Source organism: Carex rostrata, chromosome 34 (assembly GCF_964058835.1).
Source record: "Carex rostrata chromosome 34, lpCarRost1.2, whole genome shotgun sequence".
In the NCBI taxonomy this organism is placed as follows: domain Eukaryota; kingdom Viridiplantae; phylum Streptophyta; class Magnoliopsida; order Poales; family Cyperaceae; genus Carex; species Carex rostrata.
This window is the reverse complement of record NC_135951.1, coordinates 596,165-740,343: the sequence shown is the minus strand read 5'-3', so window position 1 is coordinate 740,343 and position 144,179 is coordinate 596,165. Positions and strand designations below refer to the sequence as shown.

General features: G+C 32.7%; 6 protein-coding genes and 1 long non-coding RNA gene across 8 annotated transcripts; 5 read left to right on the top strand and 2 right to left on the bottom strand.

Annotated features, from left to right (window-relative positions):
- The first annotated feature begins 3,126 nt into the window (after window positions 1-3,126).
- Window positions 3,127-21,671, top strand: LOC144548828 (F-box protein At5g07610-like). Its single transcript, XM_078297543.1, has 4 exons — window positions 3,127-3,130; window positions 3,469-4,551; window positions 20,891-21,064; window positions 21,562-21,671. The coding sequence occupies exons 1-4, from the start codon at window positions 3,127-3,129 to the stop codon at window positions 21,669-21,671; spliced, it is 1,371 nt and encodes a 456-aa protein (XP_078153669.1).
- A 7,889-nt stretch (window positions 21,672-29,560) lies between these two features.
- LOC144548827 (UPF0481 protein At3g47200-like) lies at window positions 29,561-30,448 on the bottom strand. Its single transcript, XM_078297542.1, has one exon. It carries the CDS (start codon window positions 30,446-30,448, stop codon window positions 29,561-29,563), a length of 888 nt encoding a protein of 295 aa, XP_078153668.1.
- Window positions 30,449-53,656: 23,208 nt separating this feature from the next.
- Window positions 53,657-55,278, top strand: LOC144549116 (B3 domain-containing protein Os03g0620400-like). Its single transcript, XM_078297862.1, has 4 exons — window positions 53,657-53,751; window positions 53,866-54,343; window positions 54,612-54,829; window positions 54,976-55,278. The coding sequence occupies exons 1-4, from the start codon at window positions 53,674-53,676 to the stop codon at window positions 55,243-55,245; spliced, it is 1,044 nt and encodes a 347-aa protein (XP_078153988.1). The 5' UTR covers window positions 53,657-53,673; the 3' UTR covers window positions 55,246-55,278.
- A 3,806-nt stretch (window positions 55,279-59,084) lies between these two features.
- Window positions 59,085-103,347, bottom strand: LOC144549200 (uncharacterized). Its single transcript, XR_013509621.1, has 2 exons — window positions 103,225-103,347; window positions 59,085-59,453 (listed from the first exon to the last, which is right to left on the bottom strand). It is a non-coding gene; the product is annotated as an uncharacterized LOC144549200 (long non-coding RNA).
- On the top strand, window positions 81,662-83,830 carry LOC144549213 (cytochrome P450 76M5-like). The gene is made up of 2 exons (XM_078297942.1): window positions 81,662-82,579; window positions 82,987-83,830. Exons 1-2 carry the CDS (start codon window positions 81,701-81,703, stop codon window positions 83,593-83,595), a joined length of 1,488 nt encoding a protein of 495 aa, XP_078154068.1. The 5' UTR covers window positions 81,662-81,700; the 3' UTR covers window positions 83,596-83,830.
- LOC144549071 (cycloartenol synthase 2-like) lies at window positions 92,015-102,514 on the top strand. Of its 2 annotated transcripts, XM_078297825.1 has the most exons (18): window positions 92,015-92,245; window positions 93,365-93,541; window positions 93,727-93,813; window positions 93,976-94,164; window positions 95,926-96,010; window positions 96,085-96,251; window positions 96,332-96,520; window positions 96,975-97,088; window positions 98,215-98,334; window positions 98,754-98,876; window positions 98,969-99,067; window positions 99,177-99,233; window positions 99,496-99,542; window positions 99,625-99,768; window positions 100,088-100,265; window positions 101,122-101,202; window positions 101,729-101,812; window positions 102,026-102,514. In XM_078297825.1, exons 1-18 carry the CDS (start codon window positions 92,051-92,053, stop codon window positions 102,143-102,145), a joined length of 2,256 nt encoding a protein of 751 aa, XP_078153951.1. In that variant the 5' UTR covers window positions 92,015-92,050; the 3' UTR covers window positions 102,146-102,514. The 2 variants fall into 2 exon arrangements, with proteins under 2 accessions (XP_078153951.1, XP_078153952.1); XM_078297826.1 differs by lacking the exon at window positions 101,122-101,202 and having other exon boundaries at window positions 92,020-92,245.
- A 22,152-nt stretch (window positions 103,348-125,499) lies between the features above and the next one.
- LOC144548766 (cytochrome P450 76M5-like) lies at window positions 125,500-127,782 on the top strand. Its single transcript, XM_078297479.1, has 2 exons — window positions 125,500-126,439; window positions 126,884-127,782. The coding sequence occupies exons 1-2, from the start codon at window positions 125,561-125,563 to the stop codon at window positions 127,490-127,492; spliced, it is 1,488 nt and encodes a 495-aa protein (XP_078153605.1). The 5' UTR covers window positions 125,500-125,560; the 3' UTR covers window positions 127,493-127,782.
- Window positions 127,783-144,179: the final 16,397 nt, after the last annotated feature.

Sequence of the window (144,179 nt, the reverse complement as noted above, 5' to 3'; positions counted from 1 at the left end):
GAAATTTTTGTACGTTCAATTATATGCAGTTTATGCAAAATGAACTGCTGAATCAAATCTATTGGGTATGAAAACAGAGCTGCATCAACTCCTGTTTGGAATGATCCACAAAATATCTCCCCCACGTTTCTCACATTGAGACATATATGGGGCCCAGTCACCAAATTATTAAAAAAAATATATCTCCCCTACGAGCTCTATACTCAAATTTTAATAAATGCACGACCAGACTTTACTTGTACAAAATAAAAAAAAAATTATACAAAATTAACACGACATGGCACAGTGTGCCGGTTTTTCTTTTTATGCTTTTTAAAATTTTGATAATTTGTTACATTTTTTACTATTGTCCATAAATCTGTAAAACTATCCAAAATATGAGAAATAAATTAAATTATATTTTCAATAAATTTCACGTTTTTTTTTTTACATGTTGTGTAGTACATTTGTGTTTTGATATAATTTGAAATAATATTTGTTAGTAAAAATATTTAAAAATATTCTTCAAAAATGTTTAAAAAATAAGAAAATTTGACGTGCTATGCCATATCGTATCCATCCGTAGCTTGCACATGTATAGACGTGTCATATTTAAAGATATTGATTTTATAAAAATTAAAATACAACCCATATGATTAAGGACACAACTTGAGCACATCTTGACACAACACATCTAACATGACTTGCTGTGTCGACCTTAACCATGTGTGCCGACACGTGTATCAAACACACTTTGCTTTTGCAATACCCTATTTGTGTATTAATAGATACTATACAAATTGAATAGAAACATTTTTATAATTAAAAGTTGATTTTATTTGTATTCTATACTTACTCACAATTACTTTTACCGGTAGTCTGAATTTATTTATTAAAATTATTAGATATTAAAATGATAACAAGTAAATAACGAATAATAATATAATGATTAGATTTATTTATTTATTTACTTTACAAATAGACTATCATACTCATTCATTTCACACGGAGCTTCTCCAATACTAATTGATGTTAAGTTCTATTTTGGGTCAATCAATATTCCCTATGAACAACGCAAAATATATGGTCCAAATCTAATATATTTTTTTAATTATTGATATTTTAGATAAGAAAAAAATATTTCTAATTTCTATGTATTGTAAGAACATAAATTGCATTTTTTTCATAAGCTCGTAAATATTATGCTAAAACTTCATGAAATATTTTATAAACAATTTAAAAATTATTTGTAAGGACTCATCAGTTCCATCTTATACTCTCCTTTCGTATTGGATAAAGAAAGGTGCACCTACAAAGCAGTTACGAAGCCTAGGAGATGTAAGTATCTCTAAACTCATCTATTTACATATATTAGCATTTTAGGTTTTTCATAAATTAAACAATCAAACCAAATAGGTTTAGAATTTAAAAAAGGCTCCATATTCACCCCTTCTGGGTGCCTTTAGACAAATCAAAGTGGCATCAGAGTAGAGTAACTCAAATTAAACTATAGGTTGGTCTCTACTTGATACCTAAACACAAAACCTAAAGGTTAAAAATAACAAAAATGTAATTCTTGTTCATATGATTGATTGACTTTATCAATTTGTTGCCTTAAATTGCATTACTGAATTGTTTATCTCGAGTTAGATTATGAAGCAACCATCTAAATAAAAATAATCAACTTTAAATGTTCTAATCAAGATAATTAATGAGGAACACTAATTTCACCCGAGATTAGTGTGATAATTAAATGTTTGATTAGACTATCACAAATTAAAGCAGCAAAGTATCGGTTTAATATCACAAATACCTACAAGAGTATCGGGTTGCGACGATAAAAGTGACTATCTGCGAGGGGTATACCATCATAAAAGTATTTTTTCTATTAGCGACGGTAGTATTATATTCGCGACGGTATACCGACAATATCGGTAGCGAATACTTCTCCCATTCTTGTTGTGGGTGGACATGAACATTAACATATTCATTATATTGAACAGTTTGGATCGATTGTTTGGACTTTGTAAACATAGAGTGTAATCTTATGTCTCCAAAAAAGGGTGTAATTGGATCCCTTAATATATGTATATATAATATATGTATAATATATGTATAATATATGTATAAGAGTTGGGCTACAATGAGTTGAGAAGTAAAGCAACTATTTTACTTCACTCTCATATTTTATGATTTTAAAGTTCAAAATGCCGATACGAACCGCTCAACATGATCTCCATATTGAAATGTGCTTGGAGACCAAATTTTACATTTTTTGAAATTTTTTTACTATTTATTAAGCTACTTTGAAAATCGCCGATCCAGCAGTCTAGAAATTTTTACTATCTTTTACTGTTCACCCGGATTTTCAAATTTTCAAAGTGGCTTAATAAATAGTAAACAAAAAATCCAAAAAATGTAAAATTTAGTTTCCAAGCATATTTTAATATAGATTAAAAATCTAATAGTTTGGATCGGCTATTTGAACTTTGAAAATGAAGATATTGCGTGAAGTAAAAATGTGTTCTAGTTTGCAACTCACCGTAGCCTTACTCATATGTATAATATATGTATATATATATATAGAGAGAGAGAGATGGGCTATGGTGCATTGCAATGCATGGAGGGGTTTGTGCATTGGACCATAAATCTAAAATTCAAAATCCAAATGGCCGATCCAAACCATTCATCTTGTTCTCCATATTAATATGTGCTTGGAGACCAAATTTTACATTTTTCTGAATTTGTTTACTATTTATTAAGTATTTTACAAAAATTTTGATCCAACGGTGGCTTAACAAAACAGTAAAATCAGCAGCCACCGTTGGATCAACAATTTTGTAAAATACTTAATAAATAGTAAAACAATTCAGAAAAATGTAAAATTTGGTCTCCAAGCCCATATTAATATGGAGAATAAGATGAACGGTTTGGATCGGTCATTTGGATTTTGAATTTTAGATTTATGGTCCAATGCACAAATCCCTCCATGCATTGCAATGCACCATAGCCCATCTCATATATATATATATATATATATATATATATATATATATATATATATATAATATATGTATATAACGTCTACTGGGTTTTTTAGTACTTATTTCAAATGACAATTTAAAATCGTTGAAACCGATCTACTTCATGGGTAATATGTTTGCATTCAAAAATTATAAATTTTCCTATCTATTTATTTAGTATAGAATCAACCAGTAAATAAATAATAAAAATAAATACATTAAAAATAATTTATAAATCTTATTTTTAACGATTTGAATTTATACTAAAATAATTACTTTTAATAAATTTTCATTTTCAATTTTGTTTCTTGTGACATAGAAAACAGAATCTGTTTTTAAAAAGATTCACTCTTCTAACAAAATCTATCAACCATCCGTTTAGAGAATTATGTTCTTGATTGATTTATAAGTCTAATTCTGATATAGATATATATATATTTTTTTTTTTTTATCTTTTAATGTGCAGGGATCACTGTCTCCACATCTGAGTGTGAGAGGAACAACAAGATTCAGAGGCTCAACCAAGCTACATCACCTATCAGTACACTACCAGATGAGTTGATTATGGAGATCCTGTCTCGCTTGCCACCTAGGCCCTTCTTTCGCTGCAGAACCATCTGCAAGTCATGGCTTTCCCTTTCCTCTGAAGCCCTGGGGCTCAACGAGCACTTACGACCAAGTTTTTGCGGTATTTTCTACAACAATCGTTGCTCCGGTGTTGGATTTGTGAACTTATCTCATGGTGCTGACAAGGTGGAACTTGATAGAACGGTCTGCGCCTTATCAAATTATGATATTTTGAAAATACTCGACTACTGTAACGGGCTCCTCATTATTGAAGCTTTGAACAAGAACGCCCCTACTGTGCACAATCTATATGTCTATAACCCGGCAACCCGAACTCTGCTTACCATGTTGTCCTTTAGTCCACCTTTTGACTTTCGAATTTCTTTAGCTTTTGACCCTCGAGTGTACTCTCAGTTCCAGATCATCAGCTTTTCAAACGGGAGTGATGATGGGCAAATATCTAGCTCCATTAATATTTTCTCGTTTAAGAAAGGAAAGTGCATAAGTAAAAGAGAATTGGTGTGTGACACAATGATCAAATTTTATTCAAAGGGCACTTTTGTTGAAGGAAGGCTGTATCGTATAACAACTCGTGGTGAAATCCTGAGCATCAATGCAAACGAATGCTCCTATCAGTTGATCAACCCTCCCGATATGACCAGTCGTACTTTTGATAAAATTGGACAGTCTCAAGGGCTCTTGCATTATATATCTTTGTGCGACAAGAAAGGATTGATGTTTATTTGGGTTCTTAAGAGCTACACTCGACAAGAATGGAAATTAAAGTACCAATTGAACCTTGATAAAATTTATTCAGTTCTGCAGCCTCATTGGAATGTTCTTACTATCTACTCTCGCATACTTCACTTGGGGCATTTTGCATTTCATCCAGAGAAAGACATCCTTTTTATGCCTGTAGGATTATATGATTTGATGTCATTGGATATGAGCACAGGAAAAAGAAAGGAATTGATAAACATGGGTGAGCATATAGCGATGGGTCCTTGGGCTTACATGCCTTGTTACTTGGTATGATTCAATCTCCATGGATGTCTCTTCTTTTGCAGATAACATGTTTTAACTTTTAAGATAAGGCAACTCTTCCCAAAACGGTACTGTAATTTAATTCTGCTGTGATCTGGAATTTCCAAATCTTATGTGCCTTCGAAAATTGATTATTAGCTGCCGAATTTTGCTATTTAATTGATGTTCTCCTTTTGCTTCTTTATGGTTCTTACCTGTCAACCATCCTTTTCCTCTGATAATTTTGGTGTTAGGTTACTTACATCTGATCTGCAATGGAGGCTCTTGTATTTACTGTAATAGCAATATTTATTATATTAGCAGCTCTCTTTTCTTTGGCATGGTCTTCACTGCATTAATTATTAAAATAGAAAATGGAGAGTCAATCAATTTGCAAAAATGATTCCCTGTTAGTCAAGAGAAAAATATGTTTTTGATGATTAAAATGCATTTCATTTATAATGTACCTTGCAATTAATTGATTATCAACCAACAATTGTTTATTTGTTGTTATTAAAATTCTTTGTAAATAAATCATGGACTCATGGCCTTCGGATCTTTACAACTTTGAATGTTTAATTTTGTGGTGCTTACATATTGGGCCTCTGTCTATGAAGCTGGTCACTTTAAATACATAATAAGGAAAGGTGGAATAGACTTGTTATATGGATTTACAGGCTTATCTGCCATAGAAGCACGGGACAAGGTTTGTATCCTCTGAGGCCTAATTAAGATGCCATGGACGAACTGATGTATTTTAGAGCTACTCCTAAGAATTAGGGGTGCAAACGGATCGGATAGTGGTAAAACCATATCCGTATCCGTTTTTATTTTTCGGATACGGATACGGATCAGATATTAGACGGATACAGATATCCGCTTTTTATAATAGTGAATGACATAATTTTTTTCAAAATACATATAAAATTATATAATATATATCTACTATTCGGATACGGATAATTAAAATTCAAAACCATATCCGTATCCGTATCCGCACGGATATTCAGAGATCGGATATCCGTATTAAATTTTTGGATACAGAGTCGGATACGGTCGGGTAATATCCAACCCGTTTGCACCCCTACTAAGAATTCACACCTTGTGAATTCAATGAGCAGCCTTTATGAAAGCTTCTTTCCTGTAAGGATTTATTTTAAATTAATGGTATGTCATATACGAAGAAATTATTAAATTACTAAATGAGAATTATTATGTTTTGTAATAAGAGCGACCTTATAACAGGTATTTCAAAAGCTTTTTTATGTTGTTAAAAAAAAAAAAAATTTACTATATTTTAACCATATTCTCATGTAGTGGTTTAAAGTTATGCAAATTATAGTTGGAAGAAATTAAACCGTATTCTTTTATTTTATGTTACCAAAACAATCTTATATTTTTATAATTCTTTTCATTCTTCTTGACACATTATGATCATAGTTTGAAATGTTGCTCGAAATTTATTCTAATAGGCTTTGTTGCTTTTTCAACTTTTTTTTTTATAGCCTTCCAAAAAAATTGACGGACTGTAAGAATTGTTGTTGTTGTTGTTGTTGTGTCTACTAAATTTTAAAAAGTGATTGTAATATACTTTGCTGCAATTCATAATATCAGGTAAAAGTCGATGCTCGCATTATACATTGCTGCAATGGGATCAATTTAGTTCATATTCAAATAACAACTGGTGCAACTCGAAACTGATTATACTATAAATGACATTTGTAATAGGAAAAAAAATATTGAAGCAATGCATCCAATATGTTATTGATCATTTTGTATTCCTGTTATTTTAATCATGTTGAGTGATATATTTTACATATATTCCATAATATTCATATTGAATGATAAATTATATTAGCCAAACATATAAATGAACAATACCCAATTAGCATCATAAATTGCGCTTATCACCTACCCAATTAGCCATTAAAGAGGATTATTATTCCAACGAGTCAGCAATAAATCTACTAAAAAAGTAATAAATATTGAATATTTTCGCAAAAACAAAAAAAATAAAAATAAAAAATAATAATCTAAATAAAAAGAAAACTGGCATCTGACTCCTTTTAAAAATAAGGGAAAATTCCCAGTGTGCCCATCTAAATTTTTGAAATAGCCAATTTCCCCATCAAAATACCATAATATCCAATATCCCCATACAAATTTAACATTATTTCTTCTATCCCCTTTTAACTATTTAATATTTTATTTCATTATTTTATAACTTAAATTGACCATTATACCCTGACTTTAAAACATTTCCTCTTTCTCCTTCCTGCCTAGAATCCATCTATCTCCTTCTCACCATCTCTGTACTGATTTTCTTAGCGACACTCAGTTGTAACTTGTACGGTTCAGTTGGATAAAAAGACACAATGTGCTCTCAGTTAAAATGATACTTCAATTCGACATTATACCCAATAATGAAAAAAAAAGTAAAATTAAGACTTACAATTTCAATATACGAAGTTTATAGCCATTATTGGAGATTTATAAGTACAATAGAGTGCAGATTTTTCAAGGACAAAAAAGTTATTAGAAGTCCGAAAGAAGGATCTGAGAACCAATTACATAAATAAGCCCCAAATTGAGAAAATACAGCAAAAGGCCATCTCCTCTTGTACGATTGATCTGACAAATTAAGTGTAATTGAATTGTGATAAATTGTAACATACGTCAAAGACCGCCTCCACAAGAAATTGCTTCATTATTTTTTTTTTGAAGATATCTCATCTGATTCAACTGCGCGCGTCCTCATCATTGTTTTAAATTTCAACTCCGTCAATGGAAGCAGATTCGAGCTCTTGGCATCTTTCGTAATTCTTTTCTAATTTGAACTTATATGAATTAGGAAATACTTCTTCCATGGAATCAAAATCATGTTGCTGGGCTTGTTTGTAAGTTTTATCGTTTTTGTTTGAAAAAGAACGTCTCTTTTAACAGCAAGGTAGTTCATCCATTGCACAAATATTAAATTCATTTGGTTCGGTAATTGATTGATGTAATCTTTGTTTTCCATTCACTACATATAGAAACTACGCTGTAAAAAAAATTTACAAGTGAGACAGAGTATGAGATGGCGAGGATGAGAGATGGATTTCAAGGAGGAAGGAGAAGAGGACTAGTTAAAATTAGAGGGTATATTGGTCAATAATATTTTTAAAATAATCAAATAAAATGTTAAATAGTTAAATGGGTATAAAGGAAAGAATGTTTAATTTGAATGGGGATATTGGATATTTTGATGTTTTGATGGGGAAATTGGCTATTTCAAAAATTTGAATGGGCACACTAGAAATTTTCCCTAAAAATAAAAATAACCTTTGCCCGCCAGAAACCGTTGATCCCAACCAAGGTTCTAAATAGCGATTATAGCGGCATAGCGGGGAGACCAAAAAAAAAAAGCTATTGCGAATAGCGTAGCTATAGCGGAAGCTATCACACATAGTGATTTCCCTTTTCAAACTTTATATTCTATATTTATACTAATTATCAACATAATCAATATTAGAGAATTGATGTAACAACTAATCTAAGTTTATACTTTTTATCAATTACGCAAATAAGAAGGAAAAAAAATCTAATAAGTAACATTATTTAATAGTTTATATTTCATGGTATTACATATTATAATAGACAAAGAGCAATTAATTTTATAAGGTAAATGAAGTCAATATACATATTTAAACATTTTATAATTATAATAATAATCAAAATCAGCTTTCAATTGAAACGAACGATAATAATTTTACAAATGAATACTATAAAAAGAGTAATCAAAATGAAGAATTAGTATTTGAATATTTCTCGATATAGAATGATAGAATAAATCACAAATAAGAATATAAGCATATAGTTTGGTTTAGTATACTTATCGTAGAAGACCATGTAACATTAGAAATAAGAATAGAAGTACAGAAGTCCATATAAATTCCAAAAAAAAAACTATGTAGCATAGCGGTAGCTATAGCGGGTCTCATATAGCGGTAATAGCGGTCAGCTATTATAGCTATAGCGGTCGTAGCTGAGTTAGCGCAATTTTATCTCATAGCTTAGCGTTTATGGTCCGGAAAAGCTATAGCGCCGCTATAGCTAGCTATTTAGAAGCCTGATCCCAACTAATGTCCAATGTCATATACTCGTATTTCTAAGTACCATATTTACTTTGCTTTATTATGATATATATTGTTTGAAGCATGAATTAAACTTTATTTTATTTAACATGCATGAGACTTAATTCATTGTCATTCAACCAAATATGATTTGTTAAATATGGTTTGTTTTTTAGACTATGTGGTGTTGTGATATTATTTACTATTTCTGTGATTGGGGACTATATTTGATTGAATGCTGAAATAGAACTTATAATAATTCAAACAATAATGATAGTAATAATAATGAGTAACAATAATAATTAATAAAGTACCTTCCAAGGAGTAATTATATGTTTAACTTAAATTACCAATATAATATTCTCCATATATATAATTTATTTGATATTATGTTGAATCTATCTCTAAATTGTTGCACAAACAAGACATTGTTTATAAATAACAGTGTTCTAAATAGTGCGCTATAGCGGCGTTATAGCGTTTTTGGACCCTAAGCGCTACGCTATGGTATCAAAACGCGCTATTTGAGCTACGGGCGCTATAGCGGTAATAGCGGTCCGCTATAGTGCAAATAGCGCGTGCTATGCAACATGAGCTTTTTTTTTTCTTTTCAATTTATATGGATTTTAAATAAAGGCTCAGATTGGATTTTAACCGTGATTTTTTTTTTTTTGCAATTGACGTACTAAGTTTTATAGTAAACTATTAATTATTAAATGAGAGATCCATCAAACGAAATCAAATAAGGAAACTACAGTGCGCTATGCAACATGAGCTGTTTTTTTTTTTTTTTCAATTTATATGGGCTTTAAATAAAGTTAATTAATTATGCCATGATGTCTAGGTTATTTTGAAATTTAAATAGAAAAAAGATATATTATATCATAATGCTGAATATATTTTGAATAGAAAAAGATCGATAGTTTATGATATTAGTATTACTATGGATATTTTGAGTCACAATTTGGACTTTATATTGGTTCAATATGAATATTATAATTTTTTAATCAATTTGATGTTATTTATTGTTATATGAGACTTAGATAATGTTGATATTTAGTACAAATATATGATATAATTTTTATAAAAATAAAAAAAATGCTATGTGGCATAGCTTTCGCTATAGCGACGCTATTCACTATAGCTTTTTTTTCGGCTTCCCGCTATGACGCGATAAACGCTATTTAGAACCTTGATAAATAGTGATAATAAGATCGAATATAAGCATGATGTCAAGTATTTATAACAAGTATTTTGAAATATTAGAAGTTGCAAAAAGATGAAGTCTAACATCTAATTTTAAGCTCTTATCATAAACATAAGTTTATTTTCAGTCGTAACCAACTAAAAACAAAAGTTTGAAAAACTAATTATTATTTATCGTTCTAGAAAATATTGACAAAATTTTTGATAAAAAAATTGGAACGATCAATAACTGCTATTTTTTTGTCCAAAGATAGAAAGTTTAAATAGGATAATAGTATTCAAATTTTAATCTAATAATTAAGAGGAAATTAATTGTCCGCTCTCTATTGATGATATTTTATTCCTATCCTATTTCTATGTTTTTCATCGATTATTCTTTTGTGCAAGACTAAATATGTTTTTGATTGACATTGTTGAAATAATTTTGTTTTTTTTAACTAATTTGGATGTTTTTCAACTCTTTTGCTTGAATTTTTTGACATTACGCAAACATAGAAAGTGCTCCCACCTGTTAGATAACATGCACGTCTGCACCGCCACATTTGTCACAAACAGATCTAAGATTATAATTAGTATTGAATCGGACAAATTGCTATAGTCACACATTATTGCATAATTAATGGAAGGCGCGATATAAATTAATGAGGAAACAGAGCGGTTACTAAACCCTAACATAAGAAGAACAAAGATAAGAAAAAATTTATTTGATTAGACTTGAGGGGTGTGAAAATTAATGTCCTTTAGCCTCCAGTGAGGAAGCGCGATTGAAAGTCTATTTATTTTGACGGTTTAAAACACAACGTGCATAACAAATTCAACTTGCTTATATAGTTATATCGGCTTGAACATACATTCTGCTAAGATAACTCAAAATTATTCCATCAGTAAACAGTTACCAACCGATAGTATAAATTTGCACAGATTTTCTATCAGAAATAAAAACCGATACAATAAGAAATGTTAATTTATTTAGAAAGTTGCCACCACAGCTATGGTTTATCGGCTTCGCACCATGATCGGTTTAAACTGAAAGAAAATAGGCGTTAGGAGATCCCATTTTTTTAGTAGTGTGTGGTGACGCCTTTTGATTTTAACACGTGTCTACTGAGGAGATAATTACATGAAGACATAAATTGCTACAAGGTAAACAAGCCAAGACAAACGGGTGGGGGATTGCTTAACGGTTTGAGTGAGTCAGTTCGGATTTTGAAAGAAGTTATTCTATTGGGCCAAGTTTTGGGCCGAGTTCAGTAATTGGAAAATTTTACGATAAATTAATTAATGACAAGGATGAATTCATATATGGAAAGTATGAAAATAATGAAATAAAATTATGCGAAAAAGTACGATAGGTCTAATATAGAAAGCTCATTATACTTCAATTGAAAATGTTTCCTTAAATATTAATTGCAATCAGTACTATTTATATATCAAGGTCTTTGAAAATTAGGATCTAAAATGAACACCATGCGAATTGGGAAGTATATATTGTGTATATGTCAAAGACTCTTCTCGAGTCCATTTTTAGAATAGATATTTCGTTTTCCAATTTAAACAAGGAATTGCTTTCTAAATTCTCTGTTCCAGCTGCCTTCTCAATTTGCTTTGTGACAACGTTATAATATATACATGCATAGTAAATCGTAAGCACACACCATCGAAAGGAAAAAATAGCATCAATTAATAATGGATCGCCACAAACAGACATCAAATGGTGCTACAACAAAATCAATGAAAAGAAAGCTAAAAACCATGACAATCAACTTGCTCCCGGAAAATCTGATTGTTGAGATTGCGGCACAGGTTGTTTCAAATTCCACTGAGCCTTTTTCTTTCCTCTATAACCTCAAAAACACGTAATATTATCTCTATATTTGTGTAATTTTTTTCTCTTCTACCTTTTTTTTTTTAAATAATTCTAGCCTACATCTTATGTCACATAAATATTATGGATCATTTAAAAGTAAAAGCTGTTCTTTTTTTATAAATGTTAATGTAGTTCTTTGTATGTATGGCCTAACTCGTACATGTGTGTATATATACTATATTATGAAAAATTAGATCATTAATTGCACGGACCTCGGAACCCGAATTTTTCGTCTGGTAGAGGTAACGCTTCACCTTTGTCAGCCTCACATCAACCAAATCCGAGGATTTTATTTGAACCTCCTCTTATACTTGAGCACTTCCGCATAGGTTATGTCCACCCCATATCGCTGCAACAAAGAATTAAGACTCAGTAACACTTGCAAATGAAGGCTCGGTCAAACATCATATTATTTGTAAAAATAAAGTACCTCATGATTTTTCTCCATATTATCCAAGTTTTTCAATGCGCGGCATCCGGCATGGCCAATACTAAATTCCTTGCTCCTTGCACCTGTCGTTAAGCTTACAAATGGGAATCCCAAGCAAATGGGCAACTTCATCCTTTCTTTTCTAACAACGGAGAGAAAATGTCTCTCTGTATGAAAAGCTCTCTCCGTTGTTTAAGAAAAGAAAGGATGAAGCTACAGCAAGCTATTTTTATTTCTCTTTTTTATTTTCTTTTTGACAAAGGAAGAAGATGAACTTTCGAGTGGGGGGAGTAGGGTTGGGGTGCGTGGGCTGAGAATTTTCTCTGTGAAGGCTTTATATAGGCCATAAATTAGGGTTTCATGGTGCAGCAATATTAATGTTGGCTCTGTCTCAACTCTCCAGTTCTTCTTTTGTCCTGATTAGTCCTCCAATATAAATATTTTACTTCTTATTTTCAATAGCTTCCTTGGAGAACAGAAAAATACTCTTTTTTAAATAACTTCTGAAGAGATTTAATGAAAGTAGGTGAGCTTCTTGAATCTTGGATAATAAAGAACAACTGTAAAAGGGTTCTTGAAACTAATGCAAGGGCTGAATTACAATTTTCCAAAAACCAACATTTAGGGTAAGGCGAAGGTGCTATGGGTTGCATAGAGGGCTACAGTGCTACGGCTCAATATTCGAGTTTTCAAAATTCAAATGGTCAATCCGAACCATTCATCTTGTTCTCCATATTAATATGTGTTTGGAGACCAAATTTTATATTTTTTGAAAAAAATTTACTATTTTTTTAGATAGGTAGAAAATCAGTTAATCTTAAAAATTCTTAATTGTATTAAATTTAAATTTCTGATCAAAGAATAATTTACACATTTTGCAGCTGAATTGGTATAATATAATATTTGCCTACACAGGTGGCTTCTAATTAACTTCCTTTAAAAATTCTAAACAATTCATGATAGAACAAGTGACAACTAAGAAGGAATACAAATTAGAGAATTAATTTTGTAGTTAAGACTCCATATTTTCTAGTTTTATCTGTCCATTATCAGGCATGATGCACAGCATTTAACAGTGATTTATATTGACAATAATGCTAGACTGAATTTCAAATTTTCAAATCAACCTTTACTTTGAAATGTGACATCAATCTATCTCACTTGTCAGTTTTTCTGTAAACTTTCATTTTAATCATTCTCTCTTACATCTATGCATAAACATGAAAACAAATTATAATTATAACAATCGTCACAATGTATAATTTTTAACTCTCTACTCTCTATTTATCATCATTTATCATCACCAGTTTGGATGAAAACAGAAGATATGAAAAATGATTATCAGTTATAATTAAAAATATAAATAAAACTAAAAGGAAACAAATAATAACGTGTCATATGTTTTTAATAAGTACTTAAAAATAATAAAAAATAATTATAACAATGCTTATCTTGTATAATCAAACCCTATGAATTTCCTATATAATAATGACTTCATTCATTAGACTACACTAAAGTTCTGTACAAAGTTGAAAGTTTTATAGAAAAAGGAAATTCTTTATTAAGTTTACATCTTTTCATTAGAGTAGAAGCTAGTAAGATTAGAGTGCAACTACAAACTGACAAGAGAGAGAGATTTGACATTTCAATGCATGTCTCCTCCCAAAAAACTCAACTACTCCCTTAAATTTCTTTAAAACTCCTTTAAACAGTGTATTTGTCTTTAATTTAAATTAAAAATACAATGAACAATCGTAAGATTTTGAAGGAAGATGCTTATAACAATTTAGAAAACATAAACAACACCCATATTAGAAAAGCTATCTTAGATAAGCCAAACAAAACATAAAAATGATCTTTTGTAAAAATATCCTGTAATTTATTTTTATTCCAAAATTTTATATTTTAATTTTAGATATTCTTTCAACCGCTAAAATGAACTTCTTATTTGCATTTCTTCTTCGGTTCTCTCTATTTTTAAGAATTATTGTTATAATTTCTTTGTAAACCGATATCATATTTTCTGGTGGAGTGACTTCCTGAATTTCTAAACCAAATTTCACTCTGAACCAAACAGACAAATAATTAATAGTATAAAATTGTTCAAATACATTCAAAATGTGAAGTTATTAATTTTTTTGCGATTTCTAATTGATTGAAGGATTGTAATTTCTGGATATAGTAATATTTCTCCTTTTCTATTTAGATTGTTTTTGCATTTCTAAGAATTAATCAAGGATAATAACTGTCTTGATCTGTTTAGGTTGGATTTGCGTTCAAACCTTTTTTTTTTCTATTTGTAGCATTTGAATTTTATTCCTATTACTAGTCACATACAGCTGGGTCCTACAAAATTAAATTAATTAAGGGGCCCATCCAACTCATAGTAACTCACTCCATAACATTTTGCATGTACATTGTTATTAATAAACACATTGTAATTAGCGAAAACATAGTACAAACTGATAAAGAATTCCGTGGAATACCCGTTGTCTAATAGAATTGATTGATCTCGATTGCTACTCTATCCATGATCTCTTTATTCATGCTAGCCAACTTATTTTCGATATCAATGTTAGAAGCCAAAGTAGCAGCTCTAACAATTTCATCAACCTCTTCGCTGCTTTACATTTCTTCCGTATCTGTAGTATTGCTAGAACTATCTGGCCCAACATATATGGTTGATCTACTACAAAGTATTGACTTTCTTTACTTCATAGATGTGTTGCCTAATCCATAAGGTTTATGATGAAAGGTTGGTACGCTGACTTGTTGAAATAGAAGGTCATCGGGTACACTAACATATTCCATATTATTTCGTAGCCCATGATAGTTTTTCTGTATTTAAAGTTGGAAAATGATAATTAGGACATAATGGTTATCAAATCCTATGCAATCTTTACTTGCTTTGATAGTTTCAAATGAATCTTAAATTTAAAAGAAATTAAGTATAATATAATTGCATCTGGTACAATTTGTGACACTAATTTCTATGCAATTTTAGAACTCAATTAATATTTATGCTTGAATTAATTAAGCTTGAAATTATTCATTAATTTGAAGCATTTGATTAATTAATATTTCAGAATCCCTACAAGAAACCGACTTACGAAATTGATAATGTGCACAAGTGGCTTAACTCGAGTACAGTTGTAACTTTGGAAGAGATATTTTGTCTTGGGACATGATCACGTCACTAAGAACCTAATTGAGAAGCATGCCGAGTAATTTATATATATGAAGATTTCTATTCTTATTTTAGGGGAATGTTTTTGTATTTGATGAAACAACAAATTAACTTGGTTTCAGGCAAAGACTATTTATTTTATATTTTAGCAAATTTTAAAATTAGGCCATAAACTATTCAAAAAATTTAATTCCTAAAATATATAACAACATCATGAAATTAAATTGTTATACTATTTATAGAAGATTGGTTCATTTTATCATGCTTACCATAAATTTTCTTGTAGTTCCAAGCTAGATATATTTCCTTCCAATTCCATCTTTATCTACATAGCATAGGATATATCTACTTAGATACCAGATGCTAGGATGCCAAAAGACCTGTAAAAGTGTACAAGGTCCAACATTGTTAGGAACCTTCCTTACAAAATTAATACCAAATTACAAAATTAAGCATACGCAAGATATTGTTGTCAATTATCAGGTGAAAACAATAAGCCACTATATATATAACAAACCAAATAAGAGAAAAAATCCCAATCTTATATTGTATATATTGTGATAATCTTGTATGGGCAACAAAATTATGTCCAATTTTAACCACCACCCACTAAAAGCAAATGGTATCAGATTAAAATTAACGGAAATTTTGGGAAACATGGGATAAATAAGTTTCAATAATTTTTAGGAATTGATCCCAGAAAACAAAGTTTCTTTACATTTGTCACAGTTAAAATACTAATATATGAATGACTGCTTGAAACTATGCAAAACAAAGTGCATATTTTGGTAACTATATGACAGTGTTTATTTGTACAGGTAAAGAAATACCTGAATAGAAGGGGAGTAGGAGATCACCGTATCGAGTATATATGCTGCTTCACTAGCCCCTTTACCTGTCAGAAGGGAAAGCTCAAAGCTGAGCTCGAAATACTACAACTCTTTCCTGTCAAAAGCGAGCCTGAACAATAAAAAACATGGATGGCCTATTAAATTTGAAAGCAAATATCCATGAATATTCATTTTTAAATATTAAGGCGACTAAACTCCTTTGCAAAACTAATATCATGAGATTGAATTTATGTTGAAAACTTCATGAACCAGATCAAAGTGGAGAATGCCATCAAAGAACAACCACCATGCATCTAACAAACTCTTTTAAAAAAAATATTTTAAAATTTAACAAAACCTTATTAACACATGATAACTTCTGCAAATAAACGGACAGCACTTCTCTTTGTAAAATGGGGGTCTACAAAGGGAAGTTGATGGATAGGCATAAGAAAAACAAACCAAACGCTTGAAGATGGTGAAGAGATGTAAAAAACATGGACCTAAAAACCTTTACGTAATGAGTGAATGTAATCTTATATATTCATGCAAACATCTAATATACTGATTGACAATTCCTTTTCTGTCATTTACCTCACAAATACTTCTCTTCTTTATTTCTTTTTCTCTATTTTTTTTTCCGTTTTGAGCAATGCAGGAGATGAGCTTTGGGGTGGGGGAGTGGGGGATTGGGGTGGGCTGAGAAATTGCTTTGTCAGTGTAGGCTTTATATAGGCCATAAATTAGGGTTACATGGTGCAGCAATATTAATGTAGGCTTTATATCAACTCTCCATTTCTACTTTTGTCCAGTTTTTCCGTTCGGCAATATGCATAAAATAAATAAATTATAAATATTTCTATTTAAATAAAATAAAAATCTGAAAAAAAAATAGTGAAACTGGAAAAAAAAATTACGGTTTCTCTTTTTTTTTTTTAGCTACTGGTTTTGGAATTCTAAAACCAGAAAAAAAAAATTTCAGTTTTAGAATACTGGAAAAAATAATTTCCAGTTTGGGTAAATTTTGAAATCCTACCAACTTTGGTTATTTTTTGAAATTTAATTATTTTTTTGGATATAAATAAAAAAATCAGCATATTTTCCTTCTTATATTTTCAACAGCTTCCTCGGAGAACGTACAGAAAAATACTCTTTTGTAGATTAATTATAAAGAAAGAGAGTTAATAAACCAAAACACATTTATGACATCTAATCAAACAATATATATAGTGTTGTGACAGTAATTTTTGTTACAATCAAACAATTATGAATATAAACAAAGTAAACTTTTTGATAACTTCTCTATAATCAAATAGATTGTATATTATGTTTTATAATGAGCCAACTCCTATCACTGGTCACAGAAGGGTGCAGGGTTCTACAAAATTAAATAAACTAAGGAGCCCACCTCTCATATAGTAACATCATAAATGTAACACAGAATATGCAACAGAAGAAAAGTCTTTTTTTTTTTGTTTCTTTTGCTGTAGTTGACATAGATTGTACAAAATAAATTGAGGCAGATGGAAACTTGGAAACGATAAGAAAACTTGAATAAGAGTAAATCGAAGTTTGCAGGAAAAACTGACAAGTCAGAGAGGTAGATTTGACATTTCAAAGTAAATATTTATTTGAAATTTTGAAAATAACTCATAGCATTAATTAGTTTTAGTACTTTTTTGGTGTATCACAACGTTCTACAGAGAAGCCCAATTACTCGAATTAATATCTTAAAACCCCACATATTCTCTATATTTCACACTCTCAATTTAGTTTTTCAAAGCAAGAGGAAAACATTATTTTGTTACCTCTCAATTTAAGTCTAGCATACTGTGATGTACCATTGACCCACTTGTTTAGGTTTGCTTCTCTCTCTCTCAGTCTCTCTCTCAAATACCAGTATTTGTTAAAACATCATATCTTTTGGAAGCCAAAAAATGTCTGATATGGTAATAAAGGGGGCACTTTAATAAAAGGGTCATAAATGTCATTATAAACACTTTGCAACAAAGATTATGAGTTAAAACATTAAAATCTTTCAAACCAGACAGGTTTTTCTTAGTCATCTGATAATATAGAACAGAGGAAAAAGGTTTTCTTTCTCTTGGGACATGCCTCACGTTTGACTTGATTGTATAGATTTTGGGAAAGAAAAAACTAAAAAATTGATTGTAGAGAATAATTATTGTAGCTTTCTCGTCTCTCAACGGATAACTGCTGACAATAAATTAAAGGCACCACAAGCACAGTGAATGGCACGGATAAAAGGATTTTGTGCATCTTAGGGTAAATCTCAGCCACTTATTCTAGATCAAACGGTTGAAATTTAAAAGCTTATTCCTCAACTACTATGTACCTGCATATTGAAACAAAAGAAAGTTTTTAATTTCTAGTCGTTTCAACTTCTCTACAATAAAGGCAATAGTTGACTGGTCTTAAGTGCCACACTGGTTTACTTTTCTAAACCCAACTCCTATTACTAGTCACAGATGCGCGGCTGGTCCTACAGGACCTACACAATTAAATTAATTAAGGAGCCCACCTTACAGTAACTCACTCCATCAAGGTTTCATAGAAAATGTAACAAAAGAAAAGTTTGACTTAGATTGTAGAGAATAAATGAGGCATGCAGGTTGGAACGATGCAACAGCTTAAAAGAATAAATAATAGAAATCCTTGATGAAGATATATTAGTGACCTACTATGTGAAACAATAATAATTGTTGTTGTTTGAGAAGTTTGATAAATTTTACTAAGCAACTCAACTTTTGGATAAATATATTTTCCAAAAAAAAAAACGATTATGATAAATTATTAGGTTTTCTTTTTATTTGAAAAATATTTGTTCAACAATGTATATTTTTGTTGTCTATTTTTCTTTTTATTTGAAAAATGTAATATGCAGTGTTGCACTTGTGGGAAATAGTTTTGTTTAAATTTTGTTCTAATGCAATTGAAGTATCTTGTCTGTAACTCGTTTGTGCAAGAGCTGTGTCATTGGATTAGGAGGTTGTTCATGATCTATTGGTTAGATTAGATAAATCATGACTAATTATATCACTTTTTTACCATGAATGTTTATTAAGTCATTACAAAAATTACATTATTATTTATCCATTACAAAATTTACCAAACATAAATTATTATTACTGATTATTAGGTTATTTTTATCAAGAGTAAAGCTAGCGTGTGACATGCTCACCAAGAAAGTTTGGTGAGCATAACTCCAAAAGTATATCGGATCGACGTCAAATGTCAAATCCAAACCGTTGAAATCCATGTACTTCATGAGTGATGCATATACATGCAAAATTTTGAAAGTTTCAAGTTTATTTGCTACACGGTCAAGTGGTCAAAGAAATGAACATTTTATTATAAGTTATTTTATATATTCAATTTTTATTATTTCTTTGACCACTTGACCGTGTAGCAAATAAACTTGAAACTTTCAAAATTTTGCATGTATATGCATCACTCATGAAGTACATGGATTTCAACGGTTTGGATTTGGCATTTGACGTCGATCCGATATACTTTTGGAGTTATGCTCACCAAACTTTCTTGGTGAGCATGTCACACGCTAGCTTTACTCTTTTATCAATTACTTTTTTATTATTTAAATTATTTTGCTTTTTTCTTTTTTTTTTCCATTTCAAGAATGTGATGCTTCGTCTATCTCTTGTCAGAGGAGTTTTAATGAAACTTTAAGAGAGTCGTTGAGGTTTCTTGGGAGAAGAGAGAACTGTAAATTAAATCCAGATTCCAGACCATTCCTTATATACTGTAGGATGCAATAACTGAGGATACACTTCCAATAATCTGTTTATAGAAACAAATGATCGGATCCGTCATCATGCCATTGCAATCTAACTTTTACGCTATTTGTCTAATGTTTTTTATAAATCAAAATTAAAAAAATATTATTTTTTTTACAAACATCATAAGAACTGAAATATTATTTCGGTGCGAATATTTTTTTTTCAAGAATCGAAATAGCAATTTGGTCCGAGATATTTTCACAATTTTTCAACGTATTTTTCCAAAATCTGTGAAAACGACTCAGACCATTTCGGTTCTAAAAAAAAGGAAACGGGACCGAAATGACATCTTGGTTCTTAAGATTTTTTTTTTTAAAAACAAAACAATCAAGTTGGTTGGATAAATTTTTTATTTTTATTTAGGGTTTCTTGTCTAATATTTTATAGAGTAGAACTAGGGTGTTCTTAAGTTCACTAAGCCTCTTTGTGAACTCAACCTTAAAATCTATTAAATTAATTTCAAATAACAAATTCGAACTGTTGAAATCATTCAATTTATGAGTAATGGGTCTACATGTGAAAATTTTAAAGTTTCAAATTAAATTAGTATAAAGTTAAGTAGTCAAAATTAAAAGGTTTATAAATTAATTTTAAAGCATTCATTTTTTGAATACCTTTTGATCACTTTACTCTATACAAAAATAGTTTAAAATTTTAAAATTTTCGCATAGAAACACATCACTTGTAAAGTAGAAAGATTTTAACAGTTTGAATTCATCGTTTAAAATCAATACGATATGTTTTAGAATTGAGTTAGCAAATAAATTTGGTGAATTTAGTAACACCCTAGTTCTACTCTATTTTATATAATATCAATTTGTATAAATTAAAAAACCAATGATGTATAGGACTGCAGGGTTCAGCTGGCGCTCAGAATAGCTCCCAGTTTGTGTGCACATGGCGTGGCGTGATGTTTGAATTGCTGCTACACCGATGGCGTAAAGCTCGCGTCCTAGGGGAAGCTATGTATGTAGGAGATTGCTTATTTCCGAAGCAGCCGGGCAGTGGAGTTGAAGCGGCAGGTACGTGCATTTGGTGCAGGATTACATGTGGACTTGTCTTGAAGGTGGGGCTATTTGTAATTGGGACATTCATTTATTCATTTCTTGCACCAATTTCATCTGAGATCATTTGGGAGCCAGGGACTTGACTACACATATACATTTACATTGAAACGCGACTAAAATTTCCTTAACTGCTCCTGTCAAATCTCTCTTTTGCTCAACCACTGTAATTTGTGAGACCAACTAACTTGCAAGAAACACAACCATTAATAATTAAGTTCAATTTTGCAATTCATAAGAGCGCAGTAGAATCAGAAAAATTATATTTTAAAATATTGATTCAATTAATATCTTAAATATTGATCTATTTTTCTCAAAATTATTTCAATAATATAATACAGATTTAAATGTTTCCCAAAGTTGGAGGGTCAGCAATGAATGAGGTACTGTAGGACCTCAATTAGCAAAAGTAGAATTGGCTGATTACTCTTATTTGGGGTTTTTTTTATTTGAAGTTTGTTCTCCTCTTGTTGTAATAACTTTCATTGTTATTTCCTGGTTTGCATGTGTTGCACTGGACGAATCCGCATCTGCTGAAATCCTCTCAGGATTTCAGCCGATATGAATTTTGCACTGGACTGGTATTCTATAGATTTTGTTTTGGTAGCCTCTACCAAACTTCTTAAAAAAAAAAAGTTTCCTCCAAGAAATCAACATTTACTCTGAAATGTCTATCTCTCTCTGTTTCTCTATGTTTTGTCAGTTTTCATGCATCTGCCACTATTTTATGGTTCCTCCCACTATTAAGTAAAATATCTTAACTTTATATATCATTTATTCTTTTATTAAACTTTTATTTATCTAATTTCAATATATCAACTTTATATAGAATTTTTTTTTGTTGTTATTAACTTTCATTTATCAAACTTCAAATAATCAACCTTATGTAGAATTCATTTCTTGTTATTATACTTTCATTAATCTAATTTGAACTGATCAACTTTATATATAAGTCCTATGTTGTTATTAAACTTTCATTTATCTAATATAATGAACTTCAGATATTTATCTAAATTTAGTTATATTCTTCAAATTCTATACACATGTAATTGAGTAATAAATATAATTAGGTATCGTATTAGCATGAAAAAAGAAAATAGAAATTGACTAAAATTGAGGTTGTATATTGAGAAAATAGAACTTGGGGTTCAAACCGGGTAATTGGATAAAAAGCCGGTCGTACATAAGCTTTCTATTTCGCCCGTTCGATCTTCAATGAATGGCTAAGATTTATCCGAAGAAGCACAATTCTTGGTTGGATCTGTAGCTTAGAAATCCGATCTATGATATGATGTCACTTGTCACGTAGGCATTCACTGTATTTTCAGTGATGCGACTACTTGTGGATGCATAAACCGGTGTATTTAATTTCAAGTCAGAGGTCAAGATCAACCTGATAATATACTGAGAGACGATCAAGCTTAAAGGGTGATTCTTCTCAGTTCTGGGAAATAAATCTGCTGTGATTCCAATTAAATAACAGGGTCCTGTTATTCCCAGTTCTCTGTGTGGCAAATGATGGATATATGAATCGTTCATCACTTCTAAGAAATTAAGAAATTACTAAATGAGATAATGTATTTATGTTGGTAAAAATTAATTCATGACGCTTAAATCAAAGAAGGAATTATGATGTGATTAAAGCGATAAAAGTTTTGGAGTATTAATATATATAAATGTGGGTAAAATCTTATAAGTTTTCAATCGGCCATAAAAATTATGAGTTTAAAACTTATTAAATCGGCCTAAAAATTTGAATATTTTTCTTGACTTTTGACAATTTTTTTAATTTTATATTTTTCAACTAAATACAGGTAAAAATATGTACATGTATACAAAATATTGTCACACAAAAACTAACAAATATATAAGAAACATAAAAATAATTCAAATACGATATTACCAGTTCCGACGTAAAACTCTCTCTGATAAATCAAAATTATTAATGTGAGTATGGAAATTATGGAAAAGATAATTGTTAGGGAAAAAATAACAAGAATTAAATCGATTCGCATTTTTTAAGTCATTACAAAAATTACATTACTATTTATCCATTACAAAATTTACAGAAATTAAATTATTATTGCTGAATATTAAGTTATTTTTATTCATTACTTCTTTCATCATATAAATAATTTTACTTTTTTTTTTTCCATTTCATGAAACTGATCACGTATGGCTTTGTGCATGTATCAAGATAGTAGTTGAGTTTTCTTGGGAAAGAGACTTACATTGAAATGTCAAATCTCTCTCCCGTCAAATTTGTAGGTGCACTCTCATCTTATTTCTACTTTAAGAAAAAGATTAAAAAACTTAATATTTGGAATTTCCTTTTTTTCTATTAAACTTCCAACTTTATATAGAACTTTATAGTTTTGTCTAATGAATGAGGTCATTATTATATAAGATATTCATAGGGTTTGATTATATAAGATGCTACTGCATGATGATTATTATTTTTAAGTTCTTATTAATTAAAAACATCTTATACATTACTAATTTGTTTTCCTTTAGTTCTATTTCTATGTTTAGTTACAACTGATAATCAGTCAATGTATCATATTTTCTTTTTTTATTCAAATTGGTGATGATAAATGATGATAAATGGAGACTAAAGAGTTAATATAGAACTAAAGGAAAACAAAACATTACCGCGCGCTAACATGTACACTCTAAAATATGTAAAATAAACGAAAATATGTAAAAGGTGAAAGGTGAAAGGTGTTAATATACAACTGATAATCAGTCAATATATAGAACTCATCAACTTGGTTCATGTACACTCTAAAATATGTAAAATCAACGAAACATTACCGCGCGCTAACAACATGGCGATCAAAGGTGAAAGGTATTACACAGCTGTCTGAAACAATTCTCTTAGTTACAAACATGTAAAATAAAAAAAAGTTAAACAAATGATAACTAGGAAGCCCAGACTAAATCTTAAAGGACGGTAATTAGCTGGGTCCAGGTTACAATTAAGTTTATAGTGAATTAAAGTGAGATCTAGCTAACTATTATTTCATTGGTCATGAAGTTCAGCAGGTATCCTGCACCAATTTGGTGGCATTTCCATCCACAACTTTGAATTCCACCCGTGAAGAACTAATTAATTCATGTGTGTAACGATTTGCAGCGTAGACATCGAGCACAAAACGACATGCACAAAAAGAAGATAATGATGTAAACCAATGTTGCAAACCATCACAGGTTTTTTAAATTAATCGGCTGATTATTTTTTATTAACCAGTTATTTCGGATTATTTTCAATTAATCGCTTGGTGGTACCAAATCTGTCCGACGAGCGCATACCGCTATTTACAACACTTATTGTAAACAACGAAGAAAACAATTAGTTAACCAAAATCTCTCTATTTACATATATAAGGAAAAAAAACTTGTATTAACAGTCTATGTCTAATTTTGTTTGGAATTTACTTTTCAAAACATCTCCTCTTCAGATTTGTCACTAATATATATTTTACAAATCTAGTTGGACTTTATTATGGATAAGATGTCACTCCACAAAATATTATATCTGTTTCCAAGAGAATTAATAACAATACTTTAATCCTGGAAATTGAAGGCACTATGGCCATTGAGGAGAACCCAGAGAAGAAATAATAATAGAAAGTAAATTGTAGAAGGCAGTATACTGTTCAAACAAAATTTATAAATAGTAAATTTTGACAAATGAAAAACAAAAACAAAAAGTAGAGGGTATTTTTTTTAGAAGTTGACTTTTATAAAAATTGTTTAGTTTCTCATTGTTTTCTCAATTAATATAAAGAAAGTTTCTTCCTTTAAACCTTACAATTGTTGATTAAATCTTTTATTTATAAATGGAGTTATAAAGAAATGGGGTTTCAGGAGGAACATATCTACAAATATGACTTATCTTTGTTTTTTGTAGCTATTAAATTAAATTTTCTTATTATGTGTATCAAGTATCAACAACATAAATAAATTAAATAAAAATTGATTATGATTATGTGATGCTCTACTCCATTTCTGTGAATCAGCAATAGAAATAAAATTTCATAAAAATTGTTTATGATCATGTTACTTAAAAAAAACAAAATTATCTGTATATACATGTATAAAGAAAATAGCTTGTATTAGCACTCTGTCTCTAACATTGATTGCAATCTACTTTTCAAAAAATCTTATTTCCAAATTTATCAATAACATTGATTGCAATCTACTTTTTAAATCTAGTTTGTATCTTTTGATGGTTAGGAAGTCACTCCACCACAAAATATGATATCGGTTTTCAAATAAATGATAACAATACTTTAATTCTGAAAAATGGAGGCACTATTAACTATTGGAGAGGGCCGAGAGAAGAAATAAAAATAAAAAGTAATTGTACAAGGCATTATATCGGTTGACAAATAAAAAGCTGAAAACCGCAAATTTTGGAAAAAAAAAAAAAAAATTACATGACATTTTTGTAAAAGTTCATTTTTATCTTTTGTTTGGTGTATCTAAGATATCCTTGCTAGTATGGGTTGTTAGTGGTGATTAGTTTCTCATTGTTTTCTAAATTAATAACAAGCATAGTTTTTTTTTTCCCTTTCAAATCTAACAATTGTTCATTGTATTTTTAATTTATTTAAAGAAAAATATTCTGTTTTAAATGGAGTTTTAGAGAAATTTAAGAAAGTAGTTGAACTTTTTTGGGAGAAGAAAGACCTCTGAAAAGGTTCTTAGAGTTAATGAATGCATTAATTTTCTAATTATCTCTCTCTCCTGTCAGTTTGTAGCTGAACTCTAGTCTAACTAAGACAAGAGAAAAATTTTGAACCTCCTTATATTAATTTTACTATCTTGGATATTTAGATGCAATGACTCATGGGTTCCCACACTTCTCCTTACAATCTAAACTAATGACATCTGCAGAAAAAATGGAAGCAATGCATCCAATATTAATATTTATTGATCATTTTTCTTTGGTTTTATTCTAAACATGTTCAGTGATACTTTACATATTCAATAATATTATTATTGATATTTGATAATAACTTATCGTACGTAGCAAAATAAATGAATAACATATACACGAAAATAGAAAATAGAAATTGAGGTTGTATATTTGGACTTTTGAATCAGCTGTTTCGATCATTTTTAAAATTAATTTCTATGGTTTTCAAAATTGACTGAATAAAAAAAAAGAAGTACGTAATTCTAAAATCCTATGTGATCAGGAAGTACAGCACTAATAATACTACTACCTAAGAACCTGGCACTGGTGACAGATATAAATGTTCAATAAATATTTCAAAACAAAAACCTAATATTCTATTAGTAGTCACAGACAGCTTGGTCCCGCGTAACTAAATTAACTAAGGAGCCCACTGTAGTTAAATGGGGTAGTTGGAACACTGTGGAATATGTAACAGATGAATTTTTTTTATTTGTTTTCTCTTTCTGTAGTTAAATGGGGTGGTTGGAACACTGTGGAAACATAAATGAATAAATGAAAGTTTAGATTATTTTTTTATCAAAGGAGAAGAAACAGTAGAAGCGTAAATTATCCTTGACAAGATGCGGAAAAACTGACCTCTTAAATCTCTTTAAAAACCCTCTCATACTCTATCTGTTTAACCAGTATATTTCCTTCTCCCACATACTCTCCTTGTTAAGGATTCCTTTTATCTGCTCTCTAGTTGACAGGTTTAAGCTTCTTCTTGTCTCTCTTAAGGTATCTTGATTAATTTCCTTATTTTTTAAGGTTGCCTCGTTTAATAATTAGTCTTTCATTTTTATTCCAAGGATATGCACATTTCCATTTTGTAATGTGGGTCTCCAATTAGTTAAAAGGTCAAAACTTGCCAGAAATCCAAAGAACGAAAAAATTATAATTAAGAATGTGCATTTTGGTACTTCTCGGTACATGGCGGTCCCAGACCTGATCGAATGTCTGGTGCAGTACCAAGAATCGAGTTAATATTAAGTGCTACATCTGTGGTATTAATTGTATACTTTGATTGCTTTTTCTTAAGCCAATCTTTCAACTTCCCTTTGTAGAAATTTATTTTACAAGTGAAGAGTTGTCCGTGTATTTTCTGAAGTTACCATGCGTTAAGATACTTTTGTTAAATTTTAAAATAAATAAATGTTTAAAAGAGAGCTTGTTAGATGGTTGCTGTTCATTGATGGTTTTTTTGGTACGCAGTATATATATTGGTTAATTGCTTTCACCTTGTATATTGACAACAATATCATGCATGTATGCCTAATAATTTCGTATTGAATTTTGTAAAGGAAATTTCTAATAATGTTGGGCCTTGCAAACTTTTACAGCTCTCTAGGCGTCCAGCGTTAATTTCTATCAAAGTAGACATATCCTATGTCATGTTGGAGCAGATAAGCTTGAATAGGAGGGAAACATGTCTAGCTTGGAACTACAAGAAAATTTTGAGTAAGTTATAGTTACAATTTAATTTCAATCCTAATTTTTTTTTTGTATGTACTAGTAAGCTATATATAGTTACATGCAGTTTAGTTTCATGATATTGTTATATTTTAGAAATTATAATTTTTGAGGAGTTCATGGACCAATTTATAAATTTAGTAAAACATGAAGTAAATAGTGTTTGCCTGAAACTAAGTTTGTTGTTTCACCAAATATATAAATATTTCCAAACAAAAGATGGATAAAGATCTTAATATAAATTACTCTGCATGCTTCTTAATTAGATCAATACACTTTCAGGAGTGGAAAATCCACGTAAGCCTCTTTCCATTTTATATTTTTTAATTGAATATTTATTTTTTCAATTCAATTTTATATTTTTTAATTGAATATTATTTTTTGAATTCAAGTCAAAAGCATAACTTTCCAAGTCAAAAGCTTCATTTATTTTTCTACATCTTAAAAAACAAAACTGATAAAATAAGTTGGTCATGAAAAAGATACGTTGCCAGAACGCCAGCATAATTAATTTTCATAGATCTTTAAACTCGAGCATTGAGGTGTACCAACCATGATAACTCTCATGCAAAAGTTGGAATTATACTAATGGACAAAGAACCTTATGTTTTGGGTTAGATAAGGTTCTTTTGTACAAAGATAACTCTCTGTTGATGAGGTTCTTTTGGAATTATACTACAGATATGCTGCTCTAATTTACCATTTTTCAATAAGATATTTATCATACTAATTTTCTACCTTTCTATACTAATTTTCTTCCTTTTCATTTTCCAGTTGGATGACGCAATTAATTCCTCTAAAGGCCCCAAGGTATCCGACGAATAAATTAATTCCTTTAAAGGCCCTAAGGTTGATTATCCATTTCGGGAATCAACTAGTAACAATTCCAATCTCATGTTCCATATAAACGACTTCTATGGCTCTTCTTGGGTAAGCCCTGATCTCTATTCAAAAAGGTAAGCTTTCACTATTTTCTATATGTTTTCTAAAGTTCATGTTTTCTTCTAAATTAGGATTTCAGAGAACCTGAGGTGACATATGCTTCTGCTTCGAGCGGTCTTAATGAACTTCTGGAGAACACCGAAAAGAGGAAGGCGTTGGGACAAATTGATTCGATATTTGATGGCCTTTGACAAGCTCTTCTTTGGATGTGCTGGTGGCTACTTGCTCACTTTCTCACTTGCACAATGAACTGTATGTGGTTGCTTTTAGATGTTTCATTTTGATACTATGTATCAAACCGTGTAGGCTTCAGTGTCAGGGTATTGATCTATGCTGCCGAGTAGACAAGTTATTACCTGTGTATGCAATTTGTGCATGCATGGCAAACGTCGCACAAATGCTCCAAAATGAAACAATACCTCTTTGACCCAGTTAATGAACGACATATTGTAGCAATACCCTGACAACATTTGACCAAATTTCATTAACAGGGTATTGCTTCATTTTGGAGCATTTGTGAGACGTTTGCTATGCATGCACAAATTGGTTGAATACGGTAGAACTAAATTGAGGCCTTATGTCGCCCGTGGAATTAATTGATTTATAAATCAGTCTTTTTCTATTTTTTTTTCTTTTTATTGGTTGAATAGAGGTCTGACAAAATCAGTCTTGAAATATCTGATTCATTAATTAAAGCAAAATTTTATTGCCTTGAATAGTTGTTTGTTACTTTGTTATCTGATTCATAAGAAATATTCAAAATTAATAATGAAAGATCCATATATACTTGAATGGCTGAATAGTTGTTTGTTACTTTGTTAGGTGATCAAATAATAATGTACAACCAGAGCAAAGGTAAAAACAACACATAATCCCACACATGAAAAATGACAAATGAATATATATATATATTACATTGGAAAGGTGGTAAGTAAAACATACATAATTGCACAACGTAATGCATGGAGTAATAATAAACCACCGGTACACACACAATTTAAATTGCATACATGATATTATGAAATAAAAGAAAATGATACAACAAGATGATGTATAACTATAAGGTGCATATATACTTAGCTTTGTGCCTCAATTCGAAGGACACAAATTTCTTCTTTGTTGTAGCTAAGCGCACTATATATGGTCTGAATAAAAGTAAGGATAAACAATATGATGCCGCCCACGACGGAGATGATTATCCATGGACTCGAGCAGTAGCGTTTCTTGAAATCTACATAGTATTTTTTTCTATCGGGATTTTCGTCATGATGGGACGTCACATCTGACATCAAATAGAAAAGATCAACCGACATAGGGATAGCACTGGAAAAAACATCAGTTTTGTACCTTTCTAGATAGCTCAAAACATCCTTCTTGCCCTCTATTCTTGGTATGATATGTTCGTCTCGCAATAGTTTAACATCTTCTTCTGATTTTGCCAAGCACAAAATGCATGCAATATGGGCCGTGACGGAGAACCCACAAACCATGCCGTAGTGCCGTTCAAATGCTAATAGTTGTTTGTAAATTTCATCTTTGTATTGAAAATGGGACCTGTTTGGTAATTGCATAACTCCAGATAACATTGCCTTATAGAAAGACACATCAATGCCACTTGCGGCATGCTTCTCGAAAACAGTTGCAGATAATTGCAAGCCTGTGGCACTCGGTATATAGAAACTGTCCATCTTCATAGGGAACCATCCATGTATTTTATGGAACTTCTCTTTGGGGGTTCGAGACCAATGGAAGATGTGTAGTAGATGTTGGAATCCATATTCTGGGTGGTCGGTACTATGAAGTTTGGACTCGTGCACGCCTGGATAGATGCTCTTAAAGCATGAAATCGCAAGTTCATGGATTGGTGTATTCAGCTCCCTCAGGTTGGAATTTGTATATACAGCATCGAGAACAATCAATGGTATCTGGTTGTCCATTGTCAACATGTAGCGTTGGATCTCCATTCGTTCTTGAAATATAAAACTTTCTAAATATTTACTTTCTTTGATCCTTTGAGAACAATCAATGGTATCTTTGATTCTTTGATCCATACAAAAAGTTATATAGTTCCCGATAACTATCTTGATTTAAAATAACCATCGCAAATATTAAGAAACAACTATTAGCCAGTAGGTTTTCTATGAAACGTTCCCTATTTTCAGCAATAAATTGTTCATCGACCCCATCATAGCACCCCCAGACGTCACCTTCCTTCTCTTGGAATTTTTCAAGGAATGAACGCACGTTGAGATCAAACGACCGCTTCATAAAGGCAGCGAATCGCCACCTTATGGTTTCAGGTAAGAAATTTTTCGAACATTTCCAATTACCATATATTGATGGTATTTTTTTAATTTCTGGTTCCTTGGGTGGTATTTCTTTAATTTCGTCTAGTAGAGCTTCTATGTTCACAACCCAATCATTCCCTTCTTTTGATGCGGGTGATATTTCATCTACTGGTGGTACGGCATCATTACTCATTTCTGACTCCCTTCCGGCTGATTAAGCCACAAACAAGCTCAAGCTCTTCTGAAATAATATAGAACTTGATTAAATATTATTAAATATTGAGAATTTTAGATGCTAACCAAAGGTCAATCGTGGATTAGATAATTTGTTGCTTAGTTTGACGTGAAAATTAACTGATCAATTTAGAAAAGTAAAACAACATGCACCGAAAAGAAAACTTCATATATAATTCGCTCTTAAATAACGGCCATGCAATAGCAATATGAGATAACTTTTTTTTTTGGACTAACGTAAAAACTTCAGTCACATTTTAGAGGAGGGTTCAAAAGCACCATGGTTTTATGCTCCAATTATGTTTCACATCTTTATCTATGTTTTCAACATGATCTTCATAATAAAATATGTTTAGAGATCAAATTTTATATTTTTTGAATTTTTTTTACTATTTGTTTAGATAAGTACAAAATGAGTGTTTTAAGAAGATTATAGATCATCCAAAAAAGTGCTATTATACCTATCTAAACAAATAGTAGAAAAATTCTAAAATAATATAAAATTTGATCTCCAAACATATTTTATTATGAAGATAACATTAAGCGATTTGGATCGACTATTCGGACTTTGAAAACTGAGATAAAGAATGTGGAGCATAACTATAGCACAAAACCATGGTGCCTTTGAACCCTCTTCTTCTATATAATAGTATTTTCCGTTTTGATGAAATTGTGTTAATAAATATTTTATCTTAAATATTAATTTGCCATTTGACTAACAAAAGCATTAAGCCCTTAAATTTAAAACGGCTAAAGAATGAAACGCAGCATTTAAGCCTAGATCAAAATTGTTACAAGCAAATCACCATGCCTAACACTATATATAAACTACATGTCAGATCTTCATTTAATCTTAAAATTCAACGGAAATTAAATATTCTTACTAATGGATAACGGCCAGAGTAACAGATATAAAGTGACCATTTACTATGAGTTGAAAACGTTGAGAAAAAACAAAGCAAACAAAAAGAAACACACACACACATATTCTCTCGGATATATTGAAACTAACAAATATCCCAACACAACATTTCACAAATAGATATAGTCAGCATGCACTGAACATGTTGGCTGTTGGGAAAACATATCGATCGGAGGACCAACTAAGATTAATTAGGAGAAAGAACAATTACTATATAATAAAATCTGCTGAGAATTAGAGAGAAAATATAGAAAAGTACCAAAGAGGAGAGGACTCTTGTCTTGGTCTTTAAGGCTTTTTCTCCAAATGACGATGAGGAGAATTAGAAAACATAGGAGATTTATAGTGGACAAAACGAGACTACAGATCCTCTGCTTCTCAATCTTAGTCTCTCGGTGTAGCAAGCTGTGTAGATTCGACTATTACATGTCGGGTCAGAAAATGTCCCCTTTTTTTTTAATTGTGAAATCAAGACGCAAACATCTAATATTTAATCTTTGTATACTTATATATATTTTTAGAATTTACAATATTTTATGAAAAGAGTTCTAACTTGTTATTCATAAAATATTGATCTATTTTTAATTTCGGATACTTAATCGAAATAAATATTGCTTGTTGACTGTGTAAAGGTATTAATCTATAACTAGCATAAATATAATTAAAAAAAATTCTAATGTTTGATCGATTAAATTTGTCTATGAACAACGCATTACAGGTAGCGACTCTAAACCTGCTACAGAATGTAGAGTCGAACTCTAATATATATTTTTTAATTATTGATATTTTAGATAAGAAAAAGAAAACTCATAATTTTCATGTATTGCATTTTTGTTAATAAGCCCGTAAATATTATGAGAATAATTATAAACAATGGAAAAACTTTTGAAATCATGTATCACTTTCAAGAGTTGCTAAAAATTGATAGTAATAGAATTATTGCTGAGCCATGCTATTTATTAAGTCAAAATATTTTTGAATTTATTTTGAAATTGGAGAAAGTTTAGATTAACACTTGCGCTCTGGTTTTAGTAATTTTTAAGATATATCCTATGAAAGATTATAAGTCTCACATAGTCTAAGAAGAAATAATGTTGTATTAGTTTCTCATGACTATGATAAAAAAAACTAATGTTGTCTCAAACTTCAAATTTTTGTTCTTTTTCTTACGAAAAGACCAGAAGTAGAATGGAATAACATTTGAAGAAGCTTTATATTATGCTTTTATTTATAAATAATATCAACAATGAATGAATGAATGGGCCACCCATGAGCCATGAATGAATGAATGATCCATACTTCTCGGGACGTCACCATTTTTATAGCGTAATATCATCTGCTAATGTTACATCAAACAAATCGGATTTGTAATTGGTTGACTATGTCCGAAGAACTTTTTGTACGTTCAATTATATGCAGTTTATGCAAAATGATCTGCTGAATCAAATCTATTGGGTATGAAAACAGACCCGCATCAACTCCTGTTTGGAATGATCCACAAAATATCTCCCCCGCGTTTCTCACATTGAGACATATATGGGGCCCAGTCACCAAATTATTAAAAAAAAAATATCTCCCCTACGAGCTCTATACTCAAATTTTAATAAATGCACGACCAGACTTTACTTGTACAAAATTAAAAAAAAATTATACAAAATTAACACGACATGGCACAGTGTGCCGGTTTTTCTTTTTATGCTTTTTAAAATTTTGATAATTTGTTACATTTTTTACTATTGTCCATAAATCTGTAAAACTATCCAAAATATGAGAAATAAATTAAATTATATTTTCAATAAGTTTCAAGTTTTCTTTTTAAAATGTTGTGTAGTATATTTGTGTTTTGATATAATTTGAAATAATATTTGTAAGTAGTAAAAATATTTAAAAATATTCTTCAAAAATGTTTAAAAAATAGGAAAATTTGACGTGCTATGCCATATCGTATCGATCCGTAGCGTGCACGTGTATAGACGTGTCATATTTAAAGATATTGATTTTATAAAAATTAAGACACAACTCATATGATTAAGGACACAACTTGAGCACATCTTGACACAACACATCTAACATGACTTGCTGTGTCGACCTTAACCATGTGTGCCGACACGTGTGTCAAAGTATTAATTAATAGATACTATACAAATTGAATAGAAACATTTTTATAATTAAAAGTTGATTTTATTTGTATTCTATACTTACTCACAAAATATTACTTTTATCGGTAGTCTGCATTTATATTTATTAAAATTATTAGATATTAAAATGATAACAAGTAAATAACGAATAATAATATAATGATTAGATTTATTTATTTATTTACTTTACAAATAGACTATCATACTCATTCATTTCACACGGAGCTTCTCCAATACTAATTGATGTTAAGTTCTATTTTGGTCAATCAATATTCCGTATGAACAACGCAAAATACATGGTCCAAATCTAATATTTTTTTTTAATTATTGATATTTTAGATAAGAAAAAAATATTTCTAATTTCTATGTATTGTAAGAACATAAATTGCATTTTGTTCATAAGCTCGTAAATATTATGCTAAAAATTCACGAAATATTTTATAAATAATTTAAAAATTATTTGTAAGGGCTCATCAGTTCCACCTTGTACTCTCCTTTCGTATTGGGTAAAAAAATGTGCACCTACAAAGCAGTTGCGAAGCCCAGGAGATGTAAGCATTTTAAGCCGAAGTTCATAAATAATTATTGAGTCATGTATCTCTAAACTCATCTATTTACATATATTAGCATTTTAGGTTTTTCATAAATTAAACAATCGAACCAAATAGGTTTAGAATTTAAAAAAGGCCCCATATTCACCCCTTCTGGGTGCCTTTAGAGAAATCAAAGTGGTATCAGAGTAGAGTAATTCAAATTAAACTATAGGTTGGTCTCTACTTGTTCATATGATTGATTCACTTTATCAATTTGTTGCCTTAAGATGCATTACTGAATTGTTTATCTCGAGTTATATTATGAAGCAACCATCTAAATAAAAATAAGCAACTTTAAATGTTCTAATCAAGATAATTAACGAGGAACACTAATTTCACCCAAGATTAGTGTGATAACTAAATGTTTGATTAGACTATCACAAATTAAAGCAGCAAAGTATCGGTTTAATATCACAAATACCTACAAGAGTATCAGGCCGCGACGATAAAAGTGATTATCTGCGAGGGTATACCATCATAAAAGTGTTTTTTCTATTAGTGACAGTAGTATTCGCGACGGTATACCGACAGTATCGATCACGAATACTTCTCCCATTATTGTTGTGGGTGGACATGAACATTAACTGGATTCCATATTTCGTGTCATTAACGGTTTATGTGGTGTGGTTGTCTTATGTATGATATGTCTGAATCTCTTCAATAATTATGTATATCAAATTTCATCTCTGCTGGTAAATCAGCAAGTTTGGACTGATACAGGGACCAAACTGCAAAAAAATTACACCAGCATGTAGAGAATTCAAAAATACACAGAATTGACATAAATTTCAATTTATTTGGATTTTTCTACAGTTAGTTATGAATTTTTAAAGTTCAGCTTTTGAAAAAACTTTAAACAACTATAACTTTGGCTAGGAAAGTCGGATTTGCGCATATGACCACTTTTCGGAAAGGGGGAGATGAGACGGATCTAAATATCATTTCGGGAGTCACCCCTAGGTATCAAGAGTATCAGAATTTCAAAAAAACGTTATTTAGTGCCTCATAAATTCAGTTTAAGTTTTCGTTCAACGGTAGGCATACAGCGATCGGTATTTTGTTTAGTATAATTTAGGTTTTTGTAGTGTAATTATTAATTGTAGAATTTTTCAGTTTGCATGCAGAGTAATTTAGCTTTTTATTGTTTTAAAGCAATTGATTTAAGATATATATTTTAAAGTAATTGATTAAAGCAAAATTATTTTAAAATAATTCGTAATTTTGATTTATATGTTATTATAACAAAAATTATTGAGTTCAAATATGCAATCATGTCAAATGAATTTTGATTTATAATTTTATATTTTATTGGTTTAAAAAATAGAAAGAAAAGAAAGAAAACAACAAAATAAAAACAGTAAAAAAAAGGCAAAAAAAAAAGAATCGGTCTGGACCAGACCCATGCAACCTCCGGACTGAAGGATGTGTGTTTTGAAAGTTATCTTTTAATAATAATTTATGTGTTGTTCATGATTTTATTACAAATATTATTATTCTTGTTCCTTGAGATTCATATGTTATATCTTTAGAAGTATTCAAGAAGATGCTCTTGGTCTTGAATCATAGAACTCCTAAGATGAGAAACATTTAATCACTAAATAAGTTCACAATCGTGGTAATTAAGGAGGAACATTAATTACCGAGGAAGATTGTCATGTAGATTAAAGTATATTGAAGTTCTATAAATGTTGATAAAGGATTATCATTTAATTACATGAATATATAATATGTGTATTTTATATATTGAACATGACCTAAATGAATGGAACATTATATGGATTGTGTTTTGTGTCATTAATGTTTCCATTGTGTTTTTAGAATCTTAGATATGAGATGTGTAGGTTTTTCACATGAGAAGCATATAATGTGATTGTTATTTAAATACTATCTTATGATAGGAATAAAATAGCAGTTCGTTGTGTACAACTTGTGCGGGAGAAATCTATATGTTAATATTATCATTGTCCCTCAATTTGAGTTATGATATTACTGGGCCTCTTGGTAAAGTGGAGTTATATCGCATGCAATATAATTGATGTAATTATAATTATAATTCACTTGAGAGACCAAGAAAATAAATATAATGCAAAAATGACACGATCCTATTTTGCATATTATTCATAATATCATGAGACAAGGATAGACACAAAATTAGTGGATTGAGTAAATGATTACTATGTCGTTTGGATAACTATAATGTAATGATAGAACCTCTTATAGTCAATAATATAAAGTTTTATATTATTGCCAAGATGACATAGATCCTCTATAAGGTCACACCAACTGAAGAGAAACAACAAGTATTTTACATTTCATAATGATGTATAAGATAAAATACATGTGATGAAATGCTAAAATAAAATGTCATAATATGACATGCTTAGACCATAAATAAATTTATGAAGTTATGCAAATATTATTTGGTATAATGTTTGAATACATTATAAGAATAATGTAAATATTGTATAATAGAATAATATGAATAATATTATTTGTTCATAAATTAATTTATTGAACCAACCATAAGATGAGATTAAAGAGAGCATGAGATGGCTAAACAAGGCTAGTGGCATTTGTGTAATTGATTGAAACCTTACACAAAGGGTTGCCCTAACCCTTGCCTATTTAAGGGGGCTCATTTGGGAGAAAAACAAGCTAATTTTCTGCTTATAACACTTGCCAAAATCAGCCCCTTTGAGCAGCCACGTTTTTCCTTTCCCTTTGGCCGAAACTTTGAAGGGTGGTTCTCATCTCTCATCTCTTCTTGCTAGGTGGTTGGATCTAAGCTCTAAACTTCACATCCATCTATCTAAGAGGTGTGCTAGTTTGTTGTTTAGGTTCAAGGTGAACCAAGAGGTGGAGAGGCGCTTCAATCGAAGAGGTTGTTTCCAAGAGATCTAGAAGGGAAATCAACTTCCCTTTAATGAAGAGATTTGACAATCTCTTTAGGTATAAATTATTATCTCCTCTTGTATGAGAAATGAATAAATTTATTTATTTTTATTTAGTACACATTAGGTGCTTAATGAAACTATTAAGAAGTTTCTTGTTTGCTATTGTCATATAAATAACGTCATTTGTGTATTGAGCCAAGTAGTGATAGGAAATTTTTTTTAATTCTCACCACATAGGCATATACATGAAATTCCTTTCACGGACCTGGACCGTGCTACCCGCCTACCCGTGCTATCCGGGGGTTGAAACAGGTCGAGTAGGGTTTTTGAAAAAAAAACCGGGCTACCCTACCCGTTTTACCCGTAACCCATGTCGCCTGTGTTCGGATTTAACCCGGTCCATCTGGCCCGGCCCGTTTGCAAAACACTAGTTAGTTTCAATTAGACCCATCATTAATGCTACCGCAACTTGTACCAAAAAATCTATATTGCTACGTATCACTACTCGTACAAAAAATGAATAAGCGGCAATTGCAACGTGCAATGATATGACAGCAATGGAATCTTAATTAATAAGTGTGTGTGGGGCGACCAACCACAATTACATGATTTAAATCACCAAATATTATATTAGGTTAGAGTAGTTTTTGAGAATATCTCATGTGATATTGAACATAGAGCCATCGTGCTCATTCCTTGGACAATGTAATTTTCTAAAATTTGTAAGGGCTCACTAGTTTCACTTTATACTCCTTTCGCATTGGATAAATAAAGATGCACCAACAAAAAAGTTGGGAAGCCTCAAAGATGTAGACATTTAAAACCGAACTCCATAAACAATTATTGAGTCCAGTGCCTCTAAACTCATCTCTTTACATTTATTAGCATTTGGGATTTTTCATAAATTAAACAATCGAACTAAATAGGTTCAGAATTTTAAAAAGGCCCCATGCATATTCACCCTCTTCTAAGTGCCCTCAGAGAAATCAATGTGGTATCAGAGAAGATTTAACTCAAATTAAACGATGTTGGTCTCTACTTGATACATGGTTGGTCTCTACTTGATACCTACACGCAAAACCAAAATGTTAAAAATAACAAAAATGTAATTCTTGTTCATATAATTAACTGACTTTATCAATTTGCTGTCTTAAGTTGAATTACTGAATTGTTTATGTCGAGATAGATTGTGAATCAACCATCTAAATAAAGTAATTAGCAAGGAACAAGAATTATATATCCTAATTGAGGTAATTATCAAGGAACACTAATTTTATCCAAAATTAGCGTGATGATTAAATATTTGAACAGACTATCACAAATTAAAACAGCAAAGTATCGGTTTAATATCATAAATACATATAAGTATTTATATGGCATTGGATTAACTGATCATTTTGTTATCATAATATTATCTACTAAATGTTCTCATCTGTTTTTTAGTTCCAATTTTTTTTTTTTTTTTTTTTATAATCAGGTAGCGACAAAATCATTATTGCTACAGCCATTGCAACGGGCAATGATATGACAGCAATGGAATCTTAATTAATAAATGTGGTTGGGGCCACCGATGCATTTTAGTTTGGAGACTGCTATTTTCAACACATAATTTGAGTTATTGATAGCAGAGAGAAATCTTTCTTCTAGATATCTTTTTTGTCCTTTTTAAAACTTTCTTATTTTTTTTGTTTCCAATTAAATGCTGATCATATGAATAATGTCTATCACTATCTAATCCATATCTGATCTGTTTGCACTCCCAATCGGGGTGTCAATGATATTCTTTCAATCGTTTATTCGATCAAAACTGTATTCCATAAAACAGGTATAGATAAATATTTTTTTTCATTAGCTTATTGGATATGAATATGGTAAAGATTTTTATTCGTTAGATAAACAGACACGGGTATAATTAAAGGTTACTTATTACCTCGTAAGATAGTTGTATAAATTAAATTATATGATAATGTTTGAGCAGTAATTAGTGATGGTAAAATTTATTTGCGTGATATTTTATATGATAATTTAGTATATGTATTTTTTTAATAAAAAAAATTGTTAAACATATAACTTATATTTACATGTCTTGTTATTTAGTTAAATGATTTAATTTGTCCGAAAATATATTTGTATTTTTTTAATTTTCTTACTTTATAAAAAAATCTATTGAACAAATGTTTTTTCATTCAAATAACCTGTTTGCAAGTGAATTGCATCCATCACAAAAATATTATAATCACAAAGATCAAATAAAAATATATATGGTCGGTCTAACAATTTCAATTCAATGTGAAAATTGACAAGATATAGATTGAGTCGTAGATAAAATAAAAATGGTCGTAGGAACTGACATTCACCAAAAGTGTGTCTGAATTTGTAGCCAAAATATGGGCTCCAACTAGAAAAGACGTTCAAGGAAGAAAACAGGCGCTTGGTTGGAAGTTGAAACGGGCCGAAGAAAAATAGAGAAAAGACGTTTGGGCTAGAAACGTAACACAACTGGGCTGAAAGAGAAAATAAACGGGCCGAAGAGCGGTCTATGGGAGAGCTTGAAGGTCCCTTCAAACAAATGATACCGTGTTAGAATCAAACTCGAATTTTTTACGAACGTTTTCGAATCAAAATTGAATTGAATCACGAATTATGAATTTTTTTAGTAGCCCTATTCATGACCGTGACAGAATCACTATTTTTTTTTATTTGGATATGTGACCATTCATAGCTTAGTCATCAACCGACAGGAGAAATGTTTTATAGGAGCCATATTTTCTTCGTGAGGAATGAATGTCAAGAATGATTTTGGTGGTAAGGTACCGGATTGATTAAGAATGAATATTCTTTTTAGGAGAATCCAGGGCTATTCCAATATATCATTAAAACAATTTTGGTATAGACTCTTTTGCACGTGCATCCGTTGGATCGGGTCTTCTAGTACCAATTGTTTTGGTGATGTACTGGAATTGTTGTGGATTCTCTTCGCTGGATAGACACCGTAGACTGTCTTTGGATTGTTTATTTATCTTCTTTAACAAATCTATAAGGGTATGTTCAGCTGAGTTGAAAATAGATTATTTTTAAGAGTTTTGATATTTGAGTATTCTAATAAAATAAACAATAGCTATTTTTGATTTGACTATTCTGATTATTTTTATTTTGTAATCAAACATACACCAAATATATATATAGGGTCCAGCTAATTTGCTGCCAGCAGCATTTTAGCCGGAGGTGCTGCCACAATTTTTTTTTATTTTCTGATGTCCAAACAACAAATCTAAACCGTTAGATGTTTAATCTATATTATAATTTACTTGGAGATCAAATTTTATATTTTTTTTGAATTGTTTTACTATTTATTAAGATTGTTTGAAAACCGCTAATTTCAGTAAATTTCTGCTGCATTGAAATCAGCGGTTTTCAAACTAGCTTAATAAATAGTAAAAAAATTTCAAAAAATGTAAAATTTGGTCTCCAAGTAGATTATAATATAGATTAAACATCTAACGGTTTAGATTTGTTGTTTGGACATCAGAAAATACAAAAAATTGTGGCAGCACCTCTGGCTAAAATGCTGCCGGCAGCAAATTAGCCGGACCCTATATATATATATAGAGTGAGTCTATGGTACTATGCATATTACGATTTGGCACCGTGTTACGGCTCTATATTTGAGTTTTCAAAACCTAACGGTCGATCCGAACCGTTCATCTTGTTCTCCATATTAATATGTGTTTGGAGACCAAATTTCACATTTTTTAAAAAAAATTTACTATTTTTTAGATATTTAGAAAATCACTTGATCTGAAAATTCTGGACCATCCAAAAACAGTGATTTTCAATAAATTTTAAAAAATAGTAAAAAAATTTCAAAAAATGTAAAATTTGGTCTCCAAACGCATATTAACATGGAAAACAAGATGAACGGTCCGGATTGACCGTTAGAATTTCAAAACTCGAATATAGAGCCGTAGCACGGTGCCAAATCGTAATATGCATAGTACCATAGACTCACTCATATATATATAGAGAGAGTGGCTAATATGCTTTCGGTAGCATATGGACCGAAGTGCTACCGGTTCAAATTCGATTTTTCAAAATTCAAATGGTCGATCTGAATCGTTCATCTTGTTCTCCATATTAATATGTGCTTGGAGACCAAATTTTACATTTTTCTGAATTTTTTTACTATTTATTAAGTATTTTACAAAATTGTTGATCCAACGGTAGCTTAACAAAACAGTAAAATCAGCAGTTACCGTTGGATCAACAATTTTGTAAAATACTTAATAAATAGTAAAAAAATTCAGAAAAATGTAAAATTTGGTCTCCAAGCACATATTAATATGGAGAACAAGATGAACGATTCAGATCGACCATTTGAATTTTGAAAAATCGAATTTGAACCGGTAGCACTTCGGTCCATATGCTACCGAAAGCATATTAGCTACTCTCTCTGTATATATATATATATTTCTATACATACATTGGAAACACTAGAAAGATACAAGCATTAATTTCTGAAGTCAAATCAATCTTATGGCACAGATCTCTCGACAAGAAAACATTTTTTATCTGTTCTATATTATCATATAACTTTAGTGTAGTGAGTTTCTAAATGAGGTGAGCTCGGTAATCAAGTGTAACATGTCTATATATAGCCTGTAGGACCCATCTGTCTGTAACAAGTAATAGGAATATAGGGGTTGAGTAAAAAAAAAGGAGGAACAGGAAAACCTTGCTTTTGTACGGTTTGAGAGATTTTAATTTTTCATTGCACAGTCTCCTGTGCAAAGACATTAAAAATGAGGTCTTCAGTGTACAGAGATTATAATTTTTCATTGTACAGAGATTTTAATTTTTCTTTGCACAGTCTCCAGTGCAAAGACATTCAAGAGACATTTCTTAAAAATTGCGAAATTAAAATTGCACACAAAAATGAGGTCATTTAAGCGTGATGCCAAGTATTTATAACAAGTATTTGCAAAAAAATGAGGTCTATCATGTAATTTTTACCTGTTATCATAAAAATAAATTTATTTTCAGTAATAACTAACGAAAAACAAAAGTCTGAAAATCAATTATTAATAAAATCATCATGCTAGAAAATATTCACAAAATTTTTGATAATTTTTTTTGAACGATCAATAACTGCTATCTACTAATTGTATTGAAAATAATAATCATCTTGCTTAGGATAATTGTATTGAAATTATAGTCTGAAATTAAAAGGATATTAATTATGAGCTCTCTACTAATGAGACTTTGTTCCTATATATCCTATTTGTATGTTTTGGATTGATTATTCTGTTGTGCATGAGTAAATGTTGTTTTGAATGACATTAATTGTTCAAATTAGTTTTTAAAAAAAAAAAAACTAATTTGAATATTTTTCAACTCTTTTGCTGGATTTTTTGACATTAATATCTATGTTCGAAATTTTACACTGCAACAACTAGAAATTCAACAAAAAAAAAACATAATTTATGAGTTAAAAACTAATAAATTGAGCTAAAAGTAAAATAGATAAGAAGGAACACATCGCTATATGCATTCACCTGAAAATAAAATAGATAAGGAGGAACACATCGCTATATGCATTCACCTGGAAATACTGATTATAGTTGTAGGTATATATGGAAACACTATAATTTTTTGTGTTGATGACACTAGTGGAAAAACAGGAATCAGGATCGGCCTATCTGGATCGGTTAGATGAGAAAACCGATCCTAATAAGTATCTGGATCGGTTTTCTTAAACAAACCGATCCTAAAAACTATTCAGATCGGTTTTTAGTAACAACCGATCCTAATTTATGAACTATTAGGATCGGTTTTTTGTGGGAACTGATCCTGATACTATTAGGATCGGTTTGATATAAAACCCGATCCTGATAGTTCAATCATTTGGATCGGTTGTTACTAAAAACTGATTCTGATAGTATCAGGATCGGTTCTAACCAAAAACCGATCCTAATAGTTCAACTATTAGGATCATTTATTTATTAGAACCGATCCTGATAGTATCAGGATCAGTTGTTTATTAGAACCGATCCTGATACTATCAGGATCAGTTTTTAGTAACAACCGATCCTAATTCATAATTTACTTTTGGAAAGTAATGCATATTTTTTAAGAAACTAGAAAGATAATTTTTTTTTATTCCTTGAATAAACATCTGAGTTATACAAATGGAATGCAAAATTGGCCGATATTACATACTTGATACTTCACATGCTGTCTCTCTCTCCACACTCTGAATGGTTGCAATGACGAAAAGATGTGGGTGCCGATACTGCTGCAATTGAAGAAGTTAAGAAGGGATCACTGGAGTGAATGGTGTCCCTTAGAGAGGCTAATATATACAATCCTAAAAAAAATATTTTATAAATTACTTTATAAATTATTTTAATAAATTATCTTATAAATTATTTCGATCGGTGTAGCATTTGGCAAATTGGAAGAAGAAAGAGATACATTTCCAGAGAATAGTAACATTGAAAAAGAAATTACTTGATTAACTAGAGAGTACATGAGATTGAAGCAAATTGAGCACTCCAGGAAGTCGGTATGGATTGTGGCTATCTCATTTTCTTCTCCAGTCTTGTTTTGAGGAGATGTAGGATTCAAAGTCGGTATGGATTGTGGCTATATCATTTTTAATATCTCTCATAAGTACTGACTGTTCAATGTGCTAATATTTCAACAGTGTCTTCATCAGGGTAATGGGTGCTTCTTTAAAGATTCATAACGACTGCAAGGTAATAGTTCCTATTGAGATATATGATTATAGGGACCTAGATGCAAAAAAATGTTAATATCTAGACATAAAAGCCAGTTGAATGCTCATTAACATACATTTCAATATTTTCAAACTTGTTATATTAGTGCCCACAACAACCTGCCAGCTGGGAATGTGCATATTATGTCATGTTGCTCGTGGAATACATAATAAACGAACACATGGATTCTTTTCCAAACTTAAAGGTATGCATTTATATACTTTCAAAAAGTAATTAAACATTGTTGCTTCAAATATAATTGTGCATGCTCTTTTATCTTTTAAAAAAAGAACATTCCCGCTAACACATACTGTGCAACGCTTGAGCAACTTACGAAAAATGTGGGTTCAATATTTTCTAAATGAGGTAAAGTCGACAAAAAGAAGTACAACAATTTAGGATGTGTTGTGTAAACTTAATTTGCATGAACATGAATTGTTTGTAATAATTTAGGATTTGTGAATGATATTTAATTTAGGATGTGTATGTTTGTATGCATATATATTTCAATATTTTTATGTGATTTGTATCTGTAGCATATTGGGCCAGTATATATATATGGAATCTGGCCTAATAAATTAAATTTTATTTTTTAGATTCAACCAAACATCAGGATCGGCTCTGTTTAAAAAACCGATCTAGAAAACAAATTTAAATAAAAAAAATTATATTTCAACATATCAAGATCGGTTATAAATAAAAACCGATCTTGATAGTGAAGTATCTGGATCGGTTTTATTTATACAACCGATCTTGATATAATTTTGGAAATTTTTATATTTTTATATTTTGAACTATCAAGATCGGTTTGAAATAAAAAAACCAAAACCGATCTAGATGCTAAAATATCAGGATCGGTTTTAAATAAAAACACAAAACCGATCCAGATACTTAACTATCAAGATCGGTTTTTATTTAAAACCGATCCAGATACTCAAGTATCAGGATCGGTTTTAATAGAAAAAACCGATCCTGATACTTAAGTATCTGGATCGGTTATATATAAAAAGCGATCTTGATAGTTAAGTATCTGGATCGGTTTTGTTATGTTCAGCCGAGCTTGATATGTGAAAATATAGTAATATACAAATTTGAAAAATTATATCAAGATCGGTTGTAAGGAAAACCGATCCAGATACTAAACTATCAAGATCGGTTTTTATGTATAACTGATCTTGATAGGTTCTCATCTGGATCGGTTCTAAGATATAACCGATCTAGATAATACTTATTAAGATCGGTTTTCTAAAAAATAAGAAACCGATCCTGATAGTATCAGTATCGCCTTCATCAGTATCGGTTATATTCCGATACTAATAGCCGTATATAACCGACCCTGATTCCTGTTTTTTCAATAGTGTGAAAACACTATAATGTTTTAATAGTTGCTATTTTCAAACAGTTTTTGCATCAATCTAGTCAAGCGGATCACATTTTCACAGGTCTCAAGAGATGAGAAAAATCATTTTTCCTCTATTCGTGTAGTGAGTTACTATATGAGTGAGGTAGGCTCCATAAGCATAGTAACCAGATTCGGATATAATTCGCGAATTAAACGTTTCTCAGCTATAAACGTATCAATCTGCGTATAATACAATGATTCGCGAGTTAAACATACAATTCGCAAATTATTCGCGTATTTACCGAATTCTACGAATTAAACGCGGCTTTTACCGAAAAATTCGTCACTTTATCCTTCTCCGCATCACCCGGTTGCTTTGAAAAAAGTAATGAAATTAAAAAAAACATTTATCAGCAGGGCCCATTTCCTGCTTTGATAGCTTTGTAAGAAAAAGTTATTTATATGGGATTCATTGTGAAATAATCTATGTATTTTCTATGCAATATTTTATTTTTAAACTCGTAGCACCTATTATTTAAGATCCGAATCATTTCCGAATTATATTCGAATTATATCCGAATCACGCATTTTTGATTCCTCTGAACCAAATCTGAATAATTCATTTGCCACTATGTCCATAAGTATATATAGTTCTATATCCTGTAGGATCCTTTCATTGACTAGCTATAATGCTCTCTTCATCTCCAAATCTCTACATATACATCCAAAGAAACCAACAGTGGTAAAGGGTTCTTGAATAGATTCGCTTGACAATTTCATATTTCAATTTTTAAAAATGAGCCTTGCATTAGTTGTTCTCTATTCTCTCAAGATGCTCACCTACCCTCTTAAATATCTTTAAAACTCCATTTATAAATTAAAGATTCCATATATGAACAATTGTAGGATTTTAAAGGAAGACACTTTGCTTATATTAATTGAGAAAACCATGAGAAACTAAACAATTTTTATAAAAGTGAACTTTAAAAATAAATCCTCTATTTTTTATGAATATTTTTTAAAAATCCTCTCCAATGGCTATAGTGCCGCAAATTTTTAGGATTAAAGTATTGTTATAATTTCTTTGGAAGCCGATATCATATTTTGTGGAGTGACTTCTTAACCACAAAAAAGTACAACTAGTTTTTAAAAACAAATATTAGTGATAAATTTGGAGAGGAGATATTTTGAAAAATAAATTCCAAAAAAAATTAGAGACAGAGTGCTAATACAAGCTTTTTCTTTATTTATGTACATAGAGAGATTTTGGTTTATGAAGTACAACATCACATGGTCATAAACAATTTTTATTAAATTTCATTTCTATTTCTGGAACCCAGAAGGAAAATTTATTTAGTGTAAAAGAAGCACCGTGTCAAATAAGGAATGCTTCATGACTCATGAAGGATTTGTGCTGATAGGGAAATAAATTTCCTGTATATTTTGCCTAATACCAAGACAATAGTATTTTCATGTTATATTGTTTTCATTATTAAAAAGATTATTGTCCTTACTTGGAGATATAATAGCTGTATTGCTCTATGATATAAGGAGCATATGCAACTCTTAGAAATTTCATTTTTTGTAATATAAAAATCTGATTATAAATAAAATTGGGAGGGAAGGGAGTTCATGGGAGTGTCGTGTTCTTTAGTTTTATTTCATTAAAAATGTCATGGTATCAGAACCAGGTTGTAACCTGTTTATATAGTTAGGAGAATCGGAGTCCTTCTTGTCCCTTCTATGCTCTCCATACTATATTGATCTAAGGTGTTACGCTTCAAGCTTGTGAAGACTAATGATGAACGAAACTGAAAAAACAGATGAGACTAAGGCAGAGGAAATTGATACTACTGCTCTAATCAAACACATGGCGAAAATGATGGCTCAAATGGCAGAGATGCAAACAGCAGCCATGAGCACCTCCCTAACATTGGCGACTCGAGTTCTACCTCAAACAGTTGGCGCAACAGAAGGGAATATACATCCTAATCCCATTGATGCAAGATTTGACGGCACAAACTACTCCTTCTGGTGTCAAGCTGTAGAGATGTATGTTCGTGGTCGTGAAAAACTAAGACACCTTACAGGTGAACTAGCTCCACCGGCTATAACTGATGCGGCTTACCACCGATGGGCAACCGATGATGTAGTTGTGAAAGGGTGGTTGATTAGTTCACTAGAGGCTCGATTAAGAGGAAACTATATCGGGTATCTGTTCAACGCAAAGCGTATACACAAAGTTTCAGTACAACGAGCTGTACCTTTTAAACCTTGAATTAGCTCCCAAATAAGATTGCAAGTGCACAACCCTATCGAATAGTATAATCAGGTATCGATCCACAGGGATGGTTCAATTCTGGACTCTTACTTGGCTCAGTTAGGTACTAGAAGTGCGAAAAGGTTGATTTGGTTTGTTTATGTTTCCTAAATTCAATAACAGTAAATGACAACAATTAAAAGTTTAGTTTTACTCAATTATAAAAATGAGTTTCCAGGGTTTCAGATTTCATCTTCAACTCTGTCTCTCTAGACCTTCCACGCGACTCGCTTACTTTCGTATGCGACCCATGTGACGCGACCTGGGTGCTCTCACACGCGACTCGCGTGGCCCTCGAGTGGATGCAGCATGTGTCTGTTTCTATCTTGTTTACTTGTGTAAGGGTATACTGACCGTACCTAATGTTCCTAAACCTCAACTCTCATTTGTTGGCTTAATGAACTTGGTAAGGAAATGCAACTTCACCTTCTTAGGATTCCAATCTCAAACTCTCGTTTACTGGCATTCAACCTAAGTTATTTGTCTGGTTTACTAAAGGTATCCACTATCTCTCAATAAATTGAAATTTCACCTCTCAGTTACTATTGGTCTCACCTCTCGGATCAAAAACCTACCTCAAATACTTGATCTAGTTGTAAGAAACATCAAGACCAAAGTACTAAAAGAGATGCTATAGACATCCAACAGTAGACAACAAGAATCATTCGAACAATTTCAATCAAACAATAGAAATAATACTCAGACAAATAAACACAAATATAAAATCAGATCCAAACATCATGCATTAATATAGACAAATAATACACTGAGAGACAATCAAGCTTAAAGGGTGATTCTTCTCAATTCTCTGGGAAATAAATCTGCTGTGATTCCAATGAAATAACAGGGTCCTGTTATTCCCAGTTCTCTGTGCGGCAAAGGATGGATATATGAATTGAAAGAAAGGAAAGCAAATGGTAGTCGGAAGGGACTAGCTGGGTATGCTCATCAAGCTGGGACGATAACACCTGGCTATACCGGGCAGCAGCAACAAAACCCAACGGGCAATCCGGGCCAGCTCTCTTTCGGGCAGAACAACACCCCAGCAGCAACCGCGTCAGGGACCGTGTCCTCACCTGGCCGCGCCTCTCTGACCCTTGCGACTCATCTAGAAGGTATATGTAATTCAAGTGGAAATGAAGGTAATGCTCTTTGTACTCTCCATACATCAAATTTTAATAAATGGGTAATAGATTCTGGTGCTACTGACCACATGACATATTATGAAGAAGACTTAGAGAAAATTAAAGAACCGAGATGAAAGAAAATATTGAATGCAAATGGGGTGTCTTCTCCCATCATTGGGACAGGGCATGTAAAATTAACCCAATAATTGTGTTTGAAGAATACATTACTTGTACCATTCCTGTCTACTAAATTGATCTCAGTAGAGCAATTGACTGAAGATTTAAACTGCGTAGTTCTCATGTACCCTAAATTTTGTATTTTTCAAGACATCCTCACGAAGGAGATACTTGGGCGTGGTACTAAACGCGATAGACTGTATCATTTAGAAGATTTAAGCATGGGAACTGTGTGTTTAGCACATGAGAGTACTCGAGAAAAAAATATTTGGTTATGGCATAAAAGGTTAGGGCACCCGTCTATCGGGTATATGAAGAAAATGTTTCCTTCTTTGTTTTCGGGTTTGACAAATTTTGAGATTAAGTGTAAAACTTGTATTAAGGCCAAGAGCCATAGAACCTCGTATCCTGCTATTTTATATAATAATAATGAACCGTTTGATTTGGTACACTCGGATGTGTGGGGTCCATCTCTAATTAATTCGGGTATTGCTAGTAGATGGTTTGTTCTTTTTTCTGATGATAGCACTAGAATGACATGGTTGTATCTTTTGAAAACTAAAGATGAAGTAGCTAATTGTTTTCTAGATTTTTCAAGCTTAATCCAAAGACAATATGGAAGGAAAATTAAGATCCTTAGAAGTATTAATGGTGGTGAGTTTGTTAATAATTTTTTGGGAAATTTTTTCAAAAATAATGGTATTATACATGAAACTTCTTGTGTTGGGACTCCTCAACAGAACGGAGTTGCAGAAAGGAAAAATTGACATATTATGAAAATTGCCAGGTCACTGTTATTTGAAAATAATGTGCCCCAGATTTTTTGGGATTATGCCATATCTACTGCAGTTTATCTTATGAATGAATGTCATCCAGTACCCTAAATTTTCGAACACCTTTAGAAAAATTATCATCATATGTGAAAATACCCTCTGTATTAAATTTGGCACCAAAAATATTCGGGTGTGTAGCATATGTTCATGTTCCAAAAGGAAAAAGAACAAAATTAGAACCTTGTGCAATTAAGTGTATATTCCTAGGATATGGATCTAACCAGAAATGATATAAATGTTATCACCCGGAATCAAAAAAGGTATATGTAACAATGGATGTTACATTCTTGGAAGGTGAATCTTTTTTTCATAAACAACCACAAGAATTTCCTTTCCAGTGAGGCTCAAATGAGAAATTAAGTGCAAAGGAAATCTGGTGAGAAAATATTGTTTTCAATTACCAAAACGAATCAAACAACATAGCCAATCACGACTCTATGGTGGACCCTACACACACATAGCAGATGAGTCAGTTAGACCAAACCGAGTTAGCTCATCCAGTTCGGTTAGACCAAACCGGACTTGACAACCCAGTTCGGTTAGACCAAACCAGACTTGACAACCCAGTTCGGTCAGACCAAACCGAACCTAATAGCCCAGTCCGAGTGCAAAATCTGAATTTGTGGATAGAACTTCCTATGGGAAAAGAAATGATACAGTTCGATGAAGAATTACCATGCTCAGGATCTCCAGAGGATGCTCCCGAGGTAAGTTCTCTTAACACTGAACCCGAAATACAAAGAAGATGGCCAATAAGAGCCACACAATATGTACCACCAAAACGGTATATGGTAGATAGTGATAAAAAGGGTGAATATCCAATAACCAATTATACCAGCACTTCTAGTCTTCCTAACATGGTGAAAACCTTCACTGAAGAACTATCCAAAGTCCAAATACCAATAGTATTGAAAAAGCCGTGAAAGATCCTAAATGGGTTGAGGTAATGGAAATAGAAATGAAGGGCCTGGAACAAACACAAACCTGGAAACTGGTAGAACTACCAAATGGAAAAAAAAATGTAGGTTGTAGGTGGGTGTTTTCTGTTAAGTATGATGCTACAGGAAAAATTGAGAGGTATAAAGCAAGGCTAGTGGCCAAAAGATATACTCAGACATGGAATTGATTTTCAGGAAATTTTTTCCCCAGTTGCAAAACTAAACACTGTTTGAGTTTTGTTGTCTCTTGCAGCTATTCTTGACTGGCCATTACATCAGTTTGATGTAAAAAATGCCTTCTTGCATGGTAATCTGGAAGAAGAGATCTACATGGATATACCACCCGGATATCAGCCTCCTGACTCAAAGAATTTGGTGTGTAAACTGGAAAGATCGTTGTATGATTTAAAACAATCTCCGCGAGCATGGTTTGAAAGATTTTGCAAAGCAATGAAGAGCTACAATTACACCTAGAGCGATTCTGATCACACGTTATTCTACAAGCATAATCAAGGAAAAATCACAATTCTAATTATCTATGTGGATGACATGATAATTACTGGTGATGACATGGATGAGATAAAATGGTTAGAAGAAAGATTATCTAAAGAATTGGAGATGAAGAACTTAGAGGTAGTAATCAGAATTTTGAGATATCTCAAAAAGAATCCGAGAAAAGGGATACTATTCAGAAAGAATAGGCATTTGAAGATCTCGGGCTATACAGATGCAGATTGGGCAGAAAATATTAATGATCGTAAATCAACATCTGGTTACTTTACGTTTGTGGGAGGAAATCTTGTTACTTGAAGAAGCAAGAAGTAGAATGTAGTTTTCCTTATCAAGTGCAGAGGCAGCATTTAGAGGAATGTCCAAAGGTCTTTGCGAACTGTTGTGGCTAAGGAAACTCATGACTGAGTTAGGATATAAACCACAAGAAGAAATGTTTTTGTATTGTGACAACAAGTCTGCTATTGAAATTGCACATAACCTGGTACAACATGATCGCACGAAACATGTAGAAATCGACAGACATTTTATCAAACACAACTTGGAGCAGAAAATCATATCTTTTCCATTCGTGAGGTCAAAAGAACAGTTAGCAGACGTACTTACAAAGACAGTCTGTACGAGAATATTTGAGTAGTTAATTGGCAAGTTGGGCATGGTAGATATCTACCTACCAACTTGAGTGAGGGTGTTGAGACAAGTAATTATTCATACCTGTATCCAGGGCAGCAACAGATGAGGCTGCTGAGATTTATTTCCTTTTTTATTAGCTTGATTTATTTCCTGATTATGTATAGATTGAGATATTATAAAATAGAAAGAAAACAGAAAAAGCAAGTATATGATTATTTCCTTATAGGATAGGCGCAGGGGCTAATGCCTAAAATACATTGCTTGTATTCGGCTATATAGCTATGCAGAATTTGATGTAAGAATTATTAATTTTATATGAAATAGAGAATAGGGAGGGTTGGTGGGAGTGTGGTGTTCATCTTTGTTCTATTTATTTTTTTCGTACATTTTATAGCATATCCAATGGTCTGAAATGCAAATTAAAAGGGGCCTTATAATTTGCAAAGCATGGTAGCCTATCTCATATATATATATATATATAGAGAGAGAGAGAGAGAGAGAGAGAGAGTTGGGCCACGGTGCTTCGTGAAGTAAAGCGAGTGTTTTACTTCACACTCATATTTTGTGATTTTCAAGGTAAAAAACGTTGATCCGAACCGTTGAAGATCTCTATATTAAATTGTGCTTGGAGATCATATTTTATATTTTTCTGAAATTTTTTGCTATTTCTTTAGAATTTTTGAAAATTGCTATTTTTGATGGCCCAGAATTTTTAGAAAAACAGCTATTTTAAAAAATTCTAAAAAACACCAATATGGAGATCAACTAAAGTTATATTGTTTGGCCTCATAAATTAATTTTGTATCAGTATCGTGCAGCTTGAATGTTATTTAATTAATATTTCAGTAATATCTTGGGGAGTTATAAGTTCCAAGTTGATTGACCTAACGATACAAGTAGCTCATGTAGGTTTGTTCTTTAAATCAATGAAATTACTAAGTTGAAATAACAAAGTTAGATCTCGTTAGTCGTTAGTTTTAGTGGACAATCAAAACACCAATCATTTCCATCCGCTACGCTGAGATATTAATTACCTTTGGCCTTTGCACGAGAGACGATGCGTTGAAATATTTAAATCTTACAAAATGGACAGGAATCATGCATGGATGTTTCTCTGATTGAACCTTTCTTAAACAACCCCTATTAGTAGTTACTGATTGATGAGCCCTACATACAAACTTAAAAGTACCTACGGATCCCACCTCATATTGTAGTAACTCACTATAGGAAGGTTATAAGAGGAAAAAACAGAAGCAAACATAAATGTAAACCGGTGTGCATGGTATTCGAGGTCTGTTAACTCTGAACACAACTTGAAAAGAGTGAGAAAATTGAAGAAACTAATTAATGAACTTTATTGTGTTTCAATTAATGCATATCTAGACATTTGGATATTTAGAGGTGAAGAGGGCCAACAGCTAGTGCACCAACGAGACACAAAAGAGAGAGCGAGAGCAAGAGATCATGAAACGGAGTGGCAAATTGGTTCCAAGAATGAATAATTTTTATGTGAAGATGGATTCTTCCTTGATGCATTCAATGGTAAGTTACACTGTATCATTGGTATTTTTACTTTCATCCTTCAAAATTTTAGTTCTTCTTAGTGGTCGATCACTAACAAATTTTAGTTCTCCTTGCATGCATATAAAATCTCAGAATATTCCTCAGAAGTTCACAAAAATGTTCTTAGGATCCATGAGCGACAACATTGAACTGGAAGGGCCAAGCGGAAATACTTGGCATGTGAAAATGATGAGGTCCGACAACACATTTTCTCTGCAATCTGGTTGGAAAGAATTTGTTACCGCTAATAAAATCGATGAAAATGATTTTATAGTATTTACATACAAAGACAACTCCTCTTTTAAAGTAGTAATCTATGATCGGAGTGGATGCGAAAAAGTCGCTCCTTTTTTTGCAAAAAATATGAACACGGAGCCAGACAAGGAGTCAGAGGAATCTAATAACAGTTCGACACGAGTAATGGCTTCACCTCACCGAGAGGTTGAGAAAGAAATCATATCACTATCCTCTGGTAGCAATGACACTGATGAATCTTCTTATGAGATTTCAACTCATGCCGCTCAAGTGCACATGACTGAAGGAAGAGTTTGTGGTAAGAGGAAACAAACATGTATGTATATAGAAAGCAGCAAACACAGACTTCTACAGTTCTACTTTAATTATAATTTCCAAAATGCCCTGAAAAACACAGACTGCTAAGTAGCGGTGTTCTGGAAGTTTCTTAACAGCATCAGCAAGTTGAAATATTACATGAGCTAAATATGCTGCAGGATTCTGCAATTTGAATTCTTTAATCCCCCCCCCCCCCCCCCTTCCCCCCCAATTCTAAATGAAAAAACAAAATAAAATAACTAATGTAATTTAATCTCTTGTTGCAGATTTTGTAGACAAATCAACAGAGAGTGATAGTAACACAGGAAATGATAACAGAGCTATGAAAGCTTCCAGGCTATATGTTGTACCTGTCGGGACCCATCTGACACAAGCTCAAGAGGAGATTGCTAACAGGATGGCCCGAAAAGCTCAAAAGGATAGTCGCATGCTCGTCAAAATCTTGACTCAATCCGATACTCTTTCAAACAAGGATTGTAGACTGGTACGTAAGCATTTTTATTATTCTCGCCCTTACCAAAATTGCATTGATGGAAGCAAGACAAATTACATAATGGAAGTTTATAAATATCTACCACATATGCAATCAATCTTTCTATCTTATTGTACTATGTTACTACTATGTACCAGAGGTTACCAGTTGGTTTTGCATGCAAAGTTCTTAAAAGCGAGAAGAAGAAGATTACTCTGTTACCTTTCGATTTAGATAAGAGAAGCAAGACATGTACTGCAAACTACTACTTGAAGAATAATAGTTGCAAATGCATAGGTAAGGGTTGGCGTAAATTTGTATGCAGCAATGGACTGAAGCAAGGGGATCTTTGCCTTTTTGAACTAAGAAAGCATGAAAAAGGAGGAATTCTGACCATGGTAGTTCATTTCAATAGGGGGAGCAGCTAAAATATATTTATAGAGATTTCATTTTGTTCTCCAAGGACATAATTTGCAATTAAATTACTGCTTGCTACTACTCCTAAAAGTAGCAAATTAGGTGTTGTTTGCAAAGGCCTCCGTGCTATATATAGCTATATATATGCATCTATAATTCTAGCTCATGTGTTGTGTTGTACAAATGTGATGGTAAGGCATATGCTTTTGTGCGGTGTGAAAAGTAATTTGTTGGAATTCTCAACCATTTTTTTTTTTTTTGCAAACAAGGCATTGCATGACGTTCCCCTTCTCATACTCCATTACACTAAAGATTTCTATATAGAGAGCTAATCCTAATGAAAATAAACTCAAAGAGGGTATGTATGACCTGTGTACTGCCATCCTTCATTTCTTCCTTTTTCGCTAAATAATCGGCCAACTCATAGTGACCTCGATCTCCTTATGTGACTGCACACATATTTACTATTCTCCTTCAGCGCTTTCCAACATTCAAAAATATCAGTATAGGCCCTCCATTCTACATCTACTGGCGGAGATAAACTTGTAACTGCCTTTGCAAGATTCTCACAATATGTATATAACATGCACTCATTTTTACAAATTCTTTGAACACCCTGTAATGCCTTCCATAGAGCCATTGCCTCTGCATGTAGTGGTCCACTGACCTGAACCCTCGCCAAGTGGTAGCATAACATCTCAGGACCCTTGTTAATCACGTAAGCCACACATCCCAGCCATCCATTCTCATATGATCATCCAAATGGCACGACAACTCGAACTCTTCATGTTTTTGTCCCTGTATTTGAGTAATATTTTCTGAATTTAGGAAGCAAAGATTAAGGTTTCGGCAGATACAGCTGCTAGGTACTTTCTGATCTGATCCTCTGTTGGGTCTTTTGCTCCATAAGTCTTGTCATTTCTTACCCGCCAAAATGCCCATGCAATTGCACATAACTACTCCTACAGCTCATTAGTTGCTGTTTGAGAAATGCACGTTAGAGTCTCTTCAATAGGTTGATTAAATGCATGTGACCTGATGGGCAAAAGTGACCCAAACCAACATCTTCTATCAAATAAACATAAGAACATAGATCCTCCTGCTCTACACCACACACATAATTTAAAAATCACATTGACCAATATGCCCTTTGTTTTGAACTGGAGTATCCATTAAATTTGTAAGAGATTGAATTTAGATTGCGTTGAATCAGAAAAAAGAATTAATATCGTGCCTAATATTTCATTCCATCTACTAGTCTTCTTTCTTCTTTCAAGTGCGGCTCCTACTCTCACTCTCTCCTCCGATCTCTTATTTTTCTTCTTCTTATTTTTTGTTACCGCTCGTGTATACCTTGCTCTTTTTCGTCTATTGAAAAATAAACACAATTTGGGTGAAATTAAATTAGCTAAGATAAATTTCGGTTATCTAACTCTAATTTCTTTGGAACAATTTCGTGAAAACTTTCTTGAATTAGTCTTAATCAACAAATTTTAGTTGATGGTCCACATCTCCTTTAAGACTGATTTATGGATGCAGCTTACCTAGCCTGATTGATATGTGTCATTGCGTTCTGTAAGGAAAACAAAGACAAACAGATTTTATAAATTAATATATAGCAACTTTGGTCGTGATGAATGTTAAGCAGCTTATAAGAGGGTTTAAGCTTTGCTAGGCTGAACCTAATAAGTCAGCTTCAGTGGCCTTTATTTCTTAAAAAAATGGAATCAATGTACCACCAATTCCATGGGAACCATAAATATTAAATAGTCTATGCATGTGAACTTCCTAAATAACATAATATTGGATGTGATTCGCCAAAACATATGGAACAACAAAAAAGGTAGAAGTAACATTCCGGTAATTTTATTTATTTTCTGAAATTTATTAGGACTTATTTGTAAAATTAGAAAATTTAAAAGTCAATTGTATAAATATGCAAAACTTGAAAAAGAAAAATTCTCTAACCGTGGCATTCTAGCCACGTGCCCTTATGCATGTAATTTTTTTTTTACTACCGTTTAAAAAACACTATAAAATGATCAATTTCATTTCCTAAACGGATTAGGATGAACAAAAAAAGAAAAAACAAAGTAAAATGTGATAGATGAGAGAAAGAAATAGAGAAAATAAAAACAAATATTTTGATAAAAGAATATGATATTGATTCATGTCCGATTGGAATTCTAACTACGTCGGGTTGATTCTGAACAGTGGTTGCAGTTTGATTTGGATTCTGGATTGATCGCTATCAGGTAACTGGATATCTCTATAATCTGTGTTTTTGTCTTACTTGGTTGAATTGGATTTTGAATTGGGTTGTGGATTATGACACATATTTAATGGGATAGCGGGTCTGAGGTTTGAATTTGATTTGTGAAGTGATATAATCGTGTGTTTTTGAGAAATTGTGAAATGATATGATTGGGTGAAATGAAATGATACAGATATTGTGTGACTTGTATTATTGATAACTCAGACCCAAGTGCTAGCACCGGTTAAATATATAGATATAAGTTGATTTAAAATTGTGTGGATTAATCCAGTCTGTTTGAATAAGCCAATTATAGAGAAACACATCGTTAAATTACCGGTTACTAAACTTTGTAGCTAACTCCGTATTGTTTTTGTTTGCTATTTTTTTTCAACATAGGTCGACAAGACGATGGATGGATGCATGGGTGCCTCTCTTGTCGCAATTCCCGACTAGCGGCGGGATCGTGACAATTTTGGCAGAAGCTTGTTTGTACCAAAAAATAGTAAAACTGTTTATAAAATAATAATATGTTAAAAAATTATAATGAAACAAAATATTACATACAAATAATTTATTTATATAATATAATACAATTTATTATGTGGGGTTAGTCCAAACCCATGTAGCATTTAAATATTATAGATACATGTTCTAGATACAAAAAACAACTAGTGCCATGGTAAATCTCCTTGTTTTCATCCAACACATCCATGGTTCTACTCACGCTGGGAACAATTTTTGTAGGACGAAACAATTTGTATTTACCGGAATAAGACTTTTTCAGCCGAAGTTTGATTGGAATAGAGACAAGTTTGGGCCGAAATCCAATGAGAAAATTACCTACCATGTAACTCGGCCCGATTTCCGGTCAGAAACGACCGATTTTTCCTTCTATGGTTTCCATAAGTGGTATCCTTGAACAAATGCATCAAATGTTGAAGGTCCAAGAGGAATTAATTGGCATGTGAAAATGATCAGGTCTAACAACACATTCGCTCTGCGCTGGAAAGAATTTGTAACCACTAATGAAATTGATGAAAATATTGATATTCTAGTATTATTTACATACAACGGTAATTCCTCTTTTAAAGTGATTTACGTTATGGGAGCAAATTCGAAAAAGCTGCTCCTTTCTTTGCAGAATCAGAGTCAAAGGACAGTTCGATACAAGTAATTGATGCACCTTATCACGAGGTTAAAAAAGATATCATATCTTTATCATCTGGTAGTAGTGACACTGATCAATCTTTTCGTAAGAACGATTTTATCACATACCGCTCGAGCATGCAGGACTGGAGAAAGGTTTCGTTGTAAGAGGAAACAAAGAGGTAGGTATATCAAGCATTTTGCCCCCAAATCCGTAATAGAAAAATAAATTGACATGGTCCATTTAATTTCCTGTGGCAGATTTTGTTCAAGAATCAAGAATCAAGCGAGAGTAATAGTGAAACTGACCAAGGAGAGCAGGAAATTGAAATTGTGAGAAAAAGTAAGACATGGAAGAATTACATCGTACCCATGAGGCCCCATCTGACAAAAGTTCAACAAGAGAATGCTAACAGAATGACTCGAAAAGCTCAAAAGGGTAGTCACTTGTTTGTTAAAATCAAGACTCCAAATTTTTTTCATACATGCATTGTGTACCGGTACATAAGCATTTCTTCCATTTTTACTATTACTAAAAATTGCAATGATGGAAACAAGCCAAATTACATAGTGAATGCTGTTAATATGAAGTACATATGCAATCAATCTTACTATCTTTTTGTACTATGTAACTATGTACCAAAATTTACCAAGCGGCTTTGCGTGCAAAATTCTTCAAAGGAATAAGAAGAAGATTACATTGTTACCTGCCGATTTAGATAAGGGAAGCAATAAATGTACTGCAAATTATTACAAGCATAAAAATGCCAGATGCATAAGTGAAAAAAAGAAGGTATGTTGCGTCAATCGATAAACCTAATACTTTCAGCCCTATATGTGATTCTGAAAAAGAAAAGCAAATAGGCAGCAGACATATTAATTATGATTATAACAACTAAAAATGCAAAATAAAATTGTGATTTTCTACAAACTGTTTGCCAGAAGCTAATAGATGGGACCAAACGGCATATATAGTATGGAAACTTTGATGTCAAACGGAACATCTAAAATTTTAAAATCAAGATCAAGGCAAGAAGCCGGACTCCATATATCTAACAAATAGGATATGCCAAGGGTCAAAGTCAAAATGTGGTAGATATTCTTCAATTTGAGTTAGATGGTATTTACAAACATTGTAACTCCAATAATCATGAATCAAAGTGAAAATTCTCATCAAATTTATTAGAAGAAAGTTCAACTTATTAAGTCACCTTGACAGAATGATCTTTTAGTTTTGAGGTCAAATTCACAGCGGTTGCACCGTTTGGTCTCACACATGCTGCAGTTGATCAACTCATCGTGCCAAGAAAGTGCAACGATTGGTCTTGCAGCAAAGTCTCTAATCACTTGTTGGAATTCGGAAGATGATAATGGATTGTACCCCCAATCTCGATGTGATATTCTGGGTCCGGTAAATAAGGTACTGTTTGTAATCTTGGTGCAGGTGGAAGGAATAGGATAATTGTAGGTACTAGCCCAGGCCACATACATAAAGCGTCCTTTAGACCTGAGGCACGATATAGGACCAGCTAAATACTCATCTTCTGAGAAAGAGTTGAGCATGTCTGGGCAGTCGAACCAACTGAGATCTACCGAAAAAGGACTAACAAAGAGAGAGCCGGTTACATTGGGCACGGCAATTTGAGTCCATGAACAATTAAGGGTCCAAGAGTATCTTGTTATCTCCAGAATAGACGTTTCGTAGTCTATTGAGGTCACGTTGTAGTCACCAGAATAGGGGAGGTTTAAGACCGTGTTGCCGCCTGAGCAAGAAAGGACGAGGGTGTCATAGCCACAATGCGGTGCATGGGTGTCCAGCCGGAATGGGAACCTGACTATGGGTCCCTCCTGGCTGCATCTTAACGGAGTACAATCTTTCGAGTCAGTTTGTTTTCCAAGCACCAGAATTGTATGAGTGTAATAGAATATTAAGAGTGCGGTTGCAATAATATTTGTGATTGGAGCCATGTGAGGGGCAAAAAAAACTAGAGAAAAATGGGAAACGACAGAGAGAGAATTGAGGGTGAGATGAGGTAGTATACTGTGTTAGTTCAATAATAGTAGTTTTATTTACGTACTATTTTAACTGGCTTGGAATTTTCTTTTTCCGAAAATTTTACTTTTGGCCGTTAATCTTCACTCTAAAGAAAATACTTTATGACAATCATCACTGCCAAAAAAGAATTTGTTTTTGTTTTTTAAAACCTTCGTAGAAACTGCATGTGAAGTAGTGAGGGGAATCAAACTCTCGACTTTTGAGTAACCACCGTTCGTAGAACTTTTTTTCTAGCGAACTGTGCTACTTCCCTTTCTGCCAAACAAGTATCTAACATTAAACAAAATTGTCCAAAATTCTTCACTTCGTATAACATCATTATTAGTTGGAAATTATTAAAAGATATTCTATATTTTTATAAAGAGCTCTGTATTTCTTATATGCCATATTCCTATAATTTTGCTGGACATATATTCCTTAACTTGAATGCCACTTCTTTATTATTTTTTTTAAAGGATGCGTTACGTCCGTAGTGCGCCCCACCATCTCAGCAAGTCCGCATCGTTTGTATTAACTCAAAAGAGCATCTTTTGAGTTAATGCATCTCAGTCGTCTGATTGTAAACAGACTCCATCCGGCTCCCACCTATAACATACGGGGTCTTCAATATTAGATCGGTTCTAATTGGCACGAATTTTAAAGCTAATCGGACGGTCCAGATACATTAACTGAAATGATTCATTTTTAAGTTAACGCAGAGGATACGAATTCCATCTCAGCTGAGCCACTTGTGGATCGATCTAAGTAGTAAGGAGCGACAAGTCAATTTTGATACTGATAGATGTACATGGTGGGGCCTACTAAGGAGTAACAAGTCAATTTTGATGCTGAAAGATGTATATGGATGGGCCCACTAAGAAGTGACAAGTCAATTTTGATGTTGTGGGATGCTGCAAATTGATTGGTCACTCCTTAGTGGGCTGCACCGTGAACACATATCCACCACTTATCTCATTCTTACCCATAACTTGCATCTCCAACACGCACTCAGTCTTAACGACTAGACTCTTCTGATAGAGAAATACGAAGACTTATCGGTCTTTAGAAATCATTTCTCTATCAAATTTCTATTCTAAATTTCAGAAAAAAGTTTGAAAATCAACAATCTATGTTTTCTTTAGAAGAAGCCTCACGTTAAGTGTGATGTGATAATGATATCTCTTGGTAAGAAATTTCTCCTCAGTCGTTTCATTTTAAGCTTGTTTCAGTTGTCTATTTGGTTTTTCCTATATAGGGTCTGTTTTTGACACTTATAGCCAACTCCATATATCCTATTTCTCTCTCTCACTCACACACACTGACAAACAAAAACACACACACATACAATTGTAGTTTATGGGTGACGGTTTAAAATCAAATAAGTGGAAAAATATGCATATATGAAGTTGGCTATAAGTGGCAAAAACAGACCCTGAATAATAACAAAAACCAGACAGATAATTGAAAAACAAGCTTAAACTGCAAGGACTAATGGCAAATTTTTTATTTTTTTTTACCAAGAGATGTGTTTATCACATCACAATTAATGTGAGATTTCTTCTAAAGAAAACATACACTAGTTATTCTGGAAATTTTTTCCATCTTGACAGGAATGGTAGCCAGGACTTCTTTTGATCCAGAAATTGTGAAAAAAAGCATTAACATTTAATTTGCAAATTTATCCATCTCAATGTATTTTTGCAAACTCTTGATGTGGATGAAGCTGCTCTTAGTAAAACAAGTCACAGGGATATCTCCAGCATTCCTTCCCTCTTGGCTGTGTTTAGCACTCAAAACCTTGGTTCCAGAGAACTAGTCTTTGGTGTAGTGAGAAAGACACATGTTCTCTATGTGAGAGGTCATGAATTCGAAATCCGGATGGGGGAAAACATTTGTTATAATAACAAAAGTATTAAATAGTTGAGTGGCTTAACCTCCAACCTTTACTCAAAAAAATAAGAAAAAAAACCTTGGTTCCAGCGCTCTAACAAATTGTCTATAATGGGTAACAAAGTCAAAATCTTGTAATATTTTTGTATGTGCATAGAGAAAATAATATGGATCAAATCTAATTGTTTTCTTTTGATATTTTAGTGGTACATGTGCAGTTATTAACTTGTAAAAAATGTAGGCAACAAAAAATGGAGGTTGTTTCAACCCTCGTATATCTAATAGTACTCTGTTGAGAGAGATGCTATATATGAATCAGAAATACAATTCATTTTTTGAGCCTCTTCTCTATTCAAGCGAGCACAAAAAATGGAGGTGCTAAAATTGCACAAAAATTCAGCACGGTGTAGAAAAAAAATAAAAAGCATCTCCTCTTGGGCTTCTTTAATTTCTATTGAAGCAAGCACTTTCATCCGATACATTTGTACATAAGAAATTTCCTATATATTCGTTTTGGGCTTCTTTTTTGTTGCAAATATATAGATGGAAATATATCCAAAGAGCTTACATGTTTGGAAATTATTCAAAACAGGCCTGCCCTATTTTGTTCTCGGGTCTAAGGCCAGGCCCAGCCTGTGAGAAGTGCTTAATTTGGCAATCTCCAGATTGTAGAGAAACTGGAATCATGCATCCTTTTCTTATTTTGTGACAGGCACCGGCCCAACATATCCTTTTCTTAATTTGGAAAAATTTTCCTCTGTTGAAACTTACTAATTTTCACCGTGAAAGGGGTGAGTAAAATAGATGACTTGGTAAATATGTGAATACAACTATACAAGTGCTAACCTTGTAATTGCGTCATATGTTTCCGGATGCAAAGTTTACGTATTCCTCGTGTCTTTGTTCTATTTTCTGCACTTTTAGGTATTTTAGTTAATGTTTCTATGCAGGTACAATTTTAGATAAATAGATGAAGTACTTCTGTGTTGAATTTAATATGCGACTAATATAATTAAATAATAAATAGTACAAGAATTGATCAAACAAAATGTTAGAATTTGATGGGTCAATGCACAATAATTATTTTTTGGAGTTTGATATGTACGATTATTTATCTAACCATTGCTTAGTATGAATATATATATTTAACAGAATTTGATATTATTGTTACATATTTAAAAAAAAAAACAAATTGTGCAGACAAAAAAAAATCATCTTAAAGTATTTTTGGAATATGCCTTTATTCTTAAAGTATTTTTGGAAAATCTGAGCCGTCCATTCTTTAATGAGCATCTCACCCATCATTATCTTGTATGATAGTCCTCATAAAACCCTAAAAATTTAGGGTTTTGATATAGAGATCAAATTACGGCGGTTTCTATATTAAGGCCATGTTTCAGAACATTCTGTATAATGAAAAGAGAGAAGAAGGGAAGGAGACACCGTAAAATTCCCCTCATTTACAGATGGAGGCAACAAAAACTCACTGAATTTATATGACAAGCTCACTTCCTTTCTCTTCTTCCTCTCAATTTTGTCCGATCACGACGCAAATAAACCTACTCATCAAGTCTGATCACGCCTCCGCTATGCTTCTCTCCCCTTAATTCCTTTAATAAAACCATTCTGAAGGACACTCTAAAACAACAACCCTCCTGAGCTTCTCACCACTCCCCTCCAACACATACACATAACAGAAGGGCACACAAACACCAACACATACATCCAAGCAATCTAGAGAATACGAAATTCATTAGATCATATAAGCATTGGAAGCTGTGATTCTGTTGGTATCGGCCACTGTTTTATCAGTAAGTTCTTATATTTTTTTATTAACATAACACAATTTTTTTTCTCCTATTTTGTCAATGTTACGTATCATTTGTTGATCGATGCACAAGGTTACTTTTTGTTATTAAATCTATACTTTTATTATTGTTAGGAAATTGAACCCCTATATTTAAATTTTATTCAATAAGAAATAAATGACAAAAGTTCTGAAATTGTTGAAACTAAATAAGTAAAAAGTAAATTAAAAGAAAACTTACTCAAGAGCTATGAAATCAGATGAAAATTTACAAAAAACAAAGAAAAAGTAAATGGCATGAAGAGAAAATTTTCCAAATTAATTTAAAAGCAATCTTTATTAGGGAGTAAAGTCATGGATTTGTTTGTAATTTTGTATTGCCTTCTGAACAATCTGCTACAGCTCTCTCCAATTTAAAATCTCTATATTTTTTCACAGAAAGAGAGTAAATAAATAATAAAAATCTTTGTGAATTTTAATTCTAGAACGAAGTCCTCTCAATATTTCTTCCTTATTATTAGTTTCTATTATTTCATTTGCATCGATATCTGTATATATCCTCATTTTCAGAAAAAAAAAAGAGAGTATCATAGTAGAAAATATAAAGTTTTCCATTCGGACTTTGATAAATGATAAATAGTAAAAGATAAGTTCCACTATTATATAAAAAAAAATGCCACCTAACATTGGCAATTAAATTCATGCCATCTACATATATGGTGATGTTATGGTATTAGTTATTTCCAATTGATTGTCATACAATCTGTCATTGGAAAGAAGATAAAGAATTTACCTTGAAAAACAAATCTTAATTAGGGATAAAATACTATTATATATTTCCATAAAGAAATCATCCACTCTGATTTCAATATGCACCAATAATCTTGACTTTTTTTGCACAAATTTATTTTTATGCGTACGTAATATAATAATATATCTTATTTTTTTTAGAATTTGGATTTACAATTCATCACCACATCAGAGGTGGAGGAAAAACCGCTGGCTTGAAGGACAAGGTTAAATTCGTTTTTATATTTATGTTATCCCTATATTAGTTTATGCTGATTTATGTTTCAATTATCACTATGTCTGAATTTTGATTTTTTATAGTTAATTTTAAGGTTTGATATAAGTGCCAATGTAATAATTTTGGGTTCTGATTTTCAATGTAGTAAAAATTAATTATGTCGGTTATTATGTGTTTTATTAGAAACAATGTGCAGGCATTTAGTGTTATATTATTTTATTCTTCCAGATTGAAGATCGTATCATGGTACAAAGGACATATTAGTATTAGTATTAGTATTATTATTGACAAAAAATACCATGACTAACATATCTATCTTTTTTTTTTTTAATTTCAGTATTATATCGAGCCAGGTATTCGCAAGTAGAGGTGCTCCGCCACCTTGGGTTGTTAGATGATCGTCCTAAGCTAAATGAGAAAAACAATTCTCCGAAAGCAAAGGTGAGTTATAGAAATTTACAAATATAATTTTCGTTGCAAAAGATACTTTAGTGTACTGGATAAGAAAGATAGGTATCAAACTTGAACATACAAAAACTGAAAAAATGATTTGCTAAAGAAGGAAACATGTGAATTGACAAACAATTAACAATGGATGAAATGTGTCAATTACTTAGCTCTAGGGCTCATAAACTGAGTATTTAGTACTAATTCCACTATTTTAAGGTGGATATATGATTACATATTGGGTTTACATATGGGGTTTACATATTTGTACTAACTTGAATATTATTTTTCTATGTAATATAGGATGAGGTACCAATGGAAGAGCCTAAAGACGTTGTAAAATAATTACTCATATTATCATAAATCTAATTCTAGAAATTTCAGAGAAGCTTTCTGGAATTATTCATTTAGAGTTAACTAATATTATGTAAGATATTAGAAAGTCAATATTATCTTCTAGTTCTCTTCCAGTAACTCCCTTTACAGATTGCTTCCATATATAATCTTGACATGATACCCTAATTTTTATTTCAGTTTATTTAATTTATTTTTGTATAGACTCTTATTTTGCTGAGCAACCTACGGACACATTAACACAGAACTATCATGCTTAATTAAGAACCACTATTTCATGTTACAAAAAAAAAAATCAAACATAATGATTCTAATACTACTCAAGAAATTGTTGGAATTCGTAAAGTTAATTTGTTTGTGGAGATATTTGAAAAAAAATGTAAAAAGTAAAGAAAATGAGTGAAATCAATATTTGAAAAGCAAATGCAAAAATGCAAAAAAAATTAAAAAAATGGAGGCGTATAAAGGATAGCTAAAATGGAGAGGAGCGAAGGGAGAATTAGAAAAAAAAAGGTCTGAAAATGGATGCATCCATTAACACATCCGAAATGCAGAACAAAAAGAAGAAATAGATAGCTCGGCCAGGCCTACTAAAAATTAGGGGGTTTTGGACAAAATAAAAATAAAAAAACAAAAAACGAGGGAAAAATGTAGGGCTGGAAACGGATTGGATATTATCTGACCGATTCCAGATCCGTATTCAAAAATTAGATACAAATATCTGATATTTGTATGGTACGGATATGGTTTTGAATTTTAATTATCCGTATTTGAATAATATATATATACACCATATAGTTTAATATATATTATGAAAATATTTGTATATATCTACAAGTATCCGATATTCAATATGTATGTATCCTTCTAATATCTTATCAGTATTCGAAAAAAGAAAACATACACGGATATCCTTGAGCTCGGAATCGTTTTCACCCCTAGAAAAAGGACTGCTTGAGCTCGGAATATTCTGATCGAACGGTCTTGATCTAAACTGAAATATTTTGTTACCTGAGAGGATATGGACTCCAATGAGAAAGGTCATGAAGGAAATAATAAAAGGGGCACTCGGTTGAAAAATGAGAAAAAAATAAAACAATTGGGGGGAAAGAGAAAATAAACAGGCTGTGGTAGAGCTTGAAGGTCCCTTCAAGTAAATGATAAGATTTATAGTTCCCGTGATTTGGAACAGGTCACTTACATAATTCATTTTTCATTTAAAAAAAACGGATAGGTTTACACAAACATCCAAAACTTATTAGTTAAAATTAGATATTAAAACCAAGGTTCAATAAAACAAAAGAATTTGTCGTATAAAGTTTAGTGATCTCATTTATAGTGTAAAATAATTTCGGGTAAGGCTAAGGTGCTATGGGTTGCATAGAAGGCTACGGTGTTACGGCTCAATATTCAAGTTTTCAAAATCCAAACGGTCGATCCGAACCGTTCATCTTGTTCTCTATATTAATATGTGTTTGGAGACCAAATTTTACATTTTTTGAAAAAAATTTACTATTTTTTTAGATAAGTAAAAAATCAGTTGATCTAAAAAATTATGCACCGTATCAGGAACTTGCAAAAATAAAATAAGTGGATAAAACGACATTGATTTTCCAACTTATTGATTCATATTAAACCAAAATTAATAAATGATAAGTTTTAGTGTGTAGAAAAATTAATATAGATTATCCATAATAAATTTATTTTGACATATTAATTTTTGAATTTTGTTATGAAAAAATTATATAATAGAGACATGCAAAAAAAAAAAGGGAAAATTGTTTTTATGCCACTCCAAAACATGAAAATTAGAAAATTGCCACCCAAAAACATGAAATTAGAAAATTGCCACTCTAAAGTCATCAAATTTATCAAATTGCCACAATTATACATTTAATCTACAAATTTAATTAAAATTAATCTGTAAATACAATAAATTTACATGTGGACTAAAATACCCTTGAATTCATCTCTGATATTTCTATTTCGAATCGAATTCATATCACGCCTAAGATTTTAAGGCGGAGGCCTGGTTCTATTTGGAATCGAATTCATATCACCTCCAATTGCTATACAGTAGTGCCTCACCTCACGGGAACCCTAAACTCCATTCCTCCTCCTACGCCAAAACCAAAAACCGAAATAAATCTTCTCTCTAAAACCAAAAGCTGAAACCTCACTAGCTGAACCTGGAAATTTGGTGCATATATGGCGCTAGATGCAGCTGGGACTTGAATTTCTGTCAAAGTTCAATTTGCATTTGCATTTGCATTTACAGTGCATATATTTCTGTCAAAGTTCAATTTGGTGCATATATGTTGCAACTTGAATTTCCAGTGCATATATTTCTGTCAAAGTTCAATTTGGTGCATATATTTCTAGAATACTTTTAAAAATCATATATCTAGTTATTATTCTTTTCTAGAACCGTAAGTTCTGCAGGGAATTAGTGGTATCAAGCAACCAATTAGTGGTATCAGGAAAAAACTATGATAAAGTGAATTGGAAATTTATGGAAGAAGTATTGTTAAGTAAAAAATTTCAACCACCAATGGGTTAATTATTGGATATCATTGTTACTTAGAAGTGCTAATACTTGTATAAATGTTAATGGCCAATTAATCCATTATACCAATAAATTAATTATTTAGTTTAGGAATTCTTTTAACCTGTTCCATAAAAAGCTGTTAAATTGTTAAAACATTTTATTGTGATCACCCTGGTTAATAAAAATAATAATGGAAAATAAGCAAAAACTATAGCAGGAATTTACCACCCATGGCAAACTAAGCCACTGGTCTTATCTCAGACCTTCTCATATCAATAATAAAAGTAGCATACAACATTAATTTTTTAAGATTAAAATTTCCCTTGCAAAGACGGTACGTAAATTAAATTAAGGGCACCAACAATGCAAGCCTCTGATAGAACAAGTAGAGGAAGGGGGATGCACGTCACGTTTGATACCCAAACAAAACAAAGCTGATGCTTCCTTGTATTCACTCTTCCATCCCTCTCTCAGCTCCAACGAATCTCTGTACCATTGCCTGAAATCAATCAAATGACACCATCAATCATATCCAGATGTATAATCTAATCTAGCTGCCCTGTCCAAATGCAAGGAAACATTTTCTGGTAAAAAATTATAAATAAATTATGTTACTTGGATACATATAGCCTTTATGTACCAGTAAAACTGTCAATGGTACGAGGCACCAACAACTAACCAGTATCCTATTTGAATTCATTTTCATTTCCCAAAATCATCCAATTAATTAATTAATTAAATTGAGGAAGGGAGTAGTTACTTGCAAACGAGGGAACAAGTGAGGAGGTCAACGCTGTCCAGCTGGGAGAACACCTGGCAAATTACGTCAGTAGGAGGCCTCAGCGCCGGTGGAGGTGGAGTGGAGCAACCACCTCCGTCGGAGATGACATCATCTTCTCTTCTTCCTCTTTCTCTTTTTCTTGGTTTCATGGTGACTCGAAATATTAGAAAAGAAAAAGAAAAAGAAACTTGGTTGCCGAATGTTAAAGAGAAGAAGTACTGGAAGGGAAGGGTGAAAGAGATGAAGTACTGGTGGAATTTGATCCCTTCAATTGAAGGGTATTATTGGAAATACTAAAATACGATTTTTATACACTATTTTTCAGATTAATTTTAATTAAATTTGTAGATCAAATGTATAATTGTGGCAATTTTATAAATTTGATGACTTTGAAGTGGCAATTTCCTAATTTCATGTTTTAGGGTGGCAATTTTCTAATTTTCATGTTTTGGAGTGGCATAAAAAAAAATTTCCCAAAAAATAATGGCATTTGAACCCTGTTGTAAATTTAAGCTGCTGATAGTGTAAATTTTTAATAACAAATCTTGTTATTTTGGTCAAATTTTCTAATTTTTTTTTGTTTAACTCTAATTTCTTTAACTGATAAAAGTGCATCCTATCATCTTCTTTATTAATTATTAATTCAATCTGTTTTAACGAAGAGTGGAATCAGCCAAGAGATAAATCTCAAATCACTTTTTTTTTTTAATAACGGATTCAATCAAATACATAAAAATACACTTTGTCGTCAGTAGAAACCTAAATTTGTCGTTGGTTTCCAAACCGATAGCTATATATCGCTCTGATAATTAAAATATACAACTATACCATCAGTTTAGAACCGATAACGTTGAGCACCAACACCATCGTTTAAAACCACCTGACAGATGGCATTGGGCATTCAATGCCATCTCCTGCATTTTTCATCCGATGGCAATTAAAGGTTCTTAACACCATCTGTTGGATTCCTCAATCGATGGTAAAAGACACATCATATGTTTTGTTTGAGTTGGCATTGGGTAGATCTTAGATATTTTAGGTTTGTCATGTGTTATAAAATGTATTTTCTTCGCAATCGTGACTCAAGGGAGTTTATGAGCCATCATTTGACAACTACATCTTCTACTTCCCACTTTCATAATCTAAGATGTATCGCCTCCTGAGGTGCAGGAACCCCCAAGAGATGCCATCCATCTTTACATATAGTTGGTGCCGTCCATCTTTACGTCAATTGACCCATCAGTTATGAGTCATAATCGGATTCAAAAAGCTAATCAGATTCAAACCCATTAACTTGTCAGATACACAATTGCAACTCAATCTATATAATTATGTTTATTATAAAATCTGTTCTAATCATAAAATATATTGACACAGCATTGAAATATTTTTCTGAAGTTAATTAAAAATTTGTTTAGCACAATTCAAAGTGAGACTGTTCTTAGTCAATTAGCAAATCCAAGTCAAAACTTAGATACAAAATTTAACCGAAATATAAGTAATGAATAATAAAAGACACAAAAAGTTCGGCCGCCCATCTCCTTAGAATGATAATAATAGACCCCACCGTCAGACATTTCTTGTTCTCTTATTCTCTTTCATTCTATTTACGAAATAGAGTATTATTGATCCGAAAAAAATGAAATACACAGAATTAACCAAAACTCAAAAGGAAATGGGTTGAAGAATTGAACTAATTCGGACCAGAGGTAGACACTACATCGAACCAGGAGTAGATACATTGAACAATTTGTAACATCCCAAAAAATTTAATATTTTCTTTTAAAAATTTACCTTGAATATATTCATAATAATTGTGATTATTTATGTTGAGAAACTTTTTGTCAATGAACATTAGTTTAATAATTATTACCAATCATATATATACTTTTATTACTTTTATTTCTGATTTTTTTTTCTGTTATCAAATTTATAATCGATCCTTTTGAATAACACCGTTTCATTAAAATTTTATCAGTTATTTTGATATTGCATCCCTTCGTATGCAAGCTGTAAATAGATTGGCATCTCTTTGATTTATCTCTATCTTTTTCCGTTAATTATTTACTTATAAATGTAAATAGACGTTATCGTGTTCAACTACTTACACACAATCATTATGACCACTAATAGCGCACTAGGGGTGTCAATGGGTACGGTACGGGTCGGGTGGAGACATTTTCATACCCATACCCATTAAAATTGACCTTATCCATACCCTACCCATACCCATTAAAAATTGATCTTACCCTACCCTACCCTTACCCGTTAATATTATCAGGTAACGAAACGGTAGCGGGTGAATAACGGATAATACTAGTATAATAATTAGTTTTATTATATTTTACAAATTAAACATCAAAAACTCATTCATTTTAACACATATATAATTGCATTTCTAATAAAAAATAAAATAAATGTGCAATCAATTCCAACTAAATTATTTTTTTATAAAGAATAAAAATTCAAAAACACGAATATACATTTAAGTGGGTTAGAAATTGAATTAAATATACATTTAAGTGAGTTGAAAATTCAATTGAATATATATTTGGATTTTATAATTACCCTATAGGGTAACGGGTACGAAATAGTAATTACCCATACCCTTTCCCATTTATTTAACGAAAAAAAATTCTTACCCATACCCATACCCAATAAGCTAACGAAAAAAAAACCTTACCCATACCCGCCTTATCGAATACGATACGGGTCGGATAAACGGCTAAAAAGGTACCATTGACACCCCTATAGCGCACCAAACATCTGCCTTTTAATCAACGCATCCTTTAATCAAAGTCATCATGCATGAACCTTTGGATAATATGCGCCTTTTAATTAAGCAGGCCATTTAATTTACTTTATTAAAACAACCCGTTAATATTTTATTTTGGGTCACCGAATCATATTTTCTTACAATAAATACTTGTACTCTTCATGGTATCAAATTAATTCTTTTCTCTCTCAGACTTCCACGCACAGAAAGAAAAATGATTCTTACAACTCATTCCATTTTACAAAGTAACTACTCATCTCCATTTATTAAGATATCTGCCTACATTCCAAAATCTTCTAATTATTAAAGAGAGAAAAAGGTATGGCAAAGAGAAAGAAATAAAGAATGCTTTCCGTGACAATTATTTTGCTATTCGACTTCAATCTCCGATTCGAATTCTGCCTACATCACAGTGATTCTGACTTCATTGCAAGTCAATTTGAAATTTTGAATGTCTCGCTATCAGGTAATCGGACTTCTCTATAATATGTGTTTTCGTTTTGTATGGTTGATTTGGATATTGGTATTGCATATTGGATTATGATGTCATATTTAACAGGATAAGGGGTCTGAGGTTGGAATTTGATATGTGATTGTAGTCTCCCACTGTTGGTTGGGCTTCCCAGTGGGTTGGCGGCCTTCCAATATTGGATGGATTTCCCATTGGATTGGCGTTTTAAAGAATTGTGTGTTGTGAGAGTTGGGAATTGCCTATGTGATGGGATTCCAACTATGTGAATATGATGTGACTGGTTATATGGATAACCTAGACCGACGTGCTATTCCTGGTTAAATATGCGTGCATAATTTGATGTGTATTTGTGTGGATTAATCCGGTCTATTCGAATGGTTAGTAAATTAAGCCAATAAATAACTGGTTACTGAGCTTTGTAGCTGACTCCGTTTTGTTATTTTGTTTTCATTTCTCTTGGTGACGTAGGTTGACGGGATAAGAAAAGATGCGAAGATGCTTATATAATCACGCTCCAGATGGTAAAAATCTGGGGTGTGACACAATTAGTACTGAATCAAAATAAAAAAGTCAAATTCAGGAGTAGACACTTGCCTACCCCAATCTCTATGTACATCCGCTAGTGGTTATGACAACATGGTGTGCCGCTGGTTGAGGGTTTGGTAAAGGCAGCAATTTTACTTAGCCACTATTTGCGTTTGTTGGAGAGTTATTACTTGAGTAAGTTGTTCGAGTTTCTCTAACAATTTTGCATAGCCACCATATGGTCTCATGGATTCATATATTGTTTTATTGAGTATGGATAGTTTCTTAGATCAATATAGTACAAGAAATTGAAATTAAAAATAAGAATGATAACAATTTCTCTAGATATATTACCAAACAACCTTGTTCTGATACTATGTCAAAATTATTAAGATAGTATAACAGATAATGCGAGCACAATCACTCCCATGAAGCTCCATTCCATCCCTTTGTTTTATTAATTCAGAATAGAATTATAGTATTTTCGTTTATCATTTCTATGAAAAGTGCCCCCTCATATATAATATGATTACTAATCAATCATGTCTTAATTGAATATTTCTTAACACATACATATTTCCATCTCCACATTATTTTCTTAATATAAAATTGTTTAAATATTATTTTGAAGGTAACCAAATCTTCCACAATCTTCTGCCTTAATTCTTTGCTAATTTATTTTGATCTTATGTGATTTACGTCAACGCTGTATATTCCTATAAATATCTTAATAATTGATTGGTAAGAAGAGGAAAATTATATCCGCATTCCAAAAATCTCTGTTATTACATGTGAACAGTTTGATAGCGTGAAGATATGCGATCTGAACTCGGTATTCAACTGCATTAAACAAATGAATTGAGTAAACCACGATAGATGCCTTCAACTAATGCATTCAGTACCCCTCGAGAACTGTATTTTAGTTGACCAAATGAATACATACAAATCAGCAGTTGGTTCTGCGCGATAATCTAAATATCTAGTGGTCAAGTATTTTAATTAAACAAATTAAAATAATTGTACACATCACCTCTGCCTTGAATTATTCTCTTCATGTGATTGTTTGGTTTTTTGAATCTCGAATCTTTTGTCACGCAACACGTGTGGAATATAGTGTACAAATTAGTGAATTTCTAAAAGGGATATTAAAAAATTGGGAACGACTAACATTACTTCCCATTTCGTTCTCTATCTGTCTCTGTGCTAAAAGACAAAAAAAGTATAACGGGGAACCACTAATTGACGCGCACGTGGTAACTACCACCAATGAGTAAGGGTTAATACGATTTTATTTATCGTTAAAACGTATAGTATTCATGCCTACGAATTTAAGTACTATTACTTATTATCTATAATATTCGTTATATGTAAACACAAACTGGAGGGGACCAGTAATGATCAGGAGAACCGCTGACGACGTCTGATAGTCTGGATTGGGGACTGCAACCGTCTGAAAGCGACATTTGCCAAGATTGGACACCACTACAGCGAATCTATATACTAATTATTAAGTATTCATATATAACTAATGAAGTATTCATACATGCATGAAGTAATTTATAGTAAGTTGTTTTTATAGTAAGTATTTTTTTTATAGTAAGTATTCACATCTCTTTCAAGACACCTTTTCAATTCACTTAAAAAATATTTTTTTATAGTAAGTATTCACACCTGACACGGTCACTATTCATATTTGAAGGTATAAAGTATTCATTCGAACAAATGAAGTATTCATATCTAATTAATTTATATATGCAGTATTTATATCTAACAAATGAAGTATTCATATCTAACAAATGAAGTATTCATATGTTAACAACATGAAGTATTAATATCTAACTAATGAAGTATTCATATGTTGCACTCTGACAATCTTCATTGGGTTAGCATGGACTCCCTCTAACGGTGCACCACGCTCTTCCGACGAATCTCATCGGAGACGAGGTAAGATTGTGCCGGATCACACCGGAACTCCTCGTCGGATCTCAACGGTGTACCACGATCCCCTCGCCGGATCTCGATGGTGCACCACACTGAGAAAGAGAAGAGGCGGAGGAGATACTTATTTTGTAAGTTTGTTAGAAAATAAATCTGTTCGTAAATACTGTGAACTGGACCCTCTTTCATTCTCCATAGTTGGAGAAATCAGTTAGACCGTTAGGAGGACTAATAGGGGGCCAAATAGCGAGGGATATAATCATTACTCTAAAAAATTTGTGCACCATGAATTTTAAAACCATCGAACGGACCGGAGCTGCACAACACAAGCTTTCCATTGCATCTATCAAAATCATTGGGTTTCTAGATTTATATTTTAATATTTTTAGATTTTAATGGACAAATATGTAAGTGATATTGAATTGTAAAAAAGTAGATATATATTATAATTTTAATATTTTAAATGGATAATATAATATAATATTTAGAGACTAAAATACTTAATTTTGAAATGTTTGAAACACTTATATATATATATATATATATATATATATATATATATGAGGAGGGATCAAGTTACAACAATTTTTGAGTTATAACAATCATTTTTAAAATTTTCAAAGTCCAAATCGTCGATCCAAACTGTTAGATGTGATCTCTACAATATAATGTGCTTGGAGACCAAATTTTATATTTTTTGAAAATTTTTTACTATTTATTAAGATGGGTACAAATACTAGTCAAATTCAGACCATTGAATTTGTACCCATCTTAATAAATAGTAAAAAAAATTCAAAAAATGTAAAATTTGGTATCCAAGCACATTTTATTGTGGAGATCATGTTGAACGGTTTGGATCGACGATTTGGACTTTGAAAATGTAGAAAATAGTTGTGGTAACTTGTTGTAACTCAAAAATTATTGTAACTTGATCCCTCCTCTATATATATATATATATATATATATATATATATGAGCAAAAGTAGGGTGTGATGTGCTCACCAAAAGGGTTTGGTGAGCACAACTTCAAAAGTATATCGGGTCGGTTTCAAACGACAAATCCAAACCGTTCAAATTTATGTATTTCTTGAGTGATGCACGTACATGTAAACTTTTGAAAATTTTGAATTCATTTGCTACAAGGTCGAGCGGTCAAAGAAATACAAAGAAATGAACCTTTAATAAGTTGTTTTATATATTTATTTTTCATCATTTCTTTGACCGCTTAACCTTGTAGCACATAAATTCAAATTTTTCAAAATTTTGTATGTACATGTATCACTCATGAAGTACATGGATTTTAACAGTTTGTATTCGTCGTTTGAGGCCGATTAGATATACTTTTGGAGTTGTGTTTACCAAACTCTCTTAGTGAGCACATCACACCCCTTGGTGAACTTAAGAACCTAGAATTACTCTCTCTCTCTATACGTATATAATAATTAGTATTTTTTTAATTTAGGTAGGAGGCGCTGTATAGACTTTTTTTTAATACAAAATGTTAGTAAAGCTTTCACACTAACCATCTCCCTTCTCTTTGCCATCTCTACGTTATTTTCATCACCTCACTATTCTTTTTCCCTTTTCTTTGCCTTCTCTTTGGAAGCTAGCAACGCATATTAATTAGAATTTTAACATTTTAGATAGATAATATAATATAATATTTAGAGACTAAAATACTTAAATTTGAAATGTTTGAAAGAGGAGAACTGCTGGACTGGAGAGCCAACTTGATTTATCTTTTGCTGATCTATAGCTGTAATCTGCACGGATCTAAACATAAATCTGAAGGTTCAAATTTAGGTGCACTTGGGAGCACAAAAAGAAGGGTGTAGTGGAACCCTCATCATCATCATCATCATATATATATATAGAGGTAGGCTAATATACAATCGATTGTTCCTGAGGTCCTGTACAACCAAGTCATTTTTCCATTTTTAAAGTCCAAATGATCGATCCAAACCATTCATCTTGTTCTCTATATTAATATGTGTTTGGAGACCAAATTTTACATTTTTCTGAATTTTTTTACTATTTATTAAGCCATTTTGAAAATAGCCGATTTTGAAGTTCAAATAGCCGATTCGAACCTTCCAACATGTTCTTCATAATAAAATATGCTTGAAAACTAAATTTTACATTTTTTGGAAATTTTTTACTATTTATTAAGCCACTTTGGATATCTGAAAATCCTGATGAACAGTAAAAAGTAAAAAATTTCTGAACAACTGGATCGGCGATTTTGAAAGTAGTTTAATAAATAGTAAAACAATTCCAAAAAATGTAAAATTTGGTCTCCAAGCACATTTCAATATGGAGATCATGTTGAGCGGTTCGGATCGACGTTTTGAACTTTAAAAACACAAAATATGTGTGAAGTAAAATAGTCGCTTTACTTCACAACTTACCATAATCTGTCTCTCTCTCTCTGTGTGTATATATATATATATATATATATATATATATATATAGGGTTCGGCTAATTTGCTGCTGGCAGCATTTTAGCCGGAGGTGCTGCCACCATTTTTTTTATTTTCTGTTGTCCAAACAACAAATCTAAACCGTTAGATGTTTAATCTATATTATAATCTACTTGGAGACCAAATTTTACAATTTTTGGAATTTTTTTACTATTTATTAAGCTAGTTTGAAAACCGCTGTTTTCAGTAAATTTCTGCAGCATTGAAATCAGCAGTTTTCAAACTAGCTTAATAAATAGTAAAAAAAATTCCAAAAAATGTAAAATTTGGTCTCCAAGTAGATTATAATATAGATTAAACATCTAACGGTTTAGTTTTGTTGTTTGGACAACAGAAAATAAAAAAAATGGTGGCAGCACCTCCGGCTAAAATGCTACCAGCAGCAAATTAGCCGGACCCTATATATATATATATATATATCCATTCTATTATTAAGGACGTTAGGTGTCTAATCTGCCAACGGCTACGATTGACAGATGAAACTTCGGATTTGATCTCAACTCTCAAATTACATAATTTGTCTTCTTTTGATTCAATGCATATGTTTTATGTATAAAAGTTTAAATTTAGTTAAAAGCATACTCACCACATGTGTTGCCACACGATACATTACAATTAAAATTGAACAAATTCTGAAATTTAGCGATATATTTATCCGTTTCCTAATTTATTTGTTTCTATATTTCTCCTCTTGAATTGAGAAGACTCCATCTTCCATTTTCTTATTTCTTTGTTTCTTTACTTCTTTGTTTCTATACGGATCACAATGAAAATCATTTTTTTTATTTCCTTATTTCTCTTTCTTTATTTCTATACATATTGGTATGGGCAATTTAGAATATATTTTCAATATAGAATATATCAATGTTTGTGTATATATATATATCATAAATTGGAAACAAAGAAGAAGAAAAATATAAATTGGAAACAAAGAATAATATAATTGGAACGTGTGTGTGAATATATATTTCTCTTATAATATGTGTGTATATATATATCATATACATACACATGATAACACTTTTTATTTATGTTTTTTTATATCATATTATATTTTGATATTGAATTGTTGTATGATATTTGATATTAGATTTGAATCGAGCTATTATTTGATATCATTGGTACTTAAAAATAAATAATCATCACATCATCAAATTGTTATCAGAGATCACAATTAAAGTTAATTAAAAATACAGAATCATATAAATTTTCTATTAACATGTGTCTTAATATTTAGATAATTATTATTTTCATTGATATATTTGTTTCTTGTAATATATCATGTTACAACGCACGGGTATAATACTAGTATATATATATATATATATAATCATTTTTTTAAAATTTAGGTACGAGGCGCTGTATAGACTTTTTTAAAAATTTAATACAAAATGTTAGTAAAGCTTTCACACACTAACCATCTCCCTTCTCTTTGCCTTCTCTTTGGCAGCTAGCAACGCATAAGGACTACTCAAATGATACATGATAAGTAACCAGACAATATTGCTATTCAATATAGACTGTATATTAAAACACTGCTTGTGTCGTATTCAATATCACCTGATATCTATAATGATAAATGATATGATTGTATCCTTCTTGCTATCTTGTCAATTATGTTTCTTGATTCCCAAATCAATTAAACTTACAATCAACTACTGAACACACTGCATGCTAGATAATCGAATCCCATCAAGGGCCCATAAGATATCATCACACATTGATCATTCATCTAGATGTATATGAGGGATATTAGTTTTCTTGATATTCATGAGATTCACAAAACAAGTCTATACACGTAGAGGTGACATCCTAATGACTCCCTTTTATGGTGAGTGTTAGACAACAAGTCAACAACTACTAACATATATTTCGCGTGCATGAAACGCTAGACATCTCAGAGATGAGAAAACGACACCACATGAAACATCAATGACACAAACGCAGAATCCATTTGTTGTTCATGTATGATTAATCCAATGTCATATAACTATTATATGCATTCAAGAGATTAAACCGGTACTCTACTGTTTTGATTTGTGAAACCTTATCAAACATTTAATACTAACAAAATCATATTCATAATTAATGTCCCTTGCTAATTACTTTCATTAGGGATATTTAGAGTTCATTACTTCTATTCATTAGTGTTTCACAACTCAGGGTCCTCAACCCTAAATGAAATATCAAGTAATATTGAACTCTAGGAAGAAATTGAACTATTCAATCATTATATAAACAAAATCATAGAGTCAACGTTTGCTCTAGGACAATACCTCTTTCAAAAGATACAGAAGACTAGCAGAAAAACTCATTTACCTATCACACGACACCTAACATTGCATATGAAGTAGGTGAAGTAAGTCAATTTATGCATGCTCCAAATGAGACACATTTAAAAACAGTGTATCGTATTCTAAAATTTCTTCTGGTCAACTATTTTAATTAAACAAATTAAAAATCAATATACACATCACATCTGCCTTGAATTTATGCATGCTCCAAATGATGAGACACATTTGAAAGCAATGTATCGTATTCTAAAATTTCTTCTGGTCAACTATTTGAATTAAACAAATTAAAATCAATATACACATCACATCTGCCTTGATTTATTCTCTTCATCTGCCTTGAATTTATGCATGCTCCAAATATATGAGACACATTTGAAATCAGTGTATCGTATTCTAAAATTTCTTCTGGTCAACTATTTTAATTAAACAAATTAAAATCAATATATATACAGATCATGACATCTGCCTTGAATTTATGCATGATCCAAATGTGTCACATTTGAAAGCAGTGTAACGTATTCTAAAATTTCTTCTTGTCAACTATTTTAATTAAACAATATAAAATCAATATAGACATCACATCTGCCTTGAATTATTCTCTTCATGTGATTGTTTGGTTTCCATTATTCTCTTCATTTGACAAATCCAATTATTCTCTCTCTCGCTCTCCAATTATTCTCTTAAAAAAAAGTTGTGAATCAAGACCAAGTCCTTAATTAGTGTTATCTTTAGACTCGTGATATCCAACTGACAAATCAATTGAAAGTTATAAAGAGTTACGACATCACTTATAAATATATCAAATGTTTTATTTTTTGGCAAATACTCTAAGCAAAAAACACTAAAACTTCACAAATGAAAATATTAAGAAAAAAAATCAGATCTCTAAAAAAAAAAAAAAAAAAAAGGGTGGACCGCCCAGAACGCTGGCGGTCTGGTCCCTACTGGACTGCCCAGGTTCCTGGCGGTCTGGTATGGAACTGGACCGCCAGCATGCCTGGCGGTTTGGTTATATTTGGAAAAACTCAGATTTTGAGGTTACTTTTGTAAAAAACTTTTTTTTTTGGGTTATTAATAAAAATGGCCGCGCAACATGCGTGCAATAATATAATGTACATATGATTGAATTTCTAAAATAGATATTAAAAATTTGTGCACCATGAATTTTAAAACCATCGAACGGTCCGGAGCTGCACAGCACTCAAGCTTTCAATTGCATCTAACAAATTCATAGGATTTCTAGATTTATAATTTTTAGATTAATGGATAATATAATATAATATTTAGATATTAGAATTTTAACATTTAGATGGATAATATAATATAATATTTAGAGACTAAAAATGCTTAATTTTGAAATGTTTTATATATACACGAAAATACGTAATTTAGAGACCAAAAATACTGTATACAAAATTCATGACAGTAGAGCTACCGTTGCCAACTTATCGGTTTTGCTGGACCATATTTTGTTACATATTTTGGTCAACTTGTTAAGAGTGATGGAATTGCATAAATTAAAGCTGGATGAGTCACATTGTATATCACTCTATTAATTCAGAAAAAAAACAAATATTGATCTATTGTAGGGACCAATATGTGTTATGCATGGAATTATAGCTTCCCTCTATTTATTTATCTGAAAGTTGAGGAAATGCAAGAGCAGTGCACATAGCTATCTCAAAAAGAATGGAACTCTTACTTAGTTTGTTGTTCATCGCACTAACCATCTCCCTTCTCTTTGCTATCTCTAAGTTATTTTCATCATCACAAAATTCTCCCCTGCCGCCAGGCCCCACCCCACTACCAATAATCGGAAACATACTAGACTTGGATGACCAACCACACCGTTCATTCGCTCATCTCGCAAAGGTGTATGGCCCTATCATGTCTCTCAAACTTGGTCTTACCACAACCATTGTTGTCTCCTCAGCTGAGATTGCACGTGAAGTCCTACAAACTAAGGATAAATTTTTCTCTGCCCGACCAATGCCCGACGTAATACGCGCTGGCAACAACCATGATGCAAATTGGCTCTTTTTTCTTCCTACCACGTCTCCTCTATGGAGCCGCAATCGTGCAATTTGGGCCACGAATATCTTTTCGGTACCTAGCCTTAAGAAAACTGAAGAGATTAGGGCACAAAAGGCACATGATATTATAAGCATTTTTCGTAAAAAAGCAGGCTTTCCCATATGTATTGGCGAGATAATTTTTGCCGGACTGCTTAATATGATGTCGAATGTACTATTCTCGCAAGATGTGCTTGATATCAACTCCGAGTCACGGCAAGAGTTCACTGAGTTGTTGAAGGAAAACTTGAACGAAATTGCAAAACCTAACGTCTCTGATTTGTTTCCTTTTCTAAGGTTTCTTGATCTTCAACGTAGACGGCATAATGCTACAGGCCACAATAGACGATTTTATAGGATTTTTTCTATTATTATAGATGCTCGCTTACAGTGGAGGACCAGCAATGGAAAATACTATGGTGATTTCTTAGATTCCTTGCTCGATATGTTTGCAGAATCAAAGATAACTTATCAAGAAATTGTATTGCATCTTCAGGTAATTTATCTCATTTGTTTCAACACAGAGTGAATTTATTTCAGAGAATAACAGCATGTCATTTTGGGTATATTTCACAGCATGCTCAGAAAGCTAGAAGTTCTAATTTGTTTATTAAAATAGTAATAATTAGTTACAAATATAATAATTTTTTTTTTAATTTTAAAGTCATAGTTTGACAAATAGATAAGATGGCATAATTAAGTTAGTATGGATCTACTTTTTCCGTGAACTAGAATGCTAACAAGACTTATGTAGGCAAAAGACAGAACCCCTCATGTCCTATAGCAGTATCTGGTATCAGTTGTTCCATAACTGACATTGCCAACAACATGACAATTTACATTTTCTGTGCAAAAACTTCCATACAAAATGCATTCATAACAGGTTAATATTTCCGTCATCAGGAACTTGTAGGGGCTTCAAGTGAAACAACCTCAAGTACAATTGAATGGGCAATGAGCGAACTACTTCGCGACCCAGTCGCCATGGCAAAAGCTCAAGCCGAAGTGCGGAACGCTTTTGCATCGCGTTCTTTGAGGGAATCAGATATAATGAATCTTCCATACCTCCAAGCAGTAATTAAAGAGGTAATGAGATTACATCCAGCCGGGACAATACTCCTTCACAAGGCCATGAAAGATGGATTGGACCTCGGTGGGTATAGAGTGCCGAAAGGAACGTCAGTGTTTGTAAACACATGGGCTATTGGACGGAACCCACAATTTTGGAATGAACCGGATGTGTTTAGACCAGAGAGATTTTTGGAGAAACAAATCAGCTTTTATGGGAAAGATTTTGAGTTCATCCCGTTTGGATCCGGGAAGAAAAGTTGTCCCGGGTTGCCATATGCTGCAAGGGTACTACCTTTTCTACTGGCCTTGATGCTTGCAGAATTTGATTGGAGGCTTCCAGATGGGATGGAACACAAAGATATAGATATGTCGGACAACTTTACGAGTGCACTTAAGATGGCGGTTCCCCTTCGTGTAGTGCCTATTCCAATAAATACTTGAAGTATGGTGTGTTACCGATCTTAAAAATAGTTATGTTATTTTTGTTTGAAATTATGAGTTTGTTCCGAAAATAGTATTTATGTATGGAGGAACTTTGTGAGTTTGAATTGGTTGGTCAGTATTATATATAGTATATACTGATCAACAACAGGTTGTAGTGGGAGTGATAATATTGCATTGCTATTGTACACTATATCTATTTTTATTTGCTAATTAATGTCTGGGATGGAGATGGCATTGTAGTATACAGTAAGTTTCACATTTACTAAACGAGAAAAAATACAGTTGCAAAATATATTTTTTTTCTTTTTGTTAATTTTCATAAATACACCTCTAGTTTAATCTTATGTACATGATAAAAAGGTTCATAACTCAACAAGACATGAGAAAGAGACGTAGCATCTGTAAGCATCACACAATTGCACAACTATGATACAGGCGTATTAGTCATTTTAAATCAAGGTTCTAAATAGTGTTTATCGCGTCATAGCGGGAAGCCTACAAAAAAAGCTATAGCAAATAGGGTCGCTATAACGAAAGTTATACTACATAGCATTTTTTTATTTTTATAAAAATTATATCATATATTTGTACTAAATATTAACATTATCTAAATCTCATAAAACAATAAATAACATCAAATTAATTAAAAATTATAATATTCATATTGAACCAATACAAAATCTAAATTGCGACTCAAAATATCCATAGTAATACTAATATCATAAACTATCGATACTTTTCTAATCAAAATATATTTAGCATTATGACATAATATATCTTTTTTCTATTTAAATTTCAAAATAACCTAAACATCATGGCATAATTAACTATCTTAATCTATTTAAAATATTCAAACTACCATATAGTAAGTATCATTTTGTTACTTCAAAAAAATATCTTAATATATTCAATATGAGCCTTTATTTAAAGCCCATATAAATTGAAAAAAAAAAGAGCTCATGTTGCATAGTGCGCTGTAGCTTTCTTATTTGATTTCATTTGATGGATCTTTCATTTAATCATTAATAGTTTAATATAAAGTTTAGTACGTCAATTGCAAAAAAAAAAAAAAAATCATAGTTAAAATCCAATCTGAGCATTTATTTAAAGCTCATATAAATTAAAAAGAAAAAAAAAAACAACTCATGTTGCATAGCGCGCGCTATTTGCCCTACATACTATGCACTATAGCGGGCCGCTATTACCGCTACAGTGTCCGTAGCTCAAATAGCGCATCTAGGGTCCAAAAATGCTATAGTGCCGCTATGGCGCGCTATTTAGAACACTATTTAAAATAACGGCAGCGCATTTATGGACCTAGCTAGAAGTAACAAACTCAATGGTTACATGATACACACCTCACCGTCACTGTGGCACTACTACAGAACCGCAAACTTGTGGCCGATCCTAATTCGTACCTATCAGGATAGAAACTAAGGCGCACCTTTTTTGTATATTTAGAACAATACCATCGATTCATATCTAATAACCAATTGGTGCATATTGGACCTAGGTTAGCGTCTTAGATGCAACATATTACCATCAACTCAATACAGTAAAGAGTTGGTGTTTATCTATCCAACACCAACGGCTTATATAGATCAACAGTTGGTATATGTGAACCTGAAATGGCAACAGTTGGTTTATCTTAACTGATGTTGAAGACACATTTAAAACCAACTGTGAGACAAAATTAAACAATGTTGTAGTGTTGCCCATCTACACCAACGGTTGACTTGAACCAAACAATCGGTGTTAATCACCAAGTATTTATCGTTTTGCTCCTGATTACAAACACCATCGGTTACATGCAAAAATACATGTGTATTACTCCTTTAAAATAGCGGCAACGCTTTTATTGGACCTAGCTAGAAATAACTAACTCAATGATTCTTGCTTTGGCATTGAAAAAGCCTTAATTAATTCGTAAGAAGGGAAAAATTATTTCCGCATCCAAAAAATCTCTGTTACTACATATGCCTTAATTAAACAAATGTATTTAGTACACCTCGAGAACTGTATTTGAGTTGAACTAACGAATAGATACATAAAAATGAGCACTTGCGTGTGCGCAATCTAAATATCTTGTGGTCAACTATTATAATTAAACAAATTAAAATCAATATGCACATCACCTCTGACTTGAACCATTCTCTTCATGTGATCGTTTGGTTTCTTGTGATTAACTAATTTAATTAAACTAATTGAAATCAATATATACATCAGCTCTGCCTTGAATTATTGTCCTTGTGATTGTTTGGATTCTTGAATCTCAGATCTTTTGTCGCGCAACGCGTGCAATATAGTGCTCAAATGAGTCAATTTCTAAAAGGGCGGATATTAAAAATTCCTGCACCATGAATTTTAAAACCATATCGAACGGTCCAGATCGAGCTGCACAACACTCAAGCTTTCAATTGCATCTAACAAAATCATAGGATTTCTAGATTTATATTTTTAGATTTTAATTGAAAAATATGTAAGTAATATTGAAATGTTAAAAGGTAGATATTAGGATTTTAACATTTTAGATGGATAATATAATATAATGTCTGGAGACTAAATCAAGAGAAACAATCATCTCATATCTTATAAATCCAGATACAAATAAAATATTAATAACAAAAACACAATCCATATTAAATGTTTCATTTAGATCACGTCCAATCTCATGATCTCCATCAGGTATCCATTTGATTAGACTGACAACTCGTTGTCATTTAATCTACAGAACATGATTATCATCTAATCTAAATGGTAATCTTTCATTGATAATTAATGTTCCTTATTAATTATCAAGATTAAAGACGCTTTAGAGTATTTATTAACTCATTTAAAGAGTTCTACAATTCCAAGTCCTCAACCTGAATGATCTATAAATAATAAAATACTCAAGAAATAAGATGACAAATAAATCATCCAATTATATAAACAAAACTTAGAAAACAATGATCATTTGATTGGCTTCTAGATCATAACACCAATAATCTCTCACTTCAGCTAGAGACAATCTCATATACATGGTGACAAGTCAATTTTGATGCTGAAAGATGTACATGGTGGGGCCCACTAAGGAGTGACAAGTCAATTTTGATGCTGAAAGGTGTATATGGTTGGGCCTACTAAGAAGTGACAAGTCAATTTTGATGTTGTGGAATACTGCAAATTGATTGGTCACTCCTTAGTGGGCTGCACAGTGTACATATATCTACCACTTAGTCTCATTCTTACCAACACTCATTCAGTCTTAACGACTAAACTCTTCTGATAGAGAAATGCGAAGACTTACTCGGTCTTTAGAAATCCTTTCTCTATCAAATTTCTATTCTAAATTTTAGAAAGAAAGTTTGAAATCAACAATCTATTGTTTTCTTTAGAAGATGGCTCACGTTAATTTTGATGTGATAAGGATATCTCTTGGTAAGAAATTTCTCCTCAGTCAACTTCATATATCCTCTCTCTCTCACACACACACACACAATTGTAGTTTATGGGTGACGGTTTAGAAATCAAATAAGTGGAAAAATATGCATATATAGAAATCAATTATCTCCTGCATTCCTTCCCTATTGACTGTGTTTAGCGCTCAAAACCTATGTGAACACATGTGATATTCACACCTTTTTTGACATTGGTGATTATTAGACCTCTGTGGTTAGGTGAGGAGTGAAGTAAAATAGATTTTTAAATAAAAAAATATATTTGTCAATTTGATTTTTAAAATAATTAAATAAAAGAAAATATAGAAAATAAAGTTAATTTTTTTATGGGGATATTCAATATTATGGTATTTTCATGAGAAACTCGACTATTTTGGAAGTCTCCATGGACACGCTAGAAATTATTTCAAAAAATATCGATCATTACTAAGAATTTATTTTGAATATTAAAATTTAAAAAATATAAATTATTAAAATTTTGAATATCAAAATATAATAAAAAAGGAGGGTTCAGTTGCCTCCAATTTTGACACCCCCATCATGCTTTCATTTTTGAAAACATCAACAACTCAAAATTTAAAATATAAACGTAAAAAATATCCCGTTAGATGTAATCTATGTTTCTTTTTCACTATGTTATCATAAAAATTATCACATTTCGATTTTCTTTTCGTGTGAATCAATAAGTTAAGAAATAACGTCTAGAAATTATCCACATCGATACATGATTTACAAGATCTTGATAACAAACAAAACAAATTTGAAATATCATAATTTTTTAAAAGGGCATTAATAAAATGATATATATCATATTTGATGGTTTATTTTGAATTTAAATTTTAAAACTTGAGTTATTTAAGTTTATAAATTGAAAATATGATGGAAGTATAAAAAATAAAACTATTTGAACCCTCTTCATAATAATAATAATAATAATAATAATAATAATACAAAAGTGAATTTTTGAAATCATATGGTACGTTCTCATACTTTTAAAATTTCATTTTTATTTTCAATTAAGTTTGAAATTAGAAAGTCATATATGCATATGTGAGAGAATAAATGTAAACAATCAAATAGATTGACCGAAATATTTAATCATTTCGCTCTCATAACTCTAATGTCACCTCCAAATTGAATATAACAGCCTCATATTTATTAAAACATATAGCAGTGGATCTTATATGCATTACCAATAACACCATTACATATTAACCACATGCATTCCAATATTTCTTACAAAATTTATCTGATAGAATATGTCAAACTATATTTTAGAAATATCTCCCACATCATGTCAGTTTCAACAACCAAAAATCCCATTTTTTATGTGATTATGCTGTCAGATCCAATCCAGAACGGTCTCTTTGTATCCGTGCAATAAACCTGATATCGTATGAAAAGAAGTTGAGTTTGCAAGAATCTGTTACTTTGAAAAATCCCGTCTCATTCGTCTTTTTCGTAGTTATATCGAATAGACATATTTCGAATCTTTCTTTTATCATTCTTTTCTCTAAATTTTATATCTCTTTCTTTCTTGCTTTCTCTGTTTCCGTTTTCTTCTTCCTTATTTTTTTGTTTCGTTTCATTTGTTTGTTTCTATTTTTTTCATTGATCTCATCCTAAAAGTGAAGAAAAATGCTTTGAGAATTGAGAGGCTTACGTGGAAATGGGGGTAAAATTGGATCTTTACGCATGTGTGCCGCGTGGCCTCAGTGTCATATGTTGACATTTTTTTCTTCTTTTTTTATTAATATTTACACTTTGCCCCTATAAATTATTGAATATTGTAAATAAGTCCAAATTAAATTTTAACAAACTTATTAAAATTACTAAATAATATATTGGTAATTTAGAATAATTTAATTACATCACTATATGGATTGGAAATAATATTTCTAAATATCCAGATTACTGTTGTATACAGTCAAATACCTTTTCTAGAAGTTATAATTATTGGTGACTGCGGATTAGTAAAATTTATTCAGTTAAACGTTATATATTTTCCTGAAAAATGTTCGTATATTATTGTCACTTTTTAATTTCATATTTGTATTTTACAGAATGTAACACCTAACAATAGAAAAATAATGACAGCACATGAAAGTCAAAGAACTTCTTTTGTTTATTATTTTTTATTTTTGGCATAAGGTGCGTTGTCATTGAAAATAATGACAGAAGGTAGAAAATTGGCCTTACAGGTTTGACATTAGATGGAAACTGAACTTTCAATCGAGAGAAAATGCCAAACAAGGAAATCACTGGTGATGTGATAATGTTGCTTTCAATTGCTGCAAGTCAATGAAAATTTAACAGTCTCTGAGAATTTTCTTGCTAACTAATTCACTTGCACTTCTCGGGTCGGTACTGGGTGCTGCTATTAACACAATAATTTTTTATTTTAACACAACAACTTCACATTTTTTAACTTTATAGACAGTTTTACCCCTATGTACGTAGTTCAATTTACTGTCATTTTTGTTCTCCAAAGGTTATGCAATCTTATGCTTAGTCCATTTATTAGTTACTATATACATTATTAAATAGTAATTATGATTAACTCTTTAATCATATGTAAACATACTTGTATTATTTCATCAAGGGGTCCAGTGATATCATCACTTATTTACATGAATTCAAGGGACATTGGTATTCTTGATAATTACTATATTTTCACATAAGAAATACATACTGATTAGAATATGTATGACTGTCAGTTACGGACAACGTTGGATAATACCCACCATGTAATAATACACTGTGTAAATAAACCTAGTCATTGTACACAGTTAATTCGACCGTGTAAAAACCACCATTTTCAGCACCTTATCTTTTGAGATCTTTGATACGATTGGATTTTGTCAACCATGTATGTTAGTACTATATAATTATGGCTTGGAAACCATGTACACAACATACCTCCCTATTTATACACAACGCTCACTGACACGGTCGTGTAGCCGCGTGTCATTAGCTTTTTGGATTATGTATGGTCGCGTTTTATGTACTAGTGTACCGGTCGTCCTTCGTTTAAATTTCAAAGTATCTCTGCTTGACTGGTGGTTTAAATTATTCTCTTGCCCTACTTGTTGTCCACCTACCCTCTCTCTCCTTGAACCTTTTCTCTTTTCGCCCACTCATTTAACGATTTCTTTATCCATAATATTAAAAAAAAGGGAATAACTGTTGCCATATGCTTCAAATAATCTTAAATATCTGATTTTTTTCATCAAAACTTAAAAATTGCTTATTTTTCTCACTAAACACATATATGTGAGGAAAATAAGCAATTTTTAAAAATCTATTTTATTTAAAAGTCTATTTTACTTCACTCCTCACCTAACCACAGAGGTCTAATAATCACCAATGTCAAAAAAGGTGTGAATATCACATGTGTTCACATAGGTTTTGAGCGCTAAACACAGCCAAGAGGGAAGGAATGCCGGAGATATCCCTGTGACTTGTTTTAATTACTAAGAGCAGCTTGATCCGCATCGTATCAATAGCTTGAAAAAATACATTGAGATGGATAAATTTGCATATTAAATGTAAAATGAACAATATAATAGAATTTATAATAACAAAATTTCAAAGTTGGGGTGGCTTAGCACACCCCAGGTACACCTATATATGTTTCGCCCTGCTTAGCTGCATATTATTGCCCTCGATTCAGTACAGTAAAAAGTTGGTGCCATCTACCCAATAGCTCATGGAGATCAACAGTTGGTATATTTGGACCATGCAACACCAACAGTTAGTTTTATCTTAACCAATGTCGAAGACGCATTTAAAATCAACTGGGGGACAAAATTAAGCGATGTTGTAGTATTTCCAATATACACGGACGTTTGATTTTAACCAAACAATCGGTGTTAATCTCCATTATTTTTGTAAAGGTTAAACGAGAAAGAACACCATAGTAAAAAAAAAAAATTCTTTCTGGTCTTTTTAATAAATATACCTCTTGTTTAATCTTATGTACATGATAAAAAAGTCACAACTCGATAAGACGTGAGAAAGAGATATATCAACTGTAAATTATTAAACAAATGCGTTGAGTACACGTCAATAACGAATAATTACAAGTTGTCTTAAACGAATGCATTGAGTGCACCTCAAGAAATGCATTTGAGTTGAGCTAGTGGTAAGTTTTTAATTAAACAAATTAAAATCAATATATATACACATCAGCTCTGCCTTGAATTATACTCTCAAATCGACCCATCAACTTCTCTCTCCTACCTGTACCTCTTTCGCTCTCCACTTCTCATCTAGCACAATAGCACACAAGAGTTATAGCTGTAAGTTCTTGGCTTCCACTTGATTATATATTCTTTGATTGTGGCATACTTAAAATGTTGGAGCAGCGATGGATATATAGAGTGAACAATACTTGCTCAAGTGTATAATTTTCTTAATTACATGAAATATTACTGTCATTCTCTTAAAAAAATTATAATTATTTAATTTATTCATCAAAATTAAAAAATTGGTTATTTTCCCACTAAATGAAACTTAGCTAGAAACATGGATGCTTTGCAAAATAGTACTTAATAAAGAAGTCAATTATTATTAGTTTGTCACTTCTACCAATACAAATTTAGCTCTTTTTCATCAAGACAAAATAAATAGTTAAACTTGCACATTAGCATTCATCATTTGACCTATTAGGATGCAAAAGAATTAATATTATTTGTAGTTGGACAATAAGGTTAATTTTGCCCATTTCAAGAGAATGGTAAATTAGTCCCTTCATCTTTAAGTAAAAGATTAATCATAAGCTCAAGTCAAGGTTTAAAATTTAATTGAAGAAATGGGAAATAAGAAAAGATTGTTGTTTTTGGTGGAAAAAAAAAAACTCCAAATTTTGATGGAATAATTAGATTTTTAGATGTTTCTGATGGATATGACAATAATTGCCCCTACATGTTTTGCATTCCTGCATGTTTTGTATTCCTGCATGTTTTGTGCTGACAAACACATTCCTTTTGTGCAGAGCGGATATACACACGATGTGGAAGCTTAAAATTGCAGAAGGTGGACCACTGGTGAAAACTTGCTATGGACATATTGGAAGAGAAACATGGGAGTTCGATGAAACGCTTGGATCTAGTGAAGATCGAGCAGCAGTAGAAAGGGCTCGAAAGGAATTTTCCCTAAATAGGCACAATAGGAGGCAAAGCTCAGATCTTCTAGCAAGGATGCAGGTTAAATTTATATTTAGTTATATTGGTTACAGTAAGTTGTAGATGTTATAAAATATACAAGACGGTTCAATATGATTGAAGAGGAAATTTAGAGTGAGTCTATGGTACTATGCATATTACGATTTGTTACCGTGCTACGGCTCTATATTCGAGTTTTCAAATCCTAACGGTCGATCCGAACCGTTCATCTTGTTCTCCATATTAATATGTATTTGGAGACCAAATTTTACATTTTTTGAAATTTTTTTACTATTTTTTTAGATTTATTGAAAATCACTGTTTTTGGATGGTCCAGAATTTTCAGATCAAGTGATTTTCTAAATATCTAAAAAATAGTAAAAATTTTTCAAAAAATGTAAAATTTGGTCTCCAAACACATATTAATATGAAGAACAAGATGAACGGTTCGGATCGACCGTTAGGATTTGAAAACTCGAATATAGAGCCGTAGCACGGTAACAACCTGTGATATGCATAGTACCATAGACTCACTCGGAAATTTATCTGGGCCACAACAAGGATCAGGAATTGTCATTCATAAGGTATCAGTTTTTTAGTAAAATAACTTATATATTGTATATATGTGAATTGTGATAGAACAAGTTGCGATTTGATGACAATTGTTACTTATTTTCGTCTAGTCTGTTGATTTTAACTTTTCAAGTTAATTACATGGTAATTCGGCTGGTATAAAAGGGTTTGATTTGGCTCTATGTAAAATAGTCTGGTTAATATGAAAGTTGATCTTTATTTGGCACCATTACTAAATATTCCATGCTCCGTAGGTTCCAATTATCATCAACTTCAATGCCTGAATCATTTGAATCCTAATTGATTGTTCTTGACAACAGTTTATCATTCAGTGCCCATTTTGTTCTCCTCCGAGTTTTAATTTTCAAATACTGTCTAAGCATTGCTATTTACAAATGATTTTTTAGACTAATAACTAAAGCTCAATATCTCAATTATCTTCAGTTCAATGTATATGCCTTCAGTGTTAGGCCCCTAATTGTAATTTATTATCCACAATTAAGTTAGAAACCATAATACCTACATATATATATCCGTCCTTGCAAAGTTGCCATCTCTTTATAAGTTTCTTGTTTGCTTAAACTGCAGCTAGCCAAAGAGAACAACTTCGATTATTTTAAAAGTCCAAGCAAAACTGAGGAGAATTCTGAAAAAACAGCTTCAGTAGCTCTGCAGGAAGCGCTTGATTATTTTTCAGCAATTCAGGCAAAGGATGGACATTGGCCTGGAGATTATCCTGGACCTTTATTTCTCACCCCTCTTTTGGTATATCTATTTTTAATTTTTATATCTTTTTCACCTACTTCAGTATTGCTCTTTATTTTAGTTCATTTCGCCTTCTGTGCTTGTGCCTTTTATTTTCATATTTTGCTGCTATGTTGGTGGCCAGGAACTTTGTATGTCATTTTTACACATGCGACGTGACACATGAATTTTGTTAATTAATGCAGGTCATTGTTCTTTACGTCACTGAATCTTTTCATGTATTATCTTCTGAGCACCAGAAGGAGTTGTGTCGTTACATGTATAACCTTCAAGTAAGGCACTACCAAATTTAAATATATTAGCTAATTATCCATCAGCCCGTCTAAATACATGAAAAATTCAGAACTTCTTCACTGGACCTAGATCTTTACTTATGAGCAAAGCACATCAATTAAGGCTATAAATGTTTTCTCTTTTTTCTGATTAAATAACAGAACAAAGACGGTGGTTGGGGTCTACATGCAGAGATGCCCAGTTGCATGATATGTACTGCTCTAAACTACACTGGTTTAAGGCTCCTTGGAGAAAAGGCTGATGAGGAGGCCATGCATGAGGCAAGAAAATGGATCCATGATCGTGGTGGAGTTACTATGATAGCATCATGGGGAAAACTTCTTCTCTCGGTAATTATTTTTTTTACTAGCCGAAAGAAAAATACCAGCATTCCTTGAGTAATCCGGCCCAATAAGGAAGCCCGAATTTGCCTTTATCATTTATAAAAATGTGAAAAGGATCTTTTAAAGGCCACTTGTCCAGAAATGACTTGGCCTAATAGAGAAGTCCAAAATTGCCTTTATAAGTACCAAAGAAACAGATAAAACAAGCTAGCACATAATTAGACCATCTAGGGGTGTCAACGGGTATGGTAAGGGTCGGGTGGAAGCATTTTCATACCCGTATCCATCACAAATTATCCGTTACAAATTGTCTTATCCATACCCTACCCTTACTCATTGTAGTTGTCGGATAATGAAACGGTAGCGGATAAATAACAGTTAATATTTGTATAATAATTATTTTTATTATTTATTAAATAAAACACTAAGACACATTTATTTGTCACATATATAATCACATTACTAGTATGAAAATTAATTCCAACTAAATTATTTTTTTTTATCAAAACACAAATTAAAAAAAATATATATCTTTGTTCTTTCATTAAAAAATAATCAGGCATGCAAATAAAAACAAGATGGTCAATTGTTCAAGTGCTTTGATGGTGAATTATGTTTATCACAGTTACATAAATGGTTAATTGTTCAACTTAGAAAATTTAATAAATTTTGTTTCCAAAATCAAGAGTAGTTGGCAGTTGAATGGTTGGAGATGGATAATAATTCAATACTCATTAAGATATATAATATATGTAATTTTTTTATATAATTACCCGATCAGATAACGGGTACAAAATAGGCTTTATCCGTACCTTTACCGGTTTTGATAACGGAAAAAAATCTTTACCTGTACTCGATAAGTTTACGAAAAAAAAATCTTACCCATATCCGTCTTATTGAATACGGTACGGGTCGGGTAAACAGATAAAAGGGTGCCATTGACACCCCTAAGACCATCCCTTGATTTTTTGTTTCTTAGATAAAAACCTGGACCATTCGAATTTGTCTTGTCAAATAGGGTTTTATGTAGTTATAGTTACTTATTCTAGTATCTATTTTACATAGAAAATTGGGGAATCGACTATATGACAACCATAGTAGGAATTATCGGTATCGGGATCGGGATCGGTCCCAGCCGATACCGATACAGGATCGGAGTATCGGCTCAGGATTGGCCTAGGATCGGGTTTTTTTTTTTCTATATGATTTCCTACGTGAGAATCGGCTCAGGATCGGATCGTACTCGGCCGATACCGATACGTATCGGCCGATCTGTATCGGTATCGGCCGATATTTCCTACTATGATGACAACTTTGTTTTCAAAAGGCATTGCGTATTGCTTGTAATCTTCAACAGGTTTCATATTAAGAAAAGGTTTAGATACTGTTAATTTTCTTGTGGATTGTTAGCTCACATAAATCTTAGCACGCTGCACGCCTTTCAATTATTAGGCAGAACTGAAACAAATATTCCTATATAATATAGCAAATTTTGCTAATAATACAATTTTCACAGGGAGTCATAAATTAAACAAAAATTAGCTGGAAAATTAGATCTGAATGTACACATAAGAACTGTCACAAGAATCTGGTCAATGGAACCATTGCACACAATTAATCCCTCTTCACACTATGTAAAATACAGAATGGACTGTTACCTTTGCAATTGCAGCCTAGTCCTATCTAATTATATAGTTCATAGAATATTTCAGTGAAGAATATTGGGAATTTAATCAAGTTGTGAGCTCTAATATGAATTTCTAACAGGTGCTTGGGGCATATGAATGGTCAGGCGTGATACCCATGCCGCCAGAGCTTTTTCTTCTTCCTTCCTTTTTGCCCATCCATCCAGGTATAATACCAGCATATATCATGGTATCTAGTAGTGCAGACATATATTATTATAACGACCACTTTGTAATACAGGGAAATACTTCTGCCGTATAAGATTGATTCTGGTAGCATTTTTATATTTATATGGAAAGCGATTTGTTGGTCCCATCACAAAGACAGTGCTATCCTTGAGAGAAGAGTTGCACATTCAACCCTACCACAGCATAGATTGGAACCAAGCACGCAAACTGCTTGCTAAGGTAGCATTCTCGTTTTGCTATACTTTCCTTGTTAGTAATGTTCTCTTTTTTACTAAAAATTCCGTGGAATCTGAATGTAGGAAGACAGATTCGTACCACGCGCAAGATTGCAACAATACTTGAGTGAATTCCTATACAAAATAGGTGAACCTCTATTTACCACTTGGCCCATTTCGCTAGTGAGAAAAAGAGCACTAGATGCAATTGAGAAATATTTACAATATGAAGATGAAGACACAATGTACATATGCATGGGAGCATTTGAAAAGGTCGAGTAGGTATTTCAGCGTTGCTAGTTTCTTTGTTTATTTGAAGTAGCTTTATTATTTTCGAGAGGAGCCTATTTATGGTTAGCAGAATTAATGCAACTGTTTCACGTAATTTTTTTTTTGAAAAATATATATATAAAGTGCCCCAAATGTCCCAATAGAAACTGACAAAATGGAAAAATAGAAAGTGCCCCAAATGAATACCCCCATGACCCAACAACTGACAACACAGCACACACCCCAATGACTATGAAGGCATACCACAATGAAAAACATACATTCTATTGTAATAAATCCAGATAGAAGGTGCCAAATAGCCCAACTAAGATGACAAACATGCATTATGTAATTATTCTTATGTGTTTATAAACTTTGATGTAGATGGTAACAATGCAATTACAAATGATTGAAATTTCTTTAAGATAAATTAAGCTCATAATTACCTTCTGAACAGTGTCTTAGGACGCTCTGTTCTTTTGTGAGGGATCCAAATAACAACAGGCTCCAGGACCATCTTGAAAGAATACCAGACAAACTATGGATTGGTGAAGATGGCATGAAATGGAGGGTACGCTTTTCAAGTTATGGTTTTCTTACATTTCTAGGGCAGTCAATAAAAATCTAAAATCCTTCAAACTACAAAAATTATAATTTGTATAGGTTTCAGCTGAAACTACAATATAAAAAGAAAAAGTAAACTATGGAAGAAATGAGAAAGAAAAACTATGTATATATGGTAAGGCTTGTTTATTTCTTTTTTAAATGGTACTAGATGTTTGATACCACCTTGAAAAACTGCCCTTTGGTTTCATAATGAAATGCTGAGCTAAAAAAGGATCAAAGTCCAACTATATATATAAAACAGAAGAAGTGGCTAAAATCTGTAAGAAGTGAGGACTCTGAGAAAACCTTGGTCCATACTCTACCTCTGAAAGATTTACAGAAGCAGATGTTTGATATGAAATTTTCAGTTGGTATTTTTATGTGTGATTCATTTATTTAATTAAGAATTCCTTGCACCTATCTTGCTGTAAAAATGGCACCGTGTAGCCCGATACTATAGTTGGAGAACCCTTGCACCTAGGGTGCATGTGAGCTAAATGACTGACTGGATAGGTCAACCTGCACCTGACTAAACCTGATATGGCCTATCTAAGAACCACCCAAGTTTATTACTGGCTCAGGCAGAGGTAAATCCAAACTATAGAGATAAGATCAGGTCATACCCCTATACGTAAATACTAAAAAATATCTACCCAACCCAAACTAAACCAGATGATGTTATCTGGCATGTCACGGAATTGTTAATGTATATGATACAGGTGCCTTACTCAGTTACTCTTTCCATCCAGCTAAACATTCAGTCATACAAAAGATAAAACAAATACCATCAAATTTGTTAATTAAGTTTACAAAAATTTGTGTAGTCCTGAACTTTAATCCAACAATTAAAACATATAATAATATTTCAAATTAAATTAACCGTCAGACTGAATTTTTAGGATTCACTCCCATTTCTTCTTGAAAAATGAACCAAAAGAGCACTATGTTTCTAGAGTAGCCAAATGTTTAGATATCAGCCTTTAAGGGGTTAACAGTGACATGTTGTCATAATAACAACAGATACTTTATTTAGTATATTTTATACAGTTGTTCAAGATTTAACTCTCGTCCTTTTCCTGTATTATAATTAGGCAACTTCAAGTCAGTTATGGGATGTTGCTTTAGCAGTTCAAGCAATATTCGCATGTGACCTTGGTAAAGAGAAATGGAATACACTAAGAAAAGCTCATGATTTCATAAAAGCCTCACAGGTAAATTTATCACAAACAAATAACTTTATTTTCTTATTTCTAAAGTATCTTTCAGTCTTAGTTAAACAATTCAGCAATGTCCGATATATATCCACCAGTTATTGCACTTAGAATAGTGGTGGAGCCAAAATTTCCCATCTGCGGAAATGAAAGAAGATCTAAAATTTTTCATTACATAAAGTTACCAATTTCATACAAATTTTAGGGTTTTTAGTTATCCAGTGGGGTTTATTGACCCCAGCGGGAGCTCACTTAGCTCCCCCACTAACTAAGAAATTCAATAAAACGTACATAAAGAAGCAAATTGTTATGCCGATAATCAGGTATTTCACTTTGAGGGAGTTAGTAAGACATCTAATGAAAATTTTGAAAATAATTTCAAACTTAGTCCATGATCATATTTTTTTTTTTGGTTTTAGTTACTTGATAACCCCACAGGTGACTTTGTTCGTTATTACCGTCATATTTCTAAAGGTGGTTGGGGCTTTGCAACCGCAGATGAAGGATGGGTTGTTTCAGACTGTACAGCAGAGGCTCTCAAGGTTACATTGATAACATGAAAATTCTGTTAATCTATGAGAGTTTGCATAGGGAACTTCAAAACAGTTATTATGTTGATTTGGTTATTCTGCAGGCATTGCTACTGCTGTCAAGAATTTCACCAGACCTTGTTGGTGACCATGCAACAAGAGAAAGAATGTGTCAAGCAGTTAATATAATTATGTCTTTGCAGGTCCTTTTTCTATGCTGTTGTTCCATTTTCTTTTCCTTTATTGATGTTCGAAAGATACATTTGGAGTCGCATTATTTCTTGACTCATAAACCATAAAATATTTAAGCAGAATCCTGATGGTGGTTTCTCATCATGGGAATTACAACGAGCATCTCCATGGGTTGAGGTATTATGTGCATTAACAATTACATATTCTCGTCTCTTTTTCTTGCTTAGCATACCGGGGGAAGTAGATTGCAAATTAATTGATGAACAAAAGCAAGAATTACTACCATCCATCATAATTAGAAATGCGAGGGGTTTGATATTTTGTTATCTCAAGCACATATTGAGACATTTATATATTTCTACCATTTATTTAAATTAAACTCGTTTCCTGATGTAGTATGTTAGATTTAATAACTCATTTCCTTTAATTTTAATGGTAGGTGTTAAACATGACAGACATGTTCAAGGACGTGATGGTGGAATATTCGTAAGGATTGCAATTTTTTCCTAAAAGGGTTCCAATACAATGTTTGGAGCTAGAAAAAGAAGAATGACTCAATTAATTTCAGGTACGTGGAATGCACGTCGTCAGCTATCCAGGCATTGGTGCTGTTTAAAGAGAAATATCCCTTACACCGCAGTGATGAAATAGAAAACTGCATAAAAAAGGCAACAGATTTCGTCCAGAAAAAACAAAATGATGATGGTTCATGGTAAGGATTCTTTTATTGCATCAAACTTGTTTACTTTTCTGTCCTTCTAATTCACTTTCTTTATTGTGGTGGAATTTCCTTTCTTTTTTTATAACTTCATGTTTTATGCTTTTATGTTATTCTTGGAGGTCGCCAGCAAGTAGTTTTTACTTTTTACCATCTTAGTTTTACCATAGAACAGTATAATATGCAAAAGAAACCACATTAATAAATGACCTTACCAAAAGTAACCATCTGACATCTACTTGTAAAAAGAAAAAACAAATTAAGTGGTATTACTAGCTGGTATACACGGGACAATTATTTTATGAATATGTAGGTTTGGATCATGGGCAGTGTGCTACACTTATGGAACATGGTTTGGAATAGAAGCTTTATTGGCAATTGGGAAAAGCTACGAAACTTGTGAGGCCATTCGCAAGGCTTGTGCATTTCTCCTTTCAAAACAACTGCATGATGGAGGCTGGGGCGAGAGTTATCTTTCTAGCATAAAAGAGGTAAAGTTTTTGGAAAATACATTGTTTAAGTAATAAAATCTATCAAATTAATTTGTTTTGGGTAGCGTGTAGACTTGCTTACCAGATAACAACCCCCACCCCCCCCCCCCCCCCCCCCCGAAAAAAAAAAAAAAAAACCCTTTTTTTTGGCTGAGCTTGTTGAAAATTAATTCAAAAGTAGTTTTAGATGATCTCTACATGAGTTGATTTACAAGCAGTTTTTAGACGTATGAGAAATCCACTGGCTATTTTAGGTATCGGTTATTTTTAAGCATAGTTATATTAGGAATAGTTTGTGTAGTGGGTGCTTAATTTAGCAAAGCTGTGGGTGTTTATTTTACAAATGTTGTACTGCTTTAAATGTCGTAGAACTCTATGTAAATGAGTAAGAGAGAAAATAAAGTGTTGTTTCTGTACAGGAAAATATTATTCTCTTCAATCTTTTGCATACTGGCAAAAAGCAATGCAGTATTGCTGAGTTTATCCCAACAAAACTTTGAATCCATACAGAAGTCCAATTTTGAAGTAACCTGTGCTTTTTATTATTTCAAATATATATGTATAATTTTTTGGATTTCAAATATTTTTGTATTTCTGCATAAAAACCCTGAAAAGTTAATTTGTAAAGGTAAATATTACTATGCTAGATTTCAGAACTGTACTGGTGAGAACAAACACATTTTCCATTTTGTTTGAGATTGTTTTTACCTGCATAAAATTATATAGTTAATTAGGTAATTTAGTGTCAACCCATAAATAAGTGAAAATGTTTTTAATTTGTTTGCAAAAATTTACTACACAGTCCTGGTTATAAAGCCTTTTGCTTCTCTTTAAGCATATCATATATATTTTACAGGAATATACAAATCTAGTCGGAAATAAATCAAATTTGGTGAACACAGCATGGGCAATGCTCGCACTTCTAAAAGCTGGCCAGGTTTTACCATTTTGTTTAATTATGTATTAGATTTTCATGTGTACCTTTTAAATAAAAAATATCATTGAGATCCCAGCAAAACCAGATAATTAATATGGATGCCCTTACCTAAGTAGTAAACTATCATCCACAAGCGGAGAGGGCTATTTTACCCTAAAAAAAGTCGAGATCCCAAGTAAAAAAAAATATTCTCTTGCACAAGTGTAGAGGGTTGCTAAGCTATGCTTTCAAGCTATGCTTTAAAGGGATTACATGGTATTCTGAGGTTTTGCAGGGTTTTAAGAAAATGAATGCCTGTTGTTCTATTTCCATATTTTCTTTCAAGTGTGATTATTCATGAAATAAATATTATGTTCTGGCACTCGTCACACATCATGCCAGCCAAGTCTAAACCTAAACTTATGCTTATTCATGTCTCATAACTCTTGCTTCCCTTTTTAAATATGCACCAACATATATTCAAAACACCATCTGAAATATACTATACTACCGACATATATTCAAAACATATACTACCAACTTTCAGGTTGAAAGAGATCCAACTCCAGTGCATCGAGCAGCCAGCCTACTAATTGGCATACAATTAGAAAATGGAGACTTCCCCCAACAGGTACATAATACCACAAACAAACCAACAGTTATAAATTTTTGAAAGAAGGTTGCCGTTTTATAACTTGCCTGTTTTGAATGGAGATTATTGACATTAAAACCAATAAAACAGCCCACTAATGACTAGCAACCTGGTAGTATATAGGTCCCATCTGCAATTATACTTTTTTTAACTGGATGTTTGGTAATAATACAAATGTATTTGTACTATTAGGAAATGCTGGGGAGCTTCATGAAGTTTGGGTTCCTAAATTTTATGGCGTATCGAAACATCTTTCCAATTTGGGCTCTTGCAGAATATAATAAAAGTTGTGTGCTCTCCAACACTGCATAAATTCTTATATGTATATTGTTTTCATAGTAAATAATTTCAACTTTATTTTATGGTGAAATTTCATGTATCCCGTCAAAAGTTTGTAATTTCAATATTACGTATTTACCCCTCAAAAGTTTGTAATTGTATCTACTGAATTGAAACTGTATTATTTCGTGACAGATTTGTTGTTCGTTTGTATGTAAGGAAATTAAGAATTTTCGTCAGTTGTATGTATTTCACCTTCTGTAGAAGTCTACTACAATGTACCAATTTGTTCTTGTCATTTGAGTTTCTCTCTTAATTGTAATAACTATACCAAAACACCGAAGTCGTGTTCAGAATGTTTAACTAAGATGTGATAAACAGATGGGCACAATATCAAAATATCCCTACAGAATTAATCATAATTAATTTTTATTTTAATTGCAGCTCTTGATCTTCCAATTATAAATTATCAAGAAGTAACAACAAAAAACCACAAGACATTTTGTTCTAGGTGGTCTAATTAAAAACACTGTTCGTAAAATGAAACAAATTAATTAAAAAGCTATACCTTAAACCCTGAAAACACTTTTCGTAATTTTAATAAATAATATTAAAAAATAAATTCTAACCTTGGTGCTGAGAGAGGGTGTGGAGTAGAGATGCCGGCGGCAGTGAGGGAGGAATAGAGGTGAAATTAGTGGTTTGATTTGCAAAAGAGCGAAAACAATGTTAAGAAAATTACTAAATGTTTCACCCATTTTGGGAAAGGGATAGCTCCTAAACCTTGAGCAGAGAGAGCTGTGGAGAGTAATATGAATTGACAGCAAAACACGAAGAAATATGAATTGGGCCTAGTGGGCTGAACAAACACCACTAAGCCCAATTCATGTTTCTTAATTTTGAGATGTCCGTATTAAATGCCAAAAATCATATCGTTTAGTAATTTTCTCAATATTGCTTTGCTCTTTCTAATTCCAACACTATCCTCCTAATTTCACCCCTATTCCTCACAAACCAAATCACTAATTTCAGCTCTGTTCCTCCCACCCGCTCTCCCTCAAACCCTAGAACAAGCAAATCTGAATAATAGAACAATTTGTTGGGAATCATACCGGCTTTCAGCCCCATATGTGATTCTGAAAAATAAAATAAAAAAGGTTTCCATGTTAGTCAGAGTAAGTTAATTGTGTAAACTAATTTAAAATTAAATGAAAAAATTAGTTAGACTAGTATGCAGCAGACAAAACTATTTGCCTGAAGCTAATAGATGGGACCAAACGGAACATCTAAAATTTTCAAACTCAAGACCAAAGCAAGAAGCTAGACTCCATATATACATGGTCCAGACTCCATATATCTAATATGGTAAATATTCTTCAAGAGTTAGATGATACTTATAAACATTGTAACTCCCATAATCATCAATCAAAGTGAAAATTTCATCAAATTTATTAGAAGAAAGTTCAACTTATTAAGTCACCTTGACAGAATGATCTTTGCATTTTAAGTCAACTTAATTAATAACCAAACCGCCCCAACATCGGCGGTATCGTGTTGGGAGCTGACCGCCCAAATCTGGAGCGGTTTGGTGCTTAGAGTAGACCGCCCCACGTAGTTTTAAAAATAATTTCAAATTAAGGGCAGATTATTTTAATATATTTTTTAGGGTATTAATGAAAATTTCGGTATATTCCTTAACTTGAATGCCACTTCTTTATTTTTTTTTTAAAGATGCGTTACCTCGTTAGTGGGCCCCACCATCTCAGTTGAGCCACTTGTGGACCAATCTAAGGAATAAGGAGTGACAAGTCAATTTTGATGTTGTCTGATGCTCCAAATTGATTGGTCACTCCTTCGTGGGCTTTAGTGGGCTGCACCGTGTCCATATATCCACCATTTATCTTAGTCTTCCTTATCTCAGCCTTGCTCAGAATTTGCATCTCCAACACGCATTCAGTCTTAACGACTAAACTCTTCTGATCGATAGAGAGCTTACTCGGTCTTTAGATCAAATTTCTATTCTAAATTTCAGAAAAAAGTTTCAAATTCAGCAATCTATTTTTTCTTTAGAAGAAGCCTCACGTTAATTGTGATGTCATAACGATATCTCTTTGAAAGAAATTTCTCCTCAGTCCTTGTATTTTAAGTTTGTTTCAGTTGTCTTTTTGGTTTTTCCTATATATGGTCTGGTCTGTTTTTGACACTTATAAACAACTTCGTATATCCTCTCTCTCTCTTTTAAAAAAAATAAAAAATACTTGGTAGAAGCTACCAAGCGTTGCATTAATAAAATAGTTTTTACATCTGCTTTAAAAGAAACATTGTTTATCTATCCCCTAAATGGGCCATCCTAGCAATGTTTATATATCCTCCCTCTCCCTCACACACACACACACAAACACACAAACACACAAACACACAAACTGAAACACACACACACACACACTGAAACACACACACACACACACTGAAACACACACATACAATTGTAGTTCATGGATGACGTTTTAGAAACCAAATTAAGTGGAAAAAATGCATATATTGAGTTGGCAAAACCAGAACCTAAACGAAACCCTGAACAAAAACCAAATTAAGTGGAAAAAATGCATATATTGATTTTTGGAGACTTGAAAAACAGCCCCTGCATTAGTTCCAAGAATCCTTTTACAGCTGTTCTCTGTTATCCAAGAATCTCACCTACTCATTAAATCTCTTTAGAAGCTATCTAAGAAATATTACTTTTCTGTTCTCAAGAACGGGTTGATATAAGAAGGAAAATATACATATTAGTGATACACCTAGATATTACATCCAATTCTCATTTCTTTACTAGCTAGTTCTTACTTGTTCCGATTCAGCTTCCTATTCAGCTGATGTTTAATTAGTGAATAATCTTATGTAAATAATTTCCTTGTTCAATTATTTATTCATTCCAGCAGCTATATACCCTTGTTCAATTACAAGTAATATTAGGACATTGTAAATCATGAACAAAATATATTTAAAAAGATCGACTAGTGAATTAATATAATATAATGAAGGACTGCATCCTCAACTCACACAAGATCGGGGGAAACTGTTATGTATGTGGGCCTGATTCTAGGAGTATGCGGGGGGTGGCAGGGGGGCGGCAGCCCCCTGCGAGCGGTGTCTGAGGCTACGAATTTTCAGAGATTAGTCAAATTACCCATTATGTGGGCTCTGTTTAGCCCAGAGAATTTTATTTTCAGAGAAGTCAATTGCATGAAAATTCTTTAACCGACGGTCCAGATTAGTCAAATTACCCATTAAGATGTGCGGTCCAGATTAATTCGTTTTTCGCACCCTTTCAGTGGGTTTTGTATTTTATATATGCATTAAATCTCTCTGTAATTTGTTGTAACTGACTTTGAGAAATAGTGGATTTTGTTTGGCGAGCGGCCATGGGTTTTCTTCCCCTAGAGGGTTTCCCACATAAAATCTGTGTGTTATGATTGTGATTATCTCTTAATTTTCTTTCTTTCTGTGTTGTGTGATTGCTTTCGGGTACTCGTATTCTCAACAACTGGTATCAGAGCGGGGTTCTTTCTTAAGTGGGAGCAATGGCGGAAGAGGGGAAGTTACGAATTGAGAAGTTCGATGGCTCTAATTTCGGGTTCTGGAAGATGCAAGTTGAAGACTACCTATATCAGAAGGATCTCTATTTGCCTCTCGACGGCAAGGCTAGCAAACCAAATGATATGGACGACAAGACTTGGGACATACTGGATCGAAAGGCTCTGGGTGCGATCAGGCTTTCGTTGTCTCAGTCGGTAGCCTTTAACATCTCCAAGGAAAAGACCATACAAGATGTGATGAAAGCCCTAACGCGAATGTATGAGAAACCATCGGCGTCAAACAAGGTGTTCTTGATGAAACGGTTGTTCAACATGAAGAAATCTGAAAATAAATCCATGCAAGAGCATTTGAGTGATTTCAATACCATCAAGAGTCAGTTAGAATCCGTGGGTATTAACTTTGATAATGAAGTGTTGGCCCTTGTTATCCTGTCGAGTTTACCCAATAGTTGGGATAGTCTGGTTATGGCGGTGAGTAACTCTTCGGGATCTAATGTTCTCAAGTTTGAGGATGTAGTAGGGGTTCTTCTTGATGAAGATACACGGAGAAAGAACAACTCGTCTGGTGTTATTTCTGGTGCAGCCCTAAATATTGAGGAACGGGGCAGATCCTCAAAGAGGGGCAATGGCAGAGGAAATGGACGGTCATAGTCTCGGAAAAGTCAGTCAAGGGGTACTCAGTTAACTTGCTGGAACTGCAAGAAGAAAGGTCATCTCAAGCGTGATTGCAGAGCACCAAAGAAAAGGGTGGATGAGAACGACAAAAGTAGTACCTCAATGAATGTCTCAAATGAATCAGGTTCAGAAAATGAAGCATTGATTATGTGCTGTGACATTAAAGATGACTGTTTGTGGATACTAGATTCTGGTGCATCATTTCATGCCACTTCAAATAAGGAGTATTTCCTAAATTATGAGAAGGGGAATTTTGACAAGGTGTATCTTGGTGATGATGAATCCTGTGACATAATTGGCAGAGGAGATGTGCAGATAAGCATGCTAGATGGGAAACAGTTGAGGTTGCAGCGTGTGAGACATGTGTCGAAACTTGCTAGAAATCTAATTTCTGTAAGCCAACTTGCTGATGATGCAGGGTTTGAAACAAAGTTTACTGAAACATTCTGGAAGCTCATAAAAGGTGCTATGATAGTAGCACATGGACAGAGAGATGGCAGTCTCTACAGGGTTCTTAATGAAAACTTCATAAACGTGGCCTCCTCCAAAGTCAGTGCAGAAGTATGGCATCAACGTCTCGGGCATATGAGTGAAAAAGGAATGAAGGTAATGTTGTCAAAAGGGAAGTTAGACGGGTTATCACAAGTAGATCTGTCTCTGTGCGAAGGCTGTGTGTTTGGAAAACAGAAGGTTGTTAGCTTTTCTAGAAGTGGCAGAACTCCTAAAGCTGGAAAGCTAGAACGGGTACGCACGGATGTCTGGGGACCTTCGCAGGTATCTTCTCTTAATGGTTCTCAATATTATGTTACTTTCATTGATGATTCAACTAGAAAGCTCTGGGTTTACTTTATGAAAAATAAATCTGATGTGTTTGAAATTTTCAAAAAGTGAAAATGTCTAGTTGAGAATGAGACAGGTCTGAAGCTAAAATGCTTAAGATCAGATAATGGAGGCGAATATTGCAACAAGGAGTTTGATGAGTATTGTGCTGTGAATGGGATCAGAAGAGAAAAAACAGTACCAAGGACACCACAGCAGAATGGCGTAGCTGAGCGCATGAACAGAACAATCACAGAACGCGCTAGAAGCATGTTGCTGAATGCTGGTTTTCCTAAACATTTCTAGGCCAAAGCTGTGAATACTGCTGCATATCTGATCAACAGAGGACCATCTACTGCGATTGATTGCAAACTGTCTGAGGAGGCTTGGACAGGAAAGGAGGTAAAACTTTCACATTTACGAATATTTCGTTGTATTTCCTATGTCCATGTCAGTGCTGAAAATAGATCAAAGTTAGATGCAAAATCCAAAATATGCACTATATATGTTAGGATATGGAGGTGATAATTTTGGTTATAGACTATGAGATCATGAGAGTAAAAAGGTCATAAGGAGTAAAGATGTCATATTTAATGAGGATGTTTTGTATAAGGATAAGATCAAAGAGAAGAAGAAACCAGAAAAATCAGAATATTTTGAGCTTGATGATATTTCTTCAAATGGTCTTGGTCAGCGTGTTGTAGAACAGGTTGATGAACAGGTTGAAGAACAGATTGATGAACATGAAGATCAGGAGGAGCCGGTGACACCACCCATTGCAGTTCGACGTGAGAGACGAATTGTCACTGCCCTAGACCGTTACTCTTCATCTCTAGACTATCTATTGCTCACAGATGATGACGAGCCCAGCTGCTATGAGGAGGCAATGCATTCTGAAAGGAAAACAGAATGGAAGAAAGCGATGGATGAAGAGATGAACTCACTGCATACAAATCAAACATGGAAATTGGTTGAGCTCCCTGTCAAAAAGAGGGTAATTCAAAATAAATGGGTATACATGTTGAAACAAGAGCATGATGGCTCTCAAAGATACAAGGCCAGATTGGTGGTGAAAGGTTTCCAACAAAAGGCAGGTATTGATTTTACTGAAATTTTTTCTCATGTAGTACAGCTCTCTACGATTAGAACTGTTCTAAGTATTGTTGTTGCTGAGGATCTGCATTTAGAACAGTTGGATGTTAAAACTGCTTTTCTTCATGGTGATTTGGAGGAAGACATATACATGGAGCAACCGTAGGGATATGTAAAGGCTGGTAAGGAGAACTTCGTGTGTAAGTTGCAGAAAAGTCTTTATGGTTTGAAACAGGCTCCGAGACAATGGTATATGAAATTTGACAGGTTTATGTCAGGGAACGGATATATTTGTTGTCATGCAGATCACTGTTGTTATTTCAAGAAGTTTGAAAATTCTTACATCATTTTGCTATTGTATGTCGATGATATGCTAGTTGCAGGTTCTGACATGAAGAAGATTAAAAATTTGAAAGAGCAAATGGCAAAGGAATTTTCAATGAAAGATCTAGGGGCAACAAAGAAAATTTTGGGACTAAAGATTGAAAGGGATAGGAAGAATAAGTTGCTAAAACTGTGTCAAAGGGAGTACATATCAAAGGTGTTAAAGAGGTTCAACATGGAAGGTGCAAAACCGGTCTGTACACCTTTAGCTGGTCATTTCAAAAATCTTTCAAAACAGCATTGTCCCAAGACAGAAGAGAATGAAAAAGATTCCATATGCATCAGCAGTGGGTAGTCTCATGTATGCCATGGTTTGTACAAGACCCAACATTTCTCATGCAGTGGGAGTTGTGAGCAGGTACATGTCTAATCCCGATTTTGAGCATTGGAATGCAGTAAAATGGATTCTCAGATATCTTGTAGGAACAAAATATATGGGGTTGTGCTATACAGGTGCAGATATACAGTTGCATGGTTTTGTTGATTCTGACATGGCTAGAGATATGGATAGTAGGAAGAGTACCATAGGCTTATGTGTTTACTCTTGGCAGTGTAGCAATTTCCTGGGTGTCAAGGTTACAAAAAATTGTTGCATTATCTACTACTGAGGCTGAGTATGTTGCAGTTGTTGAGGCATGTAAGGAGATAACTTGGTTACGAAGCTTGTTGAATGAATTGGAGCACAAGCAAGTAGATTGCCGGTTACAAAGTGACAGTCAGAGTGCAATTCATTTGGCGAAGAATTCTGCATTTCACTCAAGGACAAAGCATATCGACATAAGGTATCACTTTATTCGGACCATGATTGAAGAAGGATCATTTAAGTTGGAAAAGGTTCACACCAACAAGAATCCTGCAAACATGCTTACCAAGTCAGTCACGAGAGAGAAGCTGGAATTCTGTTCGGCTTCTCTTGGTCTTGCTACTTGAGGATGGCAAGACGCCACCGCCAAAGGACACTACAAAAGGAGATAAATCTACTACTCAAGAGATGATTTGGGAATCAGTCCCAAGTGGGAGATTTGTTATGTATGTGGGCCTAATTCTAGGAGTATGCGGGGGGTGGCAGGGGGGCAGCAGCCCCCTGCGAGCGATGTCTGAGGCTAGAGCCCGGAGAATTTTATTTTCAGAGAAGTCAATTGCATGAAAATCCTTTAACCGACGGTCCAGATTAGTCAAATTACCCATTAAGATGTGCGGTCCATATTAATCCGTTTTTCGCACCCTTTCAGTGGGTTTTGTATTTTATATATGCATTAAATCTCTTTGTAATTTGTTGTAACTGACTTTGAGAAATAGTGGATTTTGTTTGGCGAGCGGCCGTGGGTTTTCTTCCCCTAGAGAGTTTCCCACATAAAATCTGTGTTATGATTGTGATTCTCTCTTAATTTTCTTTCTTTCTGTGTTGTGTGCATGATTGCTTTCGGGTACTCGTATTCTCAACAGAAACGATTCAACAATATAGCAAATTATTTATATTTGAATTTTTTAGGATTTATAATTCATATAGAAGTTATTTCATACCTTTTTTTTAAATGATCATAAGAAATTGTAAGAAATTATAAGAAATTTTTTTTATAATTAAAGAAAGTAAAAATATAACAAGCATTCCACTTTACACGCAATATATATATATATATATATATAGACATCGCATTACTATGTGTTCAACACGTTGATCCAGGATGTACCTATCTTATTTAATTAAGTAAATGATCCTTCGAAATTATTTTTTAATTAAGTAAAGATCGTCAACAAATATGCAATTGCATTCCAGGCTTTTAGTAGCACTTAAAGATACGATTAACAATTGTAGGATTTTTTAAAGGAAGATACTTTGCTTATAATGATTGATTTTCTAATATACCTTTAATTTTTTGGAGAATTTTGTTTCCAACAGCCTCCAGAAACAACAATCAATTTAGAAATAAATGAAAAAAAAAATCCTGCATTTGAATCTATTACAAATGCAAAACTAAAAAAATGTGACAAACATACCTTTTTTTATTTGTAGCATTAATTGAATTTTATTTATCATAATGATCCAACTCTTAAAATAATCAAGTATCCCACCTCATAGTAACTCACTCCACAAAGGTAGAGAATATGTAACAGAAGAAAAGTTTTTATTTCTTTTTCTTTTTCTGTTGTTTGACATGGACCGCAGTGGAGAATAAATGAACATTTGGAACGATGCATGCAACAACTTAAAATGATAATTAATGAAAGATTCTTGTGGATATCGACGTATATTAAGATAATAAAAGATTCTTGTGGATATCAACGTATACTAAGAGCTTGACCTATTACGTGAGAAAATATCGAAAGTTTTATTCATAGCAAAATGGGAAAAGAAAATATTAAAAATGGAAAATGTTGAATTTGAAATTTAAAAATAAGAAGACAGGTTTGGGTTATGACGGCCTTGCGAAACGCCACCGAACTACCAAACCCGTAAAAATAAAAATAAAAGAAAAATAAGTGGAACGCCATGAAAACCTCCAAACCCGGAAAAATGAAAATAAAAATAAAAATTATATAGTGGACCGCCATAAGCCAAACCCGACTGAAACCGGAAAATATTAAAAGTAAAACTCAGCCGCCATAAGTCAACCACGGTCCGAAATTCAACCTTTGATTTTCGCTGTTATTTTGGAAATATTGCGTTAAAAGAAGAAATTTGTAGAGCAAATATGGGTCCCAAATTCTGAACTAGTCACACCAATAATGCAGTTTATTAATCCTCCTTAGTGCAGCATACATCCAAAAGCAACATAGAATAAGTCTAACTGCTATTAGAATTATTCATACCGATAGATGTAGTATTTTTCCTATTCTGGGTATTAATAGCCATAAATCGTTTATTACTTTCATTGACCATTATTCTCGTTATGGTTATGTGTATTTGATTAATGAAAAATCTGAAGCACTAGATAAATTCAAATTTTTTAAGGCTGAAGTTGAAAATAAACTTTCATTGAGTGATTAATAAACTTTCATTTTGTTGCCTTGAGCATTATTGCATTTATGAATTATTTCGAGTCAATGACTGGAATTGTGAATCTTCATAATATAGATGATATATATTCTTAAAAGTCTCTAACCAAGGTAATTAGCAAGAACACTAATTAACCTCTACCAGGTTAGTATGTGGATTAAAAGATGGTCAAGTTTTACAAACCACTGACAAGAGATGTCATTTTAATCACATAAATACATGTTCTAGGAACATGATATTTGACAGACCCATAATGAAACATTAAATGAAATTGTGTTCGTGTCATTAATGCTTTCATTCAGTGTTAAGTTCTGCAGTATGAGGTATTCATCCTTCCTACTAAGATATGTGTATGTGTGATTATTACCTAATGTTATCTGTAAAAAGTAGCTATAACGGTAGCTCTTCGGTATACATAACTTATGCTGAGGAGGTGATGGTTTACCAAAAGTACTATTGTCCCTTGTATTTATTATACAATTTATAGTATCACTGAGCCCCTTGATAGAGTAAGGTTTATCTGCTAGCGGTATGATTACAAGAGTAATCATATTTGATAATCTGCTTAAGATCAAGAAAAGATTAAGTTTGCAAGGATGACACACACCTACCTTGAAACTTATCTGATAGCTATGATACAAAGAATAACACGAGTAAAATAGTTTACTGGATCGTGATATTGTACAGTACAGCATCATATATGTGATTGGATGGTCATGATGCATTCTACCAGATGTCTCTCATGATTATAGAAGTTAAAATAGTTTTTAATTCTATTTACCAACATAACACAGATCTTATCGGGTCACATCGTATAGGAGCTACTCGGAGAATCTTGTTGATTAATCATAAATTGATTATGATTAATAATAAGATGGTTATAATTAATTATACGTGATATAATTAAATTATAAATGTCATGTAAAAATGACAAAGCAAAAACAAAAGGTTAATTTATAAACGTACTCGGTACGTTGTATTAAAGTTATCAAATCAACAAAAATATAATTGTACATGACAATTATAAATATTTGATTTGGTCTTTAAATGTTAATTATGGATTAATATTTTGGACCGAAAGCCCATTAGTAATTAAGCCTTAATTAATGATTAAAGCCCAAATCCAAAAGCCCGAAACTAATCGATTCAATTTGGGCCAAAGTGCAAAAATTCGATTTTGCCTTCTCCACCTTGGAACCGACCTTGCCAAGGGCATTTCAGTCATTTACAAACTGACCCTAAGCCCTCTAAATATAGGGTGAGGGGTAGAGAGAAGATTACTAATTTCTGAGTTCATACCGAATCGATTCGGTATTCTATTTTCTCTTTTTTTTTCCTTTCGTGAATAGTGTTTTGGTTAGAAATTAAAGTTATACGTATTCCACGTATAATATTTTGGGTTGTTGAATAGTGTTTACAGGATCGGTGAATAGTATTCTTGCGAAACACACGATGTTTATGTTTTCACATACGTGTGATTCATTAACATCTAGCGGATCGTGACTAATATTATTTTGTCTTTTCTCGGTGAATAGTATTTTTACTAAATCCAGTAGTTTATGGTATTTATGGCAAAAAAAAAACCGCTCTCCGGTTAGTCCTGGTGGATAACCGATAGAGGCATCAGACGTCTAATGCTCCGAGGCGAGTCGATTTATTTAATTGTTAAATAGATTTAATTTTTAGAAAGCAATCAAAGAGCAGATCTATAAAGGATTAAAAGGTCATTGCAATGAAAGAATGGAGATGGACACTCTCGGTGGTTTTTTTGGCATATCCTTTTAATCCACGGCTTAAGTTAGAAGTAATTTTTTTTTGTTTTACGGTCTTTCTATAGCTTAGGCCTAAACGGGTTTTGGATACCCTGAAACCCAACAGTGGTATCAAATCATAAGGCTCTCCCAGATTGATTTTCTAAAAGTTATAACTTATGCAAATTAGGTGCATATACCGCATATCGGTTTAATTCTTAGATTTGCAGCTAAAGTCCAAACCAATTAGAAATGAGATTTTCTTGGTTTGGTTCTACCGACTAAGAAAGTTAAATTAGATTTAAGTTTTCTTTATACTTTCTTATGAAATGTAAATTTTTATATTTTTTGGATTAGTTTTCCGACCGAGAAAGATAAAATAGGATTTTATGCCTTCTTTATGTTTTCATTTCAAAAACTTTTGATTGTGTTAAAGTTCATCTAAGCATGTGATGAAGCAATAAAGTACCTGAGTAAGAGCTGTTAATCTCCACCCATAAAAGATAAGATTTATGTCAAAGAAAGATTTGTGAAGGAACTCACCTATGTCTTTCTGGCAGACCCTCTTTTACGTGTCCTAATAGCTGGCCCAAAGGAGACTTTGTCATGTTACCAAATTGTTTTAATGATTTTGAAGAATGGCAAAATGTAACTCTTTCACCTTTTCAAAAAATCTTCGGATAAGTAAAGTTCATCGAACAATGTAATGAAGCAATAAAGTATCTTAGTAAGAGCTGTCATTTTCATATTGTGAAAGAGATGGTTCTGTCTAGGAAAGATTAGATTTAGCGGTCCGTATGACCTTGGTCTTTCCTGGGAGTCCCTTTTACATATCCTAATGGCTGGTCAAGAAGAAACATTGTCACGTTACCAAATTGTTTTATCTACCAAAAATAATATCTATTTTAAAACATATAAATTGTTTATGTGCTTTTTACGGTATAAATAAGAACTGAGCATAGCTACAAAACAAAGAATTAGGAACTAATAAATAATATACTTGACTTGGTCCTGTATATAAGTAAATTAGATTTACTACTTTGATATGAAATGTATAAATTAGATTTATCGCTTTCAAGGAATCGTGAAATAACGTGATGTCAAAGAAAGGCTAGAGGTGGACACCATCGGTTGGTCTTTCTGGCAGACGACTTTCACGTGTCCGTAAGTATGTCTAAAGTCAGTTTCAAAAACTGACTGCTTAACAAAGCTAAGCATGTGAAAGAAAGTTATGTCAAGGGAAATACTGGAGAAGGAACTCTCGATTGGGTTTCCGACAAACTTTCTTTTAAAGATTGCTTGCACTGTTAACCCGTTAATTAAGTAATACGCCCTTCCTACTCTGTCCTCCTCACATCAATGTTCATTGGTCGACGTGACCTACTCAGTAGGCATCGCCTTTTACCTTTGATGGTCGAGGGTTATGTCCGACATATCAAACCAAATAGAGTTAGGTTACTTACCAATGATTTCCATAATAGTTTTGGGCATAAGGCAAAGTTTCGTTAAAACACGTGATGTTTAACGAAACCAAGAATCACAAAGGGATGTCATTAGCAGCGATTCTGCTTACCTAAGATAACTAATGGCCGAGTTATCCTGACACTGGCTTGGTTCTTAGTGACAATAGAGATCTTGGTCCTACTACAAAAGGGAATAGAGCAAAATTGTAGTGGGAGTTTTATTATTTGAATAAGACATTACATGAACAAAGCTAAAATCTTTACTTTTAATGTTGTAGAAACATGGCTGAAGAAACGTCTTTCTCTTTACGCTCCCTGCTCGAGAAAGAAAAGCTAAAAGCGGACGGATCCAATTTCACTAATTGGTTCCATACCCTCACTATCGTATCGTACTTAGACATGACAAGAAAGAATATATCCTGAACACACAATTCTCTGCTGAGCCTAAAACGGACGGTAGAGCAGATGACCTCACCAAGTACATCAAGTACATCAAGCACAAGAAAGATGAGCTTGATGTGCAAAGTCTCCTGGTAGGTATTATGGGTCATGAATTGCAGAGACGATTCATGGACATTAAATCCTATGACATGTGCGAACAGCTCAAGAACATGTTTCAAGAGCAGGCACGTGTTGAGAGATTCAAGGTGATCAAATCTCTACTAGGTCATAAGTTGGCCGAGGGCGGCTATATTGGCACTCACATGCTCCGTATGATGAGCGATGTTGAGCAGCTGGAGAAGCTAAGTAGTCCGTTGAGCAAAGAATTTGCTACGGATATTATCTTGCACTCACTCCCTCCCAACTTTTCAAGGTTCATCATACTTCCACATTCTTGGGATGGACAAGAGTCTGCAAGAGCTCCAAGGGGATACTGAGGATCGCAAATGGCGACATGAAGAAGAGCTCTTCTGTCCTCATGTTCACACAAAAGCGTATGCACAAAGTTTCAGTACAGCAAGCTGTACCTTTTAACCTTGATTACACTTTCGACTCAGATTGCAAGTGTACAATCCTAATCGCGTAGTATTATCAGGTATCGATCCACAGAGACGGTTAAAACTTAACTGAACTTTACTTAAATTAAATAAACTCTAGAAGTTGCAAATGTGATTTTGGTGTTTTAAAAAGATAAATAATAATATTCAAAACAATAAATATTTTTGGGGTTTTGTTTAATAAGAATAAAAAGGCGTTTCAAGGGTTTCAGACTTATCTTAGTTCTGCCTCTCAGTCCCTGATACGGGTCGTACAGCTTCCTATACGGGTCGTACAGCTTCCTGTCCGACCCGTACTGACTTCGAGTTAATGCACCAGTTACTGTTTCTTTGTGCTGTTCCTTTATGTAGGGTTCAACTGACCAGACCTAATGTTTCTAAACCTCAACTGTCGTATATTGGTTTATTGACTTGGTATGGAATTGCAATATTTACCCTCTTAGGGTTCCAAACCTCAACTTTCGTATATTGGTCCGAGTTGCCTAGTTGCTTGTTTGGTATACTAAAGGTAACCTCTTATCTATCGATAAGAGGAAATGTTCACCTTTCGGCTATTATTTGGTTTTACCTTTCGGATCACTAAACCTATCTCATGTACTTAGCTTTGGTTGAGAGATTTTAAAGGGGAGAATGCGCTTTAGTGACAAACCAATAAAAATCAAACAACTTAATCTAAGCAATTAAAATCAAACACAATCAAACAAACACAAATTCTAACACAAGAATCAAATAACTATCATGCAAAACAAAACATTCAATTATATCTTAACCCTAGAAACTAAAAGAAAAGAAAGCAAATAAAACAAGTAAAGATAATGATAAGGGAGCTCATGGCAAAACTCGTGGAACGAAGAAGATCCGTCGCAAAACTCTCGTTTTTCGCCTCTCTACTTGTTCTCCAATCCAAGCCCTCGCTCCCAAACCTTAGGTTGATCCAGCATGCCCAGATACCCCCCTGGTGCAGGGAATCACGTTTTTAAAGACCCAAGACCGACTTTCCTTCATTCAGATTTCTTTCCCAATTTCCAGATTTCCTGCCAGATTTGTCTGACAAGACCCGTGTCAGGTTTAACCAGTCCGACCCGTGTCAGGTTTAACCAGTCCAACCCGTATCAGGTTTAACTCTAGTCTGACCCGTGTCAAAACTTGTCCGACCCATGTAGAAAAGTCAGAAAACAGATGTCTAACAAGGGCCGTGTCAAGGCTTGTCCGACCCGTGTAGAAAAGTCAGAAAACATATTTTCTTCCCATTTTCGCCCGTTTCCTGCAAGATAAGAATAAAAGCATAGCAGTACCATATTATATAGATATTTAATGGAATAAACATGGTTTTACTGTTTTGGGCACAAGTTTTGGTACATAATTCGGTCGGAAATATAGATATAATAGCGCGATATCACCTCATGATCCAAGCTGGTGGGAGGAAGATTAATAAATCCCAAAAGAAAGTGGCTCATAAGTACAAGGGCAAGGGGAAGCAGGTTCTTAATCAGAACACTCCCAAGGTAAAGGTTTCTACTGCCTCTGACTGCTTTTACTGCAATGTAAAAAATCATTGGAAGAGGAACTGCCTGAAGTATTTGGCAAACTTGAAGTCTGGAAAGGTTTCCAAACCTTCAACCTCAGGTACGTTTGTTGTTGAAGTTAACGTTGCTACCTCTATTAATGATTGGGTAATAGATACCATATCATGTGCAGGCACTAAAGAATAGAAGGAAGCTACGCAACAATGAAGTACAACTCCGAGTTGAAAACATAGCATTAGTTGCAGCCGTGACAGTCGGTAGTATAGAGTTGTATTTGCCCAACGGGCTTTTAATGGAACTTGAAAATATATATTTTGTTCCTAACATTTCCAAAAACATCATTTCAGTCTCATGTTTAGAGACGAATGGTTTCTCTTTTGTAATAAAGGACAATAGATGTTCAATATATAAAGTGTTCGCACAGAATATATGCTACAAAGTTTCAGTATAGCAAGCTATACCTTTTAAACCTTTGTTACACTCTGTCAAATCAGATAGCAAGTGTACTATCCTATCGATGAGTATGCTCAGGTATCGATCCACAGGGACGGAAGAAAATAACCGGACTTATCCTAAAGTTACTTAAAATTCTAGAAGTGAGAGAAATTGATTTGGTTTAGTTCTAACAATTCTAATGATTTATGACAAGTTTAAAAAAGCAATAAAAAGAATTAAAGTTGTTTTCAATTAATAAAAAGGCGTTTCCAGGGTTCAGATTTCATTTCTGTTCAGCCCCGAGGCATACGGCCCGTATGGCTTCCCCTACGGCCCGTAGGGGACCCCGAGTTAATGCTGCAGCTACTGTTTTCTGTGTTGATACTAATGTTTAGGGTTTCTATCGACCAGATCTAGATACCTAACCTCAACTTTCGCATTTTGGCCTAGTACCCGATTACCGGACTCAAATACTTCCCTCTTAGATGCATTAAACCTCAACTTTCGCATTTTGGCCTAATTTATCTAAGTTACTTGTTGGTTTACTAAAAGTATCCAAGGACTTTCGCCTCAAGGAAAGTTTCACCTTTCGGGTACTCCTTGGTTTAACCCTACTTCATATACTTTATTCGGTTGGATTAAATGTCATAGACTTGGCTCCTAACACTTAGATGTGCGCATTCATCTAACGGGATGACTAATCAATTCAAGCAAGCACAAATAAAGCAATCAAAATACTACTCAACAAAGTAAAAACAAAGCATTCAACACAAAATCCAAGTAGCATGCAAACAAAACCAAACTAGAAACTACATCTTAGCCCTAGAAACAAAGTAAATTAGCTACTCATGTTCATAAGATAACACAAATAACAGAAAATAAAAGAGTTCATGACAAAACAGTGGAGAAATCCGAAGATCCGTTGCAAACTCGCGTTTTTCCCTTCTCTTCCTCTTCTCCTCCTCCTGTCTTTTGCTCCAAGAAAGCTTGTCCAAGTTCCAGTAGTGAATCCCCCTTTTTTTTGGTGAGAAATATCTCATTTAATGCCCCAGATTGCGCCCTCAGGGGCTTCCTTTTCGGCCTCCTTAAATTATGCTCATTTCAGATTCCAGCTGGATTTTCCGAATTAGCGCCCTACGGGCCGTAGGGGACCCCGTACGGGCCGTATGGGACCCCATACAGGCCGTAGGGGACCCCGTACGGGCCGTATGCCTGTGCTTTGTCTTGGAGACTTTGTGCCTCTATTGTGGAACCTTATGTGTAGTTGGGCAGATCCTGTACGGGTCGTACAAAATGTCATACGGGCCATATGAAAAGTAGTCAGATCCAGTTTTTCACCCTTTTTCCTGCAAAATACTAAACAAAGCATAGCAGTACCACATTTCATCGAAATATAAGTAAAAAGTCCACATTTATAGGCTTTAAAGCACAGGTTTCAGTGTAAATCAGGGCTGTAATTTAGATATAATATGGAGATATCATAAAGATTAATTATATTATGGATCATCTTGTATGATGAATGGTCTATATATGCTGGAAATGGATAAACCTGTGTTCAACATAAATCGACTCAAAACATCTCATGAGAGCACGACTTACATGTGGCATTGTCTCCTTGGTCATTAAAACGAGAAATGTATTAAGAATTTACATGTAAATGAACTTCTTGGTAAATTTGATCTTGAATCAATTAACACGTGCGAATCTTGCTTACTAGGCCTTTCTCCAAAAAAGGCGAAAGGGCAAGTGACTTATTAGGCCTTATACACACTGATGTATGTGGACTTATGAGTACTTGTGCAAGAAACGATTATTCTTACTTTATCACGTTTACTGATGATTACAGTAGATACGGTTATGTCTACTTGATGAGACATAAGTCTGAATCCTTTGAGAAGTTCAATGAATTCAAGACTGAAGTAGAAAATCAATTAAACACAAGTATTAAGGTCTTACGAGTTGGTTATTCGACTAACCCCTGTTTTGAAACGATGAGAAGAAGCGAGCAAATTGCAAGTAGACAGCTTGAGGCACCCACTAGTGGAAAATATAGAATCAGGATCGGTTATATACGCATATTAGTATCGGAATATAACCGATCCTGATGAAGGTGATACTGATACTATCAAGATCGACTTTTTAATTTTTAACCAACCGATCTTAATAGGCACTTATCGGATCGGTTATATCTGAGAACTGATCCTAATAATTAGTATCATTTTTAATTAAACCGATCCCCTGTTTTTTAATACCAATTAAAAAAATAATTAGTATCATTTTTAATTAAACCCGATCCAGATTCTTCTTTATTAGTATCAGTTTTAATTAAAAAACCAAATCCGATCCAGATGTTACACTATCGAGATCGGTTGTACATAACAACCGATCCAGATAGTAACTATTAGGATCGGTTGTTTAATATAATCAATCCTAATTCAAAAAAAAAACTTTTAGGTTCAGTTATTAAAAAATAACTGATCCTAAAAGTTTTTTTTTCAGATCCTAATTCTAAAAAAAAAAAAACTTTTCGGATCGGTTATTAAAAAATAACCGAACCTAAAAGTTTTTTCTTTTTTTTTAGAATTAGGATCGGTTATTTTAAACAGCCGATCCTAATAGTAGTAATCTGGATCGGTTGTTTAAAATAACTGATCCTGATGTTTTATTGAAGCTAAAAAAAATATTTTTATTTATTTGACCAGCTTCCATATATATTTTGCTGGCCAGCATCCAAATTTTTTTTTTTTTGCACAGTAAGAAGCAATAATCAAATATCATATAGACATCCTAAATTAAATATCATACACATCTTAAATTATTACAAAAAATTCATGTTCATGCAAAGTTTACCTAAACTAAAGCTTTAGAAATAACCAAAATGTGAACTCTCTATCAACAAAAATTAATTAGTTTTGCATCGCTAAAGAGCAGAGTGAATTAGTCATCACTGCTTATCCCTACAAGAAGATAACACCAGAAAAAAGGAAAACAAATCATCAAAGTGAATTTCTCGTACGACCCTTGAAAAAATTCCATAATTTTGGCACCAAAAACACAAATATCAAATAAATTTCAGAACCTGTCCTTGCCGAAAATAAGCCTTAGCATGACCCTCCCTCTCACGAATTGCAAAATCAGTATCTAATAGAGCACCATTGAAATCCCCTAACTTCAATTTGCAAGCCTGGAAAAATACCAACAAGGTAACGTTCAAAAAAAAATTTGCAAATGGAAGACAAAATTAACATCAAAGCTCTTAAATCACATGCAAATCCACTTTGTTAATAAACCTAAAATTAATAGTAAAGCTTACTGAGCAGAGAGGGTGAGGTGAGAGGGAGAGCAGCTTTGAGAGGGAGAGACGGAGACAGAGAGAGAGAAACACGGAGGAGAGGGAGAGACGGAGATAGAGAAAGAGAGAGACACGGAGGAGAGGGAGAGAGAGAGAGAGGGATGAGTTGAGACTCAAATATTTTGGCTAAGTACAGAGGCGCGAAACGAAAATAAAGGGATGAGTTGAGACTCAAATATTTTGGATAAGTACAGAGGTGCGAAATGAAAATAAATCCTAGCGCTACATAAGCATTAGGATCGGTTCTCTCTAAAAACCGATCCTGATAGTATTAGGATCAGTTCTCTCTAAACAACCGATCCTAATTCTAAAAAAAAAAAAAATTTAGGATCGGTTATTTTTTAATAACCGATCCTAAAAGTTTTTTTTTTAAAAATTAGAATTAGGATCTGAAAAAAATAATAGTCATTGAAAGTGGGATCATTAGAGGACTAATTACTCTTAAGTAATATGAATAGGTGGTTTACATTTAGAGGCCTAATTTTAAATGTTAAACTGACATGATTATAATCTGCATTTGATAAAATAATTAAGGCTTGAATTCCTTATTCTATTTGGACATACCGACCACCGATCAGCTTTAACTTCTCTCGAAGTGAAAGTGAACCCAATAATTAAAACCGTCTACTCATCCTTATTTTTTTTCACGTTACAATTTATATTTTCTATTTCACATGCATGTTGTGTTTCCAGTCATAATATTAGTGTCTTAATTTTTCCCACAGGTTTATATCTGTATTAACATGATTAATTATAACAATAATAAATGAGGAGGGATACAATTGCACCATTTTATGGTAACACACCTTATTGACACCATATGTTTATAAGCTATTTTTGCGATTTCAAAGGCCAAACTGTCAATTCGAACCGTTCAATATGATCTCTATATTAAAATGTGATTGGAGTCCAAATTTTACATTTATGCAAAAACGCTGTTGAAAGTCTTCTTCCTCGACAATCACCATACTAAAATGGACATGTGTATTTTTAGTAGTTATGTATTATTTTTATTTAAAATCACAATGACAATTCAATACAATAAGTTAATAATTAATTTTCATTATTTGTAATTTTCAATTTTTTTATGTATTTAGCTTTATATGTACTGTAGATTTTACTTCATTTTTTTATGGTTGTTTTTGTTTATAATAAAAGTTCTGATATTTGTTTTTTAAAATTATGTCTGAGATGTTGTTCTTTTTATTAGATAATTTTTTATGGATTATATTTGTTACGGAGAATTTTCTATTGAGAATATATGCATTGTTTTGCTGATAAATTAACTTCATTAAAACAACAAAAATAGTATATTACAACAAAAAAAAGATCGCCAACTAAACCACATAACACTATTATCAACCAAATGCATCACTACAAATTAAAATAAGAATGAACAACATAATATATTACCTTTTTTATGTTCTAATTTACCTTATAAGTTATAAGTTAATTTCTAATATAATATATTACCTTCTTTATGTTCTAATTTATAAGATAAATTTTATGAAATAATTTATTAGATAATTATAAGGTTATTTATTAAAATAATTTATAAATAATGTTAAAATAAATTTTAAGATAATATAATTTACAAAATAATTTTTAGGAAGTAATCTTGTTTAATAATTTTATTAGAATAACATATTAAAACAATTTACAAAATAAATTTTTATATGTAATTTACTTTTATAACATGAAAAGAAAATTTGAAAGAAAAATAACATCTGGATCAGTTCTTTATATAATAACCGATTCAGATAACTATCAGGATCGGTTCTCTCTAAACAACCGATCCTAATTCTAAAAAAAAAAACTTTTAGGATCGGTTATTAAAAAATAACCAATCCTAAATTTTTTTTTTTAAGATCCTAATTCTAAAAAAAAAAAAAAAAAAATAAAACCTTTAGAATTAGGATCTGAAAAAAAAAATTTTAGGATCGGTTATTTTTTAATAACCGATCCTAAAAGTTTTCTTTTTTTAAATTAGAATAAGGATCTGAAAAAAAAAATAGTCACTGACAGTGGGATCATTAGAGGACTATTTACTCTTAAGCAACATGAATAGGTGGTTTACATTTAGAGGCCATACAAAATAAATTTTTATATGTAATTTACTTTTATAACATGAAAAGAAAATTTGAAAGAAAAATAACATCTGGATCGGTTATTTATATAATAACTGATCCAGATAACTATCTGGATCGGTTTTTAACAGAGAACCGATCCAGATAGTTATCTGGATCGGTTGTTTAGACAGAACCGATCCAGATACTTTAAAAAAAAAATTCTTCTAATTAATTTTATTATTTGTTTATTGGATTAAAAATATTAAAAATAAATAAATATCTGACTTTTTATATACTTATTTGATGTTACAAATTTTTGTAGCTTATATTTAATAAGATAATTTATTAAAAAAAATAACTCATCTTTTAGGAACAATTTATAAGATACAATAACTTATAAATTTCTAATATAATATATTACCTTCTTTATGTTCTAATTTATAAGATAAATTTTATGAAATAATTTATTAGATAATTATAAGGTTATTTATTAAAATAATTTATGACTTGCTTAAGAAATATTAATACTTTCGGAACCAATATTATGACATGCTTTAGAAATATTAAAATTTTGGTACATGTAACATGAAAAAAAAAAATTATGACATACCAATATTATGACTTGCTTAAGAAATATTAATACTTTAGAAACCAATATTATGACATGCTTTAGAAATATTAAAATTTTGTTACATGTAACATAAAAAAAAAATAAGATACTAAATTACATATAACATGAAAAAAATTAAGTTACAAGAAAACCTACTAACATGAATTACATATTAGGATCGGTTGTTTATAAATAACCAATCCTGATACTACCAGGATCGGTTTTTCTAAACAACTGATCATAATAGTTCAACTATTAGGATCAGTTTTTTCTAAGAACCGATCCTGATACTATCAAGATCACTTGTTCTAAACAACTAATCCTAATAGTTCAACTATTAGGATCGGTTTTTTCTAATAGTTGAACTATTAGGATCAGTTGTTTAGAACAACTGATCCTGATTGTATCAGGATCAAATTTTATAAAAAACAGATCCTGATAGTATCAGGATCAAATTTTATAAAAAACTGATCCTGATAGTTCACAAATTAGGATCGGTTCACTAAAAAACCCGATCTGATTAGTTTTTAGGATCAGTTTTGTTCAGAAAACTGATCCAGATAGGTATTAGTATCAGTTGTTTCATATAGCCGATCCATCTAGCCGATCCAGATAGTATCAGATTTTTCAGAAAACTGATCCTGATTCATATTTTTCCACTAGTGACCCAAGTCTGTCACCTCGCAAGAGGACAAGGTATGAACTATAACACTCTACTAGATTATATGTGTAGTATGATCCATAAATTGCGTGTGATTTATTGCATGTTTATAATAAGATCGCGTGTAACGCTTAGTAAAATTTTAATATTGTAAAATATAACTTCTAACTTGCACCGTATCCAACACAACTGGCCTTAAACAAATGCATTATGTACACCTCGAGAACTGTATTAATTTGAGTTGATGTAATGAATACATATAAATGAGCAATTGGTGTGCACGATAATCTAAATATCTTGTGGTCAACTATTTTAATTAAACAAATTAAAATCAATATGCACATCTGCTCTGCCTTGAACTATTCTCTTCATGCGATTGTTTGGTTTCTTGAATCTCGGATCTTTTGTCACGCAACACGTGTGCAATATAGTGTACAAATGAGTGAATTTCTAAAAGGGATACTAAAAATCTGTGCACCATGAATTTTAAAACCATTGATCTGTCCGGAGCTGCACAACACTAGAGCTTTCAATTGTACCTAACAAATTCATAGGATTTGTAGATTTATATGTTTAAATTTTATTGGAAAAATATGTAAGCAATATTGAAATGTAAAAAGGTAGATATTAGAATTTTAACATTTTAGATGGATAATATAATATAATATTTAGAGACTATTTCAAAATACTTAATTTTGAAATGTTTGATACACGAAATACGTAATTTAGAGATCAAAATTACTGTATACAAAATTCATAACAGTAGAGCTACCGTTGCTAACTTATGGGTCCACTGGACCATGTTTTGTTTCATATTTTGGTCAACTTGTTAAGAGTGATGGAATTGCATAAATTAAAGCTGCATGTGTCACATTGTATATTACTCTGTTAATTAAAAAAAATATATTGATCCATTGTATTGACCAATATGTGTTATGCATAGAATTTCTCTCTATTTATTCATCTGAAAGTTGAGGAAACGCAAGAGCAGTGCCCATAGCTAATTATCTCAAAAAAGAATGGAACTCTTACTTAGTTTGTTGTTCATTGCACTAACCATCTCCCTTCTCTTTGCCATCTCTAAGTTATTTTCATCCTCACACAATGCTCCCCTACCGCCAGGCCCCACCCCATTACCAATAATCGGAAACATACTAGACTTGGATGACCAACCACACCGTTCATTCGCTCGTCTCGCAAAGGTCTATGGCCCTATCATGTCTCTCAAACTTGGTCTTACCACAACCATTGTTGTCTCCTCAGCTGAGGTTGCACGTGAAGTCCTACAAACTAAGGATAAATTTTTCTCTGCCCGACCAGTACTCGACGCAATCCGCACTGGCAACAACCATGATGCAAATTGGCTCTTTTTTCTTCCTAGCACGTCTCCTTTATGGAGCCGCAATCGTGCAATTTGGGCCACTAATCTCTTTTCGGTACTTAGCCTTAAGAAAACTGAAGAGATTAGGGCACAAAAGGCACATGATATTATAAACATTTTTCATAAAAAAGCAGGCTATCCTATATGTATTGGCGAGATACTTTTTGCCGGACTGCTTAATATGATGTCAAATGTACTATTCTCACAAGATATGCTTGATATCAAATCCGAGTCACGGCAAGAGTTCACTGAGTTGTTGAAGGAACACTTGAACGAACTTGCAAAACCTAACGTCTCTGATTTGTTTCCTTTTCTAAGGTTTCTTGATCTTCAACGTAGAAGGCATAATGCTACAGGCCACAGCAGACGACTTCATAGGTTCTTTTCTGTTATTATAGATGCTCGCTTACAGCACCGGGCCAGAAATGGAAATTACTATGCTGATTTCTTAGATTTCTTGCTCGATATGCTTACAGAATCAAAGATAACTCATCAAGAAATTGCAATGCATCTTATGGTAATTTATCTCATTTGTTTCAACACCGAGTGTATTTATTTCAGAGATTAACAGCATGTCACTATGGGTATTTTTCACAGCATTCTCAGAAAGCTAGAAGTTCTAATTTGTTTATCAAAATAGTAATAATTAGTTACAAATTTATTTTATTTTTTTTAATTGAAAGTCAGATTTGGACAAAAAGAAAGGATGGCCAATTGCTAAAAAGATATTCACATAGAAGTAAATATAGCATAATTTAGTTAGTATGGAACTAATTTTTCCGTGAACTAGAATGCTAACCAGACTTATGTAGGCAAAAGACAGAACCCCTCATGCCCTATAGCAGTATCTGGTATCAGTTGTTCCATAACTGACATTGCCAACAACATGACAATTTACATATTCTGTGCAAAAACTTCCATACAAAATGCATTCATAACAGGTTAATATTTCCGTCATCAGGAACTTGTAGTGGCTTCAAGTGAAACAACCTCAAGTACAATTGAATGGGCAATGAGTGAACTTCTCCACGACCCAGTTGCCATGGCAAAAGCTCAAGCCGAAGTGCGGAATGCTATTGCATCACGATCTTTGAGGGACTCAGATATAATGAATCTTCCATACCTCCAAGCAGTAATTAAAGAGGTAATGAGATTACATCCAGCAGGGACAATACTCGTTCACAAGGCCATGATAGATGGATTGGACCTCAGTGGCTATAGAGTGCCGAAAGGAACGTCAGTGTTTGTAAACACATGGGCTATCGGACGGGACCCGCAATTTTGGAATGAACCGGATGTGTTTAGACCAGAGAGATTTTTGGAGAAAAAAATCAGCTTTTATGGGAAAGATTTTGAGTTCATCCCGTTTGGATCCGGGAAGAAAAGTTGTCCCGGGTTGCCATATGCTGCAAGGGTACTACCTTTTCTACTGGCCTTGATGCTTGCGGATTTTGATTGGAGGCTTCCAGATGGGATGGAACACAAAGATATAGATATGTCAGACAAGTTTACGAGCGCGCTTAAGATGGTGGTTCCCCTTTGTGTAGTGCCCATTCCAATAAATACTTGAAGTATGTTGTATTACCGATCTTTAAAATTATTCTATTACTTTTGTTTGAAACTTTTAGTTTGTTCCGAAAATAGTATTTATGTATGGAGCAATTTGTGAGTTTGAATTGGTTGATCAGTATTATATACTGATCAAGTGTCCACAGGTTATAGTGGGAGTGATAATATTGCATTACTATTGTACACTATATTTGTTTTTAATTCCTAATCAATTTGTGGGATGGAGATGACATTGTTTTTAGTATACATTAAGGTTTTATATTTACTAAACGAGAAAAAATACCGTTGCAATTTGTTTTTTCTTTTTGTTATTTTTCATAAATATACCTCTAGTTTAATCTTATGTACATGATAAAAAGGGTCATAACTCAATAACTCAATAAGACATGAGAAAGAGACGTACCATCTGTAAGCATCTTATGATCGCACAAGTATGAAACATGTGTATTACTCCTTTAAATAGCGGCAGCACATTTATGGACCTAGCTAGAAGTAACAAACTCAACGGTTACATGATACACACCTCAACATCAGACTGCTTATTTGTTTCAAACTGCGTAAACCATAATTAGATTAAACTCAACAGTTTACGCAATAGCCCATTTTGTAGGTTTACAGTTCTGTCACCATCTGCATGCTATTGGCGTTTATAGCCCTAATACAACACTCCAATAGAAGGTGTTTGGAGCACTCTAATAGTGTCTCGAGATGACAAGATAATAGGGCCATTACAACGCTAATACAACACACCAATTGAAGTTGTTTGAAGCACTCTAGTTGTGTCTCCAGATGGCAAGATAATAGGGCATTTATAACCCGAATACAACACTCCAATTAAATGTATTTGGAGCACTCTAGTAGTGTATATACATTGCAAGATAATAGAGCATTTACAACCCTAATACAACAATCAAATTAAATTTATTTGGAGCACTCCAGTAGTATATATATATAACAAGTTAATAGGGTATTTACAACTCTAATACAACAATCCAATTGAAGGTCGTTAGGGCACTCTAGTAGTGTCTCTATAATGCAAGATAATAGGGTATTTACAATCCTAATACAACACTCCAATTGAAGGTATTTGGAGCACTCTAGTAGTGTCTCTATATTGCAAGCTAATAGGGTATTTACAACCCTAAAATAATACTCCAATTGAAGGTGATTGGAGCACTCTAGTAGTGACTGTATTTGACAATATAAAAGGACATTTATAAACCAAATATAACATTCCAATTGAAGGTGTTTCGAGAGCTCTAGTAGTGTGTCTATATTGCTAGCTAATTGGGAATTTACAACCCGAATACAATACCCGAATTGAAGGTGTTTGGAGCACTCTTGTAGTGACTCTATATGGCAATATAACAAGGGTTTAGGGTTGTTTGGAGCACTCTAGTAGTGTCTCCAGGTGGCAAGATAATAGGGCATTTACAACGCTAATAAAACACTCCAACTGAAGGTGTTTAGAGCACTCTAGTAGTGGCTCCATATGAAAAGATAAGAGGGTGTTTACATTCCTAATACAATGAAGATATCTCGAACACTCTTGTCGTGTTTATATATGACAAGATAATAGGGCATTTACAACCCTAATACACCACCGGAATTGAAGGTGTTTGGAGCACACTAGTTGTGTCTCGATATGACAAGATAAAAGGCCGTATACAACCCTAATACAACACTCCAATTGATGGTACTTGGGGCACTCTAGTACTGTTTCTATACGACAAGATAGTTGGGCATATACAACCCTAATACAACACTCCAATTGAAGGTGTCTGGAGCACTCTTGTCATGTTTATATATGGCAAGATTACAGGGCCTTTTCAACCCTAATACAAGACTTCAATTGAAGGTGTTTGGAGCACTCCAGTAGTGTCTCCATATGACTAGATAAAAGATCGTTTACAGCCCTAATATAACACTCCAATTGAAGGTGGTTGGAGCACACTAGTAATGTCTCTATATGACAAGATAAAAGTGTGTTTACTGCCCTAATACAACACTCCAATTGAGGTGTTTGGCACACTCTAATAGTGTCTCCAGATGACAAGATAATAGGGCTTTCACAACGCTAATGCAACACACCAATTGAACTTGTTTGGAGCACTCTATTTGTGTCTCCAGATGATAAGATAATGGGGCATTTACAACCCTAATACAACACTCTAATTAAAAGTATTTGGATCACTCTAGTAGTGTATATATATGGAAAGATAATAGAGTATTTACAACCCTCATACAACACTCCAATTGAAGGTGTTTGGAGCACTATAGTAGTTACTCTATATGGCAAGATAATAGGGCATTTATAACCCAAATACGACACTCCAATTGAAGGTGTTTGGAGCACTCTAGTAGTGTCTCTATATTGTAAGCTAATAGGGTATTTACAACCCTACAACAATACTCTAATTGAAGGTGATTGGAGCACCTCTAGTAGTAACTCTATATGACAATATAACAGGGCATTTATAACCCAAATACAACACTCCAATTAAAGGTGTTTGGAGCGCTCTAGTATTGTGTCTATATTGCTAGCCAATTGGGAATTTACAACCCTAATACAATACCCAAATTGAAGGTGTTTGGAGCACTCTAGTAGTGACTCTATATGGTAATACAACAGGGTTTAGAATTTAGGGTTTTTTCGAGCACTCTAGTAGTGTCTCGAGATGGCAAGGTAATAGGGCATTTAGAAACCTAATAAAACACTCCAATTGAGGATATTTGGAGCACTCTCATAGTGTTTCTACATGGCAAGATAATAGGGCACTTACATACCTAATAAAATACTCCAATTAAAGGTGTTTAGAGCACTCTAATAGTGACTATAAATAGCAAGATAGTAGGGTATTTACAATCCTAATACAATACTCCAATTGATGGTGTTTGGAGCACTCTTGTAGTTTCTCCATATGACAAGATAGAAGGGCATTTACAATCCTAATACAATGAAGGTGTCTGGAACACTATTGTCGTGTTTATATATGACAAGATAATAGGGCATTTACAATCCTAATACACCACTCCAATTAAAAGTGTTTGTAGCACTCTAGTAGTGTCTCCATATGACAAGATAATTGAGCATTTACAACCGTAATACAACACTCCAATTGAAGGTGGTTGGAGCACTCTAGTAGTGACTCTATATAGCAAGATAATAGGGTATTTACAACCCTAATATAACACTCCAATTAAGGGTGTTTAGAGCACTCTAGTAGTGTCTCCATATGATATGATAAAATGGCGTTTACAACCCTAAAATATAGAACTTTATTTTTATGCATTTCAAATATATGACGTGTGTGAGATATATTTTCCACTTGTCATCTTATAAACTTGTATATATTGATATATATGTGTAGATATAAAAGTTGTATAGGAGAGAGTTCATTCGAGTCGATATCTCGCAACCTCAACACTCTTTTAGCCATTAGGAGTGTGTGTGTGTGTGTGGGTGTGTATAGTAAGTCTAACCATACATTGCAATGTGTAAGCATTTTTGTACATTAGACTATAAATCACGGGATTCAAAGTCTAAATAACCGATCCAAACTGTTCATCTTGTTCTCCATATTAATATGTATTTGGAGACCAAATTTTATATTTTTTAAAATGTTTTTACTATTTATTGATCTACTTTGAAAATCGCTAATCCGACGATGCCTTTTGATTTTACTATTACCGTTGGATCAGTGATTTTCAAAGTGGCTTTAGAAATAGTAAAATGTTTCCAAAAAATGTAAAATTTGGTCTCCAAACACATTAATATGGAGAACAAGATGAACGGTTTGGATCAATCATTTGAACTTTGAATCCGGTGATTTATGGTCCAATGCACAAAAATGCCTATGCATTGCAATGCCTATATATATATGGGTCCGGCTAATTTGCTGTCGGCAACATTTTAGCTGGAGGTGCTGCCGCCCTTTTTTATTTTTTTGATGTCCAAACAATAAATCCAAACCGTTAGATGTTTAATCTATATATAATCTACTTGGAGACCAAATTTTACATTTTTTGGAATTTTTTTACTATTTATTAATCTGGTTTGAAAACTGCTGATTTCAGTAAATTTCTGCAGCATTGAAATCAGCAGTTTTCAAACCAGCTTAATAAATAGTAAAAAAATTCCAAAAAATGTAAAATTTTGTCTCCAAGTAGATTATAGTATAGATTAAACATCTAACGGTTTGGATTTGTTGTTTGGACATCACAAAATAAAAAAAGGCGGCAGCACCGCCGGCAGAAATGCTGCCGGCAGCAAATTAGCGACAGCCATATATATATATATAGTGTGGCTAATTTGCTACCGGAAGCACTTCGACCGAGGTACTTCCGGGGCTATATTAGCATATGTGATGTTCAAACAACAAATCCAAACCGTTAGATGTTTAATCTATATTAAAATCTACTTGGAGACCAAATTTTATATTTTTTGGAATTTTTTTACTATTTATTAAGATTGTTTGAAAATCGTTGTTTTTTATGGTGCAGAATTTTAATAAAAACAGCGATTTTCAAACCATCTTAATAAATAGTAAAAAAATTCCAAAAAATATAAAATTTGGTCTCCAAGTAGATTTTAATATAGATTAAACATCTAACGGTTTGGATTTGTTATTTGAACATCACATATGCTAATATAGCCCGGGAAGCACCTCGGTTGAAGTGCTTCCGGTAGCAAATTAGCCACACTCTCTCTCTCTGTATATATATATAGAGTGAGTCTATGGTACTATGCATATCACGGGTTGTTACCGTGCTACGGCTCTGTATTCGAGTTTTCAAATCCTAACGGTCGATCCGAATCGTTCATCTTGTTCTCCATATTAATATGTGTTTGGAGACCAAATTTTACATTTTTTGAAATTTTTTTACTATTATTTGAGATATTTAGAAAATCACTTGATCTGAAAAATTCTGGACCATCCAAAAGCAGTGATTTTCAATAAATCTAAAAAAATAGTAAAAAAATTTCAAAAAATGTAAAATTTGGTCTCCAAACACATATTAATATGGAGAACAAGATGAACGGTTTGGATCGACCATTAGGATTTGAAAACTCGAATATAGAGCCGTAGCACAGTAACAAATCGTAATATGCATAGTACCATAGACTCACTCTATATATATATATATATAGTTGGGCTTTGGTGCATTGCAATGTATATGTCATCTTGTACATTGGGTTACAAATCAATGGATTCGAAGTTCAAATAGTCGATCTAAAGGGCTCAACATGTTCTCCATATCAAAATGTGCTTGGAGACCAAATTTTACATTTTTTGGAAATGTTTTGCTATTTTTTACGAATTTTTGAAAATCACTGTTTTTCAAAAATTCCTGGACCATAGAAAATCAGCTATTTTCAAAAATTCTTAAAAAATAGCAAAAATTTCCAAAAAATGTAAAATTTGGTCTCCAAGCACATTTTGGTATGGATATTAAGGTGAACGGTTTGAATCGGTTGTTTTGAAGTTGAAACCAACGATTTGTGGTCCAATGTACAATAGGACCTATACATTGCAATGCACCATAGCCCAACTATATATATATATATACACACATTAATTATTAATCCATTGAATCGCCTCCTAATAAGCAATATAAATCCATAGCCTAAACAATTCATATCACATGCAAAATCATGAAGCTAGAAATATTCATCAAATTAAAATAGCAATTAAAACCTAATTGTTCGTTTACTCCTTCGAGTTATGTTCCTATTGTTTCAGCATAGCAACCAAGTATAATTATGTTATTACAAACACCAATTTGAAATCTCTCGTCTCACAAAGAAAATAGGAAACACCAACTAATTATCCCCATCCTCCTCCTTAGGAAAGTGACTATTGAATCTTTGGAAAAAATCTGTTTGAACTACCTCGATGTTTTCCACCTTGCTAGACATTGCCTTGTACCTTTCATTGGCGATTGTCTAATGCCTCTGAATCATCTCTTGTATATTGTTCATTCCCGTGGTGAGATTCCCCATTTGTCAAGCTATCCAGCTCACTTGATCTTCCATAGTATCTCCATAATCAGATTCTCCCTGAGCCGAAGTCCCGGCTCTAACATTCTCTAAATTCAGATCCCAATATTAATTAGGTAGTGCATTGTCCGCCTAGATCCATTCATTTATGAGGCAATCATTAGGCCTCAACCTGCTTACCCCATTGGTTTCCTCCTCATCCCAACCAATACTGGTCAGTTCATCACATATATTGATAGGTTCAAGTATGTCAGTGCCAGTAGGAGAATTAATTACATGAATGGAGAGAATTCGTTGGATGATATGGCCATAGGGAAGAGAATGTTGGGAATTATTGGAGGCAGTTCTCATGTAGTGAAGAATAATATAAAGAATGTGGAGTTCAAGTTCATCGAGAGTGATGAGGTGGCGCATGTAGAATAACTCAGAGAACTCAAGGTTGGTTTTAATTCTGGCTTTGGGGGTTAGAATATTGTTGATAAGTACATAAGCAAATCGATGTAGAGAATGTAAAGAGGCAATAGAGATATGGTTGAGGGGTCAATGTAGAGAATGTAAAGAGGCAATAGAGATATGGCTGGAGGTTGAGACGGTCATTTCTTGTAGACATAAACCTCAGTACCAGAGTTCTGATGGTCTAACTAGTTGGCCAAATTCTCAAATGAAAGGTTGATCAATTTACCGCAGAGATAGGTAGTGCATATGAATGGATTCTCATATACCCTAAGGCTTGTATAAAAGAGCCTCGTGAACTTGTCAGTATAGGGGGTATCACATCCAACCATCGACCTTTAATTCCAATGATCCATATATTCATCAATTCGTGCCCCATTGGGATTATCAATAGGTGTGGTTTTGGTAAAATAATAGCACTGTGCTATCTCAGGATTCACACCCCCGACATAACAGAAATAAGCCTTATTGTCCCTTAACAGCTATTGATTGTTACTGTTTATGATCCAACATTTAGGTGCGGAAAACGTGCTCGTTTGGTACTCTTGCTTTTCGAGGCAATTTCACAAGAAATTGATGAGAGAATTACCTAATTCGTGTAGAGGAGAGATAAAAAGTTCAGTCGGATAGTCAATTCAACAGACATATCGTCGGAATTTGAAAGCTTCAAAAATTAGGGTTTCGTGGGAGAGAAGAAATGGTGGCCGGATTTCACAAATGGAGTGTAGAATCAAGTAGAGGAGAGGAAGTAGAGAAGAATAAATGTCTCCTTGGTTGATTTGGTGGTCAGAAGGGGTGAAAACTTGAGTGGGAGAGGAGAAGATGCGAGTTGAGAAGAGAAGAAGGGGTTTAAAACCCATCTATTCGCTCGATTATTGTGACGGTCCAGGGTTCGTTGCAACGACCTCTTGAAATGCTGTAACGCCTGTGCATTAAATGCATTTAATGCGATGAAATTGCCTTCAACGGTCCCCGACCGTTGTAACGGTCTCGTAATGCTAACTCTCTATTTTGAGAACCATCAGGAGCTAGTCCTAAGTTTTTTTTACCGGCGCGACAATTATTTTTACTGTTGTAATGGTCCATTGACCATTGTAACGGTTAAGACCAATTTAGTTCATCGTGATTATTTTTGTCCTAATTATTCAATTTTAATGGTTGCTATGTGTCACACCCCAAATCCCCGGGGTCTGACAGCCTGCCGCGTGTATCTATCAGGTGTTACATATACACGCAAGGCAGTGGATCTTTTATATGCATTACCAGTATCCTCATTCGCTGCATCCGTGTAATAAACCTGAAAAGAACCCAAAGGTTGGGGGTGAGAATAAATTCTCAGTGCGAAATTTGCCACAGTTTAGATTATTGGACTTACAATCAAACTTCATATTCAAAAATGAAACCCAAACAATAACACTGCAAAACAGATATATATAATCACAAATAACATAATGCCAATGCTCGACAACAATTTAATCAACCTGAAACACAGTTTACAGAATTTCCAAGATGAATTTCAAACACAACATATCTTTGGCTTAACTCGATCAATTAGGGCTTGTAGCAATTGCAGATGTTCTTTCGAGCTGAACCCTTTATCAAACCCACATCTGTAGGGTTACTGACACCTACAGATGGCCAACCGCTGGACCCTTTATCTGACACCCATCTGCAATCGCTTGGCTTAACAGTTTATCAAGGTCTGGTTCGAATCATATAAAGAAAATCCTCTTTGGAATCATTCCAATAGTCGTAATATTCAATTGACCTTCCAAATGCATTAACACGTAGGAGAATGCCACCGAGCCATAGACGTTACACATGTCACCCACGATTCCAATCACATATCATAACATAATCACCCTCCCTCATCCCAACCGGTATTGGGAACATCGAGGGCCGTCCACCTAAGGCCATTAGGATCCTGGGAATCCAAGTCAGCATACAGCCCGACTTGGCAAATTCATTGGATCCAAGTGCTTAACTTCGTAAATCCATTCACATACATATCAAATCAAATCGTGGTGACTTTCAATCAAATCAGATCATAATAGATCGACACAACCTACAACCATACCAGCATGCAAATCACTCAAGTCACATCAATTCGAGTTTAATTTGATTGGGCTATGCAAATGCTATACACAATTCAATGATGCAATCAATGATATTCAACATGACAAACGAAAACACAGTTTAATTCCTGAAAATAAAGTATCAAACAAATCCAAGAATCCCGCACCTTATTATGACGAGCGTACCGCTTAATCTAAGGATCGGGCGTCTCGAATTACCTCGCAAAATCTTGCTCGACCGAGCCTACACCTATATTATACGTATACTTGGTTTAATTCAGTTGCATTATCAAAACTTAAATTTCAAAAGCCGTCTTTTAAATCCGTCAATTCTTTTATACCTTTCGGCTCATTTATAATCATTTTAATTCAAGTCCAATTCCATTTGTCAATTTTAAGTATGTATGTACTAAAGGCCTAAAGCCTTTTATCCAATTAATTAACATTTTCAACTTGGCCCATGTTACAATACAACATCAATTCGGCCCAGTAAGGAGAGGTCCAAAGTTACAATTAATTCACATCATTTTAAAGCCGAATTCACCACAAGGCATAACAGTTTTGCATTTAGGCCCCTCTCTTAAATAAATTTCTACAAGGGCTGGTTTCTCACATAATCAACCAAAGTTTTGCAATAATTGCAATATGGTCCCTGTCAGGTCAAATGCTGGTAATCATGCAAAATTCAGCACCATACCAGTAGTATACTGGGCTGGTACCACTGGTACCAGCACTTCGCCATTCATACAACACAACACAGCCATGCACAATAAAACCAGCAAAACAGAGACAAGCATAGGTCAGATACAAGGCACCACATTCACCAGCGAAACCAGACAGACATACCAGAATCAGATCAGCACCAACCAGTAAAACGGAAACAGACATGTCAGAAGCAAATCAGCACCAACAAGTAAAACGGAAACAAACATGTCAGAAGCAAATCAGCACCAACCAGCAAAACAGAACATCTCACAAGGCACAATCCACAAGTCAGCACCTTTGCCGGGAAAATCAACAACCCGAGCAAAAAGGTGTAATTACTACAATTCCCTCAACAAAATACAATCAAATTAAACAAGAGGCTCGATAATTTATCCGATTAGAGCTAGCCTGGTATGGAGAGAGCAAAGGGGAAAGGGGAATCGACACCGGAGTAATAACAACCAGAAATTAGCACGGCTCAGCACCAACCAAGCACCAGAACAGCACCAATCAAGCACCGAGGCAGCACCAAGCCATCACCAGCACGGCACCAAGCAAACACCGAGGCAGCACCACGCCAACACCAGGACAGCACCAAACCAACACCAGCATAGCACCAAGAGAGCACCGGGACAGCACCAAGCCGATCCCTATTTTCTAGGGTTTCATGGGAGGGGAGGGGAGGCGGGAAAAGAGAAAGAGGGGGCGGGTTCTGGCGGGTCTGGTGGGTCGGACCGAGAAGGAAAGAGAGGAGAGAGTGGGGCGGAGCCCCTTTGGCTTTGGCGTAGAAAGAGGAAGGGGGCGGGCTGGGGGGTTCTCTGTCACGGGTAGAGGGAGAGGAGAGAAAGAGAGAAGGGAGAGGGGGTTGTATTAAATGGGGCTGCTTCAAGATCCGTGCTGGTTCAAGATCAAATGGTCCTAAAAATTCTGATTTTTAATATATGGTCTCAATCGGTTATTTTAAGACGTTCTATGTTACAAAAATTAGAATCAAGTCTCGTAAAATTTATCATATATTCGTTATAATATTTCAGGTGTTAAATTCTAAATTTCAGATTCGAATAATTTCGATATCAAATAATATCTCCATATATATATATTTATTTAATTAAACTTCCATAATTCATTAATAAACAAGATTTATAAATTTCATAATTTATGTGTACAATTAATTCGTATTGTTATATGTTAATCTAGATTTCAACTAGGTCATTTACTTACACGAATCAATTTATTTCCTTTTCTAAATTCCATGAACTTGTAACAAATTTTTCTAAGTTATGAATTTACCGAATAGTTATAATTTACTATATAGTGCTATATTTTATTTTATTTCTAAATCTCTAAATTTTATTATACATAATTTCATACATTATTTATATTTCGAAATTTTAGTTTCATTTTAGTCGGTCAGAAAATTTCTGAACGATCGTTAAGTTAATTAAACTTTTTATTTAAGCCAAATGATCGATTTAGCAATTTAATCGTGTTTTAAAATTTCGGAATGTAACACTATGCCTTCTATCTAATGTGGCTACCTATCTGAGAGCTTTCTATATTTTATCGAATATAACCAAGTACTTGCCTCATGACCCGACTATTATTTTATTTGAAGGCAAATTTATTTTATTTTACTATATTTTATGTATACTAGTCAAGGAACACAAGTACACATATTAAGTTCTCCTCCCCTTAAATAATATTACAAATTCAAGTACTTTGGGTAGATGAATATTGCAATATTTTAGTTGTTTCTTGATTTAGGCATCCAAACAACATTCGACATGTTGTTCTTTCTCCTAAACCAACACTCCACTGATGTATGTCCTTGTTGACAACAATAATGACATAATATTGAATTTGTTCTATTTATGGACTTAGACGAAGAATTTTTGTCGGAGTTAGATCCTCGAATTGATTTGCTAGGATACGTACTATGTGATTCTTGAGCATTGTGTGAGGATGAAGACCTATTGACATTCCTAGTTAGTTTCTAATATCGGCTATTCTTGAGGATTCTATAATTTTCCCCCTTCAACTTATTTTTCTTTTGGAGTGTGATTTTATTAGAATGTTGAGAAACACCTCTATTTGATCCATTTCTTTGGATCTTGTTATGTGTATAAGTTTTACACCCAGGGTACCTACCTAATATGCCTTGACTAACAACAATGTTTCTTTGTGCTGTGTGTGTGATAGATGTATATTTCTTGTCCTTATAATTCTTTCTAGGTGTGTGTAATTGAGGTGTTATGTTACACAAGTTTTGAAGTTGTTCCCCTTTGATGTCATGACTTTTCATGCGAATGAGGCCAAATGAGGAGTTCCATTTTGTGTATAATTGAGGTGTCAGACCTATCGTAATGCCACTATTAGGTTTATTAGGTGGTCTCAAAGCCTTGTTTTTGGTCTTCAATTGTTGTATTTTATTTTTCAAGGTTTCTATCTCACTAGAGCATCTTCTACAAATGTTACTTATCTTTAGTTCTTTATTTTTCAATTCATAACCTAGGTTTTCACATTCAACTATTTTGATCATTAATTTTGAGTTTAGATTTTCATTTTTATCTTTCAATTCTTTAGACTCAAGTTTGACTTTTTCAATTTCATTATGTTGCATGTTATGAATTTCGTGTGAGGTGTTTGCATACTCCATATGATGCCCTATTTTGATGCTACCTTCAGAATTAGCATAAATATGACATTTTTACTCTGTTTTCGGTTTAAATTCGCAACTTTCTCCAAAACCTGCCAAAATAACCTAAAAACACGTTTGTAGTGAATAATTCGGAAAAATATATACTTTGCATACACTTTTATGCTATTTTTCATACTAAAAAGTAGTGATTTTTGCTATATAAATTGGTGTTATTGTGACTACATCCTTGATGTTGTATAGGAGTTTATTAATTCATCCATGATGTGTAATTATTGAATCTTCTGTCGTCATGAACCTGCACAACCCAACACAAGGTTGTAGTCAACAAACAAGTAGATCACGACACAAGCCAACACATAGGTGCTCCAGAACAAACATTTTGATATTAGTCAATGTCTCTCTCTTTATATATATATATATATATATAGATAGATGAGCTACGGTGAGTTGAAGTAAAATACGTTTCTACTTCAAGCCATATTTTCATTTTGAAAGTCCAAACGACCAATCCGAACCGTTAGATGTGATCTCCATATTGAAATGTGCTTGGATACCAAATTTTATATTTTTTGGAATTTTTTACTATTTGTTAAGCAATTTTGAAAACTGTTGTTTTGCTATGAATAGTAAATTAAAAACAGTAAAAATTTCTGGACCACCGGATCAGCGATTTTTAAAATTGCTTAATAAATAGTAAAAAAATTTCAAAAAATATAAAATTTGGTCTCCAAGCACATTTCAATATGGAGATCATGTTGAGCGGTTCGGATCGGTCGTTTGGATTTTTAAGTTGCAAAATATAAGTGTGAAGTAAAATAGTCGCTTTACTTCGCAACTCACCGTAGCTCATCTCATATATATATATATATATATATATATATATAGAGAGAGAGAGAGAGAGAGAGAGAGAGTTAGGCAATCATTCTTTGAGAAGTAAAGAAGGGTGTTTTACTTTGTGCTCATATCTCCATTCAATGCTTAAATAGTCAAAATATAAATTTCTGAACGTGATCTTCATATTAAAATGTGTTTGGAGACCAAATTTTTATATTATAATTCGTTAATTTAAAAAAACATTGTGTAGTTGATTTGCGAAAATAATTTCGTGCCTTCTTTGGAGAATTGTATACGATTCAAAAACTATGTACATTTTATCTACATTTTCATATCACTACTACAGAATAAGTGATTATACACGGACATAAACAAGCGAGCTACACGGATTTCCTGCCGCGTAGGATGCCACGGTGTAGAAATCCTTGTATATATACACACGGATATTTACCGTGTACAATTACTGATAGCTACACGGATTATTACATAAACAGCCGTTTACAAATCCTTGACACTGGCGCTCTCCATAACCGAGCTTCACGGATTATTACATAAAAAGCCGTGTACAATTAGATTTCTACATGGTTATTTAGCTAAATGTCCGTGTAGCTCTCTTATTTTTTTATGTATTAATTTTTTTGAATTTTTTTTTAATTTTGAAAAATCTTTCTACATGAACTTTTAGCTAGATTTCCGTGTAGCTCTCTTATTTTTTAACATTTTTTTCATGTTGAAAAACCTTTCTACAAGGACATCTAGCTACATTTCCGTGTAGCTCTCTTATTTTTTAATATTTTTTTAATGCTGAAAAATCTTTCTACACGGACTTTTAGCTAGATTTCTGTGTAGCTCTCTTATTTTCTAACATTTTTTTAATGGTGAAAAACCTTTCTACACGGACATCTAGCTACATTTCCGTGTAGCTCTCTTATTTTTTAATATTTTTTTAATTTGGAAAAACCTTTCTACACGGATATATAATTAAATATCCTTGTAGCTCTCTTATTTTTTAATATTTTTTTAATATTTAATTTTATGTATTAATTTTTTTCTTTATATTTTTCATGTTGAAAAACCTTTCTACATGGACATCTAGCTAGATTTCCATGTAGCTCTCTTATTTTTTAATATTTTTTTAATGTGGAAAAACCTTTCTACACGGATATTTAATATAATATCCGTGTAGCTCTCTTATTTTTTAATATTTTTTTAATATTTAATTTTGAGTGATGCTTCTATGGATATAAGGACCTATTTGTAAAATGAACACCATTTTTATTTTCAAAGTTCAAACAGTCGATCCGAACCGTTCATCTTGTTTTTCATATTAATATGTGCGTGGAGACCAAATTTTACATTTTTCTGAATTTTTTTACTATTTATTAAGATGAGTACAAAAAATATCAAATTCAGAACATTGAATTTTGTCCTCATCTTAATAAATAGTAAAAATATTCAGAAAAATGTAAAATTTGGTCCCCAAGCACATATTAATATGAAAAACAAGATGAATAGTTCGGATCGACTGTTTGAACTTTGAAAATAAAAATATGTTCATTTTACAAATAGGTCCTTATGTCCATAGAAGCCTTTGCCTTTAATTTTATGTATTTATTTGTTTCTATATTTTTTTCATGTTGAAAAACCTTTCTACACGGACATCTCGCTACATTTCCATGTAGCTCTCTTATTTTTTAACATTTTTTTCATGTTGAAAAACCTTTCTACAAGGACATCTAGCTACATTTCCGTGTAGCTCTCTTATTTTTTAATATTTTTTGAATGCTGAAAAATCTTTCTACACGGACTTTTAGCTAGATTTCCGTGTAGCTCTCTTATTTTTTAACATTTTTTTAATGGTGAAAAACCTTTCTACACGGACATCTAGCTACATTTCCGTGTAGCTCTCTTATTTTTTAATATTTTTTTAATTTGGAAAAACCTTTCTACACGGATATATAATTAAATATCCTTGTAGCTCTCTTATTTTTTAATATTTTTTTAATATTTAATTTTATGTATTAATTTTTTTCTTTATATTTTTCATGTTGGAAAACCTTTCTACACGGACATCTAGCTACTTTCCATGTAGCTCTCTTATTTTTTAATATTTTTTTAATGTGGAAAAACCTTTCTACACGGATATTTAATATAATATCCGTGTAGCTCTCTTATTTTTTAATATTTTTTTAATATTTAATTTTGAGTGATGCTTCTATGGATATAAGGACCTATTTGTAAAATGAACACCATTTTTATTTTCAAAGTTCAAACAGTCGATCCGAACAGTTCATCTTGTTTTCCATATTAATATGTGCTTAGAGACCAAATTTTACATTTTTCTGAATTTTTTTACTATTTATTAAGATGGGTACAAAAAATATCAAATTCAGACCATTGAATTTTGTCCTCATCTTAATAAATAGTAAAAAAATTCAGAAAAATATAAAATTTGGTCTCCAAGCACATATTAATATGAAAAACAAGATGAATGGTTCGGATCGACTGTTTGAACTTTGAAAATAAAAATATGTTCATTTTACAAATAGGTCCTTATGTCCATAGAAGCCTTTGCCTTTAATTTTATGTATTTATTTGTTTCTTTATTTTTTTCATGTTGAAAAACCTTTCTACACGGACATCTAGCTACATTTCCGTGTAGCTCTCTTATTTTTTTAATATTTTTTTAATGTGGCAAAACCTTTCTACATGGATATTTAATTAAATATCCATGTAGCTCTCTTATTTTTTAATATTTTTTTAATGGTGAAAAACCTTTCTACACGGATATTTTTTAAATGTCCGTGTATAATTGAGCTACTGTTTTTTTTTTACATTTTTTGCTTTTTTTTTGCTAGCCTCCAGTTTTGCTAGCCATTTAAAATCAGATGAATTCCAGAATAGAGAATTTCCAAAATAAGAATACCAAAACCCCTAAATTTTGAAAATTTCCAAATTATATCAAAAATTAATACAAAATTCATGTACACTAAATTATACAAAGATCATACAAATCCATATTCTGGTTTACAAAATTGTTTTATAAAAAACTGTGCCCATATACATCTACACTGATCTAACTGCTCCTTGGAGTAACTCTTTGACTCTGATGAATACTACAAAAAATTCAAAACATGCAAGTTACAAAAATATAGCAACTACATCTCTGTTTTGCTTTATAGAAATAAATTATTGCAATTATACCAATGCAACTAATAAAACAAGTTTAGAGGAAATCAATATTAATTGTATGGACAAGTCAATGCAAAACATATGAATTACATACCGGATTATGATGGCCATTGGAATTGTATGTGCTCAACAAAGTGAAACATAAAAATCATCGTGTAATAACCGCATTCCCAACCGCCAATCTGTTGCGGGCACTGAAATTTACATTCAGCAGCCTATGTCAGAATGACAATAAATTTTTGAATCCAAAAATATGAAATTATAAAATTATAGTGTGCTCACCTCCAACCACTTCCCATGCATTTTATTTCTTTGCTTGCCCGTGCTTTGCACTCCACCCTCTTTAACATATTGCAGAAAAGCCCTTACAAAATTGAGTGACTGTAATTAGCAATTCCACAATTATAAAAAAAAAATCAAACCAAGTGATATTTAGATAACTTACTTAATTAAAACAGGCATGATTCTTTTGGACTGGTGAGGAGTGATGGATTTGTCGGGCCGTTTTGAATCCATGATATAAATCGTATTTTCAAGTGGCACAATCACAAACAAACACCAGTGGCCGCTGTGGGAGGAGAAGAATTGTAGTACTTTAGCATAAAATTAGTGACATATATATTTCAGCATGTAATAGTGACACAAGTGTTTGCTATGGTTCATGGTGTAATTCTTTAACTGAAAATATAAACAATTAATAAGGGTTACAAGTAACCTACCTTTGGTTGTATGGTAGGAGAAGAAATTTCTTTTGATCCCCACGAGCTCG

Bases quoted from the DNA above. Each gene is read 5' to 3' on its own strand.
- LOC144549071 (XM_078297825.1), top strand. From the start codon at position 92,051: ATGTGGAAGCTTAAAATTGCAGAAGGTGGACCACTGGTGAAAACTTGC. The intron at 93,542-93,726 runs GTATATCTATTT...TAATTAATGCAG, and splicing joins TATTTCTCACCCCTCTTTTG to GTCATTGTTCTTTACGTCAC. The intron at 99,543-99,624 runs GTAAGGATTGCA...AATTAATTTCAG, and splicing joins GACGTGATGGTGGAATATTC to GTACGTGGAATGCACGTCGT.
- LOC144549213 (XM_078297942.1), top strand. From the start codon at position 81,701: ATGGAACTCTTACTTAGTTTGTTGTTCATCGCACTAACCATCTCCCTT. The intron at 82,580-82,986 runs GTAATTTATCTC...TTCCGTCATCAG, and splicing joins AAATTGTATTGCATCTTCAG to GAACTTGTAGGGGCTTCAAG.
- LOC144549116 (XM_078297862.1), top strand. From the start codon at position 53,674: ATGAAACGGAGTGGCAAATTGGTTCCAAGAATGAATAATTTTTATGTG. The intron at 53,752-53,865 runs GTAAGTTACACT...ATAAAATCTCAG, and splicing joins CTTCCTTGATGCATTCAATG to AATATTCCTCAGAAGTTCAC. The intron at 54,830-54,975 runs GTACGTAAGCAT...ACTATGTACCAG, and splicing joins CAAACAAGGATTGTAGACTG to AGGTTACCAGTTGGTTTTGC.
- LOC144548766 (XM_078297479.1), top strand. From the start codon at position 125,561: ATGGAACTCTTACTTAGTTTGTTGTTCATTGCACTAACCATCTCCCTT. The intron at 126,440-126,883 runs GTAATTTATCTC...TTCCGTCATCAG, and splicing joins AAATTGCAATGCATCTTATG to GAACTTGTAGTGGCTTCAAG.
- LOC144548827 (XM_078297542.1), bottom strand. From the start codon at position 30,448: ATGGAGATCCAACGCTACATGTTGACAATGGACAACCAGATACCATTG.
- LOC144548828 (XM_078297543.1), top strand. The intron at 4,552-20,890 runs GTGAGCATATAG...AATGATGTATAG, and splicing joins AAAGGAATTGATAAACATGG to GACTGCAGGGTTCAGCTGGC. The intron at 21,065-21,561 runs GTACGTGCATTT...TTTTATTTGAAG, and splicing joins CAGTGGAGTTGAAGCGGCAG to TTTGTTCTCCTCTTGTTGTA.